General features: G+C 42.6%; 1 protein-coding gene across 9 annotated transcripts; it reads right to left on the bottom strand.

Moving 5' to 3' along the window:
• Positions 1–12,435: 12,435 nt before the first annotated feature.
• Positions 12,436–94,843, bottom strand: LOC140196607 (E3 ubiquitin-protein ligase RNF31). 9 transcript variants are annotated; one of them, XM_072256112.1, is made up of 24 exons: positions 94,722–94,843; positions 87,973–88,063; positions 84,640–84,705; positions 83,280–83,515; positions 80,848–80,938; positions 70,081–70,244; positions 68,682–68,772; positions 65,205–65,247; positions 63,535–63,587; positions 57,789–57,926; positions 55,195–55,317; positions 53,559–53,774; positions 52,101–52,261; positions 51,716–51,913; positions 50,563–50,745; positions 42,441–42,539; positions 38,602–38,691; positions 38,392–38,506; positions 33,903–34,021; positions 30,048–30,161; positions 28,210–28,267; positions 27,227–27,323; positions 23,217–23,385; positions 12,436–14,745 (listed from the first exon to the last, which is right to left on the bottom strand). In XM_072256112.1, exons 5-24 carry the CDS (start codon positions 80,921–80,923, stop codon positions 14,686–14,688), a joined length of 2,367 nt encoding a protein of 788 aa, XP_072112213.1. In that variant the 5' UTR covers positions 80,924–80,938; positions 83,280–83,515; positions 84,640–84,705; positions 87,973–88,063; positions 94,722–94,843; the 3' UTR covers positions 12,436–14,685. The 9 variants fall into 9 exon arrangements, with proteins under 9 accessions (XP_072112213.1, XP_072112223.1, XP_072112233.1 ...); XM_072256122.1 differs by lacking the exon at positions 87,973–88,063; XM_072256140.1 differs by lacking the exon at positions 80,848–80,938 and having other exon boundaries at positions 12,437–14,745.
• Between the last annotated feature and the right edge of the window lie 28,497 nt (positions 94,844–123,340).

The raw sequence follows: 123,340 nt of genomic DNA, 5'->3' as shown, positions 1-123,340 counted from the left end.
TGTGATGGAACAAGTGACATGGAACTTTGATGTACTGCACAATTAGATGTTCAGCATTTTACCCAAAAGGGTTTAAACTACTGGAGGTAAAATTTTGCATAGCCATTTGCTCCTCTCTGTTTAAATTTTATTTATTTCTTTTTGATCAGGGCTGATCCATTTGCCAATCTCCTGCCTTCTCCCCATAACCTTTCATGCTCTGACTAATCAAGAACCTTTCAACCTCTGCCTTAAATACACCCAATGACCTGGACTTCATATTGTTCTAAATGGACATCACCCAATTCTGAGGCTGTGATCACTGCTCCTAGACTCCCCCACTGTAGGAAACATCCTTTCCACATCCACCGATTCTAGTCTTTTCAACATTTCATAGTTTGAATGAGATCTCCCTTCATTCTTCTAAATTCCATTGAGTACATGAGAAGTCATCAAACACTCCTTATAGGATCAGTCTTTCATTTCTGGAATCATTGTCATGAACTTGCTTTAAATCATCTCCAATGTCAGCACATCCATTCTTAAATAAGGGCTCATAATACTCCAACAGAGGCCTCAACAGTACATCCTTGGTCTCATATTCCAGTCCTCTCAAACTGGATGCTCAGGGCTGATTCATTTGCCAATCTCCTGCCTTCTCACCACTGACTCAACCTGCATGTTACCTTTAGGAAATCTGGCATGAGGACTCGCAAGTCCCTTTCACCTCAGAATTTTGAATTCTCCCTCCCCCCCATTTAGATAATAGTCTATGCTTTTATACCTTCTACCAATGTGTTTGACCATACACTTCCCAACACTGTATTCCATCTGCCATTTCTTTGCCCATGCTCCTAAACTGTCTTAAGTCCTGCACCTCCCTGCTTCCTCATTACTACTGGCTGCTCTTCCTATCTTCTATTGTCCACATACTTGGCCATAAAGCCATCAACAGCATCATCCAAATCATTGACATATAACGTGAAAAGAAATGGCCCCAACACTGACCCCTGTGGAACACCACTATTCACTGGCAGCTAATCAGAAAAGGCTCCCTTTATTCCTACTGTTTGCTTCATGTCAGTCAGCTAATGCTCTATGTTAATGCCTTCCCCATAAAACCATAGGCTATTATTTTGCTAAGCAGCCTCATATGCAGCACCTTATTAAAGGCTTTCTGAAAGTCTGAGTAAACAACATCCACTGATTCTCCTTTGTCTATGAAGAAGTTTTTTTTTCTCAACCAATTCGAACATATTTGACAGGCAAGATTTCCCTTTGGAAATAATTGACTTTTTAGCCTATTATGTGCCTCCAAGTACCCTGAACTCATCCTTAACAATCGACTCCAACATCTTCCCAACCACTGAGATCAAGCTAACTGGCCTATAGTTTCCTTTCTTCTGCCTCCCTCTATCAGGATGCTGGAGCAGGGATCTAATCGCAGATCCAGTACTGTGCACACAGTGATATTAATTATCAAATCCTGAGGTGCAAACCAAGTCAGCATCAAAGTTCAGGCAGAGATCAAAACATCCAGAGAGATCCAAAATCCAGAATCGGGAAACAGGCAGAGTCAATATTCAGACGGACAGAGTTCAGATACAAATGCTGGACAGGATCAGGAAAACCCACTGGCACAATCTGGCAACAAACAGGTGAGAACACAGGACTAAAATACACAGCAATAAACAGAGAGGAAATTGATAGGTGGAACACAATGAGACAGAAGTGGCAGCAAAACAGGTAATAATGATATACAGGTGAGAGGCAGATTACTCAGTAATACAGGGGCCGGAGTAGAGCAGGAGCACATGGGGCATGAAAACAAATGCGTATATGGCATAACAAAATCACAGACTGATGGCCGGGGGAAAACACACAAAAAGAAAAAGTTCAACTAGAGGTACTGACAGTATGCCCCTACCTCTACGGATGCCTCCTGGCATCACGGCAGGTAGAGCTGGGTGCTGGCGATGAAAGTCCCTGATGAGAGAGGGGTCCAGGATGTTACAATAGACAATAGGTGCAGGAGTAGGCCATTTGGCCCTTCGAGCCAGCACCGCCATTCACTGTGATCATGGCTGATCATCCACAATCAGTATCCAGTTCCTGCCTTATCCCCATAACCTTTGATTCTGCTATCTTACGGGCAGGGACCCAGCACCTCTCCTCAGGACCACAGCCCTCCCAGTCCACAAGGTACTGGAGGCCACGGCGATGGACGTCCAGCAGTTGATGCACCGTGAAGACCTCTGACCCATTGATGAGCCATGGGGGAGGAGGTAGTTTGGGGAAAGGACATGGGGTGGCTCATGAAAGGCTTGATGCGGGACACATGGAAGCTGGGATGAATGCAGCAGAGAATGGAGGGGAGCTTGAGATGGACAGCAGCAGGGCTGATGACTTTAGCAATGGGAAAGGGGCTGATGAAGCCAGGGGGAGTGCGAGCTTGTGGGAATCCACCTTGAGAGGCAGTAACGTGGGGCCTTGGAGCGATGGCAGTCAGCTTGATGCTTGATCCTAGCGGGGGCAAGGAGAAGGGCAGAGCGAGTGCACCTCTACGTCCGCTGACAATGGCGGGTGAATGCCTTGGCAGATGGAATGCCAACCTCCTCCTAGGCAGGAAACAGTGAAGGTTAGTAGCCAAGGCAGCACTCGAAGGGGGACAGACCGGTGAATGAGGATGGATGACAGTTTATGGCGTACTCGACCCAGGGTAGCTGCTGACTCCGTGCAGAGGGATTCTGGGAGACCAGACACTGCAATACTGTCTCTATCTGTTGGTTGGCCTGCTTGTTCTGGCCATTGGTCTGTGGGTGGATCCCGAAGACAAACTCAGAGGCATCCAGAAGATTACAGAATGCCCTCCAGAAGTTGGATGTGAATTGAGAGCCCCTGTCTGACAACATTTACAGTTAAACCATGTAATTTAAAAAAAAACATGCAGTACCAGTAATTTGGCTGTTTCTTTGGCCGAGGGGAGTTTAGGTAAAGGAATGAAGTGTACAGACTTGGAGAAATGATCAACTACTGTGAAAATGGTGGTGTTACCATCTGATGGGGGAAGACCGGTGACAAAATCTGGGGCAATGTGGGACCAGGGTCTCTTGGGGATAGACAGGGGTTGTAACAGACCAGCAGGTGACCAATTAGAGTTCTTGCCTTGAGCACAGACCAAGCAGGCTGAGACAAAGTTGTGGATGTCATCTCCCATGGAGGGCCACCAGAACCATGGACTGATGAAGGCCTAAGTATGCTTGGTTCCAGGGTGACAGGATAACCAGGAAGAATGACACCACTGCAATACCTGTGAGCGGACAGAGCTGGGAACATAGTGGGGCATTGACAAGGGGCTGCCTCGCTCTGTTGAGCAGCTTTGCACCATGGCTTCAATATCCCACTGCGCTGCACCCATGAGACAGTAAGCAGGGAAGATGATATCGGGTACCTCGGGGGTCTCAGAGGAAGGAAATCTTCGGGAGAGTGCATCAGGTTTTCCATTCTTGGAACCGAGGTGGAAGGACAGAGTAAAATTGAATCTTGAGAAAAACAGGGACCAACGAGCTTGATGGGAGTTGAGATGCTTGGCCATACAGATATATTCCAGATTCTTGTGATCAGTCCAGGCTAAGAATGGCACCTTTGCTCCCTCCAGCCAATGCCTCCACTCCTCCAGAGCTAGCTTCACAGCCGGCAGCTCCCGGTTTCCGACATCGTAATTCCGCTCCGTGGAAGTGAGGCGGTGAGAGAAGGCAGCTCAGGGGTGTACCTTCTCATCTTTGGCCAAGTGCCGAAACAGAACAGCTCCTATACCAATGTCAGATGCATCCACTTCCACAGTGAACTGCCGGTCATTGTGGGGTTGAATCAGGATGGGGGCAGAAGTGAAATACTCCTTCAGGGCAGAGAATGCTTTTTTCAGCAGCAGGGGACCAGGAGAATCTGAGAGCAGATGAGGTAAGAGCAGTGAGTGGTGCAGCCAGTGTACTGTAATTTCTGATGAAGCAGCGATAAAAGTTAGCAAAGCCCAAGAAGTGTTGCAACTCGGATGAGTCGAAGGTTGGGACCATTCGACAACCGCCTTGACCTCCTGTTGGTCCATCTGAATGGAACCACCTGAAATTACATACCCCAGGAAGGAGACGGTATTGTGATGAAACTCACATTTCTCAGCCTTCACGAAGATTTGGTTCTCCAGAAGGCACTGAAGAACTCTGCAAACGTGACCTGTGTGTTCAGTAAGGGACTTAGAAAAAAAAATCAAAATGTCGTCGAGATACACAAAAACAAATTGGTTCAGCGTGTCCCTGAGAACATCATTTACCAGGGTTTGGAAGGCAGCGGGGGTATTGGTGAGACCGAATGGCATGACCAGATACTCGTAATGGCCTGAGGTGGTGTTGAAGGCCATCTTCCACTTGTCTCCTTTGCGGATGCAGACAAGATGTTAAGCATTACAGAGCTTAAGCTTGGTGAAAACTGAGGCTCCGTGCAATAGTTCAAATGCCAAGGTCATGAGCGGAAGAGGGTAATGGTTCTTAACAGTGACTTCATTCAGTCCCTGGTAATCAATGCATGGACGCAAGGAGCTGTCCTTCTTTTCAACAAAGGAAAAACCAGCACCAGTAGGGGAGGAAGACAGCCGGATGATGCCTGCAGCCAGAGACTTTTGAATGTACTTACTCATGGCTTCAGTTTGAGTTAAGGACAGGGAATACAGGTGGCCCCTTGGGGGAGATGTGCCAAGCAAGACATCAATGATGCAATCTTGTGGACGATGAGGTGGTAGGGAAGTGGCCCGGGCCTTGCTAAACACAGCCTTGAGGTCCACGTACTTAGGAGGGATGGCACTAAGGTCTGGAATTCCTCAGGGGGATCTGAGCATGGCGGAGGCAGTGAGAGTGACAAAATGGGCTCCAGCCTACAATCTTGCGACTGAGCCAGTCAATGTGGGGTTGTGTTTAACTAACCAGGGATGGTCCAGGATAATGGGAGCTTGAGGAGAGTCAATAACAAAGGGTTAACTGTTCATGATGGTTTCCGGATAGACTGAGACTCACTGGGGCTGTGACATGGGTGATGTTAGCCAGTCTCTGACCGTTCAAGGCATTGGCCACCAATGGTGACTGGAGAGCAGACATGGGTAATCCCCACTGGGCAGCCAAGCCGGAATCGATAAAACACCCCTCTGTATCAGAATCAACCAAGACGGAGATTGCTTGCCATTGGACGCTCCACTCCAGAGAAGCAGGTATGAGAGTCAGTGGCGTCGAGGAGTGCCGGACAGGGGTCAAGCTCACCAGTACTCCTCATCCTACTGGTGAGCGCTTGGCTTTTACTGGGCAGGTGCAGATGCAGTGGTCTGGTTGGCCACAGTACAGACAGGAACGGGTGCTGATTCTCCTTTGTCTTTCAGTCTGCATCAGGCAGGTACAGTCAATATGTATAGCTTCAGGCTCTGGAACAGGAATTGCAGATGGGGCAAACTGCAGGGCAATGTAGACTGATGAGGAGCTTGGAACTCACCCAGTGCCCCCGGGACCCTCTGGAACCCTTCACTTAGCAGCGCTGCTAAAGGCGAACATCAATACGGATAGCTAAATCCACCAGGGCTTCAAAGGTGGCAGGAAGGTCATGGGTGACCAACTCATCTTTGATGTCTTCAGAGAGGCCATTCAGGAAGGTGTTGTACTGTGCCTCCGAGTTCCAACCGGTGCAGGTGGCTAAGGTCCGGAATACTATGGCACAATCTGACACAGATCTGCACCCCTGGTGTGCATGCAGCATTTCACAGGCAGCCTCTCTCCCACGCTTGGAGCACTTTCCTCATCTCCTCAGAAAATAACTGAAAACTGATGCAGAAAGGTGAGCCTGCCTCCCAGACAGCTGTTCCCCATTCTCTTGCCCAAATGGACAGCTGAGTGATGACGTAGGCCACCATGGCTCGATCAATCAGAAATGTTGATTGTAATTCAAAAATGGGGGTCCACTGGGCTCACCTGAGTACTTTTCTGGAGGCGGCAGACAGGGCTCTTGGACAGGAGGCGAAAGCGAGAACGTGGAGAGCAGAGCAGAAGATGCAGGCGCAGAATGTTGTTGGGTGCTCTGGGCCAGCTGGAGTGACTGAGTCTGGGCCACAAGATCGGCAACATTGGCAGAAAGTGACTCCACTGCCCTGAACACAGAGTCCAGCTGGTTCTGGTGTCTCCCCGGTATCACTCCCTGTTGTTTCAGGACAGCTCTCAGATGACCGGGGTCTGCTGGATCCATTCTGACCAGATTGTACAGCCAGGATGCTGGATCAGGGATCCAATCGCAGATCCAGTACTGTGCACACAGTGATATTAGTTGAATAACAAATGCCAAGGTGCAAACCAAGTCAGTGTCAAAGTTCCAGCAGAGACCAAAACATCCATAGAAATCCAAAAACCAGAACTGGGAAATGAGCAGAGTCGATATTCAGACAGACAGATTTCAGATATGAATGTTGGAAAGGCTCAGGAAAACCCACTGGCACAATCTGGCAACAAACATGTGAAAACACAGGACTGAAATACACTGAGCAATAAACAAAGAGGCAGATGATAGGTGGAGCACAATGAGACAGAAGTGGCAGCAAAACAGGTAATAATGAGAAACAGGTGAGAGGCAGAGTACTCAGTAATACAGGGGTCAGAGTAGAGCAGGAGTGGGGACAGGAGCATGGGGTATGAAAACAAACAAGAGCACATGGCAATACAAAACCACAGACTGACAGCTGGGGGAAACACACAAAAAGACAAAGTTCAACTGGAGGTATTGACATCCTCCCTTCTTGAAGACTGGAGTAACATTTGCAATTTTCAGTTCCACTATGAAAGATCATTACTGCCTCCACAATCTCATTAGCTATCTCTTTCAGAACCATTGGGTGTAGTCCAGTTGACTTATCTACCTTCAAACCATTCAGCTTCCCAAGCACCTTCTCCCTAGTAATAACAGCTGCATTCACTTCTGCCCCCTGACATTTGAACTTCTGGCATACTGCTAGCATCTTCCACAGTGAAAACTGATACAAAATGTTTATTCAGTTCATCCGCCATTTCTTTGCCCCCAATTATTATCTCTTCAGTGTAATTTTTAGGTAATCCGATATCTACTCTTGCCTCTTTATATACACCTGTATCTGGAAAAACTTTTAGTATCCTCTTTCATATTATTGGGTAGCTTACCTTCATATTCCATCTTTTCCCTCCTTATGGCTTTTCTTAGTAGCCTTTTGTTGGTTTTTAGAAGCTTATATTCCTCTAACTAGTTTTTGCTCTATTATATGCCCTCTTTTGCTTTTATGTTGGCTTTGACTTCCCTTGTCAGCCACGGTTGTGCATCCTGCCTTTAGAATAGCACTTTTTCTTTGGGATGTACCTATCCTGCACCTTCCGAATTGCTTGCAGAAATTCCAATCATTGTTGCTCTGCCATCATCCCTTCTTGTGTCCCCTTTCAATCAAATTTGGCCAGCTCCTCATGCCTCTGTAATTTCCTTTACTCCACTGTAAAACTGATACATTTGACTTTAGCTTGCCCCTCTCAAATTGCAGGGTGAATTCTATCATATTATGATCACTCCCTCTAAGGGTTCCTTTACCTTAAACTCCCTCATCAAATCAGGATCATTACACAACACTCAATCCAGAATAGCTGATCCCCTTGTGGGCTCAACCACCAACTGTTCAAAAAAACCCTCTCGTGGGCATTACTGTATATAAAGTCTCTCTCCTGAATCCAAAATAAGAACTAACCTGATTTTCCCAATCTTCCTGCATATTGAAATCCCCAGTGACTATCCTAACATTGCCCTCTTGTCATGCATTGTCTATCTCCCATTGTAATTTGAAGCCCACATCCTGTCTAGAGGTCTATATATAACTGCCATCGGGGTCTTTTTACACATACACTTCCTTAACTCCACCCACAACTATTCTACATTTTCCGATCCTGTCAGCACTTTCTAAGGATTTGATTTCATTTTTTTTTTTTTTTTAACCAACAGAGCCACTCCACCCCTGCTACCTACCTTCCCATCCTTTCAATACAATGTGTACCCTTGGATGTTAAGCTCCCAACCATAATCTTCTTTCAGCCATGACTCTGTGACACCTATGCCATTCCTGCCAATCTCTGCAGTACAAGATCGTCTTCCTTATTCTGTATACTGCATGTATTCAAATATAACACCCTCAGTCCTATATTCATCACACCTTTTGATTCTTACCCTCACTGGCCTGAGATCCAGGGATTACTACCTTGGAGGTCCTGCTTTTCAGCTTTCAGCCTAGCTCCCTAAAGTTTTCAGGACCTCCTCCCTTTTCCTACCTATGTCATTCATTCCAATATATACCAAGACTTCCACTGCTCACTCTCCCCTTTTAGAATGCCGTGGAGCTGACCCTGGCACAAGGGAGGCAATATACCACCTCGATGTCTCTATTGTGTCCACAGAATCTACCGTCTGTTCCTCTGACTATGGAATCCTCTATCACTACTGCAATCTTCTTCTCTCCTCCCCACCTTCTGAGCCACAGCACCAGACCCAGTACCAGAGACCCGGTCACTGCAGCCCCCCTCACTCCCAATAGGTTATCACACTGGACAGTATCCAAAATTGTGTACTTACTATTGCGTTGAATAGCCATGGGTACTCGGTACTGGCTGCCCATTTCCTTTCACTCTCCTGACAGTCACCCAGGTACCTGCCTCCTTCACCTTAGGGGTAACTACCTCCATGTAGCTCCTGTTTATCACCTCAAGTTTCCCAAATGAGCCGAAGGTCATCGAGTTGAAACTCCAGTTCACTAAAGCGTTCTGAGGAGCTGCAGCTCAATGCACCTGGTGCAGATGTGGTTACCTGGGAGGCTGGAGGTCTCCCAGAATTGCTGTATCTCACACAAATAACACACAACCTCTAACTATGTGCTAACAGACAAAGAATGAAGAATAAAGAAGAAACTTACCAGGGGCTTTAAACTAGATTTGCAGGGGGATGGGAACCAAAGTGCCAGAGCTGACAGTGTGGCTGGGGTGAAAATAAATGATGTTAAAAGTTCAAGCAAATCCGCTAATAGAAAGGTTGTGAGTGGTGGTAAAAATCTTCTGAGACGTCTTTATTTCAATGCTAGGAGTATTGCGGGGAAGGCGGATGAGTTGAGGGCGTGGATTGACACGTGGAATTATGACGTTGTAGCAATTAGTGAAACTTGGCTACAGGAGGGGCAGGACTGGCAGCTTAATATTCCAGGGTTCTAATGTTTCAGATGTGATCCAGGCAGAGGAATGAAAGGTGGGGGAGTGGCATTGCTTGTTAGGGAAAATATTACAGTAGTGCTCAGGCAGGACAGATTAGAGGGCTTGTCTACTGAGTCCTTGTGGGTGGAGCTGAGAAACAGGAAAGGTATGGCCACATTAGTGGGATTGTATTACAGACCACCCAATAGTCAAAGAGAATTGGAAGTGCAAATCTGCAGAGATAGCAGGCAACTGCAGGAAACATAAAGTTGTGGTGGTAGGGGATTTTAATTTTCCATATATTGATTGGGTCTCCCATACTGTTAGGGGTCCAGATGGTTTAGAGTTTGTAAAATGTGTTCAGGAAAGTTTTCTAAATCAATAGGGACCAACTAGAGGGAATGCAATATTGGATCTCCTGTTAGGAAACGAGTTAGGACAAGTGACAGAAGTCTGTGTAGGGGAGCACTTTGGTTCCAGTGATCATAACACCATTAGTTTCAACTTGATCATGGACAAGGATAGATCTGGTCCTAGGGTTGAGGTTCTGAACTGGAAGAAGGCCAAATTTGAAGAAATGAGAAAGGATCTAAAAAGCGTAGATTGGGACAGGTTGTTCTCTGGCATGGATGTGATCGGTAGGTGGGAAGCCTTCAAAGCAGAAATTTTGAGAGAGCAGAATTGTATGTTCCTGTCAGGATTAAAGGCAAGGTGAATAGGAATAAGGAATCTTGGTTCTCAAGAGATATTGCAACTCTGATAAAGAAGAAGAGGGAGTTTTATGACGTGTATAGGAAGCAGGGAGTAAATAAGGTGCTTGAGGAGTATAAGTGCAAGAAAATACTTAAGAAAGAAATCAGGAGGGCTAAAAGAAGACATGAGGTTGCCTTGGCAGTCAAAGTGAAGGATAATCCAAAGAGCTTTTACAGGTATATTAAGAGCAAAAGGATTGTAAGGGATAAAATTGGTCCTCTTGAAGATCAGAGTGGTCGGCTATGTGCGGAACCAAAGGAAATGGGGGAGATCTTAAATAGGTTTTTTGTGTCTGTATTTACTAAGGAAGCTGGCATGAAGTCTATGGATTTAAGGGAAACAAGTAGTGAGATCATGGAAACTGTACAGATTGAAAAGGAGGAGGTCCTTGCTGTCTTGAGGAAAATTAAAGTGGATAAATCCCCGGGACCTGACAGGGTGTTCTCTCGGACCTTGAAGGAGACTAGTGTTGAAATTGCAGGCGCCCTGGCTGAAATATTTAAAATGTCGCTGTCTACAGGTGAGGTGCCGGAGGATTGGAGAGTGGCTCATGTTGTTCCATTGTTTAAAAAAGGATCGAAAAGTAATCCGGGAAATTATAGGTCAGTAAGTTTAACATCGGGAGTAGGTAAGTTATTGGAGGGAGTACTAAGAGACAGAATCTACAAGCATTTGGATAGACAGGGACTTATTAGGGAGAGTCAACATGGCTTTGTGCGTGGTAGGTCATGTTTGACCAATCTATTGGAGTTTTTCGAGGAGGTTACCAGGAAAGTGGATGAAGGGAAGGCAGTGGATATTGTCTACATGGACTTCAGTAAGGCCTTTGACAAGGTCCCGCATGGGAGGTTAGTTAGGAAAATTCAGTCGCTAGGTATACATGGAGAGGTGGTAAATTGGATTAGACATTGGCTCGATGGAAGAAGCCAGGGAGTGGTGGTAGAGAATTGCTTCTCTGAGTGGAGGCCTGTGACTAGTGGTGTGCCACAGGGATCGGTGCTGGGTCCATTGTTATTTGTCATCTATATCAATGATCTGGATGATAATGTGGGTGGTAAATTGGATCAGCAAGTTTGCTGATGATACAAAGATTGGAGGTGTAGTAGACAGTGAGGAAGGTTTTCAGAGCCTGTAGAGGGACTTGGACCAGCTGGAAAAATGGGCTGAAAAATGGCAGATGGAGTTTAATACTGACAAGTGTGAGGTATTGCACGTTGGAAGGACAAACCAACGTAGAACATACAGGGTTAATGGTAAGGCACTGAGGAGTGCAGTGGAACAGAGGGATCTGGGAATGTAGATACAAAATTCCCTAAAAGTGGCGTCACAGGTAGATAGGGTCGTAAAGAGAGCTTTTGGTACATTGGCCTTTATTAATCAAAGTATTGAGTATAAGAGCTGGAATGTTATGATGAGGTTGTATAAGGCATTGGTGAGGCCGAATCTGGAGTATTGTGTTCAGTTTTGGTCACCAAATTACAAGGAAGGATATAAATAAGGTTGAAAGAGTGCAGAGAAGGTTTACAAGGATGTTGCCGGGACTTGAGAAACTCAGTTACAGAGAAAGGTTGAATAGGTTAGGACTTTATTCCCTGGAACGTAGAAGAATGAGGGGAGATTTGATAGAGGTATATAAAATTATGATGGGTATAGGTAGAGTGAATGCAAGAAGGCTTTTTCCACTGAGGCAAGGGGAGAAAAAACCAGAGGACATGGGTTAAGGGTGAGGGGGGAAAAATTTAAAGGGAACATTAGGGGGGGGCTTCTTCACACAGAGAATGATGGGAGTATGGAATGAGCTGCCAGATGAGGTGGTAAATGCGGGTTCTTTTTTAACATTTAAGAATAAAGTGGACAGATACATGGATGGGAGGTGTATGGAGGGATATGGTCCGTGTGCAGGTCAGTGGGACTAGGCAGAAAATGGTTCGGCACAGCCAAGAAGGGCCAAAAGGCCTGTTTCTGTGCTGTAGTTTCTATGGTTTCTATACATACCTCACCCAAGCCTGTTCTCACCAAAGCACATCCCTCTAACACTGGTCCATTTAAATACTGGCCACTCTGCTTGGCCCTGCCTTATTTTTATTTGCCCTTGCTAATATATTGTGAAAGCTTGTGAATGCTCCTTTTTAAATCTCACTCAGAGATCCTGAGTTACCTCCTCTTTCGCTCCCAATTCAATTGGGTCTCCGGAAAAACCAGCCAGATACTTTGAGAGATTCATTTTAATTTTGTATTCCCTGAACCAGTTTTTTTTTTTTTTACTTTAAGCTACATCAAAATGTAAGAAAGAAAACAGGACAGGAAACACCTATCCAACTCAGAGTCTGCTGTACAATTAACAAAATAATATGATTTTATTATTTATTAATTTTCTGAAATTGGACATTATTGGCAAAACCAGTATTTATTGTTGTTGTTCTTCTCTGTACATCGTATTGAATTGAATTGATTTCATTACTTACACGAGGAGTAAAAAACTTTACGTCTGTCTAAATGTGCAATGTGCAATTTATAGTAATTTATAATAAATAGTATGTACAACAGGACAGTCAATATAAGATAGAAATACAATTGTATCAGCATGAACTAACCAGTTTTATGGCCTGCTGGAAGAAGCTGTCCTGGATCCTGTTGGTCCTGGCTTTTATGCTGTGGTACCGTTTTCTGGATGGTAGCAGCTGGAACAGTTTTTTGTTGGGGTGACTTGGGTCCCCAATGATCGTTCGGGCCCTTTTTACACACCTGTCTTTGTAAATGTCCTGAATAGTGGGAAGTTCACATCTACAGATGCGCTGGCCGTCCGCACTACTCTCTGCAAAGTCCTGTGAATAAGGAGTGTACAGTTCCCATACCAGGCAGTGATGCAGCCAGGCAGGATGTTCTTAATCGTGCCCCTGTAGAAAGTTCTTAGGAAATTGGGGGGCCATATCAAACTTCAACCACGTGAGGTGAAAGAGGCGCTGTTGTGCCTTTTACACCACACAGCCGGTATGTACAGACCACGTGAGATCCTCGGTGATCTGCATGTTGAGGAACTTAAAGCTGTTCACCCTCTCAACCCCAGATCCATTGATGTCAATAGGGGTTAGCCTCTCTCCATTCCTCCTGTTGTCCACAACTAGCTCCTTTGTTTTTGCGACATTGAGGGAGAGGTTATTTTCTTGACACCACTGTGTCAGGGTGATGACTTGTTCTCTGTAGGCTGTCTCATTATTATTTGAGATTAGGCCAATCAGTGTAGTATCATCAGCAAATTTAATTAGCAGATTGGGGCTGTGGATAGTGAGATACTCATGGGTATTCAGAGAGTAAAGGAGGGGGCTTAGGACACAGCCCTGAGGGGCACCTTTGTTGAGGGTTAGAGGGGCAGAGGTGAGGAAGCCCACTCTTAACACCCACCGGCGATCTAACAGGAAGTCCAGGATCCAGCTACACATGGCAGGGTGTGCATCGGGCAGCCACCTTGCCATTTCTTCAATATTTGTCCGTTTTTTTTTATGAACCCGAGTTGCTAGCCTGATGCTCAACCCGGCACAGATGGAAAGCGTGCGGGCAGCCAGCTAGATTCAAGCCCAGGACCACTCGCCTCCAAGTCCAGTGCGGATGCCACCACACCCACTAGCTGGCTATTTTATTGTTCATCCATTATTCCACCTTTTCTGCCTTACCCCCATATCCTTTCACTTCCATGAAGCCAAACAACAAAGAATTTGATTTCTGTTTGAATGAACCCAACAACTGAGGATCAGAATCACAATCAGGTTTAATATCACTGGATATGTCATGAAATTTGTTAATTTAGCGGCAGCAGTACAATGTGATACATAATAAATATAGAAAAAAATTTAAAGATGTATTACAGCAAGTATATATATGTAGGAAATCATACCCCACCAGATTATTCATCATCTTCTGAGTGAGGTAATTACTACTCGGTGCTAAATGGCCTATGCTCTATTGTTGATCTGTGACCCTTGATATTGGTTTCCATGGCCACCCAGAGCATTGTCTGGGATATTCAACGAAATTTTCACTTATCATCCACCTCTTGGGTTTACAGTCATCTGCACAATCTCTCCACACTGGAAAACCCACTATTCCATAAGTCAATCTGGTGATTTTTTTATTGCATTCCATCTGGTAAGGAGACCTAACTCTGTACACAATACTCCAGGTTTGGTCTCACCAAGGTCCCAAGTGGTTACAGTAAATCCTCTTTGTTCTTGCATTCTATAATAAAGGTCAAGATAACATTTGCCTTCCATATTACTTGCTGCACTTGTATGTTAGCTTTCTAAAAATTAAACACTTTCATGCTTAAATCAATGTGACAATAATTTAGCAATTTACCCATATTCCAGCTACTACTTAAGTACAAAGTTGACCCCGATACTTGAGTCAGTGGTTCCCATGGAGAAGTCAAACAGTAAGCTTCCACTAAGGTAGGAAAGTGCATCTTAGGTCAAGTTACTAAATGTAACTATACAGAACCGTGCAAAATACTTATCTGCATGTATTGCTGCAATTTTCACACAAAAAAGCCAATTCCTGTATGGTGTGTGATACTGGCTCAAGTCTCCATGTAGTGACAGTGAAGCATTCATTTTCAACCATGTGAGAATTTCTAGCCCACTGTGATAATTACATTTCTCAGAATTACATTTGACTGAAGGGATGTAAGCATTCACGAATTCTTGGCAAAAACAGTTTGTTGATTGTCCAGTTTTAACTCGTTCATGATTTTCTGTTTAAAGTAAACCAGATAACAATTTGTTAGTTTCACTTTACCACTATCAGTGTCATTGCGCATTAGGCAGCTAGTAGTTGCCTAGTAGTTACCATATCTGAAAGGTTTACCTTGGTTGAGTTCTTCCTCTGATACAGAACAAATTTAAAAAATCAAACTTTTATTATGTAACGCATGTTGAAGATTGTAATGCATTTGAACTGCAATTAAACTTAACAGATGTAACAAAATTCACTGAGTTACAATATTTTTGCTCAGTTTTAGTTTGATTGTGCAGTTTTCCAAAATCTACATTTTAATTCATATTTAAAATGTGATTCTATGTACAGTACCATTGGATGAATCTTAGAAACATAGACAACCTAAAGCAAAATGCAGGCCGTTTGGCCCACAATGCTGTGCCAAACATGTACTTACTTTAGAAATTACCGAGGGTTACCCACAGCCCTCTATTTTTCTAAGCTCCATGTACCTATCCAGGAGTCTCTTAAAAGACCCTATCGTATCTGCCTCCACCACTATCAATGGCAGCCCATTCCACAGACTCACCACTCTCTGCGTAAAAAACTTACCCCTGGCATCTCCTCTGTACCTACTTCCAAGAACCTTAAAACTGTGCCCTCTCATGTTAGCCATTTCAGCCCTGGGAAAAAGCCCCTGACTATCCACATGATCAATGCCTCTCATCATCTTATACACCTCTATCAGGTCACCTCTCATCCTCCACCGCTCCAAGGAAAAAAGGTCGAGTTCACGCAACCTGTTCTCATAAGGTATGCTCCCCAATCCAGGCAACATCCTTGTAAATCTTCTCTGCACCCCTTCTATAGTTTCCACATCTTTCCTGTAGTGAGATTACCAGAACTGAGCAAGGTATTCCAAGTGGGGTCTGACCAGGGTCCTATACAGCTGTAATAATTACCTCTCGGCTCTTAAACTGAATCCCACGGTTGATGAAGGCCAATGCATCTATGGACTCGGACCCCAAGATCCCCCTGATCCTCCACACAGTTAAGAGTCTTACCATTAATACTGTATTCTGCCATCATATTTGACCTACCAAAATGAACTACCTTACACTTATCTGGGTTGAATTCTATCTGCCACTTCTCAGCCCAGTTTTGCATCCTATCAATGTCCCGCTGTAACCTCTGACAGCCCTCCACACTATCCACAACACCCCCAACCTTTGTGTCATCAGCAATTTAACTAATACCTCCACTTCCTCATCCAGGCCATTGATAAAAATCATGAAGAGACGGGGTCCCAGAACAGATCCCTGAGTCACACCACTGGTCACCGAACTCCATGCAGAATATGACCCGTCTATAAGCTCTGTGAGCAAGCCAATTCTGGATCCACAAAGCAAGGTCCCCTTGGATCCCATGCCTCCTTACTTTCTCAATAAGCCCTGCATGGGATACTTTATCACATGCCTTGCTGAAATCCATATACACTACATCTACACTACCTTCGTCAATGTGTTTAGTCACATCCTCAAAAAATTCAATCAGGCTCGTAAGGCATGACCTGCCTTTGACAAAGCCATGCTGACTATTCCCAATCATGTTATGCCTCTCATATATATATGATATATGATATATATATTCATATATCCTGCCTCTCAAGATCTTTTCCATCAACTTACCAACCACTGAAGTAAGACTCACTGGTCTATAATTTCCTGGGCTAACTCTACTCCCCTTCTCGAATAAGGAAACAACATCTGCAACCCTCCAATCCTCTGGAACCTCTCTCGTCCCCATTGAGGATGAAAAGATCATTGCCAGAGGCTCACCAATCTCCTCCCTTCCCTCCCAGAGTAGCCTGGGGGTACATCTTGTCCAGTCCTGGAGACTTATCCAACTTGATGCTTTCCAAAAGCACATCCTATTTCTTAATATCTATATGCTCAAGCTTTTCAATCTGCTGTAAGTCATCCCTACAATCTCCAAAATCCTTTTCCATAGTGAGTACTGAAACAAAGTATTCATTAAGTACCTCTGCTATCTCCTCCGGTTCCATACACACTTTTCCACTGTCACACTTGATTGGTCCTCTCCTCTCACATCTTATCCTCTTGCTCTCACATACTTGTAGAATGCCTTGGGGTTTTCTTTAACCCTGCTCACCAAGGACTTCTCATGGCTCTTTCTGGCTCTCCTAATTTCTTTCTTAAGCTCCTTCCCACTAGCCTTATAGTCTTCTAGATCTCTATCATTATGTAGTTTTTTGAACCTTTTGTAAGCTTTTCTTTTCTTCCTTACTAGCTTTTCAACAGCCTTTGTACACCACAGTTCATGTACCCTATCATCCTTTCCTTGTCTCATTGGAATGTAACTATGCAGAACGCCACTCAAATATCCCCTGAACATTTGCCACACTTCTGCCGTACATTTCCCTGAGAACATCTGTTCCCAATTTATGCTTCCAACGTCCTCCCTGATAGCTTCATATTTCCCCCTACCCCAATTAAACACTTTCCTAACTTGTCTGTTCCTAACCCTCTCCAATGCTACGGCAAAGAAGTTAGAATTGTGATCACTATCTCCAAAATGCTCTCCCACTCAGAGACCTGACACCTGCCCAGATTCATTTCCCGATACCAGATCAAATACAGCCTCTCCTCTTGTAGGCTTATCTACATATTGTGTCAAGAAATCTTCTAGAACACACCTAACAAACTCCACCCCATCTAAACCCCTCACTCCAGGGACATGGCAATCGAGGTTTAGGAAATTAAAATCTCCCCCCAGGACAACCCTGATATCATTGCACCGTTCCAGAATCTGTCTTCCTATCTGCTCCTCTATGTCCCTGTTACTATTGGGTGGTCTATAAAAAAACACCCAGTAGAGTTTTTGATCCCTTCCTGGTTCTAACTTCCATCCACAGAGACTCAGTAGACAATCCCTCCATGACTTCCTCCTTTTCTGCAGACGTGACACTATCTCTGATCAGCAGTGCCATGCCCCCACCTCTTTTGCCTCCCTCTATGTCCTTTCTGAAATATCTAAAGCCTGGCACTCTATGACCATTCCTGCCCCTGAGCCATCCAAGTCTTTCTAATGGCCACAACATCATAGCTCCAAGTATTGATCCATGCTCTAAGCTCATCCGCTGTGTTCATGATGCTTCCTGCTTCAAAATAGACACATCTCAAACTTCTTGTGAGAAATGTTGTTTATGAAGTTTCAGAAGAAAAGACACAAGATCAGAAATTCATCCCCAGTCAGTGTTGCTGAACATATTATGTATCAGCATAGCTTTGAAATGTACTCTGCCACTTCATTTGGCCTTACAAATGGGAATGGATTTCAAGATCAACATATTTGTTTATCCTCTTCCATATGATCAAACTCATCAATTGGCAGACATGTCTACAGCTGTCCATAAACAGCTGGGATATCTCAAGCAGCAGCAGCTTGTCTTTCTCATCTCTTTCCAATAATAAATAACTAATACTCTTTCCCTTCCTGTAGTCCCACAGACAGGGTAATGTTTAATGTTCAAAGTACATTTACTGTACAAAGTACTTCTCTGAGATTCATTTTCTTGCAGATCTTCATAGTAGAAGAAATACAATAGAATCAATGAAAAATTACACACAAAGACTGACAAACAACCAATGTGCAAAAGAAGAAACACCATCCAAATACAAGAAAAAACAAACAATAAATAAATAATCCTGAGAACATGAGTTGTAGAGTTATTGAAAGTGAGTTCATAGGTTGTGGAATCAGTTCAGTGTTGTGCCGAATGAAATTACACATGCTGGTTCAGTACGCTGGTTGAAGGGTAATAACTGTTCCTGAATCTGGTGCAGTGTGACCTAAGGCTTCTGTACCTCCCTCCCAATGGCAGCATCAGCAAAAAGAGAGCATGGCGGGATGGCAGGGGTCCTTAATGATGGTAATTTGCTCAGATAAATGAATAAAAAGAAGATTCAATCTATTTTTGCACTGTGAACTAATTCCCACTGCTGGTATACAAGAAATTTTGGATAAGACCATAAGATGTAGCAGCAGTAGTAGGCTATTCGGCCCATCAAGGCTGCTCCGCCATTCAGTCATTGACTGAGCCAGTTCTTCCAGTCATCCCCACTCCCCCGCCTTCACCCAATACTGGAAATATAAGAATGAAGTTAAAGAGACAGTGAGAATAAGAAAAGTTAAGAAGCACAACAGAATCAACAGAGTAGAAAGCTCAAGAAGGGATCGTACAGTATGGCCAAGTGAAATAGGAATTGATATGAAAGGTGAGGGGAGTAATGAATTAAAAGTATTATATATGAATGCACGGAGTATAAGAAATAAAGTGGATGAGCTTGAGGCACAGTTGGAAATTGGTAAGTATGATGTTGTGGGAATAACAGAGACATGACTTCAAGTGGACAGGGCTTGGGAAATGAATATTCAAGGATATACGTCCTATCGAAAGGACAGACTGATGGGCAGAGGGGGTGGGGTGGGGTGGCTCTGTTGTTGAGGAATGATACTCAGTCCCTTGCGAGGGGGGACACAGAATCAGGAGACGTAGAGTCAGTATGGATAGAACTAAAAAATTCTAGGTAAAAAGACCCTAATGGGAGTTATCTACAGGCCCCCAAACAGTAGTCTGGATGTAGTTTGTAGTTGAATCAAGAGTTAAAATTGGCATGTCACAAAGGTAATACTACAGTTGTCATGGGGGATTTCAACATGCAGGTAGACTGGAGGAATCAGGTTGGTACTGGACCCCAAGAAAGGGGGTTTGTGGAGTCCCTCCGAGATGGATTCTTAGAACAGCTTGTACTGGAGCCCACCAGAGAGAACGCAATTCTAGATTTAGTGTTGTGCAATGAACCGGATTTGATCAGGGACCTTGAGGTAAAGGAGCCATTAGGAGGTAGTGACCATAATATGATAAGTTTTAATCTGCAATTTGAGAGGGAGAAGGGAAACTCGGAAGTATCAGTATTACAGTTGAACAAAGGAAACTATGGAGCTATGAGGGAGGAGCTGGCCAAAGTTCAATGGAACAATACCCTAGCAGGGATGACAGTGGAACAGCAATGGCAAGTGTTTCTGGGAATAATGCGGAAGGTGCAGGATCTGTTCGTTCTAAAGAGGAAGAAAGGTCCTAAGGGGAGTAAGGGGAGGCCGTGGCTGACAAGGGAAGTAAAGGCCAGTATAAAAATAAAAGAGAAGAAGTATAACATAGCAAAGATGAGTGGGAAGACGGAGGATTCGGAAACTTTTAAAGAGCAACAGAAGATAACTAAAAAGGCAATACACGGAGAAAAAAATGAAGTACAAAGGTAAATTAACCAAGAATATAAAGGAGGATAGTAAAAGCTTCTTTAGGTATATGAAAAGGAAAAATATAGTTAAGACCAAAATTGGGCCCTTGAAGACAGAAATGGGTGAATTTATTATGGGGAACAAGGAAATGGCAGACGAGTTGAACAGGTACTTTGGATCTGTCTTCACTAGGGAAGACACAAACAATCTCCCAGATATAATAGTGGCCAAGGTAATGGATGAACTGAAGGAAATTTATATTAGGTAGGAAATGGTGTTGGATAGACTGTTGTGTCTGAAGGCTCATAAGTCCCCGGGACCTGATGGTCTGCATCCCAGGATACTTAAAGAGGTGACTTTAGAAATCGTGGACACATTGGTAATCATTTTCCAATGTTCTATAGATTCAGGATCAGTTCCTGTGGATTGGAGGGTGGCTAATATTGTCCCACTTTTCAAGAAAGGAGGGAGAGAGAAAACAGGAAATTATAGACCGGTTAGCCTGATGTCAGTGGTGGGAAAGATGCTGGAGTCAATTGTAAAAGATGAAATTACGACACATTTGGATAGCAGTAACAGGATAGGTCCGAGCCAGCATGGATTTACGAACGGGAAGTTGTGCTTGACTAATCTTCTGGAATTTTTTTGAGGATGTAACTAAGAAAATGGACAAGGGAGAGCCAGTGGATGTAGTGTACCTGGACCTTCAGAAAGCCTTTGATAAAGTCCCACATAGGAGATTAGTGAGCAAAATTAGGGCACATGGTATTTGGGGCAGAGTACTGACATGGATTGAAAATTGGATGGCTGACAGGAAGCAAAGAGTAGCGATTAACGGGTCCCTTTCGGAATGGCAGGTGGTGACCAGTGGGGTACTGCAGAGTTCAGGCTGGGACCACAGCTGTTTACAATATACATTAATGATTTAGATGAAGGAATTAAAAGTAACATTAGCAAATTTGCAGATGACACAAAGCTGGGTGGCAGTGTGAAATGTGAGGAGGATGTTATGAGAATGCAGGGTGACCTGGACAACCTGGGTGAGTGGGCGGATGCATGGCAGATGCAGTTTAATGTGGATAAATATGAGGTTATCCACTTTGGTGGTAAGAACAGGAAGGCAGATTATCTAAATGGAGTCGTTAGGAAAAGGGGAAATACAACGAGATCTAGGTGTTTTTGTACATCAGTCACTGAAAGCAAGCATGCAGGTACAGCAGGCAGTGAAGAAAGCTAATGGCATGCTGGCCTTCATAACAAGGGGAATTGAGTATAGGAGCAAAGAGGTCCTTCTGCAGCTGTACAGGGCCCTGGTGAGACCACACCTGGAGTATTCTGTGCAGCTTTGGTCTCCAAATTTGAGGAAGGACATTCTTGCTATGGAGGGAGTGCAGCGTAGGTTCACAAGGTTAATTCCTGGGATGGCAGAACTGTCATATGATGAAAGATTGGAGCAACTGGGCTTGTATACACTGGAACTTAGAAGGATGAGAGGGGATCTGATTGAAACATATAAGATTATTAAGGAATTGGACATGCTGGAGGCAGGAAGCATGCTCCCACTGATGGGTGAGTCCCAAACCAGAGGTCACAGTTTAAGAATACGGGGTAGGCTACTTAGAACGGAGTTGAGGAAAAACTTTTTCACCGGAGAGTAGTGGATATATGGAATGCTCTGCCCCAGAAGGCAGTGGAGGCCAAGTCTCTGGATGCTTTCAAGAAAGAGATGGATAGAGCTCTTAAAGATAGTGGAATCCAAGGTTATGGGGATAAGGCAGGTACTGGATACTGATTGTGGATGATCAGCCATGATCACAGTGAATGGCAGTGCCGGCTCGAAGGGCCGAATGACCTACTCCTGCACCTATTGTCTATTGTCTATAATACCCTTTGATGCCCTGGCTAATCAAAAACCTATCTATCTCTGCCTTAAATGCACCCAATGTCTTGGCCTCCACAGCTGCTCATGGCAACTAATTCCACAGATTTACCACCCTCTGACTAAAGTAATTTCTCCGCATCTCTGTTTGAAATGGAAACCTGAGGTCATGCCCTCTTGTCCTAGATTCCCTTATCATGGGAAATAACTTTGCCATATCTAATCTGTTCAGGCCTTTTAACATTCGGAATGTTTCTATGAGAATCCTCCTCATTCTCCAGAACTCCAGGGAATACAGCCCAATAGCTGCCAGACATGAAAAGGAAGATCAGAAGATCAGATATAAAAATCAGAACTGTCAACATCAGGTGATTGTGATTCTGTTGAAGGTTCTGCGGTTTTAAAGCACAGTCTGGTCTGACTGAAGCAGCAGAATAAGCCATTTCCTAATGATAATCTTCCAATATAAAATTAACAGGACTGATAACCAAATTTAGATGATCTTAGAGTCAGCTACTTCTATGCTTGTGTATTTAATTTTAAGCCCAAGGTCCTTAAAGCCTAATTTCTGTCAACTGTTCTATTTTGTCAGCGCCTGGTGCACCATATACCCAAAACATGATAACAAGCTGAAAATTGGACAAGCAATGCCTGTCCTATCTAGCCTGAACACCTGTCACCTAGCATGATAAATTTCCAAACAACGATAGACTATACATATTTCACTAAGAGAGTTCCCTGGTCAATAATCATTGCACTACAGATGCAACATTTGTTGATCCGAGTTCTACCAGATTCTTGCCTAATGTAGTCAGAATATATTTCAAGGCTTCACGCTATTGTTGCAATTAATATACTGTAAATGATGACCAAAATATCAGTTGTGTGCTCTAGATCACCAACACAAGGATTTGATAAGCTCCTTTTAAAAAATTCACTCTTCAAGGTAATGTGCCTGTCACATTATTTCTAAAGTAGCACCAGAACCTTAACCTTGGAAGTTCATCCTCTACAACAGAACACCCATTTCATTTACCATGACCATCATGTAATATTAACAAATGAGGGAGAGTTATAGAAAGCACATCATGCTAAGTGGAAGTGGACTGATAATATTAAAAGCTTTTCTATTAGGGCTTCTATGACTGGCAGCTGGGGAGACTTTCATTTCACCTGCCACGAATGGATCTGCATTCTTGTTCCAAAGTTTAATCGGCTGCTACAAATCTGACTAAATAATGACTTAGTAGTTAATATTTTGACAAATTGTACATAGCTGTTAATTTTTGAATACTTTGTTAACTTACATTTCTTAACCTTTGTTTAAATTGTCCTTCTGGTTCATTAAGGTGTTGATTCGGGACAGGAATATTCCAGCGTTCAAATTCCATTAATATTTCATCTTTGCTGTATAGAATAGCTGGATCCAAATTATTTCTATTCACGAGTTCAACCAAGTGCTGTTTTAAATGGACACTGAAATAAAGATGAGGACATCATGTTGAAGTAGAAGTCTTTGTACACCAGTTTCTCAAATGTGTGCTCTAGGCCATTAAAGGTACTTTAAAAATACATAAATCATAATTTATGCATTGTTCAATCTGAATAGCAACAATTTTTAACAGCAGGATATTTTTAGAAAGGGGCTGTGATAATGGCAGCAATGTAAACACCTCAGTGCTTAACTAAAACATAAAATGGATTTTATTCAGAATAGGAGAAATAAAGAGGAAACCAAAGTAAAAACTAGTTTTATTTTATCATTGATAACATCATTGAAGTGTTTGCATTGTTATTGTTTTTCAGACCTTACTTATGGAAACTGTGGCAGTTGTTCACCACAGTTTTATCAAAATTATTAAAAACAGAGGAACATGAAATGTTCAGATTTAGCCTTTGGGATTGACTTCCTTTCTACAATATGAACGCAAAGTACAGGATAAAAATACATTTCTACCCCATCACATCAGTCAAATCTGTTTCATGCAACTGAGTATGAGATAAAAGAAAACAACAAAAAAAGTAGGTGCCGGAAATCTAAATTAGAAACAGAAAATGCTGGAAATACTCAACAAGTGAGGCTGCATCTTTGGGAACAGAAAGACAGTTAATGCTTCAGGTGTGAGGAAAGGTCTTCCAACTGAATTGTTAGCTGTTTATCTTTCCACATATACAGCCTGACCTGCTGGGCATTTCCAACATTTTCTATTCTGATACGAGAGTAATGATACCAGAAGCTCCTGAGATGAATGTAGTAACTGGAGACATCTGACCCTGTAACAATACTAAGGCTTTACATGAACAGAGAAATACTTTAAGCATGAGCCTAAAAAGACGAGGAGTCCATAAGCACAAGATCATGTTGTAAAGGTACTGTCAGAAGTGACTGAATACAAATCTTCTCATCTCAGCCTGGTCAAGAGATGCTAGCTGGATGTTATATATACTGGTAAAGACCTTATCTCTATGAGTATTTGTACAAACTAGAGATGGTGAGGGCAAACAACAGTCTGCACTGATAAGATACTTATTTTTCTCTTTTCAAGGTTAAAAGATTGATCAAATAATTGTTCCTGGCTGACCTGATGATAGACTGTGTGACTGAATCTCTTGCTCCACAACAGAAGCAGGATTCAAATAAAACATAAAACACTGAGATACTGAAAATATTGAATATAGAAAAAGGACACATTTACTAATTTACAAATATTACAAAGAACAATTACAGTGGATTCCAGTTAACTTGGACATATTGGGACAAGTACATTTTGGCCCAATTAAACGGCTGCACCAATGAGCCGAAGTTTCATGGAAATAGTTTAAAAAAGTATAAAAAAAGAGAAACTACTGTTTAACTGAGTAACAAATTATGTACTTATGTAAACAGATTTCCTGCCATCATCAGATACAACAGGCAGCCATCAAACCAACTATTAGGAACTAATACAGTTCTACAGTACTGTAGTTGTATTGATAGTGTTCTAATTTGTTCTGTATTTTTATTTTAGTTCCTAATAGTTGGCTTGATGGCTGTCTGTTGTATCTGATGATGGCAGGAAATCTGTGTGGTTGGAGGGGAATGGAGGCATCGACACTGAGGTTTTCTTCTTTTCCATTTTTAAGTTGTTAGTTTTGCCCAAGTCTTTTAGTTTAGTTGTTTTTTTTTTCTTTTGGGATGGGTTTTTTTTTCTTTTTTTTTGTCTTTTTCCTTTTTTTTTGCTTTATATTATCCGTGATCAGTTCTACATGTATGGGAGTTTTGGTAATTTCCACTATTTGGTTTTGCAATTACTCTTTTTTTAAATGTAACAATACATCTCATATTATCTGTATTATTGCTATGTTTTGTTTCTATATTTTGAAATTAATAAAAAGATTGAAAAAGAAAGGAAATCTGTGTGGAAGAGCTGGGACAGTTCCACTCTCTCGATCTCAGAAGTCCAGGTCCAGTGGTACAAAGGTTGTTGATTCAGGGGTTCCTTGGATGCAGAGGCTGACCATGACTTTTCCTGTGTCTCATCACACCCTTTGCTCTCCACAGAATCACCTTCCTGTCCATTGGCTCTCACTGCAAATCTCACTCGCCCAGTCCAGCAGAGCTCACTTTACACATTAGGACAGATGTGACCCTATCTCACTGGGGTATAAGGCCCACAGGCTTCCCTCACTTGGCTTAGCCTGCCTGTTAAACCGGTGTACAACGGTGTGGCCTCTGTCGCATGCATACAGATTTCAGGTGTCAGCTCAGTGGCACACTGCCATCTCCTTTTGATTGACGCGTAAATGAACAAAATCAGCGCAGACACCCGGTGTAGGTAATGGACTGCCTTCATACAATTTTCCAACTCTTAATTGCATTCTCCAGGTCTTAATTTTAATTGTTACATTAAAGATGATTATCGGTATCTTCCAATTCTTTGTAGTTCCTAACTTGTTGAAGTAGTGAAATTGTTTAATTTTCATTCTCGGCCATTTCTGGCATCAACAAGTCTGAATGCTAGAAACCGCAGTGAGCAAAACAGCTCTGAATTGTCTTACTGATTATTTCTTGCAACTTATCTGTGACAAAAATCACTGCATTTTAAACAGAAGCACACACAACTGATACAATTTTAAAAACTGTTTGCTCTAAGTATGGCGTAGAGTCTAATGGCCACACAAGTGTAGGCGTCTAACACTAGTCAGAAACTGTTTGATACCAGTCTCCTACTCCAATTAAGCAGCATAGTGTCCCAAATAAGCAAAGGGAATCCTGGCTATTTTGTCAATTAGCTTTTGTTCTTCAAGAATTGTCCCAAATAAGTGGCTGCCCCTATTAACCAATGGTGAAATTAACAGGAATCCACTGTATATCAATAGTTATCACTCCAAACAATGGCTCAGAAAATATTTCATATTTACAGATCTTTCTCAGCTTTTATAGGATTCCCTTTCTGAGAACTGCTTGCAACGTGAGCTGTTAATTAATGCATAAGCCAACTGGACTACATGTAGTAAAACTAAAGCATTCAGATCCTGCCGCAAACTGAGTTCCCACATGACAGAAGATGCCTACAGCAGCCAGCAATTCTATCCCACTGGTCTCCCAAGTACAGTCTGTACACAAGTAAAGCATTTGTAACCTGAAGCATTCATGGCCTGGATATGCAAATAAACTTCACCAATTGAAGTCATGACAAAACCAGAATTATGGATTCTCTATGATTCTGACAAGCTAATGCACGTGCAGGTAGCTGAAAATCACGCCCCAATTCCACTCATGTAGCTTTGGTTGCACTGCTCTCATACACAACCCTACAACCCTCCATTGCCTATCTCCGATATAATGTACCCCCACCACTTAGCAACCTCAGGCCCGCCTTTCCACATACTGATCTCTGAGCCAATCCTCACATACGACTTAGAGCTTTATACAAACCACTAATTCTCATTCAATGGGAGGTAGCAAGATCTGAATCTCCATTAGTTTACCACAGCACACAGTCCACCTCAAGTCTCTACATAGCCTTGAAAATTGATCGTCTCCTGGATAATGAGCACCCTTACCCTCCCTCCCTTAACCTTTGGTAACTAGCTGATGATCAGCCTTTCACCACTATCCTACTCTGATAACCCAGAACAGTGGGTTATGCAGTTTCCTTTGTGCATTCTGCACTGGACTCCCTGGACCTGGTGGACTACAGAATTTTACTGCTGAGTGTCTCAAACATTAAGTGTTCTTTGGCTTTCTGCACGGTGCCTATTTAACAGGTATCATACGATTGCTCAACCAATACGTTTAACCAGCTGAGGTTCAGAGAGATGTCAGTTCACATACTTGCAGAATCCCGCATAGCCTTTCACTGAAGGTAGGCCGCACTGCTCATCCTTCAAACCGTGTGAGGTTTCCCTCTGCTCAGTAACTTTACATTTACCTAAAGAAGCAAGTGTTTTATCACAAGAAAATTTGGTAATCCATTCGTGAAGACTGCATTTTTTGACATTTGAAGAAAAAATATGATTGAATTGTATTGTTCACCACGATTAGAAGCAATATAAATCCCACAAGTTATCTTTGTACCTATTAATAGTAAGCATCTCTTGCTTACATGTAGATCCAGATGACCTAGGAAACATGTTCTTATTGAACAACATGTTGCTATGACAAAAATCTACTGAATTTTAAAAGTGGCACTGGCTTTCAGTTTTGGATCTAAAGGCTCTTAGCTCCTATGGCCTGGTTCACCACATGACTTACCTTGGGTGCTCCAGTTCCTACCATGTGCTGAAAGTGTCAAGCTTGATAGGTTATCTGATCACAGTAAATTGCCTTTGGTAAGTTAGTGAGTGGAAGGACCTGAGGAGCACTTGATGGGAATTGGGAAGAATAGATTATAAGGAAAAATGATGGGAGAATGGGATTGTTCTAGCAAACTTGAAATAGTCTGTTGTGTCATCTGGAAACATGTTTTCACAAAAAAAGTGGTACTTCCTCTTTCTGTACACTTCCCAAGTTCCAGGATTTAAAAAAGTATCCTAAAGAGCCACTTCTATGATTTTCAGCCTTAAATTAAATCACTACTCACTCTTATCAAATGAATGGTTTAATACTGCATACCCAATACATGTGGAAAGATATACAGTGGCATGCAAAAGTTTGGGCACCCCTGCTCAATATTTAAAATACTGATCTCTGCTGGTGTAGATGTACACCTATGGGAGAGCTCCATTGTAATGTCAAAGGACACATGCTAAATGTTCACATATGTTCATACTGTACAAACTAACTTTTACACATAGTATCGTTCTTATAATAATTACCTTCCATATGACCCAGACTATTATCTGTTATGAAGCCAGTCAAGGGAACATTCCCCATCTGAAAGAATGGAAATCACAGACACTAACCAAGTAGTAAAAAAGAACAATTGTTTGGTATTATTAAGATAATAACTCAATAATATGATGGCAGTAGAAAAATTTTACTATAAAGCTGACTGATGTGTTCAAAATGTACTTTGTAATATATTAAAACTCTCAAGTTTTATCACGAGATACTTACTCCTGCAAATTCCAGATTTTACATTTAAAAGTCAAAGTGTAGTTTAGTGTCATGTGACGTGTAGTTGTGACAATCCAATGAATTCCACTGCAAATACCATGTTAGTGTTCCTTCTGAGAGGACTAGAACATGAAAGCAGAGATTCTGCAGACGCTGGAATCCGAAGCAACACACAGAAAGAACTGCTGGAAGAACTCAGCGGGTTGAGTAGCATCAGTGACGGGGAAGGAAGTGTTGCTGTTTCTGAATGAAACCCTGCATCGGGACTGAAGGTGGAGAGGAAAGATGGCCAGTATAAAAAGAAGAAAGGTGATGAAAGGGGGACTGAGAAGGGGTGTAAGATGGCAGGCAAGTGGTGCCAGGTAGGAAGATGGAATGGAAGCATGTGTTTATCGCAGGAAAATCTGGATTCCAGGAATGAAAGGGTTATCATACGAGGAACATTTAATGGCTGTGAGTCTGTACTCACTGGAATTTAGAAGGATGAGGGGGGAATCTCATTGAAACCTTTCGAATGTTAAAAGGCCTAGACAAAGTAGATATGGAAAGGATGTTTCCTATGGTGGGAAAGTCGAGGACAAGGGGGCCTCAGAATAGAGGGGCGTCCTTTCAAAACACAGATGCAGAGAAATTTCTTTAGCCAGAGGGTGGTAAACTTGAGGAATTTGTTGTCACATGCAGCTATGGAGACCAGGTCGTTGGGTATATTTCAGGCAGAGTTTGATAGGTTCTTGATTGGACATGGCATCAAAGGTTACGGGGAGAAAGTTGAGAAATGGGGTTGAGGAGGAGAGAAAAAGGATCAGCCATGATTGGATGGTGGAGCAGACTTGATGGGCCAAATGGCCTGATTCTGTTCCTGTGTCTTATGGAAATGAGCAGAGGCACAGTAGGGAGGTAGCAGCAGGTGAATGATAGATGGGGGCAGACAAAGAGAGAGGAAAAAGAACAAGGAACTAAACGGAGCATGAAGAGGGGAGACAGCTGCTGGAAAGAGATAAGTAGGAACACAAATGCTAGATTCTTGAGGTGAGAATGGGAACCAATAGCTATTAAGGCAAAGACTAATAGACTTTTGATTGATAAGGGATTAAGGGTTACATGGAGAAGGCAGGTAAATTAGGTTAATAAAAAAATCAGACACACAAGTGTCACCATACATTCTGGCACTAACATTGCATACCCACAACGTTCCGCAGAATAATACAACAACAGTGAAAACAAAAACAAAACAACAGCAAAACAAATCTCCTTTCCATTTGTCCCACCCACCCACTCACCCACAGACAGGTCTCCAAACCCAGGACAGGCCGTCTCTGGCCTCTGGTCCATGGCCTTTCCATTTGTCCCACCCACCCACTCACCCACCGACTGGTCTCCAACCCCAGGACCTCCAGTCTGTAGCCTTGGATTCTCAGACTTACAGATATTGCCCCTTTGGGCCTAGTCCCCGGGATTCACCAATCACAGGGTTGACTTGTACAGAGGTATCTACAGTATGTTATAATTCTTCTATTATTTCCCCCCCTTAATTATATAAAATGTGTTTTTTGTGCATTTGTTAGAGTAGGAAGTTAAGTCAGTAAATATGACTCACATTTAGCAGCTGCTTTATCCGATCCACACTCCAGTCTCTGAGGTAATAAAAACAGTTCCGCGGATGATGGGCGTGCAAACCCTTTCCAAGACAGTTATCCATGAACGTACAAGCCTGTTGTAATCAAAAAGCAGTTTCTATTATTGGGATATGGTTACTGTTAAGGTATGCAAGGTGAAAATGTAGAAAAGAGCACAAGCTAAAGAGGACTAGTTAAGTGAAGTATATTTTGGTTCAAAGCTAAATATCAGATGACATTGGGCACAGAGTATGTCTTTTACTCAAGTGGGTTTAGGCAAAGAGGCTGTATATAGGAACCAAAATTCAAGGAAAGGCAGGCATGAAGGTCATTAATTAATTCTTCATCAAGGAGTCACTGGCACACATCAAATCTCACCATACAAGTTGTAAAATGGCAAGGAAAAGTTCTGGGTTACAATGACATTACAGATTCATGAAAGGGAACCTATCAACCTTGGACTGACCCACCTGCTTCACCAGCCTGCCATGTGTTTGACTCTCTGTGCCCTTTCGGTAACTCACCTGATTAATGACTGCAGCCTAATACCGTTTAGAAACCATCAGATGATCAAAAATTGATTGTAGGAAAAATAGAAAATGAGAGTAAACCAACAAGATCAGATGAGCTTTAAAAAATTAACTTTATTTGTCACATGTACATCGAATAATATTTTAAGTGCACCATTTGTGTTATCATTTGCAGTGTGCTGGGGGCAGTCCGTAAGTGTCGCCATGTTTGGTGCCAAAATAGCATGCCCACAACTTCCTAACCCTAACTTGTAAGTCTCTTTGGAATGTGTGAGGACACTGGAACATGCAGAGAAACCCACGTGGTCACAAGGAAACAAGATACAAATTACAATTTTAATGGGGAATAAGAACATTTATTAGACATCACAGAAGTATTTTTGTATCTAACTTCAATAAGTTACAAATATGTTAGGATTACTGGAGACCCACAGGCCCACTGAGATTTAGGAAGTTTAATTACCACAAGTTGAAGAAAGTACTGCATTGACCTGCAGACCTACATATTACAAGTACACATTTGGATGAGAAGCAGGCAGAGGGGTTTTAAGGGGATCTAGACAGGAAAAAGTGAATGGATGAGGACAGGAGAGATCGTATTGTGAGAAACTCAAATGGGAAGGGAAAGTACAAGTTGCATGAAGTCCATGAGTTTCCATTTGGCTCCTTTGTGCATCTGGAAACATCACAGGTTGATGTCAGTTCTGGGATTTTCATCCAAGCTTCAGCATTGACAATACAAATATATATGCAGAAATAAAAATTAGAGCATTACTGAATCCTGCTTCAAATTCCTAAAAAGATTTTGTTAAGTGCTGAAAACTGTCTTGGGCTAGGTTGCCTTCACCAATATATTTGTCTGGTCTTTTCTGGATTCTTCAACCTCGTCATTGTTACTATACTCACTTCCAGCTTATAGCTCTCGTCTGAACCTTCACCTCAGAACCAGCCAGGTTTAATATCACTGATACATGTCATAAAATTTGTTCTTTTGCAACAGCAGTACATTCCAATTACAAATAATAACAAAATATGAAATATATATTAAAATCAAATTAAATAAGCACAAAAAGAAAGCAAAAATATTAGTGAGGTAGTGTACATGGGTTCATTGTCCATTCAGAAATCTGACAGCAGAGGGGAGGTCTTCAGCCGCCTGTACCTCCTCCTTTGTGATAGCAATGAAAAGAGGGCACACCCTAAGTGATGGTGGTCCTTAATGACGGATGCTGCCCTTTTGAGGCATCACCTTTTGAAGATGTCCTCGATACTGGGGAGGCTAGTGCCCATGATGGAGGTGGCTGAGTTTACAACATTCTGCAGCTTTTTTTGATCCTGTGCAGAGGCCCCTCTATGCTAGGTGGTAATGCAAACTGTAAGGATATTCTCCATGGTACGTCTGTAGAAATTTGCTAGAGCCTTTGGTAACATACCAAGTCTCTAAGTCTCCTCAAACTCCTAATGAAATAAAGCTGCTGTTGTGCCTTCTTTGTAATTGCATCAATATGTTGGGCCCAGGATAGACCTTCAGAGATGTTGACACACTGGAACTTGAAGCTGTTCATCCATTGCACTGCTGATGAGGACTGGTGCGTGTTCCCTCGACTTCCCCTTTCTGAAGTCCACAATCAATTCCTTGATGCTACTGACATTGAGTGCAAGGTTGCTGTTGTAACACCACTCAACCAGCTGATCCATCTAACTCCTGTATGCCACCTCATCTCCATCTGAAATTCTGCCAACAATAGTTGTGTCTTCAGCAAAGTTACAGATGAGCTGTGCCTAGCCATACAGTCATGGGTGTAGAGAGAGTAGAGCAGTGGGCTAAGTATGCATCCTTGAGCTGCGCCTGTGTTGACTGTCAGCGAGGAGATAATATTTCTGATTGTACTGACTATGGTATTCCGGTCTTCTTCTTATCGTGTCCACGGACAGTCCATACTTGGCCCAGCCAGAACCGTACACAGTTTTGCCCCTTGTTGTTGAATTCAGCAAGATCAGCAACAGTACAGGGTTCCTCCAGCGATGGGCATTGCAGGAAATGTGGCATGGTTTGTGGCTCAGTTCCACATTCACAACACACATCAAAGTTGCTGGTGAACACAGCAGGCCAGGCAGCATCTCTAGGAAGAGGCAACACACATCAAAGTTGCTGGTGAACGCACCAGCAGCTTTGATGTGTGTTGGCTGCGCTCACCAGCAACTTTGATGTGTGTTGCTTGAATTTCCAGCATCTGCAGAATTCCTGTTGGTTCCACATTCACAAGTTGTCGGGCTGGTTGTATATCCCCACTTGCTTATTGACACCTTTGAACGACCTACACCAGTCCTAAGTCTGTTAAGGCACTTCCAGGCTGCCCAGTTGCAATTAGCTCCTGGGGGAAAGCTTTCATCCGGTGGAATTTCCATTGTTGGGGGTTGTTTGAGACAGGTATTCTGGTGAGAAAGTCAAAGATCTGGTTGCAGAGGGAGGTACAGAGACCCTTACTACCGGTCTCCATTGATTATTGATAGGCCAACCAACCTTAACTTTGACCATGATTCTCCAACTATCTCCTCACTAGCAGCGTCCTAGATCAATGTTTTACAAACTCCCAACATGACTAGCTCCCTCCTGCTGAACACTTACAATCCAAGCTCAATGATCTGCCCTTCTAGTTCCTGTCTGACAACATCCATTCCACCCCAAGACAAAGGAATAACTGTTTTGATCTCAGCCTAATAAACTTCCTTTCCAACCCCAGCCTGATATTACTGACTGATGACCCTCACCCTGCACTCCCGAGCCTCTCTCACCCATGACTCATGAATTCCACATTCAAACTTGGCCTTGGACTTAACTGAGCAGACACAGGAGGGGCTTTACTTGGCACAAGGCCCATTCTTGATGCCTGACTGTGTGTGTTGCTGAATCTTATGATGTGCCCTAAAACAAAAAAAAACGCACATCAGCCCACCGTGCATTGTTAGTCAAAGCAGGTTCTATTCAATGTCAAGGCAAAATAGAAATCCACAATTCACAAAACCAGATCAAGTTCAAGCTTATTATCATCCAAACATACACATGTACACAGCTAAACAAAACATCGTTCCTCTAGGGCCAAGGGGCAAAACACAGTACAGATAATCACACACAGCAAATAGTAATGATGTAAAACATAGTCACAAAATAATATTAACAGAAGTTCCTGAATGGCATGGCCTGAATATTGTATTCTTCAGATGTCTATTATATGGCTTTTACTACTGAAAAGCAGCATGCACAGTAACACACTGATACAAGGTTCGGAAAGAGCAACAACTTACCGATCCTAACTTAAAAGGTCTTTTACAGCCACCACAGAACTGATATTGACATTCTGGGCAATTAAAATGCATGCATCCTCCTCTGGCCAAGTCAAATCGAGCAGTACAATTGGGGCAATCTAAAAGAAACATAAATACACACAATGAAAGAGAATACAAAAACAATATAGCTGGTTAAAAGTGGATACATATCAACTAGTTCAACATTACATGATATTAATGTTAAATGTAAATTTAAAATAAGGGGTCAGCATTTTAAGACAGATTAAATGTTTTTTTTCTTCTATCTCTTAGAAGACTGTGGGTCTTAGGAACTTTCTTCCTCAAAAGGGTGAAGTGACCAGGATCTTTCTAAATTTTTAAGGCTGATGTAAATGGATTCTTGATGAGTAAGGGATAGAGAGAGGTGAAAGATTATTGCAGGTAGATGGGTGAAGATTATTGCAGTGGATGGACTTTAGCAAGATCTTGGACAAGGTCTTGCATAGGAGGTTGGTCAAGAAAATTCAGTCACTTGGCATTCATTTAGAGATGGTAAACTGGATTAGACATTAGTTTTGTGGGAGATGTCAGAGTGGTAGTAGATGGCTGCCTCTCTGAGCAGAAGCCTGCGACTAGTGGTGTGCCACAAGGATCAGTTCTGGGTCCATTGTTGTTTGTCACTTATATCGATGATCAGGATGATAATGTAGTAAACTGGATGAGAAAATTTGCAGATGACATCAAGAGTAGCGACGTAATAGACAGTGAGCAAGGATATCAAAGATGCTGCGGGATTTGGACCACCTGGAAAAATGGGCTGAAAAACAGGCAGATGGAGTTAAATGCAGACAAGTGTGAGGTGTTAAACCTTGGGAGAACAAACCAGGGTAGGCCTTACATGGTGAGTAGTAGGGCACTGTGGAGTGTGGTGGAACAGTGGGATCTGGGAATACAGATACATGATTCCTTGAAAGTAGTGTCACAAGTAGATAGAGTTGTAAAGAGAGCTTTTGGTACATTGGCCTTCATAAATCAAATTCCTGAGTACAGGAGTTGGGATGTTAGGTTGAAGCTGTATGAGATGTTGGTGAGGCCAAATTTGTATTGTGTGCAGTTCTGGTAACCAACCTACAGGAAAGATATAAAGAAGATTGAAAGAGTACAGAGAAAACTTTCAAAGAGGTTGCCAGGACTTGAGGAGCTGAGTTATAGGGATAGGTTGAGTAGGTTAGCACTTTATTCCTTAGAGCGTAGAAGAATGAGGGTAGATTTGGTAGAGGTATACAAAATTATGAGTGGTATAGATATATACAAACAAGCTTTTTCCACTGAGGGTGGGTGAGACTAGAACTAGAGGTAATTGGTTAAGGGTGAAAGGTAAAATCTTTAAGGGGACCATAAGGGGGAACTTCTACACTCAGTGGATGGTGACAGTGTGGAATGAGCTGCCAGTCAAAGTGATGGATTTCAACTTTAGAAACACAGAAACTCAGAAAACCTACAGCTCAATACAGGCCCTTCGGCCCACAAAGCTGTGCCGAACATGTCCCTACCTTAGAAATTACTAGGCTTACCCATAGCCCTCTATTTTTCTAAGCTCCATGTAGCCAACCAAAAGTCTCTGAAAAGACCCTATCGTATCTGCCTCCACCACCGTTGCCAGCAGCCCATTCCACACACTCACCACTCTCAGAGTAAAAAACCTACCCCTGACATCTCCTCTGTATCTACTCCCCAGCACCTTAAACCTGTGTCCTCTTGTGGCAACTATTTCAGCCTTGGGAAAAAGCCTCTGACTATCCACATGATCAATGCCTCTCATCATCTTATACACCTCTATCAGGTCACCTCTCATTCTCCGTCATTCCAAGGAGAAAATGCCTATTCTCATAAGGCATGCTCCCCAATCCAGGCATCATTCCTGTAAATCTCCTCTGCACCCTTTCTATGGCTTCCACATCCTTCCTGTAGTGAGGTGACCAGAATTGAGCACAGTACTCCAAGTGGGGTCTGACCAGGGTCCTATATAGCTGCAACATTACCTCTTGGTTCTTAAATTCAATTCCACGATTGATGAAGGCCAATACACCGTACGCCTTCTTAACCACAGAGTCACCCTGCTCAGCTGCTTTGAGTGTCCTATGGACTCGGACTCCAAGATCCCTCTGATCCTCCACACTGCCAAGAGTCTTACCATTTATACTATATTCTGCCATCATATTTGACCTACCGAAATGAACCACTTCACACTTACCTGGGTTGAACTCCATCTGCCACTTCTCAGACCAGTTTTGCATCCTATCAATGTCCCACTGTAACCTCTGACAGCCCTCCACACTATCCACAACACCTCCAACTTTTGTGTCAACAGCAAATTTATTAACCCATCCCTGCACTTTCTCATCCAGGTCATTTATAAAAATCACGAAGAGTAAGGGTCCCAGAACAGATCCCTGAGGCACTCCACTGGTGACAGACCTCCGTGCAGAATATGACCCGTCTACAACTACTCTGTGTCTTCTGTGGGCAAGCCAGTTCTGGATCCAAAAAGCAATGTCCTCTTGAATCCCATGCCATCTTACTTTCTCAATAAGCCTTGCATGGGGCACCTTATGAAAAGCCTTGCTGAAATCCATATATACTTTTAAGACAAATTTGGATAGGTACTTGGGAGGCAGGGGTATAAAGGGCTATGGTCCACATGTGAGTCGATGGGACGAAGCAGGTTAATATTTCGACACTGACTCGATGGGAAAAGAACCTGTTTCAGTGCTTTAGTGTTCTAGGACTCTATAACTCTATAGATCTGATCAGCCATAATTTAATTTCAAGGCAGCACAGGCTTGAGATGTCAACCTGTCAGTAATTTATATGCTCATAAGTAAATCAGGGTACCCGTTATCACTCCTCAAAAGATTCTGATGCTTAATTACAAAGAAACCACTGAAGAAGCTACATAACTCTGCTGGCATAATCAGGAACAGCCATAGCAAAGTTTTTTTTTTGCACCTGGTAAACTAAAAAAGGAATTCACCTCAGTAAACCATTTTGAAAGAATTTCAGCACAGAAATGTTATTATTTAGTATAATATTGTAGTATTGGTTTACTATAGGATGAAGAGGCTTTAAAAGGCAACAAAATTTTTCAGAGTGATTGAACTTGTACCTAGAAGAGGCAAGAGAATTGGGAATAATTGTTTTATTTAAGAAATATTTAGAATTACACTTTAAAAAAACAAGGCATATAAGGATATATACCTAGCACAGGCAAATGGAATTGGTGTGGACGGGCCAAAAGATCGGCATGCACTGAGCCCATTTCTGTGCTCAGTGTCTCTATATTTTCAAATGCAGTACAATTTCTCGGCCGCATTATTCCCTGCACCAGGTCCATGGGAGGCCAGGGCTGAGAAGTATATGGGCCAAAGACAAGAAATTGACACTAGCTGGCATGGATTTGTTGGGCTGAAGAGCTTGTATCAATGTTATATCGTTCTATGACTCTATAGGCATTCCCTTGATGATTTGAACCCTTAAATCAACAAAAGTCTAAGAGAGTTCCTAACTCTATCATTGAATCACCCTGTAATTTTTCAGCCCTCATGCTGGAAGATCAAGAAAAAATTGTTTTCACACTAATAAATAACTCACTGTCAAAACAGTTTCCTTAATGGTTCCTTATGCCACAGCTTGAATAGTACATGTCCTAGACAGGATATGTTGGATGTGGAAGATGTGTTGGAGAGGGTGCAAAGGAGGTTCCCAAGGTTGTACTGGATGCAGCATTCTAGTTATGAGGACAGGATAGATAGGCTGGTTTGCTTTCCTTGGAGTTAAGCCTGAGGGGGACCTGATTGAGGTATGCAAAATTAGGAAGGGCATAGACAGAGAAAATGGTAGGAAGCTTCTCCCCAAACTAAAGGTGTGTAATAAAACACAGGTTTATGCTATGGGGTAAGAGGTTTAATGAAAATCTGAGGATGATGTTTCTTTAAACCCGGGTTCCTAGAATCCAGAACATGTTGCCTAAGGCATAGAAGCAATGAACCACGTGCTAGTGAATAGAATTATGTAGGTAGGAATTTGATGGTTGGCATAGACATGATGGGCTGTAGAGTCTGTTTCTTTGCTGTCGGACTCTAAATCTCACTTAATCAAATAATGCATCAAAAGCTGATTTTAAAAGCTATATAATGTCATTCATTGTAGATAATTGTACTGTTTTATCACATTGATTTACATAGCAAAATTGCAGTATTATTTCCAACAAGAAATCTTGTCAACTCAGAACCATTGTGGCAGCAGTCCCTCAGAATTGAGGATGACAGGCCTTCATAAGGTTGAGAAAATGGACCCTGAACGTACATTTCTGTTAGCTGTAGGGGTTATGTTGTTCCTTGGGAAGTGGAATATGCAGCCCCAGTTGTGTCCAATAGCCACAGTTCACCAGGTTGGACTAAAAGAATTAATTTATCATCAGCAGCTACTGCTGAGTGCAAATGGTTACCTATTCCATTCTTGCTGAGATACATGTCCAACGTGCTTGCCTGATACTCAGGGTTATTCAGCTGCTTCCACATCTTGAACTGTTCACAGCTGATCCCTTCATGCTGTTGCTCCCACTGAAGAAAGAACAGGAGACATGAAGTTCCACAAGAGTTTTGTAATGTGGATCAATTAAATGCAAAGAACTGTATAATCTAAAAAGATTACTTACAGGAATCTTACACTGGGAGCATGTGCTTTTGTTACAGGATGGACAATCCATTCTCAACCTATTGATATCATGCAACAGTCCAAAGGCACACTGAAAGAAATAAGATAATCTTAACCAGGGAAACCAGATGCCTTTAATACTGCCTCAAAACAGCTCATCCAGTTTGTATTAAAAATTTGACCAAATAATTTCAATGAAATGGCTTCTTTAAGAGATTTGTTTCCATGGGAGCTCGTAAATTAAGGAAGAGCTGCAAGCTGCAGCCATCGTTCACTAGCATACCTTTCTACAATGGCTAAAGTGATCAGATGATCAGACAGCCTTCACAGATTCAATGAGGAAATCAAGCAAAAACTCCATAATTAACAAGTCCTAGCATTTAAGTGCTGGTACAAAAAGCTAAACTAACATAATATTTTAAAACAGCTCAAGAGAGTCAGTCTAGTTTTCGTTTCATTAATTCTGTTATTTTGAAGCCATTGCCTGATAAAGTTTGGCTGAACGTTTTCTTAAGATGTGAAAGAGGGTTGGATAAGACCATTTTAAATGTGAAATGGTACTCTGTGGAGTATTTTAAAATCCTATAGACAGAAGATGCCAAAATGTAGAATGAAGGTGCAAGAAAATGCATAGGAAATAAAGAACATTCCTTAATGTAGATTAGAAATATAGAAACATAGAAAACCTACAGCATAATACAGGCCCTTCAGCCCACAAAGCTGTGCCAAACATGTCCTAGAACTACCTAGGCTCTACACATAGCCCTCTATTTTTCTAAGCTCCATGTAACCATCCAGGAGTCTCTTAAAAGACCCTATCATTTCCGTCTCCACCGCCTGCAGTCCATTCCACGCATTCACCACTCTCTACATAAAAAACTTACCCCTGACATCTCCTCTGTACCTACGTTGTTCAAAGAAGGGCAAATTATGAGGCTATAAGGCTAGAACTTGCCGGTGTGAATTAGGATGATGTTTTTGCAGGGAAATGTACTATGGACATGTGGTCGATGTTTAGAGATCTCTTGCGGGATGTAAGGGATAAATTTGCCCCGGTGAGGAAGATAAAGAATGGTAGGGTGAAGGAACCATGGGTGACAAGTGAGGTGGAAAATCTAGTCAGGTGGAAGAAGGCAGCATACATAAGGTTTAGGAAGCAAGGATCAGATGGGTCTATTGAGGAATATAGGGAAGCAAGAAAGGAGCTTAAGAAGGGGCTGAGAAAAGCAAGAAGGGGGCATGAGAAGGCCTTGGCGAGTAGGGTAAAGGAAAACCCCAAGGCATTCTTCAATTATGTGAAGAAAAACAGGATGACAGGAGTGAAGGTAGGACTGATTAGAGATAAAGGTGGGAAGATGTGCCCGGAGGCTGTGGAAGTGAGCGAGGTCCTCAACGAATACTTCTCTTCGGTATTGACCAATGAGAGGGAACTTGATGATGGTGAGGACAATATGAGTGAGGTTGATGTTCTGGAGCATGTTGATATTAAGAGAGAGGAGGTGTTGGAGTTGTTAAAATACATTAGGACGGATAAGTCCCCGGGGCCTGACGGAATATTCCCCAGGCTGCTCCACGAGGCGAGGGAAGAGATTGCTGAGCCTCTGGCTAGGATCTTTATGTCCTCGTTGTCCACGGGAGTGGTACTGGAGGATTGGAGGGAGGCAAATGTTGTCCCCTTGTTCAAAAAAGGTAGTAGGGATAGTCTGGGTAATTATAGACCAGTGAACCTTACGTCTGTGGTGGGAAAGCTGTTGGAAAAGATTCTTAGAGATAGGATTTCTGGGCATTTAGAGAATCATGGTCTGATCAGGGACAGTCAGCATGGCTTTGTGAAGGGCAGAAAGTGTCTAACTAGCCTGATAGAGTTCTTTGAGGAGGTGACCAGGCATATAGATGAGGGTAGTGCAGTGGATGTGATCTATATGGATTTTAGTAAGGCATTTGATAAGGTTCCACACGGAAGGCTTATTCAGAAAATCAGAAGGCATGGGATCCAGGGAAGTTTGGCCAGGTGGATTCAGAATTGGCTTGCCTGCAGAAGGCAGAGGGTCGTGGTGGAGGGAGTACATTCAGATTGGAGGATTGTGACTAGTGGTGTCCCACAAGTATCTGTTCTGGGACCCCTACTTTTTGTGATTTTTATTAACAACCTGGATGTGGGGGTAGAAGGATGGGTTGGCAAGTTTGCCGACGACACAAAGGTTGGTGGTGTTGTAGATGGTGTAGAGGATTGTCAAAGATTGTAGAGACACATTGATAGGATGCAGAAGTGGGCTGAGAAGTGGCAGATGGAGTTCAACCGGAGAAGTGTGAGGTGGGACACTTTGAAAGGACAAACTCCAAGGCAGAGTACAAAGTAAATGGCAGGATACTTGGTAGTGTGGAGGAGCAGAGGGATCTCGGGGTACATGTCCACAGATCCCTGAAAGTTGCCTCACAGGTGGATAGGGTAGTCAAGAAAGCTTATGGGGTGTTATCGTTCATAAGTTGAGGGACAGAGTTTAAGAGTCGCGATGTAATGATGCAGCTCTATAAAACTCTGGTTAGGTCACACTTGGAGTACTGTGTCCAGTTCTGGTTGCCTCACTATAGGAAGGATGTGGAAGCATTGGAAAGGGTACAGAGGAGATTTACCAGGATTCTGCCTGGTTTAGAGAGTATGCATTATGATCAGAGATTAAGGGAGCTAGGGCTTTACTCTCTGAAGAGAAGGAGGATGAGAAGAGACATGATAGAGGTATACATGATAATAAGAGGAATAGATAAAGTGGATAGCCAGCGCCTCTTCCCTAGGTCACCACTGCTCAAAACAAGAGGACATGGCTTTCAGGTAAGGGGTGGGAAGTTCAAGGGGGATATTAGAGGAAGGTTTTTTACTCAGAGAGTGGTTGGTGCATGGAATGCACTGCCTGAGTCAGTGGTGGAGGCAGATACACTAGTGAAGTTTAAGAGACTACTAGACAGGTATATGGAGAAATTTAAGGTGGGGGCTTATATGGAAGGCAGGGTTTGAGGGTCGGCACAACATTGTGGGACGAAGGGCCTGTACTGTGCTGTACTATTCTATGTTCTATGTTCTAAATACAAGTCCCAAGCTCCTCTCAGCTCAGCAGACAGATTATTGCCAAATATGTTACAGGCTAAAACCATCATATTTTTAGATTGTAAAATATTCAATCATCAGGCAGGGAAGTGACCCCAAATGTTACTGAATTGCCGAAGAGATTTGAGTGTGGTCTCCTGCTGCAGTTTATCTTCCTCTGATGTAGAATTATAGAACTTGGACAAAGTGACATCCCAGAACAGGTTCCAATAGTTCAGTACTGGGAAGGTTTCTAATTCGAAAACCTATTTCCCCCTGGGATCAATAAAGTATGACTATGACTACACCTTTGACCACCTTGTAATTCATGCTAGAACATGTGGGTTTCTACATATTAAGTATCGGCAGTTTCTATGGGATGTTTCTATATGCAAGTTACTATATAGTCTTGCCCTTAAAATAAAGAATGGTCACAATCAAGTCCTTGAGATTACTAACAGCATGTGATTGAATGACAGATACAGCATTGCTTCCAAGAGAGGAGAAACAAACAATCAGGAGAAGACACTCACTACCTTAAGCTTTTCAATTAGATTATCTATCAGTTTTGGTTGTTTAACTTCTAATAACTTTGCCTAAAATAAGACCGATTAGAATCTTTTTCATTGCTTTGCTTTCCCTAGATTCTTGTTACAAATATTCATAAAAAAAAACAAATTTTAACATGCATAAAAAGAGTTGCTAAAATAATGCCTCTACTTCGAAACTGAAATAAAATAACCACAAGATTGTCTTACATGTGCACACCATCTGAAGTTTGGCATTTCCATCAGCGTTCGGTCTCGTAGCTTTTTTTGAAATAATTCATGTGTTTTTTCATCAAGATAATGGCGAATCTATATGTTATGAAAGAACAAATTTTTCTAGTCCATCACAGTCAATAGTTGATTTTTAAAATATACATTTATGATGACTTAATTACTGGTCTAGAATTAAATTTCACAATATTTTAATATATGTTCAATAAAAATGTCACACCTCAAATTTTTTCCCAATATTGACAAATTTTCTTTTAATTTAAAAAAATGTTAAGGTTCAATTATCTTGTAATCACCTGAATTATTTACTAAATATTTTGCAATAAATTTTAATGAACTGTCAATCCATATAATTTAAAGTTTTGGAAACCATAAAATCAAGTGGATTGGTCAGGGGGGGTTAAAATAAAAGTAATACACAGGCTAAACAATACTGTATTCTCATAAAAATTACATCTTTTATCTCTTTATGGCTTTTTAGTTGCCATCTGTTGGTTTTTAAAAGCTTACCTATCCTCTAACTTCCCACTAATTTCTGCTCTATTATGCACCCTCTTAGACCAGGCGAGATATGTGGAAGCATTTACAGCATTGTGTCCAAGTTCGGCTGGGATCTTGTCTCCTCTGTCAGTGCTGCCCTCCTGTGTTCGAGCAGTGGAATGACAGGCTGGATTGCGTGCATCTATCTACTACACACTCCAGGGGACTGTACCATTGATTGCCAGACATTGTCGCTCTTGGTCTTGGACTATATATGTGTTTTTTTTTGAGTGAGTATGTTTCTTTGCTCACTATTTGTGATTAAGTTACTTATTATTTTTGAATGTTTGCTTGTGATTTTGAATGTTTTGCACCTTGGCCAGAACTATGCTGTCTCATTCAGCTGTATCTATGTATAGATCATAGAACAGAGACATAGGAGCAGAACTAGGCCACTCAGCCTTTTGAGTCTGCTCTGCCATTCCATCATGGCTGATACTGGATCTTCGATCCCACTCAACCCCATATACCTGCCATCTCGCCATATCCTCCTGACCAATCAGAAAATGATCAAATTTGGCCTTAATTATACCCACAAACTTGGCCTCCACTTCTGTCTGTGGCAGAGCATTCCACCGATTCAGCTAAAAAAATTTCTCCTTACCTCTGTTCTAAAAGGTCACCCCTCAATTTTGAGGCTGTGCCCTCTAGTCCTGAATATTCCCACCATAGGAAACATCCTCTCCACATCCACATTATCTAGTCATTTCAACACTCGGTAGGTTTCAATGAGATCCCCCACATTCTTCTAAGTTCCAGTGAGTACAGGCACAAAGCTGCCAAACGCTCCTCATATGTTAAGCCTTCAGGAATCATCCTTGTGAACCTCCTCTGGACTCTCTCCAATTGCAACACAATCTCTCTGAGATATGGGGCCCAAAACTGCTGACGCTACTTGAGGTACGGCCTGACTAGTGTCTTATAAAGGCTCAGCATTATCTCCTTGCGTTTATATTCTATTCCTCCTGAAATAAATGCCAACAGTGCATTTGCCTTCTTTACCACAGACTCAACCTGTAAATTAACCTCTGGGAGTCTTGCACAAGGACCCCGAAGCCCCTCTGCAACCTTCTCCCCATTTAGATAACAGTCCGCACCGTTGTTCCTTTTCCCAAAATGCATTATCATACATTTCCCAACACTGAGTTCCATCTGCCTCTTCTTTGCCCATTCTTCCAATTTGGATAAGTCCTGCTGCAATCGCATTGCTTCCTCAGCACTACCTACATATCTTCACATCATCTGCAAACTTTGCCATAAAGCCTTCAATTCCATTATCCAAATAACTGAAAAACAATGTGAAAATTAGCAATGTGAAAACTGACCCAAGGAACACCACTAGTCACCGGCAGCCAACCAAAAGAGCCCCCTTATATTCCCACTCACTGCCGCCTGCCTGTCAGCCATTCCTCTATCCATGCTAGTAGCTTTCATGTAACGCCATAGGATTTTATCCTGTTCAGCCACCTAATGTGTGGCACCTTATCCAATGTCTTCTGAAAATCTGAGTAAATGACATCCACTGTCTCTTTGTCCACTCTCTTTGTTATTTCCTCAAAGATCTCTAACAGATTTCCCAGGCAAGATTTCCCTTTACAGAAACCATGCTGATTTTGACTTATTTTATCATTAGTCTCTGAGTACCCCAAAACTCCACCCTTAATAACAGACGCCAACACTTTCCCAACCACTGAGGTTAGACTAACTGGCTTATAATTTCCTTTCTTTTGTCTTCCTCCCTTCTTAAGGAGTGGAGTGACACTTGCAATTTTTCAGTCCTCCCCAAAGCTTCATCCTTAATAATAGACTACAACACTTTCCCAACCACTGAGGTTAGACTAAATGGTCTCTAATTCCCTTTCTTTTGTCTTCCTCTTTTCCTAAAGAGTGGAGTGACATTTGCAATTTTCTAGTCCTCCGGGACCATGCCAGAATCAAGTGACAACCCTCTAGTCACCACTAGTCACAACCCTCCAATCCAAATGTACTCCCTCCACCACAACCCTCTGCCTTCTGCAGGTAAGCCAATTCTGAATGCACCTGGCCAAACTCCCTGGGTCCTATGCCTTCTGACATTCTGAATAAGCCTACCATGTGGAACCTTGTCAAATGCCTTACTAAAATCCATATAGATCACATCCACTGCACTACCCTCATCTATGTGCCTGGTCACCTCCTCAAAGAACTCTATCAGGCTTGTTAGACACGATCTGCCCTTCACAAAGCCATGCTGACTGTCCCTGATCAGACCATGATTCTCTAAATGCCTATAGATCCTATCTCTAAGAATCTTTTCCATCAGCTTTCCCACCACAGACGTAAGGCTCACTGGTCTATAATTACCCGGACTATCCCTACGACCTTTTTTGAACAAGGAGACAACAATCGCCTGCCTCCAATCCTCCGGTACTATTCCCATGGACAACGAGGACATAAAGATCCTAGCCAGAGGCTCAGCAATCTCTTTCCTCACCTCATGGAGCAGCCTGGGGAATATTCCGTCAGGCCCTGGGGACTTATCCATCCTAATGTATTTTAACAACTCCAACACCTCCTCTCCCTTAATATCAACATGCTCCAGAACATCAACCTCACTCATAATGTCCTCACCGTCATCAAGCTCCCTCTCATTGGTGAATACCAAAGAGAAGTATTCATTGAGAACCTCGCTCAGTTCCACAGTCTCCAGGCACATCTTCCCACCTTTATCTCTCATCGGTCCTATCTTCACTCCTGTCATCCTTTTGCTCCCATATGATTCCCATAATGTGTTTTTTACCCTTTATGTATAGCTTGAATGATAATTAGACATGACTTGATCTTTGGCAGTTAAGCTCTTCTTTCAGCCACAACTCGATGATGCCCACAACATCATACCTGCCAATCTCTAACTGTACTACAAGAACATCTACCTTATTCCATATCCTGCGCACATTCAAATATAGCATCTTCAGTCCTGTATTTATCACCTTTTGTGATTTTGTCCACCTGTTACAATGCAACTCATTCCACTGACTGCAATTTTGCCGTATCATCTGCTTGTCCTTCCTGATAGTCTCGCTAAACACTACTCCTGCTTGTATACCAACTGCCTTTCCTCAGCCCTATCACGCAGTTTCCAAGCCCCCTGCCAAATTAGGCTAAACCCTCCCCAACAGCTCTAGCAAACCTGCCTGTAAGGATTATCCCCCTCGGGTCCAGGTGTAATCCATCCATTTTGTACAAGCCATACCTTCCCCAGAAGAGATCTCAATGATCTAGAAATCTGAAGCCGTGCCCCCTGCACCAGTTCCTCAGACACACATTCATCTGCCAAGTCATCCTATTCTTACCTTCGCTGGCATGCGGCACAGGCAGACATCCAGGGATTACTACCCTGGAGGTCCTGCTTTTCAGTTTTCTACCTAGCTCCCTAAATTCTCCCTTCAGGACCACCTTTATCCTACCAATGTCTTTGGCGCCAATGGGTACCAAATCTGTTCCCCCACACCCCCTCCCCATTTAGAATGCTGTGGACTTGATCCGAGACGTCCCTGACCTTGGCACCTGGGAAGGGCACAAAACTATTCACAATACTCCACATAAGGCCACACCAGTGCCTTATAAAGTCACAGCTAAGGCACATTAACTCTCCTCCACCTCACCTGCGGCTAATAAAGATGTAAAAATCTGTCAAAACCCCAGCAATCACCTCCCTTATTTCCTCTAGCATTCTAACACAGATCTCAATACAGCCTTAGGGATTTATCAACTATTATGTATTCCATGACATCTACCACCTTCCCCTTCGTAATAATGACATGCTCCTGTCTATCAGCATCCCTCCCTGAACTTACTATCCTCCACATTCCTTCTCAGTGGTGATTTACAGATAAGGAGTCATCATTTTGGATCTCACCCATATCCCATTTTCCCCAGATAGATTACCTCTTTGTTGCCTCAGAGTACCCACACATTCATTAGCTGCTCCTGCTCCTAATACAGAACAAGGGCTCTGCTCAATATTATTTGCCAAAGATATTTAATGGCCCCTCTTTATCCCTTCTTTCTTTAGTACTCCCTTACACTCTGTATATTCCTTAAGGAACTTGAATGATTCCAATTTCCTATACATGCCATACATTTCCTTTTTTTTTCACCTGAGCAAACTTTCAATAGCTTCTGTCATCCAAAGGTCCCCAATCTTAACACCTTTGCCCTTCACCCTTATCCAATGTGCTGTTTCTGAACTCTTGATGACTCTTTCACAATTCTGTCTGTTCTGTTTACCAAGAGAGTTCTCCTCAATTATCTTGACAGCAGTTTACATACCACCAGCTGCTGACTATAATCAGCACTCGAGATATTGCGTGATGCTGTCTCCAAACAAGAAACATTCCATCTCAATGCATTTCAAATGACAACTTCCAGGCTTATTTGAAGAAAACCCTGCCTAATTACCAACAGCATATAACCTGTAGCATCAGAGGTCCCAACACACTGTTATACTAAGATAAGGAATGTCTACCACAGATCACAAGTCTGTCCTTCTCCTACCTGCATATCGGCAGAGACCAAAGAGCAAAGCTCCAATGATTAGGACTATGAAGAGGTGATCAGAGCAACTACAAGATTACTTTGAGTCAGTGAATGGGGATATGTTCAATGACTCATCTGAGGATCTGAATGGTTGTCACGGACTTTATTGAGTGTGTCCCCACAGAACCATTCAAAACTATCCCCCGTCAGAAACCCTGGATGAACCATGAGACCCATAATCTGCTGAGCGCCAGATCAGAGGCATTCAAGTCTGGTGACCAAGGAAGTTACAAGAATCCAGGTATGTTCTCCAGAAATCCATGGTCAAAGTGACATTTCCGGACAACGTGAATCAACAAATGATGCTCGACAGTTGCGGCAGGGCTTGAATACTATCAACTCTGATAAAGTTAAAATAAGCGACACCAGAGCTTCACTTCCAGATGAGCTCAATGCCTTTTACACTCACTTTGACTGTCAAAAAAATGGAGGAACCATCACAAAACACCACAACCCCGATGATCCTGTGATTTCAGTCTCTGAGGCCGACATGTGAGCAGCCTTCAGGAGGATGAACTCATGTAAAGCATCTGGCCCAAACGGGGTACCTAGCCACTACTAAAGAACTGTGCCGATCCAATGGCCGGAGTGTTCACTGACTTTTTTAACCTCTCGTTTCGGCAGACTGAGTTGCCCACCTGCTTCAAACAGGCTTCAATTATACTGGTGCCTAAGACTAACATGGTAATCTGTCTCAATGACTATCATCCAGTAGCACTTACTGTACATCCACAGTGATGAAGTGTTTTGAGAGGCTGATGATGAAACATATCAAGTCCTGTCTGAAAAATAACTTGGATCCACTCCAATTTGCCTACTGGTTCAACAGGTCCACAGCAGATGCCATTTCATTGGTTCTTCACTCACCTTGGAACATCTGGACAGCGAAGATGTATACATCAGGGCGATCTTTTTCGACTACAACTCGGCATTCAATACCATTATCTCTTCAAAACTGATCAACAATCTTCAAAACCTTGGCCTCAACATCTTCTTGTTCAATTGGACTGAAGATTTCATCACTTGCAAAATCCAGTCAGTTCAGACTGGCAACAACATCTCTTCCATAATCTCCATCAGCACAGGTGCTTAGCCCCCTGCTCTACATTTATAACATATTCATGTTTGATGATGACACCGCTCTCATAGGCCAAATCAAAGTTGGTGATGAATCAGCATATAGGAGGGAGAATGAAAATCTGTCTGAGTGGTGCCACAACAACAACCTCCAACTCAATGTCAGCAAGACCAAGGAGCTGGTTATTGACTTCAGGAGAAGGAAACCAGAGGTCCATGAACCAGTCCTCATCAGAGGATCAGAGGCGGAGACGGTCAGCAACTTTAAATTCCTCTGTGTTATTATTTTAGAGGACATGTCCTGGGTCCAGTAAATAAATGCAATTATGAAGAAAGCATGGCAGCACCTCCATTTCGTTAGGAGTTTGCAAATATTCAACATATCATCTAAAACACTGACAAACTTCTATAAATGTGTTTGACAACCTTGCTAACATAGAACCATACAGCACGACAGGCCCTTCAGGCCAATGTTTGTGCCAACCATGATGCCAATTTATACTATGCTCATATCCCTTTATTCCCTACCTACTAATGTACCTGTCTAAATGCCTACTGGAGAGTACAGTGACTGGCTGCTTCACAGCCTGGTATGGGAACACCAATGTTTCTGAACAGAAAATCCTACAAAAGTAATGGATATGGCTCAGTACATCATGAGTAAAGACCTCACCACCATTAAGCACATCTACATGAAATGCAATCGCAAGAAAGCCGCATCCATCATCAGGGACACTCACCACCTAGGACACTGTCTCTTCTCCTTGCTGCCATCAGGAAGAAGATACCGGAAGTTCAGAACTCACACTACCAGGTTCAGAAACAGCTATTACCCTTCAACCATCAGGCTCTTGAACCAAAACTTCACTCAACTTCCCTTAGCCCATTATTAAAATGTCCTTACAACCTATGGACTCATTTTCAAGGACTGCTCATCTCATGTTCTCAATACTTTTTGCTTATTTATTTATTATTATTTCTTTCTTTTTGTGTTTGCACATTTTTTACCTTTTGCACACTGGTTGAATGCCAAGCAGGTGTGGCCTTTCATTGATTCTGGCTATATTATTATCCTATTGATTTATTGAGTATGCCCGCAAGACAATGAATCTCAGGGTTGTATATGGTGACACATATATAATTTGATAATAAGCTTACTTTGAACTTTGAACAAAACTCCATCGCGTCAGATGATGCTTCACCCTCCAGCATCAGCTCCAAATCTACTTTTGCCAGATATTCTTTTTCACCTTTGAAACCAGTTTAGGACCAAAACTTGAGTACAAACCTTATCCTTTGCCATAACTACCTCGAAACTTATAGAATTATAGTTGATCCCAATTTCCAAAGTGTTTCCCAACTAATATTCCCACTACCTGCCTGGTCTCATTTCTTGACATCAGATCATTTAAGGCCCCCCTCTGGCACGACTATCTATACATCGTTTCAAAGACTATCTGAGATGAACAACAGATTCTGCTGCATCTGCACCCTTTCCATAAGGCAACATGAATCAATAAATGGGAAAGTTTAAAACTCCCAATACTATAAACTATTGCTTTTACACCCTTCTGCACTGTGTTACATGTCAGTTCTTCTAATTTCATATTGATTGTTGTGAGGTCTATTGTGTAATCCCAAGAATGTCATTCCCTCTCTCTTATTCCTAAATTCTATCCATATGGTCTCATTGGGTAATCCCTCCAGAATATCCTCCCTACGCACTGTCGAGTTACACTCCCTTATCAGAGTATAGCTATCCCTACTTTCTTGTTCACCTTCCATCACGTATGAAACTTGTCCAGAACATTAACATGTTTCTCATGCCCTTCACTCAACCACATTTCAAAGATTGCAATAATATTGTAAGGTCAATTTCTTTCTTCTTATGTTTCAGAATTCTCACCTGGATGTCCAAGAAACTGAAGTATTCTGTGATATCCTCTTGGAGATGGGAGCTTTTCAGATCTGGGGTCCTACATATTGGGCAAACTACGTTGACAATACTTTGTTCCTTTATGACCAATGAGAAATATTTCTTAAAACAATTTTCACAGAAAGAACAGTTGCAGTGAGTCATTGTGACAACCTTTAAAAATAAAAGAGCAAGGTTTTAAATTTATGTCATTTATTCAATGAACCACATTTATCTATCTCACACTATTTAAGATAAACTACTGAGAAATAGCATTCACACAATATATACATTTTAAATTGAAACGAAGTGAATTACTTTTATGAGTTCCACGATAAATTTTAATAGCAATGACTGCATTTCATTACATAAAGTCGGCAAGGATTCAGGTCCAACAGTATAGTGGGGCAAAAGGGAAAATAAACTTTTTAAAAATGTCTGAAGGATGGCAAATGGTGGGTGGTTTGAAATGGACAGTTTTATAATGCAGGACATGGGAGCTAGATTAAAGTCCAGAATTTGGTGTGCTAGCTCTTTCTGTTCAATATATTAATTTCTGATCTGAAGAAAGTTAGAAGCAATATATTCATTAATTTTTTGGGATAATCTCAGATTGTTTGCAACTCAGTCAGAAATAAAATCTCGATTGGGATACAATATAGTATTGGGCCCAATGTCTTACTGAATCAGTAAGTGTGGAAGAAATGCACAGAGGTTCACGGATAAAAGCCAAAAGGCAGATCAAAGTGACATAGGGGGATAAAAAGTTCAAGATCAGTGTCAGAAGGTCATAGGCAAACAGATACCCAAGATGGATTAGTTAGGCCAAAAATGTGGAATTATTTAAAAATTTGTAACTTTAAAGGAATTTCTAGCATTGCATTGACAAACTGTATACTACCCACTCAGGAGCATTGATGCATAATTAGTATTACCAAATTATGTTGCCAAGTTCATAAAAAGCAGATTTTATTCTGCCATAACATAAAACACCAGGTCAGAAATGTAATATTCTGAATCAGTTCTAGCTGAGGTGGAAGTGTAATACTTGGGTCATAAATATTGCAAAGTTTAGTGCACTTCACTCTAGCCAAAGGGCAGTCATAAAAGGAGAGATAAAAAAATTCTGCACATTATATCATACCCTGCTAAAGGATACACGTTCACTGCAAATGGGACATTCATGAGAGAGATACCGCAAAGCCGATTCATAATTTAAACCAGACTGCACAACTTCCATCACATCTTCAACACAGAAATTCTGGTCTTCTGTGCTCAGTAATTGCTGAAAAAGTTCTGATTTTTTCTTTGAAGGATCAATAGGACTCGGTGGTAATCCTTGCTATCAAATAAAAAAAACACTCTATGATTAAAAGAAAACATTTCAAACTATCACATAATGCTTTATACCAATGTGCTTCTCCACATTGCATCTGCAAGGCAGTGAGTTGGTGTTAAAACCCAATAAACTGAGGTAAACTATAATTCTAGCCCACATGTATCAGTATGTCAATATTCAAAGTACTTACCCAGTTCTGGAGGTTACGTCTCCCATCCACAGTGGAAATATTTTTACCACTGTCATTTTCAGCCAAAACTCTATTTTCATCATAAAACTTCAACTCCACAAGAGAAATTTTATTACTATAAGTGAATAAATGGTGTCGCTGTTGGACAACTCTTTCTGCAACTGAATAAAAAAAAAGAAATAATTTATGCATATTATTGTTCAAACTTATTGTGTAACTTACAGTCTATCCAATTTCTAAAGTCAAAGTACATTTATTATCAAAGTATGTATACTTGATACAACCTTGGGATTCATCTTCTTACAGGCAGCCACAAAACAAAGAAACTCAATAGAACCCATTAAAACTAACGAAAACCGTCAAACACCCAACGTGCAGAAAGAAAAAGCAAAAAAGACATACAAACAATAAAAGTAAGCAAATAGCCTTCAGAACTGAAGTTCGCACTGTGATAGTTGCAGGCCACAGGCACAGCTCGGTGCAGAGATGAGTAAATCTCGCGGAGTGAGGAGCTGAAGTTTAGTGTGGAGACAAGTAAACCTCATGGAGCAGTGATTTGAGCCGGCCCGTGCCTTGACTTGGCCCCAACAGTAAATAGATTAAATTTGATTTCATTTTTCATTAGGTCATTTTTATTAGAATACATATTTTGTATTCGAAGTCAAGGCACTTGCAATTCTTACACATACCATATTGCTTTGTGTGTAACATGAGAAAATTTGATCAAAAACGGAACACAGTATAGAACACTAGAACACGATTGCACTGCCCAGTTTTTCCTAGGCTAGAGCAGGTTTTCATAAAACCCATGAAGAGGTCCAAAAAGCTCTTACCACAGTTTCCTTTTCCTAGGTACAGCCTCCACTCTAACCCTGCAGTGGGACTTTTTTTAGGCCTTCCACTAATTCACATGACTTAAGCACATCTCCACCCCAAATCCATACCATGTGGGTGTGACCATGAAACCACCTTGCTATTAGGCCCCCCGATGCCTTGACCCAGACCTCAAAAATCATGATTTCACCCTTTTATCTTGAAACGGTAACCTTTCATTCACTAGCTCATCTGATCTCCCTATTCCTCATGATCTACCTGACCTTTGCTAATACTACATCAGCTGCTTTTAGAAAGTATCAGAAATGCAAAGTATTTCAATTAAATTTTATACTGACAACCAGCATGTGCTGGTTACTAAGCCGGGTTGGTATGAAACTACTGTCCATGCAGATTGCATCCAAATTTGATCACCCCTCTTCCTTCCTTCAGCTGCTTTGGGCTACAAAACTATGAAGTTATTTATGATCAGGGATAGGTATAACTCTGCTGGTGTGTTGCAAACTTTAAATCTGAATGCAAATAATGCTTAGAAAATCATATTGATGGGTACAAAAAGTAGAATCTACATTACTGTTTAGAAACACATTATATAATCTACAGTACACCCAAACCTTACTTTACCTTTAGCATCAGCAAAGGTGATAATGGCAGATCTTGCAATTCTTTTTGGATACTGAAAGTCAACAATTTCCCCACCACCATTTCTACAGCTTTGGAAAAACATGACAAGCTTATCTTTCATCCTGTGCTCTGGCAATTCAGCAGGAGTGTTGAGTACCAGCACTTTCCGTTTGTCCTCAAACAAGCTTGTATCCTGAGTACCACATGAAGACAAACCTGATTCAATACCAGCAGAAGAAAATGTAAAATCAGCCATATTTTCAGGAAATAAAGCAAACATAAATCCAAAATTGTGTAATATAGTACTATCAGACTGCACATAGGAAACATTCACAATTGCATCCTTCCTCTTGAGCACATTTTTTTAAAGATCAGTTTTCATTATAGGCTGCAAACACTGACAGTAGTATTCACATCCAGGATAGAAGCTATAATTCTATCAATCAAATAACCTCACTATTTGAAGAGACTAAGATTGATTTAATGCATATTATTTATTTGCAACTTTTTTTTACTCATAGAATTGCTACAGAAAATAACTCCTTGCTCCTAGCTGAAGACATTGCTGCTGTTTATGCTCTTTAATTGGATTCTCTTAAAGTAGCTAGCTGTACAACAGATGAAATACTGTGAGTCAAACACTCCACCTCATTTCCAACCAACTACTTCATACTTTACTTTATACTTTATTGTCGCCAAACAATTGGTACTAGAACGTGCAATCATCACTTGACTTAGTATACTCAATAAATATTCTGATTTCTTTTAAAACAAAGGGTATTTTATGTAAATGGATACACATGAAGGTAAAGTTCGTGTTATAGCCAACTAACAGTTAAATATCTATCTCACTCCTGGATGCATTATTTGTTACAAAGTTAAACTTGTTTACACTATAATTCTAGTCTTATGCAAGCATATAGTACAGAATTGCCCAGGATCCTTTGATCACATTGAAATTTGGTGGATTTTCAGAATGAGAAAAGAATATTTCTGCTTCTATTGTATTGCTACAAATGACCAGTCAGAGAGTACAGTGCCTTATGTGGATCCATCTACACTGCTCAACAATTTCTTTCAGGCTGTCCTTTTCAGCAGTAGACCCACCATTGCACATTGTACTTCATAAATACTTGGTTGAGACTAGTAGTGCTATATAATAATAGATAAGTACATGCAATGATTTTTTAAAAGTATATATTCTCATTGATGGCTTTTAATAACACCACTTCAAGTAGGATAGTGGGCTAGAAATGTCACCTTCAAGTAAGGTCTACTCGTGCATTCAAACGCCATACAGTTTCATGTAAGTCAATGGGCAATAAAATTTTACAACTGTGGCGCCAAACTTGCACTGTATAATGAATAACACTGCTGTTATACAGTATGCCAAGTGGACTCAATATCTGTTTGACTTACGCAAGAATGATCCTAAGATATTTTACTACAGTACATGAAAACTCGGGCTGCCTTTAACAATCACTTTTATGTGCTTCTAGTATCTAGTGGCACAATAAAGCTTATATTTAAGAGAATTCCTAGCCCACAAAGTAATGTATGGAAATACAGTACCAGGTCAACTAAGAAAAAAGCAAGTTACTTACTTTAAACATGCAATTTCAAGCTAATTATTTACCTTGATTTTTTGGGGTAGGTGTTAGCAGGTCAAACGTATTAGCCGCTTTGTCAATATGCAAATCTTGAAAGAGATCTACAGCTTGCTTTACGGGATCAATTTTCTTCTTTGCTACATGATCTACTTAAGATAAAGATTAGCTTTATTAGTCACATGTACATCAAAACATAGTGAAATGCATCGCTTGCTTCGACAACCAACACAGTCCGTGGACATGCAGGAGACAGCCTGTAAGTGCTGCTATGCTTCCTCGGCATGCCTACAACTTACTAACCCTAACCTGTATATCTTTATAATGTGTGAGGAAAATGGACTACCCACAGGAAACCCATGTGGTCGTAGGGAGAACATCATCATCATCATCAGGTGCCGTACCCAGTTTGAGCTTTGACTGCCATGGCCCACACACTTCTGTTTCAGGTCAAGTGGATCAATTCATTGGTATTCATTTCCAGTTCTCTGGCTGCTGTCTCCATCATCATGTTTTTGTCTTCCTCTTGCTTTCTTCCCTTCAATCTTTTCCATAATTACCAAACATTCTAACTCCTCTTTCCTAATCACATGTCCAATGAAGTTACGTTGCCTTTTCATGATCTCATACATTACTTCTCTTTTTGTGTTTGCTCTGTTCATGGCATCCTCATTAGATATTCGTTTCGTCCATGATATTCTTTGCATCTTCTTCAAAAACCACATTTCTGCTGCTACAATTCATTTCCTCATATTACTAGATATTGTCCAACATAGAGATAACATACAAACTCTTTACAGACAGTGGTGGGAACTGAGCCCTAACGACTGGTGCTATAAAGTGTTGTACTAACTGCTGTGTTACCATGCTGCCTATTCATCTGTTTAATGAAGTAGGCAAGGAGAGAGAAATCCAAAAAATAGAAAATGCTGGAAACATTCTGTGCAGCATCTTGGAAAGAAAAAAAACTTAATGGAAGTAAAAAAAAAAATCTGCATATGTTGCAAATCTAAAATAAGAACAAAAATGCTGCAGGTCAGGTTGCATCTATAGGAAGAAAAACTGAGTTAATGTTTAGGGTCACCAAGTGGTAATGATTGAAGTCATCAGGAAAGTGCAAATTAGTGAAAACATCATGCATGAGAGTTAAACACCTTTTATGGGAGTCTGTAGCAATGAGCCATTTCTGCATGTCCATGTTGTCAGTCTGTTACTTTCCTCCCGTACTGATTACATGGACACCACCATACAGTAACACAAAGGCAGAAGGCACTGGGCAGTAAGCTGGGTGCAGCAGCTTGGAGCAATAGGAGCAACTAGTCAAACTATTGCCATATAAGGGGGACAGTCAAATTTCTTCCACATTTCCACATCTCTGAGTGATCTTCCAGTGTAAGCAAAATTAAAGAAATCAATGTGCTTTTATAAAACACCTTTTCACACCTAGCTAGAGAGTAACGCTATAATGAATAATTACCAGTTTGGACTTCCACAAGTAGCAAAGTGATAACTATCAGAAAGTCTGTTTTTTATCAAAATGTTGATTATGTAAAGCTATTAGCTAGCACAGAAGGGTTAAATGGCCTGGTCTTTTTCAAAAAGATTTCATGGAATATATATTAATCTAGGGGAACAGTTGGGCCCTTGGTTTAGCATTTCACCCAAAAGAACACACTGTCACCATGTAGCATCACACCCTCAGTACAGGAAAGAGATTTGAAACTGCAAACTTTGGAGCAGAGGCCAGAATGCTATCCACTAAGACAAAAGTACACTGTACACAGATTTATTGCAAGACAATCATTCCAATCCTTCAGTTAGACAAGCTAATACAAAAACTAAAAATAATGTTTTCTTTTTTTTCCAATTCAGCAGGACTGTAAATTTCAAAACAAAATACTGCAAAGTTGAAATAAAAACATGGCAACATTGGGTATTTGTGGTGAGAACAAACACAGAATGATTTTCTTTCCTCAGGGCAAAGGGGTGATTAGACTAATTAATGGCAGAATGAAGAGAAGGCATGGGAAGTAAGAAAAAGAGGAAGTATTAGTATTAAACCTCCTCACTATTAGAATGACAAAGTGGTCCCTAAAGGATGCAAAATTAACTACTAGAAATGGAAGGGTGGAAAAAGAATGAGGGAATAGGAAAGATATTAAGTCAGAAAAAGCAAAATAACAAGTTTACAACAGAAGTCGCTTTACACACTGCCCTCCTCTATCCCAAACAATAATGAGTTCAATGCACATTGTCAGTAAGCCATGTTAAAAGGAGAAATGCATTCAAGTTAAAAAGGACTGTGAAGCTCCGAGAAATACAGCAGGTTGATGTGCCTCACCTAAAAGGTCAGAATGTGTATCAGGCATGGTGTTCCAGAACAGCAACATTTGAAACAGAGGTCACCAAGCCCATGTTTGCTCCATCCCCCTCCCTCCAAGGAAGGATGAATACACTGTGACAAAAAATGTAAAATTATCCCTCAGGTTTTGTATCATACGCATGGATAATGCTTCCTGCAAACTCGCTCACCAAAGAATAATCTGAAAACGTCTTTATATTTTCATTCTTTGTTAAGTGTACAGCTCCCATTGTACTGTACCCACTGAATGTATACCCTTACCAGGAGAAGCTTTTGCTGGCAGTTGTGATAATTTGATCCCCGGAGCCATCAGCTGTGTTTCATAAGATCTCTTCCCTGAACTGTTTGAAGCATTCTCCCCACAATGCAACGGTGACACTTTTGCAATACAATGAACCTCTGAAAGATAAAATAAAAATAAAATTATATTATAGAAAAGAGTATTTAATACAATGAAGATACATAAGAATTCAGAGGTTCTAATAAATTCTGGATCAAGCCCAAGAAAATGGATATAAGCATTGATTTCAGTCAAGAAAGATGAATTGAGGAATGGCTTGAGAGGTTAAAATAAACAGATGAATGCTCCACCAAAATATTACTTTGGATTACAAAGAAAACTTGCTGATTGAACTGTTACAGTTAAAGTTTTATTACATTACTAATTACTTTCAATGGGAGTAGGCAAAGAGCAGATATAAGAACCTTCTCACACAAGAGTGAGAAATGAACTGAGTAGCATCAAGGGAACATATGGTTTCTGTTGTTGTATCAGACACGGTAACCAGCAATCTGCCTGCAAAGCGGACTAAGTGAGCGGATGGGTTTTTACAACCGTTCAACCACTTATCTGATTCTTTTTATTTAAGTTGTATTAATTCAATTTCACAATCGACCTTAATGGGATTTGAATACCTTTTTTTTTTCCTCTGACAGCATATTACAAGTCTCATAGCTTGACAAAACTCCTGTCCTCATCACTTTGCTTGGTTATGGTTATGTTCCTATTATATATTGCTGTTAATATTACTATAAATGTGAGAGAAGCAAAAAGAACCAACAATACCAAAATAAATCAAGGGAATAGAGAAACCATATTTTCTGATATAGATGAAAATGCTATAAAAGATTAACTTTAAAAGTACTTTAAAACTTATCTGACTTACACAAAATGCTTCAGGAACTCAGCAGATCAGGTAGCATTGTGAAGAAAGTTGACTTCTTGGGCCGAGACCCTTCTTCAGGAAGGGGGAAGATGTGAGAATAAAAAGGTAGGGGGAGGGGAAGGAGGATAGCTAGAAGGTGAAAGGTGAAGCCAGGTGGGTAGGAAAGGTAAAGGGTTGGACAGGAAGGAATCTGATAGACAATAAAGTGGGCCACAGGAGAAGGGGAAAGACGAGGGAACCCAGGGGGAGATGACAGGCAAGTGAAAGGAGATATGAGCCTACTGTAGGAATAGAAGAAGAGGGGAGGGGGAGGGAATTTTTTTAACCGGAAGGAGAAGTTGATACTAAATTCTAGTGAGTACAGACTCAGAGGCATCAAATGCTCACAATTCTCCAAGTGAGGCCTCACCGGTGCTTTTAAAAGTCTCAACATTACATCCTTAGTTTTATATTCTAGTCCTCTTGAAATGAATGCTAACATTGCACTTGCCTTCCACACCTTTAGAGTGGGAGGAGAAGATGGCAGCGCACCACGCATGCGCAGCTCTCCGGTGAGAAATGATGTTGTATCTGTTAAATAGGGGCCGTGGACAATTTCTGATTTGATGGAGATAGACGTGAAAGCACAGAGGAACATCTGGAGAAATTTCTGAAACGCCCGTCCGCTGCTGTTGTTACTGTGTGGTCGGGAATCTTTCAGAGAGTAGGCCTCAAAATCCCCAGCCTTGCCTGCTTTTGGCGACCGAGAAAGAGGTCGAATCGTTCGGACAGAGACGGCGCTCAGTACTCGGTGTCGGAGAGCTGATCAGAGCTCGAAGTTTTCAGATGACTCAGAGTTGGATTGTGGTCAGCATGCAGGGAGAGTTTTTCTTTCCTCTCCCATCTGCGTGAGATGTGGGACATTTGAGAAACTTTGAACTTTACTGTGCTCACGGACTTCTTCATCAAGTTATGGTATTGTTACACTGTTTGTAACTATATGTATAACTATGTGGTTTTGTCAGTTTTTTCAGTCTTGGTTTGTCCTGTGTTTTTGTGATATCACACCAGAGGAAATAATGTATCATTTCTTAATGCATGCATTACTAAATGACAATAAAACAGGACTACATGTCTTCATAATCTATCCCCACTCTTTGCCTCCTGCCGATCAGCCACTCCTTCATCCATGCTAATACCATGACCTCGTAGCATGTTAAGCAGCCTCATGTGTGGCACCTTGTGAAAGGCCTTCTGAAAATCCAAGTACACAACATCAACCAATTCGCCTTTGTCTATCCTGCTTGTTATTTCTTCAAAGAATTCCAACAGATTTGTCAGTCAAGATTTTCCCTTGAGTTGACTATAGCGTATTTTATCATGTGTCTCCAAGAACCCCTAGACCTCATCCTTAATAATCAACTCCAACATCTTCCCAACCATTGAGGTGAGACTAACTGGCCGAAGATATGTTTGATGGTAGGATCTCTTTGGAGATATTGGAAGTTGTGGAGAATGATGTGTTGGATGTGAAGGCTCGTGGGGTGGTAGGTGAGGAGAAGAGAAACTCTATCACTGTTAACACAGCAGGAAGATGGGATGAGTGTGGATGTTTTATAAGTGAAAGAGATGCGGGTAAGGGCAACATCAATGGTGGAGAAGGGGAAACCCCGTTCTTTGAAGAAGGATAACATCTTCAGCTAACACCATTAACTTTTGCTATAACAAGTTAATAATTAAAATGTGCATTTTTATAATTGAAACAGCAAACTGAAACACCTTCTTCCACAACTTCGATGCCACTGCATGCAATTTTATTTAATTTTATTTATCTTATTTAGAGATACAGCATGGTTACAGGCCTTTCTGCTCAATGAGCCTGCATGATCCAATTATACCTATGTGACCAATCAACCCACGTATGTCTTTGGAATGTGTGTGGGGTGGGGGGGGTAACCAGAACCCCACGTGGTCAAGGGGAAAGTGGACAAACTCCTCACAGACAGTGGTGGGAATTGAACCCGCAGTGCTGGAGCTGCGAAGTGACTTGCTAACTGCTGCATTACAGTGCCGCCCAAATAACATCCTGTTGGTGATTGTTCCCAGTTATTTTGCAACCACTGTGAAAGTGACCCAGCCATTTCCAGTAATGTTTCCCTTGAATGGGTCGGGACAGGTGAGTCCTGGGCTGGACGCTCTGCTCACTTAAGGAAGGTGAAGTATCTACCATAGCCTCTCCTTTCCCACTGTAATGATCGCCACAGGACCACTGTTTGGTTTGCCATGCAGGAGGTCACTTGCATATGTCACTCTGCCCATAGCAATGGCTTCATGTGGCATCTCTGTGAGTTTGCTACATCATGGCGTGACCCAGTGTCCAGTGGTGTAAATGGGTGGGCAGGCTGGGCTCATCAGCCAGCCTAGGACAAGGACAACTCTTGATTCCAAACCCAGGTGGATGGGACTTGTTAGTCTTGCCAGGCAGTCTGTCTAGGAGAAGGAAAACGCCGATACTCAACCTCAGCCTTGTGGTTACTGTAATCGTCGCAGCTCGCTGTGCCATTGTGGAAGCCCCCCGGTCTAAAGAGTTTAATCTATCCACGTGCACTGATCCTCACGATAAACCTACGCAGCGCAGGCGAGAAGGAAAGCCCTACAGTGATGGAGAAGGGGGCAACTTCCCTCCTGATCTTTGCAAGTGAAGCAGCAGCAATCATCATCATCCCTTAAACAAGAGGGACATTCATCCACACAAAATACTCTGCAGATGCTGGGGTCAAAGCAACACTCACAACACGCTGGAGGAATTCAGCAGGTCAGGCAGCATCCGTGGAAACAATCAATCAATGTTTCGGGCCGGAACCCTTTGTCAGGACTTATAGGACCTCTGCCCCCTTCCCTCTTCAGTCCTGACAAAGAGTTCCGGCCCGAAACGTTGACTGATCGTTTCCACGGATGCTGCCCAACCTGCTGAGTTCCTCCAGCGTGCTGTGAGTGTTACAGGGATGTTCGCCCAGTGTCAGTCAGATGGCCAATGATGTCATAGGTTCACACAGCACATGTATGTCTTATAGCCAGTAGAAAGTGGGGTTTCCAGAAGATACCTACAAACCTTCATTCTTAGCTCACCAAAAAACTGAGGCGTACTGTACAAGGTTTGCAAACAAGACAGTAATTAAAGGTGCTATACTGTCATATTAATATCTTCACACAGCATATCCCAGCCTCATCTTTCAATATCTGGAATTACATTAGATAATTCACTGGCGTTCCTTCCATTGGTTTGTAGCCTATTAAATTGAACGATTCCTCTTTGCTTGATCAGCTCACACTTTTTGGGGGAAAGTGGGGGGAGAGATACCAAAAAACCCTGCATCCCCTCTTCCTTCAATTTTATGACAATCATTTCTACCACTGTACTGTATCGTCCATGGATAACCACTAATTCACTTCCCAGTGGTTATGAGGCAGCTTGCTGTGAGCTCTGCCTAGAGGTCTTGAGGGTAACTGCAGGGATCTTGTTTCAGTGCATGCACTTATGTGCTAAACACTGTGGCACTACTTTGCATGTGCTTTCATAAGAGGAATTGTGAGATCACACATGATAAGAGGAATCGAAAGGCAGACTTTTACTTTAATGGAGAGGGATTTCAAATAAGTAATTTGAATCACAAGAAACTATCAGGCTTGTGCAGCAAGTAATTAAGACGACAAATGGCCTCTACTGCCACACAAGGGGTTTGGAGTTCAGAATAAGGAAATATATTACAAAAGCACAGTATAATGACAAGGTTACACCTGGGTAACACTTTGGTTCCATTATTTTAGAAAGTACGATGGTCCAAAGGAGGTGAACACCACATCGTCAGAAGTGGTCCAAAAGAGGGAGGTTTACCAGGGTACTTCCTGGTTTGAGAGAGAATTCTCTTATCATTAGAGATTAAAAAGTTGGTCTGCATTCTTTGAAATTTACAATCATTTTATTGAAACACAAGTTGCTAAGGAGGGGTAACAAGGTAGATGCAATGTTTCCACCAGTCAGAGAATCTTAAAGTGGAAGGGGGGGGGGGGAACATAGTTATTAAATTATGTATGTTTGAATTTCCTTTCACACAGAGTGGTGAACCTCAGGAATTCAGTATCCTGGAGAATTCTGGAGGTTGAATCACTGAAGACATTTAAAGCAGAGATGGGCACATTTAAAAAGAATGTGGAATTGAGAGTTAAGAGAACCGGGATAGGAAAGGAACTGAGGGTGAGGCAGATCAGCCACGATGATATTGAATGGGATACTGGCAGGCTTCGGGGCCAAGTGCCCTATCCCTGCTCCTATTTTCTGGAGTATAGGATCACTTTTCAATATCTTGATAGAAATACTTCGTCCATCCATCTGTATTTACTCTTAACTCCATTGCACTGTAATCAGAATAAATATTCTTTGCATTGCAAAAATATTGTGGCATTTTTCAAATACAAACACATTTAATCTTCTACAGGGTGTCCTTGTCATTTGACCACTTGATCATTTACCCATGAAAATGTTTGGAAAAGACTTGTTTTTAAGAGTGTTTGAAGTCAATCAGTCAAATCAAAAATCACTAAGTGCAGTTTTTCCTAAAACAGCACTGCTGATAACCAACTCATTAACCTTTTTTTTTAATTGTTAACTACTTTGCAGACAAACTATCATCAGACTGAATGGAAATTAGAGCATGGTGGTTATGAATTAAATATTTAAGTAAAGCAAAATATTTTATTTCTCGGCAGAGAATTATTTTCATATTGTTACATACAATAACATGTAGTATTATGAAATGAGTATGATTCAGACAACTGCTGGATTATACAACAGGAAAACATACCAGAAGTTCCTTTTTGAGCTTCATATAATGGCCTTGCAGGTAACAGACTGGAACTGCACAAGAAATAAAATGATATCCAGACATTCAGTACCGCCACAAAAAACTCTATGCAATTTTTCAATTTTAGCAAAAAACGTAACCCAGCCTGATAACGTTGTTATATAGAGTTCTAAAACCTTTAAATTCTACTTCATGGAACAATCAATGACACAAAAGATACAAAGAAAGCCTCAATAATTAGTGTCATATCAACAGCTGACTGAATTGTTGAAAATTGTACTACGTCTGAAATTCAGTGGTGGTAGAAATCTTAAAGTTATTGTGCTTGTCAGACACACACACACAAAAAAAAAAAACACTCTGAAATAAAATTCAATTACGGGAATAAAACCAAAGCAGGATGGAGATATTCAGCAGACAGATGAAATGAGAAACAGTATAAATTGCAAGTTTATGATTACAATTGGGCTGGATAATTGAAAACAGCAGGTTATGTCAGTATTTTATTACTGACAGCTTTTCTGTGTCCAGAAGTCAGTTTGATTGAGAGACCCAGCATCTGGTTGGGCAGGGATGTTTTTAACACAGACTGCAGGAACAGGTAGTCTGATCCATGACAGCACAAGGGAGGATCACAATTCTAATCATTGTGGGATGTGATTAGGCCAGGCTGTTCCTGGTAAAGGTAAATATTTTTACTCCAGATCATTGATTGCCAGCCTCAATATATTAAATTGCCAACATGTCACTTGGGAGAGGCTGGTTTCATGACTCCTTGATCCTTTTTTGATCTTAATCCATTGGTTTCTTTTTATTTCAAAGTTCAACCTATCTGACCTCTTCCTAATTGCTGTGGTGTTCAAAATAAATACGACAGATAATACATAAAATCAACCTCATACTGGTATAAAAGCTGACCAATTTCCCTACATGAATTTTCATTTTCACATTTATAATGGAAGCTGTCTATCAATAAATGTTGCATTGGCCTTCAACATCCTACCAATAGTGCCAGCCTTGACGTTTATTTTGTATTACTCAGTCCTTCCATCTATTCTGCAGAGAACTGTGAATATTCCAACCAACATCCCAGCTTCTCAAAACAAAGTATCTTAGACTGCCTCTATTTAAACAAATACGCAAAAATTCTTATTATTATTGCACTGCGATTATCAAAAAATCTGCAGTTAACTGCAGCCTTGCGACAAATTAACAATTTTGGAAGTTCTTAAACTTCACTTCACTCTGAGCGTACTTTGGAATAGTATGTAACTAAATGTTGTAGCTTATAAATAAAAATATAAGCATTTAAGAGGCATTTAGACAGAAAAAGCCAAGGCATGGAAATAAGATTAACAATCACAAACATAGATTCAGCAGATGCTGGAAATCAAGGGTAACACTCACAAAATACTGGAAGAACTCATGAAAGATCTCGACCAGAAATGGTGATTCTTTATTCCTTAGCATAGATGCTCAATGACCTGCTGAATTCCAACCACATTTTGTGTGGTGTTACTCCAAATGGGATTAAAAGAGTCAGGCAAGGATGATATGTACTGAAAGGCCTGTTTCAGTGCAGTGTGACTCCTTGATATTATATCTTCTACTGTGATAAGACAATTTTACAGAGGAGTTACACAACAATGTCACCCCTTTCAAGGCCTTACCTTGCCTGAAGAGATGAAGCATGAGAAACATGAGGAAGATGTGCTGAAAGACAATTCAAGACATTGTTACGTTTTCCTTTGGTTCTCTTTGTTGGCAACATACAGTACTTCTTTACATGCTTACACTTCCTTATGTTTTAATATATATCATTCCAAATCTTTTCCACAAGAAGATAAGAAGTGCTGTTATTGACATTTTTTGGTGCAAATAGGAAAGTATTTTTTAGCTTTAGCATTAAAAAGAAACACCTTATTCTAGAATGTAATAAATCTTTTCTTTGCAATAAATAGATTTTACAAATCCTGACCTTTTCTCTAGATAAACCTATTTCATGTAGTCATTGTTTGCCTTTATAAATGCTTATATCCACCTTCTTTATCGGAATGTGAATTTCTTTATACACGTGAATCAGAGTCCACTCCACCCTTTAATTCGATCACAATTTATCTGACTATAACCTAAAGTGTCAAGAAATGTAGAGGAAGCTTGTTGCAAAGCAGAACAGCAGAGGTGATTTAGCAGTAAATAATATTTTACTGTTAAACTGCAAAATAACAAACCACAAGTGGTACGCTCTTCCTCTGGGTCCATGGTTATGCCTTAGACAACAAAGACACAACTCAGGAAGGAAATGACTGGGGTGTGGTACTGACATTTCTCTAACTTAAAGTACAGTTGGTTTTCAAGGAGACACTGAATGACTGAATGGATGTAACAGATGTGATCTCGGGAAAGATGAGGAAGTCATCGAGGTAGATGAACACATATCTGTGTAGCAAGTCTCAGTAGTCTCGATTATGAAGGCTTGGAAAATGGACGAGACAGTTAGAAAGTCCTAATTTAGTCAGTTGGTGCTATGAACACTATTTTCCACTCATAGCCCTGCGGATGTGGATCAGGTGGTATGCGCTCTGTAGATCCAGTTTGGTGAAGATCTGGGCCCCGTGGAGTGTTTCAAACGCGCTATCTATCAAGGGGACAGAGTAGTTGTTCTTAATGGTGATTTTGCTGAGTCCAGGGTAGGCGATGCAGGGACGGAGACCCCCATCGTTCTTTTTGACAAAGGAGAATCCTGTTTTGGTTGGGCACAAGGATGGTCAAATGAAGCCAAGCTGTAGCACTTCAGTGATATAGTCATTCATGACTCAAGTATCAGGAGGAGAGAGGGAGAACAGATGAGTTCAGGCAGGGGTGATGCCCAGGAAGGGTGTGGTCTGTGAGGTGGCTTCCCTTTCACTGAAGGCAATGGTTGTTGTGCTGCTCCTGTGGAAGTTTGGTGAGGTTGAGTATTTCCTCTGTCTCCACAGACTTATGGGGTGAAGACAGCTGGGGTTTCAGACAGGTGGTCCAGGAGGTGGGTCCCCAACTCAGCAGTGAAATGAATGACCAGGCAAAGTGAGGGTCATGAGTGAAGAGCCAGAGTTAGACCAACATAAGGGGAGTGTTGGCTGAGTTGATCAGGAGGAATTAATGCTCAGGTGCACAGGCTGTGTGCACACTCTCACCATCCCAGACCTCAAAGGCCAGGATGCAGAAGGGATAAGAGACAGGTTTGGTAGGGAGTCCAAGCTGCATGCAGAGTCCAGTCCAGATAGTTGCCTGTTGTGCTGAAATCCACCAGAGCCTCCTATGTGCGACAGCTGTAGGGGTGTGGAGGAGGAGGGAGAAAGAGTGAGGCTAAGTTACCTGAGTAAGAGGTGGGGGGTAGAAGGCCTCCCATCTCAACCTGGTGGTGCCTTTTTCCCAGACGCAGTGGGCACTTTATGGGTGGTTGATTGGTGGATCTGCAGTAAGTGCACAATTTGTTTCTCCACAGGCACTCACGCTCTTGGGGGCTTAAGGGAGCTCTCCCTACCTATGTAGGTTCTGGGGGCTTTGAAGATGAGGGGCCTGGAACATTAAATGGTTCTGGGAATTGAACTGGGGTTCTGGCTGAGGCTCATTCCATAAGACGCTTGCCAATTCAGAAGGCCAGATTGCTTGGACTTTCGAGGTCGGTGGGCATCGCCCAGGTAGACAGCTCATCGTTCAGCTGTTCCAAGAGGCTGTGATGCTGCTGGGCCAGCAGGAGCTTCTACATTCCAGCCACGAGGGTCTTGAATTCCACAGTGTAATCCAGCACTGAGTGTGAACCTTCATGCAGGTTAAGTATCCGACTCACTGAACCCCTTCCACCTTCCAGATGATCAAAAACCTGGTGCATCTCAGCAGTGAATTCCTCATATTTATTGCAAGTGGTGGTGTTACTCTCCCAGTTAGTGGTGGCCCAGGTCAGAGCTCACCAAGTCAAGAGGAGATGACAAAGGCAATCTTGGTTCAGTCCACAGAATACAGAGGTGGCTGGAGCTCAAAGTGTAAGACGTACTAGAATAGGAAGTTGTGGCGTCAGGTTGGGGATCCACTGAAGTGTTCGGGCACCGGAACCCGGGGCTCCAAGGGAGGAGGTTGACTGGGGTTGTTGTATCGTTGGTTGAGAGAGGAGAGCAGATGGTCAATGGTTTCTTGTTGTTTTGGGATTGTTTGTTTTGTTAATGGACTACTTCATTTAGTTGAGCTTACTCTGGTGGATCAATCATTGCTTCACCTATTCTGTCAGGAAATGTAGAGGAAGCTTGTCATAAAAGCAGAACAGCAGAGATGATTTAGTAGTAAACAATATTTTACTGATAAACTGCAAAATAACAAGCCAAGAGAGGCTACAAAATAAGAGAGAATAGATAATTAACACTACAAGTCAACAATTTAACTGAAGGCTAGGAGCAACTGATTGAGTCTGGCTGGTTCTATGGGTGAACAAAGGCAGTAGACAACGAGCTGCGTTTAAATAGGCTGCAGGCCATGAGTTGAAAATGAGTGGCAGATGAGTTGAGAGGAGACTGGGAGGTGCTTGCATGTGCACACGTGACACAAGACCCATATTCCTATTCATGCACATTAACCTTTAGTCTTTATCAAGTATCGCCATGTACATCAAGTATCTAAGTAGGCACTCATTGATGGAGCTCCAGAGACTCACATCCCTCAGAGGAATAAATTTTGCCATGCAATGTGAAAATACTTTCATAAAATGTTAATGCTGTATTTATTCAACAGCTAAAGACTATGCTTTGTCTCTATTCCCAATACAGAGTGGTAAAGGATTCCTATTATTCCCATTCCAATGTGCTTCTTGCCTGTTAAGACTTACTTTCTTTTAAGAGGGTTAATGATACTGTTATTTTTGAGACAACTTCCACCGAAGTTCAAGATGGTAGAAAAATGCAAGAACAGAATGGAGTTTTGAACTTTGTACTGGTTTTTGAACAGAGACCTGATGTACAGTGTACACAACCAGTAAAAGGAAGATAATAAAGTTAAACAAAATGGCATTTCATCCAGACACAAAGGAACATGATATATGTTCTGAGAAATTACATTTTCTAAGACCGTTCAACATAAAATTATTTTACTGTCAGCATTTTTTAATGACTCTGTACCTTGTGAATCTGTACTCTTTGGTGAATTACGTAAAGAATTCACGAATGATGCTTTTATTTCTTCAATAAGGCCCACCAAATGAGATCTTGGCTAAAGAAAGCAAAACTATTCAGTAAAGAGAAAAAAGAAAATCTAAATGAACTACTTATTACTCTACCAAAGACATTTGTCCACCCCTTCCCCAAAATGTCTGCAATCTAAAATTAAGTTGTTCTCTCTTCCCCAGTTCTGACAAAGAATTTTCAACCTGAAATGTTAACTCTTTCTCTTTCCGGAGATGCTGCCTTTCCCTTAAGTGTTTGCAATATTTTCTATTTCTATTTTAGATTTTCACCACCTGCAGGTTTTTGATCACAGTTAAAAGGACGTTTGCTATCTAGATCTGAACTTTTTCTTTTCACATCCTATCACTTCACTATTAAGATCATTTCAAACTTGTATATGTAATTCTCCCATTTAAAATGCAGTGTTTTGATATTATCATAATTGCTTCCTAATTAAAGTAACAGAGTTCCAAAGTAATGCTATCTATAACAGCACTTCCAACTTTGCGCTCATTAGAACTTGGAGAAATCTGTATTTTATCAGAGAAGCTTTTATATCATTTCCATTAAGTACCTAAACTGTGTCGTAAAATAGGCTCGTATTTGAAATAATCTGTCACAAGGTTAACAACTTTCAAAGATAAGCATTCGAAGAGGCGAAATACCAAACCTACAACAAAAGGATGTACAAAAGGATGGATGTTATACAAAAAATTTCAAAAGGATAGGGAAATGCTGTCAATTGTATGCTGAAATGTCAGCAGTAATAATAAAGAAGTTTGGGACAAACACAGAAATGCTGAATTTGCTGGCTTTGCTGCACTGCACACACCAAGGTATCCAAAGAGAACAGCACTGCTGAACTCCCTACCAGTGACTGAGGGAAATTTTCCACTGAACTGTACCAGAGCATTCACTGAATGGTGAGGAATGACTGAACGAGGTAGGGGCAAATATACTTCATAAGAAGGTTTAAATTTCTATCGATTTCATTAATATTTTATTGCTCGTCCAGTTATGGCATATTGTGATTACAGAATAATATGTTCACATTCAAGTAAAATGTTAGGTATCCTACAAGAAACTTACTACAGTAAAACATGTTATATTAAAAACTTCATCTTCTCTTCTAAACAACCAATTAAAACTTTACATTTATACGCAGAATTCCGCAGATGCTGAAAATTTTGAACAACACATACAAAATGCTGGAGAAAACGTATAAAATAACACTGCTGCAGTTTGTGATTAAATTTGCAAGAACTGGAGCATTTCATTTCCATAGATTTGTTCCTTCTATTGCAAATAGTTTCTTGACGCAAAGAACAATACCATAACATGGAGTTTTGCTTACATATTGCCAATTGCACAGGTAACCTGAAGACTTCACGCTGACATTATCCAGAAGGTCCCCATGGTTTTGGTAATGAATTGGTAGCCCCTTCACAAAACATTTTGGAGGATTCAGAGGATGCGCGTTATGTAACCACATGGTTATTGGAAGGGTGTAAATTTTGCCTGAACGTAAACATATTTACACATTGTTAAAAAAGCAAGTCACATTTGTAGATATAGATATATCTTGATAAGTACACTTTTATCTCTTTGTCACTATGTTGAAACTTACGTTCAATATATGTCTTCAATTTCTTCTTGCTTATTTAAAAATTATTCACTATATTGACCAAAACAGGAATTACACAATATAAGATATTCAAGACAATTGAATTCTTGAATTGTTAAGCTAGGGCAAAGATTGCCCAACAGTAGCACCCATATTAGGTAGGTAGGGGAAACTAGACAATGGCAAATTTAAAAGGATGATTGTTAGGAATAGGGAGGGTGGTAGAGTGCAGAGCTCGGAGGGTCTTGCAAGACTGTCCATCCTACGTTAGGGGGACTTGGTTGGGAAAGTGATCCATAGTACTGCTGAAAGGTGAACCAGTTACACAAGAGATACGCTGCTTTCAAATTTGTGGCAGCTTCAAAAATTATTTAATAACAGAATGCAAACCAAAATGCCATTTGAGTACAACTAGATGTCAATTAAATAAAAGCACACATGCAGGAGATGGTTTTAACTGCTGTATTCACGGGGAGGGGGAGGGGGAGGGGGAGGGGGAGGGGGAGGGGGAGGGGGAGGGGGAGGGGGAGGGGGAGGGGGAGGGGGAGGGGGAGGGGGAGGGGGAGGGGAGTATGTGTAGAAAACAATCCATATGCACAGCTAAGTAGGATCATTGCTCTAAAAGAAATATCTCTCTATATTATCCCATTTAGGGGTTAAAATACTCAACATATGATGGCAACAGTGAGGGATCATTTTAGGGTTATGTAATTATGGATAATATTAAATATTCAAATGAATCATGCTAGAAACCAGTCAAGAGGACCATCACTGTATGATCTAATGAGGCAATCTCTATGCCTCAGGACTGTTTTGAATGGACTAATCGACAGATGCCTCATCTGTCTCTGGCTATATGTGTTAGTAAATAGACAACATTGGTACATCAAGAATAGCCACCTCACAGCCCAATTAGAAGCCCTAGGTGAAAGCAGAGATGCGCTCCCTACTAAAATCTGCCTTCAAGCCTGGAGACCGAACAGCTCTCAGAGCAGCCATGAGAAACTTCATCTTAGGCATCAAGAGGGCAAAAACCCACCTACACTCAAAAAATTCAGGATTGCCCGTCCAATAATGCCCCCCAGCATATGTAGTACGGCATCAAGTGCAAGGAATAACAGTGTTGACTGTACCAGTGACACATCCCTCCCTGATGCTCCAAACAACTTTCATGCATGTTTTCAGGCATGCAACACAACGCCCGCCACAAAAGCTGCCCCTTTCACAGGTGGTCAGCCACTGTCTGTAACAGCAGCAGACATGAGAAGGACTCTGGAGTGAGTCAACCTTTGTAAGGCGGCCGGGCAGACAATATCACAGGCCGAGTACCCAGGGGGTGTGCACGTCAGCTCACTGATGTTTTCCCAGACACCTTCAACTCTTCACTCATCCAAGTTGCTACACTCACTTGCTTCAAATCAGCCACCATCATCCCTGTACCAAGGAACTCTACACCTTCAGAACCAAACATCTACCACCCAGTGGCACTGATACCAATCGTCATGAAGTGTGTTGAACAGCTGGTAATGGCACATATCAAAAACACCGCTCCTGCCGCACTGGAGACTCACCAATATGCCCAGCGGCAGAAGCACTCTGCGACAGATACTGTAGCATCTGCAAGTACCTGGCCCTGACAGACCTAGAAGACAAGGGCACTTCTGTCAGAATGCTGCTGTTTCTGGATTTCAGTTCAGCATTCAACACTGGTGTCCACAGACTCCTGTGGACAAACTCCATTTCCTGCTCCTTGGTCTAAATACACCACTGTGCAACTGGGTGTGGAATTCCCTAACCAACAGACCTCAGACAGTCACAACCGTTCCTCCCTTCCCATCGTCCTCAACATGGGTGCCCCCCCCCCCCCCCAGGACTGTCCTGAGCCCATTACTGTACACTGCACACACATAACTGCATGGCCAAACACTCGAGTAATCACATTGCCAAGTTCACCAATGGCACAACAGGGGTGGGGCTCATCACCAACAATGAGGAGAAGGCCTACGGAGAGGAGGTGGAAGAGCTCAAGGCCTGGTGCCAGGCAAATAACGTCTTCCTCAATGCCAACCAAATAATGGAGATGGTTATTGTCTTCAGGAGAAATCGTACCACTCACACCCTCTTTACACTGATGGCACAATTTAAGACCAATATTTATAGTTGACCATTCTGCATAATGTTCTGGAGAAAATTCCTACCATTTGAATTTAATAAAGTTGACGTTAAGTGAAGATGAAGAAAAGCATCTGTGAAAAGAATTCAAGCTTACTTTTTCAAACTTACAGTTTTTAAATTCTGTTTTGTAATCGCCTGTGCTTTTCCCGTTTTGTTGTGCCAGGAAAGGGTGTTTGGGCCTTGACATTCTGTTGAGTTCTGTTAGTTTTTTTGTGTGGGGTGGGGTTGTTTTTTGGGGGTCAATGTTCCTGTTCTGTTTCTTTGTGGGGGGGGGGGGGTTGATGATCTGAATGCCATTCTTTTTTGCACGGGGGGTGGATTTGGTGTTTCTCTCTGAAGGACTTTCATGTTCTTCCTTTGTTTCGTGGCTATCTGGAGAAGACAAATTTTGGAGTTGTATATGGATACATGCTTTGATAGCAAACAAACTTTTGAACCTTTGATTCTTGCTTGGACAACTTACTTTCCATCAAGGAAACAACTGGCTGAGCTATCAATTGGCTTTGCTTTACTGGTTTAATTGGCAGAAGTGTGCATATTAACAGCACATTATAGAGTATGCACATCAGTCTTTAAAACAACACCAGCCAGAAATGGCAGTCCGCAATGGCTTCCTCCAGGGATTGCATTCAAAAGACCTCATTAGTATCGCAAGGATCCTTGATAAATTTAAGCCTTGTCTGAATGAAATAGTACTGAGTTATGAGCACAGTACTGCTAAACACTTTGTACAGCCCAAAAAACTAACCAAGTAGAGTCCATTTCTCTCAGAATAGCTATTTGAGTATTCCATACTTCTCAAAATAACCAAAATGTCTTTTATAAGTGATTAAAACTTCAACTTTACCATTATATTATATATATACATACATACACACACACACATACAGAAAGGAGTCTGATGGTGAGGGGAAGAGGCTATTCCTGGGTTGCTGGGTGTGTGTCTTCGGGCTCCTGTGCCTCCTCCCTGCTGGTGGCAGTGGGAGGAGGGCATGTCCTGGGTGATAGGGGTCCTTGGTGATGGATGCCTTCCTTTTGGGGCATTGCTCCTTGAAGATGTCCTGGATGCTGGAGAGGTTACTGCCCATGATGGATCTGACTGAGTTTGCAAATTTCCGTGGTTTATTTCAATCCTGAGAAGTAGCCCCCACCCCATGCCTAGCAGTGATGTGGCCCGCTGGAGTGCTCTCCACGGTACTTCCGTAGAAATTTGTGAGCGTCTTTGGTAACATACCAAGCCTCCTCAAATTCCTAATGAAATAAAGCCATTGTGTGCCTTCTTTGCACCTAATGAAGTGAAGACTGTATTATGTGGGATTATGATTGTCACATGTACTGTATTGAGATGAAGTGAAGAGCTTCATTTTTGTTAATGACCTGGCTAGATCATTCCATGGATCGTTACACTGAGGTGGTAAAAAGGGATACAGAAAGCAGAATAGTTATGGAGACAGCGCAATACAGGCAGACAACAAGTGTGGGGGCCACGACAAATTAGACAGGGAGATCAGGAGCTCATCTTTCAGTGTATGAGAGGTTCATTTGGGAGTCGGGTAACAGTGGGACAGAAACTGTCCTTGAACTTGGTAGTCATGCTGTCAAGGATTTTCTATCTTCTGCCTGGTGGGATCAAGAAGAAGAGAGAATAACTGGGGTGGAATGGGTCCTTGATGATGTTGGCTTCTATCCTGAGTTAATGGAGGGGAGGCTAGCTTTTGTGATGGACTGGACCATATTCATCGCTCTCTGCGACCTCCTTAAAATTTCCGTCTTGCTTGCTCACCAGACAGGTCATGCCAAGCATAATTATACTGAGGGAGTAAAAAGGAACACAGAATGCAGAATAGAGTATGACAGTTTCACAGAAAGTGCAAGAGCCACAGTGAGGTAGACTGCAAGATCAAGAGTTCAATAGCTCCTTCTTTGATGGATAGGGATGATTTGATCTTGAGATAGCAGATATACAAAATGCTGGAGGAACTCAGCAGGTCAGGCCACATCTACAAAGAGGAATAAACCACAGGCCAAAGACATACCAGTTAGTAGGTTAATTGGTCATTGTAAACTGCTCTGTGATTAGATTGGTGTTAAATAGGTGGGTTGCTGGGCAGTGCATTTCATTGAACTGGAAGGGCTTGTTTCAGCTGTCTCTCTAAATAAATAAACAATCGATGTTTTGGGCTGAGACTCGTCATAACAGAATGAACTTGGGAGCAGGAAGATTAATGTTTATTGCAAAAATGGGTGGAGTGAGAAGCAACAGGAATTCAGGGATCCATAGACAAATTAGTGAGTCACGAAGAAAGAATTTAATATGTAAAAGAACAGAACTGTGTTGGAAAGGCAAATAAAAAATACTAGAGTATTGGAGTGATAAAGCCATTGATAAAGCAACTGGGATACTTGGATCTATCTGCAGAGGACAAAAACATTAAAGTTCTGCTGAACTTCATTGGCTAGACTGACACTAAAGAATTAGTCAGACACTGTGTCACACCTCAAGCTGGATTCCTTAGCAGGCAAGGTATAGGTAGAGGCAAAGTCAAAATACAAAAACCATTTTCAGAAGTTCAGAAGTTAGGGGCTCCTGCAAACAAAGGCAACACTTCACTTACAAAAGATGATTCCAAGACAGAGCAAAGAAACAAGGGGAGAAGAACTTCTGAGGGCTACAAACAAGGCACAGGTGATAACAACAAACTGATAATTAACCTAATAGGCAGGTGAGCAGGAAGAGGTTGGCCTTGCCCTCTCTGCCTCCCTCTGGTGGCCAGTTCAAGGTGTGACACACAGGAGAATTGGATTGACACTGGAGAATTAGTCAAACACTAACTGAGGGACAGATTCGGCCATCTGTAGAGGAGATTTATTAGAACAGTAACAGGAATGAGGGAACTTGGTTATAATCACCATAATTTTAAGGTCAAATTGGATAGATATATGGACAGGAAAGGAATGGAGGGTTATGGGCTGAGTGCAGGTCGGTGGAACTAGGTGAGAGTAAGAGTGCGGTATGCACTAGAAGGGCCGAGATGGCCTGTTTCCATGCTGTAGTTGTTATATATTTTTCTGTCTTTATTTCACTTTTTGCAATATGTTTAAAATATTAGAGTTGTTACATTCTGACTTCCCTCTGAGGAAATTCTTGAGCAAAACTGACAGCACAATCTGATTGATGAAATAGCAGTTGCCAGAAATACCCTTGGAATGAAGATCCAATATGGCCAACCTTCCCCTAGAACTCAAGCCCTCTAGCCAGGCAGCATCCTCTTAAATCACTCCAGAATGACAGTGTCTTTGCTATGACAGGTGGCCAAAACTATACATGATATTCGGTGTAGGCTGACAAATGACTTAAATAACTGCAACATAATGTCCCTAATCCTTAAGACCATAAGACAAAGGAGCAGAAGTAGGTCATTTGGCACATCGAGTCTGCTCTGCCATTTTATCATGGGTGATACATATCCCTCTCAACCCCATTTTCCTGCCTTCTCCCTGAAACCTTTCATGCTTTGACTCATCAAAAACCTATTAACCTCCATCTTAAATACATACAATGTCCTGGCCTCTACAGCCACCTGTGGCAATGAATTCTACTGATTCAACACCCTCTGACTAAAGCTATTCTTCCTCATCTCCGTTCCAAATGGATGTCCTTCTATTCTGAGGCTGTACTGCTAAACTGAATGGCCAAACAAAAAGCTAGCATGCTATAAGCTTTCTTCCCCACCTTATGCACTTCTGAGGCCACTTTTGTGAACGTACATCCAGGTCCCTCTGTTCCACAAGACTTACCAGTGCCCTGCCATTCACAATACAAGTCCTACCCTGTTCAACATGCATCACCTCTCACTTATCTATGAAATACAGAAATCAGAGGTGCAAAGGGACCTGGGATTCCTTATGAAGGATTCCCTAAAGGATAACTTGCAGGTTGAGTCAAAAGGCGGCAAATGCAATGTTAGCATTCATTTCTAGAGTGCTAGAGTATAACAGCAAGGATGTCATGCTGTGGATTTAAGGCATTAGTCTTGGAGTATTGTGAGCAGTTGGGCCCCTTATCTATTAAAAGTTGTGCTGACATTGGAGAGGATACAGAGGAGATTCACAAGAATGATTCCAGGAATGAAAGGGTTAACATGTGAGGAGCGCTTGATGGCTCTGGACTGTACTTGCTGGAGTTTAGAAGAATGAGGGGGGGATCTCACTGAAACCTATAGAAATGTTGAAAGGCCTATATAGAGTGGATGTGGAGAGGATTATTTCCTATAGTAGGTGAATCTAGAACCAGAGGGCACAGCATCAGAAAAGAAAGACGTCCCTTTAGAACAGAGATGAGGAGGAAGTTTTTTAGCCAGAGTGTGGTGAATCTGTGGAATGCACTACCAGCGATGGCTGTGGAGGCCAAGTCATTACGTATATTTAAAACTTATGTTGATAGGTTCTTGATTAGTCAGGGTGTCAAAGGTTACAAGGAGAGGGCAGGAGAATGGGGTTAAGAGGGATAATAAATCAGCCATGATGGAATGGCAGAGCAGATTTGAAAGGCTGAGTGACTTAATTCTGCTCCTATGTCTCATGACCTTATGGTCTTAAATCCATTGTCACCCCTCACCCCAATTACCTAAATGTTTAAGATCTCTTTATAGTTCATTGTAACCTGCTTTAGTTAGGATAAACGGGTGCTTCTCTGGTTTGCAATCAGAGGTGAATGGTGTGTCACAGAGGTCACCTTGCTGGCCCCACAAATGTCCATGTTATATGTATATTAATGAGTGTAACGTACCCAAGTTTGCTGATGACTTTAAACCGATTGGAACGGTAGCATAGCGGTTAGTGCAATGCATTTATGACTCAGGGCATCAATCCCGGAATTCTCTGTAAGGAATTTTTATGTACTCGCCTTGAAATATGTGGGTTTCCTCTGGGTAGTTTGGCTTCCTACCACAGTCCAAAATTATACCGGTCAATAGGTTAACTGATTATTGTAAAATGTCCTGTGATTAGGCTAGGGTTAAATCAGAGGGTTGGCAGCAGCACAACTCAAATGACCAGGAAGGGCTATTCTACACTGCATCTATAAATAAATAACTAAAAACAGATTGGGTAGAGGATGTGGAGAGCCTGCAGAGAGCTATAGATAGATAAAGTGAGTAGGCAAGGGTCTAGCAGATAGAGTACAGCATTGGTAAATGTGAAATCATCCACTTTGGAAGAGCCTGCAGTTGTGCAGAGGGACTTAGAAGTGTTACTGCTTGAATTGCAAAAGGTTGCTTTGCAGGTGCAATCGTTTATTAAAAGACAGATAGAAAGTTAGCCTTCATTGCTAGAGGGATTCAATTTAAGAGCAGGGAGGTTATGCTGTAACTCTACCGGGTACTGGTGAGACTGCATCTGGAGTGCTGCGTGCAGTTCTAGTCTCCTGACTTGAGAAAAGATATACCGGCTTTGGAGGCAGTGCAGAGGAGTTTCACCAAATTGATTCTGAAGATGAGGGGTTTCGCTTATGAGGAAAGATTGAGTCACCTGGGACTATATGCACTGGAATTCAGAAGAATGATAGGGGATCTTACAAATATAAAGTTATGAAATGGGTAGGTAAGACAAGAGGCAGGAAACTTGTTTTCATTGGTAAGTGATATTAGAACTAGGGGACACAGCCTCTACATTTGGTGGGGGATAGATTTTAGACAGGTGCTTTTCCCAGACAGCAGTGAATCTGTGGAATTCTCTGCCTATTAAGCAGTCGAGGAACTTCATGCAACATATTTAAGATAGTTAGTTAGATTTTTGCATAGTGGGGGAATTGGGGGTTATGGGAAAAAGGCAGGTTGTTGGAGCTGAGCCTATGGTCAGATCAACCATTATATTAGAAGGCAGAACCAAATCAATGGGCCAGTTGACTTCCTGCTACTATTTTTTTTTTCAGTTTTTATGTTCACTATCAATGGAAGTTCCTAATTTAATATTATCAGGACACTTAGCACTTATGCCATGTACATCATATCCAAATCATTTGCAGAAATAATGAATAAAATAGGTCCTAACATTGATCCCTGGGATTTCCACTATTCACAAACCTCCAGTCAGAGAATTGACTTTCAGTCATCACCCACTGCTTCCTATTGCACCAATTCTGAATCAACATTGGTAGCTCTACCTGCCACGCAGGACCTTGCCAAAGATTTTATTAAAGTCCAAATAGACAATATCCACTGCCCTACCTTCATTTATCCATATAACCATATAACTATATAACAATTACAGCACGGAAACAGGCCATCTCGGCCCTTCTAGTCCGTGCCGAACTCTTACTCTCACCTAGTCCCACCGACCTGCACTCAGCCCATAACCCTCCATTCCTTTCCTGTCCATATAGCTATCCAATTTTACTTTAATTGACAACATTAAACCTGCCTCAACCACTTCTGCTGGAAGCTCGTTCCACACAGCCACCACTCTGAGTAAAGAAGTTCCCCCTCATGTTACCCCTAAACTTTTGCCACTTAATTACATCTTAAAAAGCTCCGAAAGATTAATCAGACATGACTTCTCATGAACAAAACCATGTTCTCTATTCCTAATCAGGCCTGGACTAACCACGAAACGGTAGATGTTGGCGTCAGAATTCCCTCCAATATCTTCCAGACAGTTGAAGAGTGCGGTTGACAAACAGACCTAGAAATACATCATTCCTTGAAAATGGAATCAGTTACATAGTGTGGTAAAGGGAACATCTGGCACTTTGGCCTTCATCAAAGTACAGAGCACAGGAGATGGGATGTTATGTTAAAGTTATATAAGCCAGTAGTGAGGCCAAATTGGGAGTATTATGGCCAGTTCTAGACTCCTACCAACTGGAAAGGTATCAAAAAGATTGAAAGAGTAGGGAGATAATTTACAAGTATGCTGCCAGGATTTGAGGATCTGAGTTATAGGGGAAGACCATAAGATATAGGAGCAGAAGTAAGCCATTCCACCCATCGAGTCTGCTCCGTCATTCAATCATGGGCTGATCCAATTCTTCTAGTCATCCCCACTCCCCTGCTTTGATGCCCTGGCTAATCAAGAACCTATCTATCTCTGCCGTAAATGCACCCAATGACTTGGCCTCCACAGTCACTGGTGGCAACAAATTCCACTGATGTACCACTTTCTGACTAAAGTAATTTCTCTGCATCTCAGTTCTAAAAGGACATCCTTCAATCCTGAAGTCATGCCTTCTTGTCCTGGACTCCCCTACCATGGGAAATAACTTTGCCATATTTAATCTGTTCAGGCCATTTAACATTCGGAATGTTTCTATGAGATCCCCCCTCATTCTCCTGAACTCCAGGGAATACAGCCCAAGAGCTGCCAGACGTTCCTCATACGGTAACCCTTTCATTCCTGGAATCATTCTCGTGAATCTTCTCTGAACCCTCTCCAATGTCAGTATATCCTTTCTAAAATAAGGAGCCCAAAACTGCACCCAATACTTCAAGTGTGGTCTCAAGAGTGCCTTATAGAGCCTCAACATCACATCCCTCCTCTTATGTTCTATACCTCTAGAAATGAATACCAACATTGCATTCGCCTTCTTCACAACTGACTCAACCTGGGGATTAACCTTTAGGGTATCTTGCACAAGGACTCCCAAGTCCCTTTGCATCTCTGCATTTTGAATTCTCTTCCCATCTAAATAACAATCTGCCCGTTTATTTCTTCTGCCAAAGTGCATAACCGTACACTTAACCTCGACTGTCGTGGAATCCCCCGACTTGTCCAGGGTTCCAGCAGAGTACCATGACCTGGGACAGGTATTTACTGAACACCAAGCTCTTTCCCTTCCTCCACACCGACCATACGACCTCGCTATCGACCTTCTCCCCGGGGCCTTGTTACCCACCAGTCAGTTGTATAACTTGTCCCGGCCTGAGAGAGAAGCCATGGAGAAGGACATCAGTGAGTCTCTCTCAGCAGGCATTATTCGGCCTCATCCTCCCCGGTGGGTGCAGGGTTCTTCTTTGTGGGGAAGAAGGATGGGTCACTAGGTCCCCGCATCGATTACTGAGGCCTTAACAACATAACCATTAAAAACAAGTACCCGCTGCCCCTCATAAATTCAGCATTTGAACCACTTCACGGAGCCACCATCTTCTCGAAGCTGGACCTACGAAGTGCCTGCCATCTGGTCAGAATAAGGGAGGGGGACGAGTGGAAGACGGCATTTAATACCCCTCTAGGCCACTTTGAATACCTGGTCATGCCGTTTGGCCTCACCAATGCCCCCGCCGTTTTTCAAGCCCTGATTAGCGACGTGCTGAGAGACTTTATTACCCGCTTTGTGCTTGTCTATCTGGATGACATCGTAATCTTCTCCAGCAGTCTCCAGAAACACATTCATCATGTCCATCAAGTCCTACAGAGGCTAGACCATAAGACAAAGGAGCAGAAGTTGGCCGTTCAGCCCATCGAGTCTGTTCTGCCATTTTATCATGAGCTGATCCATTCTCCCATTTAGTCCCACTCCCCCGCCTTCAAACCATAACCTTTGATGCCCTGGCTACTCAGATACCTATCAATCTCTGCCTTAAATATACCCAATGACTTGGCCTCCACTGCTGCTCGTGGCAACAAATTCCATAGATTCACCATCTTCTGACTAAAACAATTTCTTTGCATCTCTGTTGTGAATGGGCACCCTTCAATCCTTAAGTCATGCCCTCTCGTATAAGACTCCCCCATCATGGAAACAACTTTGCCACATCCATTCTGTCCATGCCTTTCAACATTCAAAATGTTTCTATGAAGTCCCCCCTCATTCTTCTAAACTCCAAGGAATACAGTCCAAGAGCGGACAAACATTCCTCATATGTTAACTCTCTCATTCCCGGAATCATTCTAATGAATCTTCTCTGTACCCTCTCCAACGTCAGCACATCCTTTCTTAAATAAGGAGACCAAAACTGCCCACAGTACTCCAAGTGAGGTGTCACCAGCACCTTATAGAGCCTCAACACTCCTATACGCTATTCCTCTAGAAATGAATGCCAACATTGCATTCGCCTTCTTCACCACTGACTCAACCTGGAGGTTAACCTTAAGGGTATCCTACACGAGGACTCCCAAGTCCCATTGCATCTCAGAACTTTGAATTCTCTCCCCGTTGAAATAACAGTCTGTCCGTTTATTTCTTCCACCAAAGTGCATGACCATACACCTTCCAACATTGTATTTCATTTGCCACTTCTTTGCCCATTCCCCTAAACTACCTAAGTCTCTCTGCTTCCTCAACACTATCCGCTTCTCCACCTATGTTTGTATCATTAGCAAATTTAGCTGCAAATCCATTAATACCGTAGTCCAAATCATTGACAAACATCATTAAAAGCAGTGATCCCAACACCAGCCCCTGTGGAACTCCACTAGTAACTAGCAGCCAGCCAGAATAGGATCCCTTTATTCCCACGCTCTGCTTTCTGCTGACCAGCCAATGCTCCATCCACGTTAGTAACTTCCCTGTAATTCCATGGGCTCTTATCTTGCTAAGCAGCCTCATGTGCGGTACCTTGTCAAAGGCCTTCTGAAAATCCAAATACATCATGTCTACTGAATCTCCTTTGTCTATCCTGCTTGTAATTTCCTCAAAGAATTGCAGTGGGTTTGTCAGGCAGGCTTTTCCTTTCAGGAAACCATGCTGGCTTTGGCCTATCTTGTCATGTGCTTCCAAGTATTCCATAATCGATTCCAATTCCCAATCACTGATGTCAGGCTAACAGGTCTATAGCTTCCTTTCTGCTGCCTCCCACCCTTCTTAAACAGTGGAGTAATATTTGTAATTTTCCAGTCATCTGGTACAATGCCAGAGTCTATCAATTCTGAATCTGTTAATGCCTCCGCAATCTCTCCAGCTCCTTCCTTCAGTACGCAAGGGTGCATTCCATCAGGTCCAAGAATTTATCCACCCTCAGACCATTAAGCTTCCTGAGCACCTTCTCAGTCGTAATTTTCACTGCACAAAGTTCACTTCCCTGACACTCGTGAATGTCTGGTATACTGCAGATGTCTTCCACTGTGAAGACTGATGCAAAATGCGCATTCATTTCCTCTACCATCTCTGCATCTCTCATTACAACATCTCCAGCATCATTTTCTATCAGTCCTATATCTACCCTTGACTCTCTTTTACCTTTTATATACTTAAAAAAGCTTTTAGTGTGTTCTTTGATATTAGTCACCAGCTTCCTCTCATAATTCATCTTTTCCTTCCGAATGACCTTCTTAGTTTCCTTCTGCAAGTTTTTATAAGCTCCCCAATCCTCTATCTCCCCACTAGATCAGGCTTCCTTGTATACCCTCTCTTTTGCCTTTACTTTGGCTCTGACTTGTCAGCCACAGTAGTGTCCTTCTTCCCTTTGAAAATTTCTTATTTGTAATATATCTGCCTTGCACTTCCTTCATTTTTCGCAGGAACTCCAGCCATTGCTGCTCTGATGTTTTTCCTGCAAATGTTCCTTTCCAGTCAACTTCGGCCAGTTCCCCTCTCATGCCATTGTAATTTCCTTTATTCCACTGAAATACCAACACATTGGATTTTATTTTTCCCTCTCAAATTTCAATGTGAATTCGATCATATTGTGATCACTGTTCCCTAAGGGTTCCTTAACCTTAAGCTCTCTTATCACCTCTGGATCATTGCACAATTCCCAATCCAGCCCTAGTGGGCTCAACAACAAACTGTTCGAAAAAGCCATCCCTTAGACACTTACCACCAATGCGTACAATGGCCTTAGACTATTCATGCTCCCCCTCAAGAATTTTCTGCAGCTCCTCATATAGCTAGGAAGCAAAACATCATCCTGGTGTCTCTTCTATGGCCACAGAATCTCCAATCTGTCCTCTTCACTATTGAGTCTCCTGTTAGAATCACCATGACTGACTAGGCCCTCTTTCTGAGCCTCAGAACTGGTCACAGTGCAAAATACCTGACTTCTACTGCTAGGCCCTGGAAAAAAAAAAACACCCATTAACAGTATCCAAACAGGTATTCCCATTAGTGAAGCAAATGGTCACAGGGGGACATTACACTGACTGCCTACTTCCCTAACTTTTCTTGGTGGTCACCCATCTATCTGAAGCCTATACCTTGGGTGTGATCAACACAGTAAAAATCTCTTCTATGAAACCAGCCAGCTTCCCTCATCTTCCTGAGTGTCTCTAGAACGACTTCCAGTTCCATGGCCAGTTTGTCAGGGGCTATAGTTGGGTGGAGTTCACACAGTTGGAGTCATCAGGGAGATCACAATGGTCTCTGACTTCCCTCATCTTGCCAGAGTGTCTAGATGCCTTAATTACGATTGTGCCTACACAGAGTCAAGGCCAAAGGAAAACAACAAGATGACATTAAAGGCATTTATTTTCTCTAGAAGTTCCAATTAAAGGCATTGCTTTCTCACTAAGTGGTGAGTGCGTGGAATGTGCTGCCGGCGACGGTGATGGAGGCAGATACGATAGGGTCTTTTTAGAGATTCCTGGACAGGTATATGGACCTCAGAAAAATAGAGGGCTATGGGTAATCCTAGGTAATTTCTCAGGTAAGGACATGTTCGGAACAGCTTTGTGGGCTGAAGGGCCTGTATTGTGCTGTAGGTTTTCTATGTTTTTAAGGCATACTAACTTTAAGGGCAATACCCCTTGCTAGTTTTTTCAACCCTTCATCCTATTGCCCTGGTTTCATAAGAAGATAGTATCTAACCAACAAACAGCTGCATCACATGAGGAAATCTGCAGATGCTGGAATTTCAAGCAACACACATAAAAATTGCTGGTGAACGCAGCAGGCCAAGCAGCATCTATAGGAAGAGGTACAGTCGACGTTTCGAACAGAGACCCACCTCTTCTTTCAGTTAGTCCTGACAAAGGGTCTCGGCCCAAAACGTTGACTGTACCTCTTCCTATAGATGCTGCCTGGCCTGCCGCGTTCACCAGCAAATAGCTGCATCAATTTACCAGGAAGCACAGTCAAGTGCTGTCAAGGATAAAACTTGTCTTCACTCTCAGTGGCACTTCCCAAATAGATTTGCTGGACTGGAAAAACAAAGTTATGTGTTTCATACAGTGTTATCTTACCTTTGCATGACACAGGAATGGTACCACTTATATTAACCAGCTTACTTTTAAATCCAGTTTTGTGACCTGGAAGGGAAAGAAAAATATTTTTCCATGAAATTGATTAAGGAAATACTTTCCCTATAATTATTTGACTTAGCTGCTTTGCATGAATAAACTAATAGTGGATAATTATATATAACTGCATCAGCATCCTAGGTTCATGGAACATACAATGCTTACAAAAGTATTCACTACCCCACCTCCCGGAAGTTTTGATATTACGACATTGAATCACAGTGGATTTAATTTGACATTTTTGACAGTGATCAATTAAAAAAGACTTCCATGTCGAAGTGAAAATAAATCTTTACAAAGTGATCTAAATTAATTACAAATATAAAACACAAAACACAAAATAATTGATTGCGTAAGTATTTGCACCCCCTCCCCTTTAATATGACACACCAAATCATCACTGGTGCAGCCAATTTGTTTTAGAAGTCACATAATTAGTTAAATGGAGATCTTCATTTTTGGAGACCTGTGTGCAGTCAAGGTGTTTCAATTGATTGTAGTAAACATACACCTGTATCTGGAAGGCTCGACTGCTGCTGAATCAGTACCCCGGCAAAAATACACCATGAAGACAAAAAAACATCCCAAGCATCTCCCCAAAAAGGTTATTGAAAGACACATGTCAGGAGATGGATACTAGAAAATTTCCAAGTAATATCCCTTGGAATACAGAGGATATTCCAATCATCAAGAAATGGAATGGATATGGAACAGCTGCATATCTGCCTAGAGCAGGCCGTCCTCAAAAACTGAGTGACCATGCAAGAAGGGGACTAGTGAGAGAGGCCACCAAGAGACCGATGGCAATTCTGGAGGAGTTCCTAGCTTCATTGAGTGAGATGGGTGACACTGCACATACAACCGTTTCCTGGGTGCTTCACCAGTCACAAGCTTTATGGAAGAGTGGCAAAGAGCAAACCACTATTGAAAAAAATGCACATGGAAACTCTTGGCTAAAGTTTGCCAGAAGCATGTGGGAGACTTTGAAATCAGCTGGAAGAAGTTTCTATGGCCTGATGAAACCAAAATTGAACTTTTTGACCATCGGACTAAATGCTATGCGCATCATCAAAAACACACCATCCCTACCGTGAAGCATAGTGGTGGCTGCATCATGCTGTGGGAATGTTTCACTGCAGCAGGCCCTGAAAGGCTTTTGAAGGTAGAGGGTAAAATGAATGCAGCAAAATACAGGGAAGTCCTGGAGGAAAACATGATGCAGTCTGCAGAGCTGCGACCTGGGAGATTTGCTTTCCAGCAAGATAATGACCCCAAATATAAAGCTACACAGGAATAGCTTAAAAACAACAAAGTTAATGTCATGGAGTGGCCAAGTCAGAGTCCAGACTTCAATCCAATTGAGAATTCGTGGCTGGACTTGAAAAGGGTTGTTCACTCACGATCCCCATGCAGTCTGACAGAGCTTCAACAGTTTTGTAAAGAAGAATGGGGAAAAACTGCGTGTCCAGATGTGCAAAGCTGATAGAGGCCTATCCACACAGACTCAAAGTTGTAATGCTGCCAAAGGTGCATCTACTGAATACTGACTTGGAGGGGGTGAATACTTACACAATCAATTAGTTTATGTTTTATATTTGTACTTTGTAGAGATCTGTTTTCACTTTGATATGAAAGGCTCTTTTTCTGTCGATCAGTGTCAAAAACGCCAAATTAAATTCGATGTTGTAAAACAATAAAACATGGAAACTTCTGGGGGGTGGGGTGAATACTTTTTATAGGTACTATATACATCTTGACATCACAGTCAAATTTGTGAGCGAATTTTCAGGTTCAAGTGTCACAACCATGCACAGTTTTTCCTCAATGCACAACGGGCAACACTGTGGCGCTATGATTAGAGCTGCGGGTAAACAGTTCCAGAAACAGGTTCAATTCTCATCTCCTCTCTGTGCGGTGTTCGCATATTCTCCCTGTGACTGCATGTGCTCCACTCAGTGCTCCAATTTCTTCCCACATTCGAAAGGCAGTTTGGTGGTTCATTGACTGCTTGAAATTGCACCCCCCCCCCCCGGCCCCCACAACCCATTCTGTTGGAGTGGTAAAACCTTGGAGTGTCGATGGGAATGTGTCAAGTGTAAAATTACGGTAAATGTGTACTTGATGGATAGTGCAGACTTGGTGAGAATTTCTATGCATTTATAAAAGGAAGATTATTTTAGATAAAGGAGGTGTCACTAATTCAATTACTTTAAAATTCAATGATTTACACCAGCCTCTTTTCCTTATAAGTTTCACCTCACTTTAGACTTTGTCTCCTGCATCCTCACCCAAATTAAGTTCTACATTATGTCATCTATCCAAAATTCAATGGCACTTCAACCTTGGCAAGTTAACACACTAACCTGCTACAAAGCACATACCTAGTGATCTCCTGTCTCCTTACAGAGACAGTCTCCTCATTAATCCAATTCTAGGCTTCTGTTTACTGAGCCCAGGCCAGCTTTCTACACATTCTCAATATCCAAGTTACTTTCTAAATATTCAAACCCCATCTGAAAGGTCTTTACTTTCATCCCAAATTTACTCTCTCCCTTTGAACTTAAAAGATAGCATGCTAAAGATCCTTCTGCTTTGTTGCCTCACAGCACAAAGCACCATGGTTTGATCCTGACTCAGGTGTTGTTTGTGCAGAACTTGCATGTTTTCCTGGTTAATGCTGGGTTTCCTCTGGGCACTTCAGTTCCCTCCCACATCACAAAGATGTGTCATACTTGTACGTTAATTACCCCAAGGTGTAGCTAAGTGGCCTAAAGAGTCAAAGCAGAATTTGATGGTCCATAAGAGAGAACAGTTGAATGAGAAACAAGTGGAGGGAGTGGGAATGATGGTAATGCTCTGAGACCTGGTTAGATTCAACAAACGGAATACTCTCGTTCAAAGTCAAAAGGAAACATGATTTTATGATATGCATTGATTTGGTGACTTTAGGATTCTCCAAAGCACCTTGTAACCATGGCAGTCTTTCTTACTGTAGTCACTATTCAAATGCAGGGAAAACAATTCGCACAGCAAATTCGCACAAACAGCAACATGATACAGACCCGTTATGCCCTTAATGCAACTACTACTGGACTGTACATGATCACCATGTTGTGCTGTACCTTCTTCTCAATATCATGAAATTTGTACTTACAGTAAATTAAATACTGCGTTTTCCAGAAATTGTGATGTTAGCCATCTTAATCATGTAAAGGGGAACAATGCAATATTGAACTGAATTCTTAATTTCTATGTAAACAGAAAATCATTACTTACAATAAAAGTCAAAATACACTGACAGGCCTCTGTAGATTGTTAGTACATGTTTAAGTTCTTTTATAACTTCTTTTGGATGATGATACAATTTCTGTAAAAGAATTTTAAGAAAGGATTATTTGAAACAATGCACTTTGCTGCAAGGCCAACATAACGTGGGGCGGCACGGTAGCATAGTGGTTAGCACAATGCTTTACAGTACCAGCGACCCAGGTTCAATTCCTGCCGCAGTCTGTAAGGAGTTTGTACATTCTCCCCGTGACCGCGTGGGCTTCCTCCAGGTGCTCCAGCTTCCTCCCACAGTCCAAAGACATGCCGGTGGGTAGGTTAATTGGTCATTGTAAATTGTCCTGTGATTAGACTGGTATTAAAGCGAGGGATTGCCAGGTAGGGCCAGAAGGGCCTATTCTGCGCTGTATCTCAATAAATAAATAACCTTTCACAGATCTGTTAACTACCCAGCCAGGATAAGCTTATTTTCTTTTATTTCACTCTGGCTGGCTATGTCACCTCTCTCCATTCTGCCTTCGATTTACAAAAACCAGACAGTGAAATCCTGTCCTAATACAGTACTGGAGCCATAGAACACGGAGACAGCCCTTTCAAACAGGCAGTAATCAACAAGCATCCATTTAAATAATCCCATTTTATTTCTCTCACTTTCCCCTCAGATTCTACTGTTCAATGGGGGAACTTTACAGTGAATAGTTAACCCACATAGCACGTTTGGGATGCAGGAGTAAATCAGAGGATCTGGGCAAAGTCATGAGCACAGGGAGAATGTGTGAACTCTGCACGGAAGTCAGGTTAGGCCCCAGGTCAGTGGAATTAAAACCCAGCAGCTCTACTAGCTTCATCACTGTGCCAATCGCTGTCAAAAAAAAGCTCCTGTAAATTCAGCTGAAGATGTGTTACCTTTTAATACAATTGCAGTTCTAATACTACTACTCTACCATTGAAAGTCTCAGTTTGCTCTCACCTTTCTTCAATTCAAATATTCACAGACAGAAAAAAGAAAGATAACCCAATCACTACACAGCCAATCAAGCTTTTGTTTGAAAGATGTCACATTTTGCATTTCTGGATATTACAAAATGAAGAGCTGTGGATCTTGTACAAGAATGTAGAAAAAAAAAATCAGTCATGATCGAACTAAAGGTTAAGATACTGTAAGGGCCAAAAAGCTAACCCTGAATCGACTTCTACACCCAACTTGCTGAATATTTCCAGCACTTCCATGTTTATTTTTGATTTTTATCATTTCAACATATAGTCATTTTTGTTTTGTGAGGAAGCATGGTGGCTAAAGAAAGCAGAGCAAGTTCTACAACACCTACTATAATGACCATAGAGCTTAATTTAATAACTCCAAGGCACAATACCTTGAAGAAGCTGGTGCAGGAAAGTAGTTCTGCCACAAACTGACTGACTGCAGAGCAGATAAAAGGGTGTAGGTGACAGTCGTGCCTTTGATCAAGGTACAACTGCTCAGGCACATGGACGTGAGTTGGGACGGCGGGAAGAATTCAAAAAGAAGACAGCCTTATAGACCCGAGTCAGGTGGAGGATAAATGAGTGGCTGAGGGATTGGAGCAGGGGGCAGGGATTCAGATTTCTGGATCATTGCAACTTCTTTTGGGGCAGGCCTGTAGAATCTGGAACACTGTCTGCGCGGGATGGGTTGCATTTGAATCCGAGAGGCTCCAATATCCTGGCGGGGAGGCTTGATAAGGCTATTAGGGAGAGTTTAAACAAGAATTGCCGGGGGGAGGCTGCTGGGAACCGAACAGCAGAGACAGAGAAGGTGCAATTGGCCCACAAATAGAGAAAACTTGAAAGCAGTGTGAGAGAGGATAGACAGGTGTTAAAGAAGGGATGCGCTCAGTCCGACAATTTGAGGTGTGTCTATTTTAATGCAAGGAGTATCATGAACAAAGCAGGTGAGCTTGGATCGTGGATCAGTACTTGGAGCTATGATGTTGTAGCCATTACAGAGATTTGGCCACAAGTCTCAGGGGCAGGAATGGCTTCTTAGTGTGCCAGGCTTTAGATGTTTCAGAAAGAACAGGGAGGGAGGCAAAAGAGGTGGGGGCGTGGCACTGTTGATCAGATATAGTGTCACGGCTGCAGAAAAAGAGGAAGTCATAGAGGGATTGTCTACTGAGTCTCTGTGGGTGGAAGTTAGAAACAGGAAGAGGTCAATAACTCTACTGGATGTTTTTTATAAGCAACCCAATAGTAACAGGGACATCGAGAAGCAGATAAGGAGACAGATTCTGGAACGGTGCAGTAATAACAGGGTTGTCGTGAAGGGGGATTTTAATTTTCCCAATACCGAATGGCATCTCCCTAGAACAAGGGGTTTGGATGGGGTGGAGTTTGTTAGGTGTGTTCAGGAAGGTTTCCTGACACAGTATGTAGATAAGCCTACAAGAGGAGAGGCTGTACTTGATCTGGTATTGGGAAATGAACCTGATCAGATGTCAGGTTTCTCAGTGTGAGAGCATTTTGGAGATAGTGATCACAATTCTATCTCCTTTACCATAGCATTGGAGAGGGATAGGAACAGACAAGTTAGGAAAACTTTTAAATGGAGTAAGGGGAAATATGAAGCTATCAGGCAGGAACTTGGAAGCATAAATTGGGAACAGATGTTCTCAGGGAAATATATGGCAGAAATGTGGCAAATGTTCAGGTGATATTTGCGTGGCGTTCTGCATAGGCACGTTCCAATGAGGCGGAAAGGATGGTAGGGTACAGCAACCATGGTGTATAAGGGCTGTTGTAAGTCTAGACAAGAAGAAAAGAAAAGCTTACGAAAGGTTCAAAAAGCTAGGTAATGATAGAGATCTAGAAAATTACAAGGCCAGCAGGAAAGAGTTTAAGAATGAAATTAGGAAAGCCAGAAGGGACCATGAGAAGGCCTTGACAAGCAGATTAAGGAAAAACCCAAGGCATTCTACAAGTATGTGAGAGCAAGAGGATAAAATGTGAGAGAATAGGACCAATCAAATGTGACAGTGGAAAAGTGTGTATGGAACTGGAGGAGGTAGTGGAGGTACTTAATGAATACTTTGCTTTGGTAGTCACTACGGGAAAAAGACCTTGGCAATTCTAGGGATTGCTTACAGCAAACTGAAAAACTTGAGCATATAGACACTAAGAAAGAGGATGTGCTGGAGCTTTTGGAAAGCATCAAGTTGGATATGTCACTAGGACCAGATGAGATACACCCCAGACTACTGTGGGAAGTGAGGGAGGAGATTGCTGGGCCTCTGGCGATGATCTTTGCATCATCAATGGGGACGGGAGAGGTTCCGGAGGATTGAAGGGTTGCTGATGTTGTTCCCTTATTCAAGAAAGGGAGTAGAGATAGCCCAGGAAATTATAGACCAGTGAGTCTTACCTTCAGTGGTTGGTAAGTTGATGGAGAAGATCTTGAGAGGCAGGAATTACGAACATTTGGAGGGGCATAATATGCTTAGCAATAGTCAGCATGGTTTTGTCAAAGGCAGGTCGTGCCTTATGAGTCTGATTGAATTTTTTGAGGATATGACTAAACACATTGATGAAGATAGAGCGCTAGATGTAGTGTACATGGATTTCAGCAAGGGATTTGATAAGGTACCCCATGCAAGGATTATTGAGAAAGTAAAGAGGCACAGGATCCAAGGGGTCATTGCTTTGTGGATCCAAAACTGGCTTGCATACAAAAGGCAAAGAGTGGTCGTAGATGGGTCATATTCTGCATGGAGGTTGGTGACCAGTGGTGTGCCTCAGGGATCTGTTCTGGGACACCCTCTCTTCGAGATTTCTATAAATGACCTGGATGAGGAAGTGGAGGGATGGGTTAGTAAATTTGCTGATCACACCAAGGTTGGGGGCTGTTGTGGATAGTGTGGAGGGCTGTCAGAGGTTGCAGTGGGACAGTGATAGGATGCAAAACTGGGCTGAGAAGTGGCGGATGGAGTTCAACCCAGATAAGTGTGAGGAGGTTCATTTTGGTAGGTCAAATATGATGGCAGAATATAGCATTAATGGTAAGAATCTTGGCAGTGTGGAGGATCAGAGGGATCTTGGTGTTCAGGTCCACAGGACTCTCAAAGCTGCTGCGCAGGTAGACTCTGTGGTTAAGAAGGCGTACGGTGTATTCGCCTTCATCAACTGTGGAATTGAGTTTAGGAGCCAAGAGGTAATGTTACAGCTATATAAGACCCTGGTTAGACCCCACTTGGAGTATTATACTCAGTTCTGATCACCCCACTACAGGAAGGATGTGGAAACTATAGAAAGGGTGCACAGGAGATTTACAAAGGCGTTGCCTAGATTGGGGGGCACGCTTTATGAGAATAGGTTGAGTGAACTTGGCCTTTTTTCCTTGGAGCGACGGAGGATGAGAGGTGACCTGACAGAGGTGTATAAGATGATGAGAGGCATTGATCATGTAAATGGTCAGAGGCTTTTTCCCAGGACTGAAATGGCTAACACGAGAGGGCACTGTCTTAAGGTGCTTGGAACTAGGTAGAGAGGAGATGTCAGGGGAAGAGATGCTCTTCTGCACACCACAGTTATTACACAAGGTCATTTGAGTTACTGTCACCATCCTGTCAGCTTGAACTAGTCTGACCATTCTCCTCTGAACTCTCTCATTAACAAGGCATTTACACTCACAGAACTGCCTTTGGATTTTTCTTTGCACCATTCTCTGTAAACTTTAGAGACTGTTGTAGTTGAAAATCCCAGGAAATCAACAGTTTCTGAGATACTCAACCACCCCATCTGGCACCAACAATCATTTGACAGACAAAGTCACAAAGTCATTTACTCCCCATTCTGATGTTTGGACTGAAGAACAACTGAACCTCTTGACCATGGTTGCATGTTTTTATGCATTAAATTACTGTCACATGTTTGGCTGTTTAGATATTTGTTTTAACGAGCAGGTATACAGAAGTTCCTAATAAAGTGGCCACTGAGGTATGATCATGAGATACAGTTCCAATGTTGTTTTTAAGCTGGCTGATGACACCACTGTTGTTGGCAGAATCAAAGGTGATGACGAATTGAGATAGAGGAGGGAAGCTGAAAATTTGGTTGAGTAATGATACAACAACTTTTCACTGATTATTATCAACTACAGGAGAAAGAAGATGGACGTCCATGAGCTAGTTAGTCTTCGTTAAGGGATAGGAGCTAGGGAGGGTCAGTAGCTTTAAATTCCTTGGTGTTAACAGCTCAGAGGATCGGTCCTGGGACCAGTATGCAAGTGCCATCACAAAGAAGGCACAACAGCACCTCTACTTTCTTAAAAGTTTGCGCAGATTCAGCGCATCAGAAACACTTTAACAACTTCTATTGTATAGCTGCACAGTGGACAGCATCGTAACTGGAGGCATCATGACCTGATACGGAAAGACCAATGCTCAGCAATGCTAAAAGCTAAAGAAAATGGTGGACGCAGCCCAGTCCATCACAGACAAAAACCTCCCCACCATTGAAGATATTTACGTGGAGCACTGTCACAAGAAAGCAGCATCCATCATCAAAGATCTCCACCATCCAGGCCATGTCCTCTTCTCGCTATTACCATTGGGCTGGAGGTACAGAAGCCTTAGGTCCCACTAGGTTCAGGTCCAGTTACTACCCTACAACCATCAGGCTCCTTAATTGGGTTGGACAACTTCAATCATCACTACTCTGACCTGATTCCATAACTTACAGACTCACTTTCGCAAGGACTCTACAACTTATGTGCTCAGTACTGTTTCTTTTATTTGCACAGTGTGTCTTCTTTTGCACATTAGCCGTCAGTCTTTAAATGTTTATATATAGTTTTTTCTTGTAAAATTCTATTTTATTTCTTTTGTTCCTGAGAATGCCTGCAAGAAAATGCGGGGGTGCTACGGTAGTGTAGGGGTTAGCGCAACGCTTTACAGCTCGAAGCGTTCCAGAGTTTAGAGTTCAATTCCTGCTCTGTTCTGTAAGGAGTCTGTACATCATCCCAGTGGAATATGTGGGTTTTCCCCGGTGCTCCGGTTTCCTCCACAGTTCAAAGACATACTGGGTGGGTTATTAGTTATTGTAAATATTGTCTCGTGATTAGATTAGGGTTAATCGTGTTTGCTGGCTCGAAATAAATAAATGAATCTTGAGGTTGTGTATGGTTAGGTTGCTCGGTACTCTGAACTTTGACTCTTTTACTATAGCTCCAGGAGCTGTGCGATATGTACCATTCCACACTGTAACTCTGCCTCTCACTGTCACATAATAACACCACTTTGTCAAAGTTGCTGGTGAACACAGCAGGCCAGGCAGCATCTCTAGGAAGATGTACAGTCGACGTTTCGGGCCGAGACCCTTCGTCAGGCGTTCACCAGCAACTTTGATTGTGTTGCTTGAATTTCCAGCATCTACAGCATTCACCAGCAACTCTGATGTGTGTTGCTTGAATTTTCAGCATCTGCAGAATTCCTCGTGTTTGCACCACTTTGTAACTAGATCCTTCACAGTTAAACATCATCCCGAGACAATTAGCACTATTTAGAGCAAAGAGTTTTCACTCTTGAAATGCCATACTTCACGGCAACTTTATATCCCTGTGCTCTCGGTCCATCCAGTGCAGGGTGCAGAGTGCAGCACCCCACAGCCGAGCCGAGGCGGTCCCCGTATCCCTGTTTTTCTGGTCTCTCGCACACATCCTGCCAGCGTTCTAAATATTATCGTGCTCTAAGCCCCCGCTGCCAACTCACCTCCAACAAGTTATTTAATCGGGTCTCCGAAAAACTCATCGTTCTGTCGTCAACATAAAAGCAAGCATCCAGCATTCAGCAGCGAAAACGAAACTCGGAACAAAACGTCAACACGTTATAATCAGCTGAGCTCCGGACGCATTTCGTAAATCCGGATGTACAACGCCTGCGCAGATGAAGTTCCAGTGATCCAATTACACGGCTTCATAATATGACGAATGTATAAAGTATAAAATTGAGAAGAGCACAATGTACGTGATATTTGTAATACGGAAGCATGGCGAAAGTAATATAACGGTGAAAATAACAGCACGTGATTTATGATGCGTAGCTCAGTACTATGCATTGAGCACAACAATTGCTCATGCATCTAAATCAATGCATTTGAGATACATAGTGTATGTTGTACACTAGCAGAACACTGCACCATGCATCATGTACTGTGTTATTTGTAACATACTAAAGACATATACACAAGGACCATATCCCTCCATACACCTCCCATCCATGATAGAAAAATATAGTGCTCGCAATAAGTATAATAGCGTGCATAAGATGCAAATAATATGGTGTAACTGCAGTAATAAAATGGAGAATGAGACAATAATATGGAACATGTCACATAATAATATGGTTCATGGGAGAAATGAAAACAACAGTGCATTTGGCAATGAAATAGTACACAACAACTGTGCAGGTGACAAAATAGGAATCATGTTACACAATGACAGAATAATGTATGCTTGTTGCACAACTGTAGAGCATATAATGAATGTGGCAAATAGGTAGTGTCAAATAAAAGCAACACACAGAAATTGCTGGAGGAACTCAGAAGGCCAGGCAGCATCTATGGAAAAAAGTACATAGGACGCTTTGGGCTGATACCCGAAGGCCTGGTCTTCTGAGTTCCTTCAGTATTGTGTGTGTGTGTGTGTGTGTGTGTGTGTGTGTGTGTGTGTGTGTGTGTGTGTGTGTGTGTGTGTGTGTGTGTGTGTGTGTTGTCCAATTAGGTAGTGTGCCTGCCACCAACAGGCTTGTGCAAGGTACATAGCTGATAAGTTTCTTCTTGTTCATTTCTCGTTCTTCGTCTGTTAGAGCCATAAGAACGGCTCCAGGGCCTTGTGTTCTTTATGTAAATAGAACCATAGAAACTACAGCACAGAAACAGGTCTTTTGGCCCTTCTTGGCTGTGCCGAACCATTTTCTGCCTAGTCCCACTGACCTGCACAAGGACCATATCCCTCCATACACCTCCCATCCATGTATCTGTCCAATTTATTCTTAAATGTTAAAAAAGAACCCACATTTACCACTTCATTTGGCAGCTCATTCCATACTCCCACCACTCTCTGTGTGAAGAAGCCCCCCACCCAATGTTCCCTTTAAACTTTTCCCCCCTCACCCTTAACCCATGTCCTCTGGTTTTTTTCTCCCCTTGCCTCAGTGGAAAAAGCCTGCTTGCATTCACTCATACCCATCATAATTTTATATACCTCTATCAAATCTCCCCTCATTCTTCTACGCTCCAGGGAATAAAGTCCTAACCTATTCAACCTTTCTCTGTAACTGAGTTTCTCAAGCCCCGGCAACATCTTTGTAAACCTTTTCTGCACTCTTTCAACCTTATTTCTATGCTTCCTGTAATTTGGTGACCAAAGCTGAACACAATACTCCAGATTCGGCCTCACCAATGCCTTATACAACCTCATCATAACATTCCAGCTCTTATACTCAATACTTTTGATTAATAAAGGCCAATGCACCAAAAGCTGTCTTTACGACCCTATCTACCTGTGACGCCACTCTTAGGGAATTTTGTATCTGTATTCCCAGATCCCTCTGTTCCACTGCACTCCTCAGTGCCTTACCATTAACCCTGTATGTTCTACCTTGGTTTGTCCTTCCAACATGCAATACCTCACACTTGTCTGCATTAAATTCCATCTGCCATTTTTCAGCCCTTTTTTCCAGCTGGTCCAAGTCCCTCTGTAGGTTCTGAAAACCTTCCTCGCTGTCTATTACACCTCCAATCTTTGTATCATCAGCAAATTTGCTGATCCAATATACCACATTATCATCCAGATCATTGATATAGATGACAAATAACAATGGACCCAGCACTGACCCCTGTGGCACACCACTAGTCACAGGTCTCCACTCGGAAAAGCAATTCTCTACCACAACGCTTTGGCTTCTTCCATTGAGCCAATGTCTAATCCAATTTACTACCTCTCCATATGGGAAATGTGGGAATTCTGGGACATCTCCATCCTCCCGGATCTGTACCAGGTGCGCTGAGCTGCAGCTCCTCAGAGAACGTGGTAAGGAGCTGGGACTGCAGCTCGATGACCTTCGGGTCATAGGGAAACTGAGGAGGTGACAGATAGATACAGTCACTCCTAAGTTGCAGGAGGCAGTACCTGGGTGACTGTCAGGGAAGGGAAAGGGAATAGGCAGTCCTAGTGGCCATTCCCCTTAATAATAACCACTTTGGATATTGTTTTGGGGGAGGGGGTGGGTGAGAAACAACCTACTGGGGGAGGCAGTGACCTGGCACTTTTACGGTCTCTGGTACTGAGTCTGGCTTTGTCAATCAGAAGAGAAGGTGGGGGGGGGGGTGGTGAAGAGGAGTACAGTAGTGATAGGGATTTCATAGTCAGAGGAGTAGACAGGTAATTTTGTGGATATGAAAAAGACATTTGGATGGTATGTTGCCCCCAGGATGCCAGGGTCAGCGATGTCTCAGATTGAGTCCATAGCATTCTAAAGGAAAAGACAGAGCAGCAGGAAGACATGGTATATATTGGTCAGAGAAATAGGTAGGAAAGGTGAGGAGGTCCTGAAGAGAGAATTTAGGGAGCTAGGTAGAAAGCTGAAAAGCAGGATCTCCAGGGTAGTAACCCCTGGATTGCTGTCTGTGCCACACAACAGTGATGGCAAGAATAGGATGATTTGGCAGATAAATGTGTGCCTCAGGAACTGGTGTAGGGGGCACAGTTTCAGATTTATAGATTATTGGGATCTCTTCTGGGGAAGGTACTGTCATGGTCCCACCTGACTGTCCCCCATCTCACTCCTATCTCCTTGATTATGCCTTAATTCCAGTCGTTAGATTCCCAATTGCTGCTAATTGACTTCATTACAGCACACATGGTTTCCATCAAGGACTGCAGGATAAGAACTCTGGCATCACAACCACAGGTTGCCAGTTCATTGGTTGATTCCTGTGTGTTAACCTTGTTTCCTGATCTCTTAGGACCGTTAGTTCTAACTTCAGCTCCAGTTTCTAGGTATTCTATGAAAACCTTGTCTCCAGGTCAAGACTCCCCTGGTTATCTGTTCCATGTTCGCGACTGTACAAACACCTCTCAACCCTATCTTCGTGTCGGTGTCCTGCACTTGGGTTCACCCCCCCAGTCACTCCTTGTAACAGAACGAACTGGCCAAGAATGAACCCAGTGGACACAAACCCCCTGCAACAGGCCCTCACCAGCCAGGGCACCCTACTGGGCCTGCACGACCAACTGCTCAGAGATGTCATGGAGAACCTCCGTGCCCTGTCTGAGAATGTAAAGAAGGTCAGTGAGCAGGTTGGCCGAGTATCCGCTCCCCTTACTCCATCCCTTCTGAGAACCCGGCTAACCAACCCACACAGTTTGGGATGATAATGCCCTATGGGTTGGCAACATGATCACCAAGAGAGCCGCATGTACCCGAACCGGAAACCTACCCTGGGGACCTAGGGAAGTGCTGGGCTTTCCTACTGCAATGCTCCTTGGTTTTTGAGCAGCAGCCATGTACGTATGCCACAGACAGATCGAAGATAGCTTACATCATGGGGTTGTTGCGAGGGAATGCCTTAACATTGCCCATCATGATTTGGGATAACCAGCCAGTGTCATGGTCCAGTCCATGAAGTCCGCATTCCGGTTCATGGTCTGGTCCATCGACCCTTGCTCCAGGTTTTCCTGTCTACCCTGTTTCTGTTCCTGTTGAGCACTAATTGAGGCAGCTGATTTTTGTCGGGGCTGGCTGCATAAATACCTCCAGAGACCAGGGTGTGGCTGCTGGATTGTTCTTGTCCTTGCTCCTTGTATCCTTTCCCCTGCCTCCTGTGTCCTCGCCTGAAGCCCTGCCTTGTCTTGCCAGTAACTCTCGCCTCGCTTCGCCTGTAGTCTTGTCTTGGAGCCACCCTGTACCTAGATTCCTTCCTGTCCCTTGCCTCCGCCGGGTAAATCAGGCTGTCTTGCCGTTACCTACGTTTGGTGCCATCCCTTCCTGTCCCTTGCCTCCATCGAGTACGCCAGGCCGTATTGCTGTTACCCTGCGGTGGGTTCTGTCCCTTCCTGTCCCTTGCCTCTGTCGGGTGGAGATCTGCGCCCTGCCCAGGAGTACCGCGCCCTGCCCAGGAGGAGCTTCAAGATCCTCAAGTCTCTAGCCGTGCCTCACCCCAAGCCAAGCTTCAAGACCCCAAGCCTCGCCTCAAGTCTGAAGACTCCAGCCTCATCCTGCCTGCCAGCCAAGTCACGTCCTTGCCTAGTTCTGGGGTCCGAGCCAGAGGCAAGACCCAGGTTCTGGTTCCTTGTCCAGTCTCTGGGTCGAAGCCCAAGCCCGGGCTCCTAGCTCTCTTGTCCAGTCTTGTTCTGGGTTCCCGGTTTTCGTGTCCATGTCCTAGCCCTCGCCCTGTATCCTAGTCCTGTCCCTAGTACTTCGGTGTTTGTGTCTTGCACGTGGGTCCGTTCCCAGCCACCCCCTTATGACAGCCAGAGACCTGCTCTTCTTTTCCCACCTTCATCTCTGAAATGAGGAAGATTTTTGAACATCCCATTCGCAGTAAGGACACTACTAAGCGCTGCTGACTCTCTGTCAGGACTCATGATGTGTAGCTGAATCCTCCATAAAGTTCCAGATACTAGCGGCTGACTCGGGGTGGAATGACGAGGCACTCCAGGAAGTGTTTCAACAAGGTCTCTATGACAGGATAAAAGGCGAGGGATGACAATAGCTTGGACTCTTTGGTCTCTCTAGCCACCAGGCTAGATAACCGACTCCGAGAGTATCAGAGAGAGAAAACCGGTCGCCCCACTCCTCAGATCGCCCCACTCCTCAGATCACCCCACAGCCCGTTTTACCATCTTCGACCAGCCCTAACCTCTCTCCCCCTTCTGCTCCTAGCACAGCTCCTGCTCCGACCGTTCCCACTACCCTGGAGGAGGAACCGATGCAGCTGGGTCGGAGCCGTCTCTCTCCCACCAAGTGACCCCGGAGATTAAGATCAGGGGTTGTCTCTATTGTGGCTAGTCTGGACATTTCCGTGATACCTGTCCTCTTCAGCCAAAAGGGAGGGCTCACCAGTAGAAAGGGGAACCCTGGTGAGCCAGATGACACTCCCTTCAGTCCCCCAAACTGGGATGCAGATCCTAGCTACTGTGAATTATCTCCGAGAGCCCCTGTCTCTATCCGCCTTGGTGGACTCCGGTGCTGAGGGAAATCTGTTGGACGAGGACATAGCCTCCTGGGCCGGAATTCCTCGGGTACCATTAAGTACCCCTCTGGAAGCCTGGGCACTGGACGGAAGACTTCTGGCCCGGGTCACCCACTGTATGCCACGCTTGACTTTGATTCTGTCTGGAAACCATCGGGAGCAGGTACAATTTAATCTACATCAAAGTTGCTAGTGAACGCAGCAGGCAAGGCAGCATCTCTAGGAAGAGGTACAGTCGATGTTTCAGGCCGAGAAGTTAGTCCTGACGAAGGGTCGTGGCCTGAAACGTCGACTGTACCTCTTCCTAGAGATGCTGCCTGGCCTGCTGCGTTCACCAGCAACTTTGATGTGTGTTGCTTGAATTTCCAGCATCTGCAGAATTCCTTGTGTTGACAATTTAATCTAATGCATTCTCCTCAAGCCCCTATAGTTCTATGGTTTTCTATGGTTTCTGGGATACCCTTGGTTGAGCCACCATAATCCCCACATTGACTGGTCTACTGGGAGGATAGCCAGCTGGAGGCCATTTTGTCACTCCACCTGTCTTCAGTCGGCCCTATCCCCTGGGGAGACAACTGCGACCTCGCCTGTCGTGGAATCCCCCGACTTGTCCAGGGTTCCAGCAGAGTTCCATGACCTGGGACAGGTATTTAGTAAACACCAAGCTCTTTCCCTTCCTCCACATCGACCATACGACCTCGCTATCGACCTTCTCCCCGGGGCTTCGTTACCCACCAGTCGGTTGTATAACTTGTCCCGGCCTGAGAGAGAAGCCATGGAGAAGGACATCAGTGAGTCTCTCTCAGCAGGCATTATTCGGCCTCATCCTCCCCGGTGGGTGCAGGGTTCTTCTTTGTGGGGAAGAAGGATGGGTCACTAGGTCCCTGCATCGATTACTGAGGCCTCAACAACATAACCATTAAAAACAAGTACCCGCTGCCCCTCATAAATTCAGCATTTGAACCACTTCACGGAGCCACCATCTTCTCGAAGCTGGACCTACGAAGTGCCTGCCATCTGGTCAGAATAAGGGAGGGGGACGAGTGGAAGACGGCATCTAATACCCCTATAGGCCACTTTGAATACCTGGTCATGCCGTTTGGCCTCACCAATGCCCCCGCTGTTTTTCAAGCCCTGATTAATGACATGCTGAGAGACTTTATTGCCTGCTTTGTGTTTGTCTATCTGGATGACATCCTAATCTTCTCCAGCAGTCTCCAGAAACACATTCATCATGTCCGTCAAGTCCTACAGAGGCTGTGGGAGAACAAATTATTCGTGAGGTTGAGAAGTGTGAATGCCACGTCCCCTTGGTCAGCTTCTTAGGCTACATCATCGAGAGCGGGCGAGTGAGGGTGGATCCCGAGAAGATCCAGGTGGTGGTGGAGTGGCCCAGATCCACAACATGCAAGCAACTCCAGCAATTTCTGGGGCTTGCGAATTCTATTGCCAGTTTATCAGGGATTATAGTCGGGTGGCGGCCCCCTTTACCCGACTTGCCTCACTTACAACCCCCTCTCTTTGGGACTCCAAGACTGACTCAGCATTCGCTGAACTGAAGAGGCGTTTCATATCTGCTCTCATCCTGGTCCAACCGGACCCCTCCTGTCAATTCATCATGGAGGTTGACGCCTCCGACTCTGGGGTGGGAGTGGTTCTGTCCCAACGTTCAGGTCCTGATCAGAAACTTCATCCCTGTGCCTTCTTTTCTCGCCGGTTGTCCCCCGCTGAACGAAATTACGACGTGGGGAACGAAGAGCTACTGGCGGTCAAACTGGCGTTGGAAGAATGGAGGCACTGGCTGGAGGGGGAGGAACACCTGTTTATCGTCTGGACCGATCACAAGAACTTTGGATATATCCAGACCGCCAAACGCCTGAACTCCCGCCAAGCCTGTTGGGCATTATTTTTTGACCGGTTCAGGTTTACTCTCACCTATTGTCTGGGGTCCAAGAATGGGAAACCTGACACGCTCTTCCGTCAATACAATTCCGAGGAACACCTTTCCAGCCCAGAGACCATCCTCCCACCATCCTGTTTCACCTGGGAAATCGAGGCCATAGTAAAAGCGGCCAAACAGGCTGAACCTGACCCTGGCAATGGACCAGCCAATCACCTTTTTGTGCCCGATTCCATTTGATCTCAGGTTCTCCCGTGGGGGCACACTTCTCGTTTTGCCTGCCATCCCAGCAGTGATCGACACTGTCTCTTCTGAAAGGACACTTTTGGTGGCCTTCCATGGACGCTGACCCCCGTTCCTTTGTCTCTGCATGTTCTGTCTGTGCCCGTGGAAAAGCCTCCCACCGGCCATCTGCTGGATTACTTCATCCCCTACCTGTCTCTAGTCGTCCTTGGTCTCACATAGCACTGGATTTTGTCACGGGACTACCCCCTTCACATGGGAAAACTGCCGTACTCACCGTGGTGGACCGTTTCTCCAAGACTGTGCACTTTGTAGCCCTCCCTAAACTCCCTTCTGCTCAGGAGACCGCAGACCTCCTCATCCACCACATCTTCCGCTTTCATGGAATTCTTTTGGACATTATCTCCGACCAGGGTCCCCAATTCATTTCGTAAATCTCAAGATCCTTTAGTCGAGCCCTGGTTGCCTCAGTTAGCCTGTTGTGTGGCTTTCATCCACAGATGAACGGGTAAACGGAACGGGTCAACCAGGATTTGGAGGCGGCGCTATGTTGCATAACAGCCAACAACCCGCCTACCTGGAGCAACCACTTTGCATGGGTAGAGTATGCCCACAACTCTCTTGTCAGCACCGCCACCGGAAGATCTCCTTTTGAATGCTCTCTTGGTTACCAACCCCCACTGTTTCCTGCTCAGGAAGAGGATATTGCGGTGCCTTCTGTTCAAGCCCATATCTGCCAGTGCCACAAGGTCCGGGAAGACATACGCAAGGCCCTGTTCCGCTCAGCCGACTGCAACCAGAGGATTGCCGATCACCATCAGACTCCTGCACCTGAGTATTGACCTGGCCAGAAGGTGTGGCTCTCGTCTAAGGACGTTCCTCTCAAGAACGAGCCCAAGAAGCTCACCCATTGCTTCTTAGGACCTTTCGAAATTGAGAGTATTATCAACTCCACGGCGGTTTGACTCAAACTGCTTAAATCTATGCACATTCATCCTACATTTCACGTTTCCTATTTAAAATTGATTTCTATAAGCCCCTTGTGCCCTCTGACCGAACCCCTTCCGCCTGCCCGGATCATCGACGACCACCCGGCGTACACCATCCGGTACCTGGTCAACTGGGAAGGATACGGCCCGGACAAACGTTCCTGGATTCCCCGCTCCTTCATCCTGGACCCTTCCCTCCTCCGTGACTTCCATTGGGACCATCGAGACAAGCCTGGGGGATTGCCTGGAGGCTCCCGTTGAGAGGAGATGCTGTCATGGTCCCATCTGGTAGTCCCCCATCCCACTTCTATGTCCTTGATTATGCCTTAATTCCAGTTGTTAGATTCTCATTTGCTGCTAGTTCACTTAATTACAGCACACCTGGTTTCCATCAGAGACTGCAGGATAAGAACTCTGGCATCACAACCACGGGTTGCCAGTTCGTTGGTCGATTCCTCTGTGTTAACCTCGTTTCCCGATCTCTTAGGACCGTTGGTTCTACGTTCAGCTCCAGTCTCTAGATATTCTATGAAAACCTTGTCTCCGGGTCAAGACTCCCCTGGTTATCTGTTCCATGTTTGCGACTGTGCAAGCACCTCTCAACCCTATCTCCGTGTCTGTGTCCTGCACTTGGGTTCACCCCCCCACCCCCGGTCACTCCTTGTAACAGGTATGACCTGTACAAAAGGGACGGGTTACACCTGAACCCGAGAGGAACCAAGATCCTTGCTGGCAGGTTTGCTGGAGCTGTTTGGGAAGTTTTAAACTAATTTGACAGGGAGATGGGAAATGGAGTGATAAGGCTGAGAATGGGGCAGATGGTATGCAAACAGAGGGAGTGTGTAGTGAGACTCTCAGGAAGGACAAGCAGATGATGGGGAAAAATTGCAATCAGTGGGATGAATTGCGGTGTAACGGTAACAAAACTGAAAAGGATAACAGATAGGGGACTAAAGGTATTATATTTGATATATTTATATTCCATATGCAGTAATAGAATAAGGTAGATGATTTTGTAGTGCAGTTAGAGACGGGCAGGTATGACATTGTGGGCATCACTAAATTATGGCCGAAAAAAGATTATAGCTGGGAGCTTAACATCCAAGGATACACTTTGTATCAAAAGGACATGCAGGTTGGCAGAGGAGGTGGCGTGGCTCAGTTGGTAAAAATGAAGTGATGTAGGGTCGGAAGATGTAGAATTGTTGTGGATCGAGTAAGGAACTGCAAGGGTAAAAAGACCCTGATGGGAGTTATTTACAGGCCAGTTAGTTTGACCTCAAGACGTTGGAGTCAATTGTTAGTGGGAAGGTTTGGGGTACATAGAGGCTCACAATAAAATAGGCCAAAGTCAGCAGTTTCCTTAAGGGAAAATCTTGCCTGACAAATCTTTTGGAATTCTTTGAGGAAATAACAAGCAGGATAGACAAAGGAGAATCAGTGGATGTTGTGTACTTGGATTTTCAGAAGACCTTTGACAAAGTAACACACATGTGGCCGCATAGCAAGATAAGGGCCTATGGTGTTGCAGGAAAGATACTAGCACAGATAGTCATAGTCATACTTTATTGATCCCGAGTGAAACTGGTTTTCGTTACAGTTGCACCAACCAAGAATAGAGTATAAATAAAGCAATATAAAACCATAACTAATTAAATACTTATATGTAAATGCCAGGAAATAAGTCCAGGACTAGCCTATTGGCTGAGGGTGTCTGACACTCCAAGGGAGGAGTTGTAAAGTTTGATGGCCACAGGCAGGAATGACTTCCTATGACGCTCAGTGTTGCATCTCGGTGGAATGAGTCTCTGGCTGAATAGAGCATTGGCTGATTGGCAGGAGACAAAGAGTGGAAATAAAGGGACCTTTTTCTAATCAGTGTTGGAACCACTTTCTACATCATATCAAAGATTTGGATGATGGATTTGATGGTTTTGTGGCCAAGTTTGCGGATGATATGAAGATAGGTGGGGGGGGCATGTAATGTTGAGGGTGCTGGGAGGCTGCAGAAGGACTTAGACACATTAGGAGAATAGGCAAAGAAATAGCAGATGGAATACAATATTGGGCAGAGTATGGTCATGCACTTTGGTGGAAAGAATAGAAGTGTAAACTATTTTCTAAATGGGGAAAAAAAATTCAAAAATCAGAGGTGCAATGGGAATTAAGAGTACTTGTGCAGGATTCCCTAAAGGTTAACTTCGAGGTTGAGTTAGTGGTGAGGAAGGCAAATGTAATGTTAGCATTCATTTAGAGAGGACTAGAACATAAAAACAAGCAAGTAATACTGAGGCTTTATAAGGCACTGGTGGGGCCTCACATGGAGTATTGTGAGCAGTTTTGGGCCCCTTATTTAAGGAAGGATACACTGACATTGGAGATGGTTCAAAGGAGTTTCAATAAAATGATTCCGTGAATGAAAGGCTTATCATATGAGGAACATTTGATGGGTCTGGGCCTGTAATTGCTAGAATATTGAAGAATCAGGAGGGACCTCAATGAAACCTATTGAATGTTGAAAGGTCTAGACTCCAGAGAGAGTGGATGTGGAGAGGATGTTTGCTATTGGTTTAAGATAAGCACCACGATAACTAGCTGGCAGCAAACGAAACTACTAATTACTTTATTAATCATACTTTTTCTCAAAAACAATTACTGCAATCAATAGCCTGTAACTCCCCTTTTGGAGTCAAGCTTTGGAACTGCCTGTACAACCTGGCACTTTTACAGTATGAACTGAAGTCTTGAAGATGATTGTGGCATGGTGTGTACAGGATGAACTGAGGCAAGGAACGATCCTCTGTTGGTCGATTTATGCAAAGGGCCAGATTGGAAAGGTCGGGTACGAGCTGATATGAGGCAGCAGGTCCCAGGACCCAGAGTGCATTGAAGCGGCAGGGCCCACGTCCAAGAGCGAGGAACAAGCTAACAGTTTGGCTGATTTAAGTGCCAGCCCAGATTGATAAGGTCAAAGGTGTTGGCTGGAGGAGAAGGATGGGACGGTGTTCAGCTCATGTGCTTTACTCATCTCTATGCTGAACTGAGGCTGTGGCCTGTAATGATCAGACTACTGGATCGGCTGTGACTGGCTTTGTGGCTGTGGGCTCACTTTCGCTAACCAGTTCTGAATGCTATTTGCTTACTTTAATTGTTTTCCACTATTTTTTTCTGCGCATTGGGTGTATGACAGTCTTCTTGTTTTTAGTAGGTTCTATTCTGTTTCTGCTGTTTTAATCTCAAGGTTGTATATAGTATACATGCTTAGATAACAAATGTGCTTTGACTTTAGAGGGGCAGTCTAGATCCAGATGGTACAACCTTAGAATGGAGGGATGTCATTTAGAACAGAGCTGAGGAGGAATTTCTTTAGTCAGAGGGTAGAGAATCTGTGGAATTCATTGCTACAGGTGGTTGTGAAGGCTGGGTTATTGTGCGTATATAACGTGGAGGGTGATAGATTGTTGATAAGTCAGGGCATGAAAGGATACTGGGAGAAGGCTGGAGAATGTGTTTGAGGGGGAAATGGATCAGCCATGATCAAATTACGGGGTAGACTTAATTGGACAAATGGCCTAATTCTGCAACTGTTTTATGGTCTTGTATATGACGTTGTGGCATAATGACATGTGCCATTCATGTATTTTTACATATAACCCATAATGAATTATGTAAGCAAACAAAGAATGCTTAATCAAACAATAAGTTTCCAAACTTAGGAAAATATTACTGAGATGTTGAATATACTACACTCCTCCCTGCTTAGCTATAAATTCCAACTCAATAAAGAATGCATCTTAACAACATATATAGTATGCTATATAATGCAACTACTATATGGACATCCACAGCATAGTAGATTTTAAATTGTCCCATTCAGGCCTATTTATTTAAGCTCTGTGGAGGCTTTCTTACTCTTGTGGAATAATGTCTTTCCTGACAAGGCGGTCATTCTGCTTGGCAGGAGAGACTTGTGGCTGTGAAACAATCTCAGTTTCTGGGGCCTCCTCTGTGCTGGTTGTAGGAGTTGACTCTGGGACTGCAGGAATTGGTACTGACAGCTCTAGACACCTTTCTTTTCTAATAAAAGAATCTACTCTCCTCAACTGATTGGTGTGTCATCTCCAGATGATATCAGACACAGTCTCCATTGTGTAGGAGAGTGGTCCCATTCTGTCATTCATCTTTCCAAGTACCCACTTTTGTTCACTTCTGCCTCTCACCAGGACAGCTTGTCCATGAGTGAAACATTGAACCTTTGTGTTTTAGGAGCCCTCAATTTGCCTCAGCTGCTTGTCCTGCGTACTCCTCTGAGATTGGGTTTGAAGAGATCCAAGTGTGAGCACAAGGGACTACCCAGGAACAGCACAGCTGGTGAGTTGCTGGTTGTGGAGTGTGTTGCAATGTCATATGAAAAGAGGAAACTGGTGAGCTTCTGATTCGGTGTGAGCGTCGTGTGTTCTGCTGACGTTGCTGATAGTACAGTCTTTAGAATCTGGACAAACCTTTCCGTCAAGCCACTTGTAGCTGGATGGTACAGTGCAGATATAATAAGTCTTATTCCACTTATTTTCAGGAATGACTGGAACTGTTCCTCAACAAACTATGGTCCATTGTCACTGACAAAGTGTTCTGGAACAATAGTCTTTGAAAAGAGGCTTCTCAGCACATCAAAAGTGTGTGAGGTTGTAGTGGAGGCTATTGTGAACATATCTAGCTACTTAGTAACTGAACCCACTACTACCAAGAAATTTGTGTCCATGCAAAGTCTACTGGAATCCACTGCCAGGGCAATGAAGACAATTCCCAGTGATGGAGAGGTGGTCCTCTTGGCATCTTTTAGATGTGTAAGCATCCTGAACAGTGCGTGGCAAGCTGCTCGATCTGCTGAGCTATCCCAGTCCAGTAGACAAAGCTTTGAGCCAATGCTTTCATTTTGACCATGCCTAGATGAACAGCATGTAGCTCCTCCAACACATTAGTTCTCAACCTGGATGGTACAACAAATCGCAATCACAACATAAGGCAATCCCCGACAAATGCAAGTTCTCTCATTGGTAAAAATGAGAGAACTTAAATTTTCTCTGCACATTCCAGCCATTTTGTGTCACTATGTAGACCTGAGAGAGTGTGCGGTATTTTCAAGATTCCTTTTGGATCATCACTGCCGTAATATGGAGACTCTTGATTTGCATTAGGGAAAATACATCGAGGAGTGTCCTCTTCTGTAAATTATTCTGTTTTTCCTTTTCTAAGGGTAAACAGGACAACCAATCAGCATTCACATGATTTATTGTCCTCATGAATTTGATCTTGTAATTGTGTCCTCCAAGGAACGTCTGTGTTTCTTTGCATTTGTGCAGTTGCTGTTAGTGGAACACCTTTCTGTGGATTAAAAATGGACACCAGTGGTGATGATCAATAATAAGGGTAAACTCTCTCCCACACAAGCACTGGTTGAAATGTTTTACACTGCAACCCAGACTCAAGGCTCCTCTGTCACTTTTGCTAATTTTTCTCTACAGTGGTAAGGGAACATGATGCAAAGGGTGTTCACTTCCATCAGTCACAATATGTGGCATGATTGCATCTATTCTGAAGGTGAGATGTCACAGGCAAGCTTCGCTTGATGATGTGGATCACAATGTGTGAGTACAGTGTCTGACATCACCATTTTCTTTGCCTTTTTCTTAGTCACCTCACAATACTAAGTCCATTGACATTTTTTCATGATCTGTAGTAATGAGTTCAGTAGGTGGAGCACAGCGATCAGGTTTGCAGGAACCTGTTATAATAATTGACAAATCGTAAAAAAGACTGCAACTCTGACACATGCTTTGGGCTTGGAGCATCTACCACTGCTTGAATTTTCTCAGCACATTTGTGTAATACTTGTGTGTCAATGGTGTAACCACAGTATATAATGCTTGGTTTAAAGAATTCACACTTGTTGCATTGTGCTCTGAACCATAATCTTCTAATTATTTTCACACTGTTTTGAGATTTTTGGGACATTCCTTGGCATCCTTACCCGTAATAATTATGCCATCCAGGTAACAGTAACTGCTTGGGCAGCCTTGTAAAACCTGATTCATAGCTTTCTGCCATGGTGCAAGTGAGATACTACTCCAAAAATAAGCCTGTTATAACAATAAAGCCCTTTGTGAGGGTTTATGATTAGAAACACCTTGGACTCTTCTTCCATCTTCATCTGTAGGTAAGACTCAACTAAGTCCACCTTGCTGTGAACTTTTCCTCCAGAAAAGTTTTCAAAGATATCCTCTATCCTGGGCAGAGGGTATTGATCTACTTTCAGTACAGGGTTGATGTTAACCTTAAAATCACCACAGATCCTGAAATACCCATCCTTCTTGGCTTTTGGAACTACTGGTGTTGCTATGTCCTTCACTCACCTTGAAAAGAACTTCTTCAGCCTCCATTTGATTTAGCTCACTGGCTACTTTATCACAGATGGTATAAGGAACCAGATAGGCTTTGTAAAACTTGGGTGTGGCATTTTCTTTTAATACTCTATTCCCCTTGATATGCTTGAGTTTTCCAAGGCCATCCTTGAACACTACTGTGGCATCAACCAGCATTATGAATGTCGTCCCCATAGGAGTTATCTTTTATCCAGTATAAGTTCTTAGTTAGATAGGCTTCATTTCAGTATCTTTGAAATGCCATTGACACTCATTTTGAGGAATGACAGACACAGCTGAGTCAGTGTCCAATTCCATTTTAATTAATTTGCTGTTCACTTCTGGTGTAAGCCATTTTGTTTGTCTCTTGTTAGTTTTCACATTGCACATCTCAAGGCTAGCAGTCCTGTGTCACTCTTACCATTATCAGATTTTTCATCAACAACATGGAGATGGAGGAAATATGCTTTTTGAAGCTGCAACTCGATTTTTCTCTTCCCCTGCAGTCCATTTATTTTTGTCTGTTTGACAAACTCTTTGTATGTGTCCTATTCCGTTGTATTTTACATGTTTCACATTTAAACTGGCATTGGTCTTATGTATGTGAGCCTCTACCACAATGGTAGCACAATTTGCTTGGCTAGGCAGGTTTCTGTTCAGACTTTGCAATTTTGTTCACATTCACTTTTATTCCTGACTGTAATTCAATTGTGTCTTTGGCTGCTGTTTCCATAAATACAGCAACTTCAACTGCTCTTTTAAATGTGAGTTGTGCTTCAGTTAGGAGCTCTTTTTGAACATTTTCTGCTAAAATTCCACAAATAAAGCGATCTCTCAGTGCATCATTAAGCCCATCACTGAACTGACAGTACTCAGACAATTTCTTCAATTCATCTGCATGAGCTGAAATGGACTCCCCTCCCATTTGATTCCACTTATCAAAACCTAATGTGTTCTGTAATCAACAATGGTTTCTGTTCTAAATGTTCCTACATTACATTCATGATATCAGCAAAGTTCATTTCAGCTTGCTTGTTCATAGCAGTTAAACTTCTAAGCAAACTGTATGCTTTTCCAGCAATTATGATTAGCAAAACTCTCATTTACTTATCATTGACTATTTCATTTGCTTCATAATGCTTCTCAATTCATTCGGTATATATCAACCATTTATCTCTTGTGCAATCAAATGTGTCTATCTTTCCGCTATAGCCAGCCGCTTCTGCTTTTTAAATGTATTGTAATTATCACTAGGTACTCCCTGTTTAGCAACCCCTGGCTGTTCCCATTGCTTGTTAACTTCACCCATTTTTTACCTTTTTTTAAAAATTCAACCATTTCTCTCCCCTTCTGAAGAAATGTGTTGCATTTTTTTTTAACTTGAATGCTTCTCTCACCTTGCAAAGAAATAATGTGCTGTGTTTCACATGAAAACAAGATCTGCTGTGCTACCTCACCAAAGGTATGATTTATCTTGTCCCCACCTATCACTACACTGGTCTTCATATCCAGCACATAATTCTCCATAACTTCTGCCATCTTCGACAGGGTTCAACCACCAAACACATCTTTCCCTCCCTCCCATGTTTCACTTTCTGCGGGGATTGCTCCCTATACAACTCCCTGGTCCATTCATCCCTCCCCACTGACTTCTGTCCAGATTCTTATCCTTGCAAGCGGAACAAGTATCATACCTTTCCCTACACCTCCCGCCTCACTACCATTCAGGACCCTGACCAGTCCTTCCAGGTGAGGTGACACTTCATCAGTTTGTCTATTGGGGTCATCTACTGTAACCAGTATTGTCAGTGTGGCCTCCTGTATATTAACGTGACCCAACATAAATTGGTAGACCACTTCACTGAACCTCTACACTCCATCCACCAGGAAAAAATGGCATCTCCCAGTGGCCACCCATTTCAATTCTACTTCCCATTCCTATTCTGACACGTCAGTCCATGTCTTCTTGTACTGCCGCGATGAGGTCACACTCGGGTTGGAGGAGCACCACCTTATATTCTGTCTGCGTAGCCTCCAACCTGATGGCATAAACTTCTAGTAACTTCTGGTAATTGCCCTCCTCGTCATCATTCCCCATTCCTGTTTCCCTCTCTCACCTGATCTCCGTACCTGCCCATCACCTCCCTCTGGTGCTCCTTCCCCTTCCCTTTCTTCCATGGACTTCTCCCCACTCCTATCAGATTTCCTCTCCTCCAGCCCTTTTTCTCTTTCACCAATCAACTTCCTAGCCCTTTACTTCAACCCTTCCCCTTCTCCCAGTTTCACCCATTACCTACCACATTGCACTTCTTCCTCCTCTTCCCCCACTTTCTTGTTCTGACTTCTTACCTTTTTTTTTCCAATGCTGATGAAGGGTCCTGGCCCAAAACATTGACAATATTAGTCAAATATGACTGAGATACTGAATACACTACAACAATAACAGAGCAGATGGTAGATGTGCTAACTATATTTCACACCTATCACCATGCTGGTGCATACAAATCAATAAGGTGCATGTGACACCATTACATACTGTATGTGACACAATAATATGATGCAGATCTTACCATAATGCCACATTGGTAACAATAATGATGCACGTGATAATCATATGCCACATGTGTTTCAATAGTGATTCACACGATGATAATATGGTGCACCTGTTGTCTTAACAAAGCGCATGACACAGCAATGACTCATGACTTAGCCCTATAACTCTGTTTCCCATCCCCAGATTAGTTTAAAACCCCCGACAGCTCCAGCAAACCTGCCGAAAGGGTAAACAAGAGAAAATCTGCAGATGCTGCAGCAACTCAGCGGGCCAGGCAGCATCTATGGAAAAGAGTACGGTCAATGTTTCGGGCTGAGACCCTTCAGCAGGACTGGAGAAAAAAAGGATGAGGAATAGATTTAAAAGATGGGAGAGAGAAGAGAAAAATACAAGATGATAGGTGAAACTGGGAGGGGGAGGGATGGAGTAAGGAGCTGGGAAGTTGATTGGTGAAAGAGATACAAGGCTGGAGAAGGGGGAAATCTGATAAGAGGACAGAAGGTCATGGAAGAAAGAAATAGGGGGAGGAGCATCAGAGAGGTGGGCAAGGAGATAAGGTGAGAGAGAGAAAAGGGGATGGGGAATGGTGAAGGTGGAGGAGCTGGGGGGCATTACTGGAAGTTCAAGAAATCAGTATAAATGCCATCAGGTGGGAGATTACCCAGACAGAATATAAGGTGTTGTTCCTTCAGCCTGAGTGTGGCTTCATCACAACAGTAGATTGCCACATCGGAATGGGAATGGGAAGTGGAATTAAAATAGGTGGCCTCTGGGAGATTCTGCTTCTTCAGGCAGATGGAGCGTAGGTGCTCAGTGAAGCGGTCTCCCAATCTACACTGGGTCTCACCGATATACAGGAGGCTGCACCGGACCCAGTATATGACCCCAACAGACTCGCAGGTGAAGTGTCGCCTCATCTGAAAGGACTGTTTAAGACCCTGAATGGCAGTGAGGGAGGAGGTGTAGGGATAACACACTGGGAGCACCAGACACATATGACCTCAAAAGGCTCACGGGATATTGTCTGTTGGTTGCAATGAGGGATTTCACATACAAGATGGAAAGGATACTGGGCACACTTGTTCTAGTGCTCTGAAGAAACACATCCTTTCATACAGGTCATACCTTTCCTAGAAGAGATCCCAATGATCTAGAAATCTGAAACTCTGCCCCCAGCAGCAATTCCTCAGCCTTGCGCTTATCTGCCAAATCATCCTACTATTACCTTCACCGGCATGTGGCGCAGGCAGCAATCCAGTGCTTACAACCCTGGAAGTCCTGCTTCTCAGCTTTCTACCTAGCTGCCTATATTCTTTTTCCAGGACCTGCTCCCTTTTCCTACTTATTTCAAGGAGTCATAGAGAAGTACAGTACAGAAACAGGCCCTTTGACCCATCTAGTCCATGCCAAAACAATTTAAGCTACCTACTCCAATTGACCTGCAGCAAGACCATTGCCCTCCATATTCCTACTATCAATGTACCTATCCAAACTTCTCTTAAATGTTGAATTTGAGCTTGCACGCATCCACTTGTGCTGGCAATTCATTCCACACTCTCACGATCCTCTGTGTGAAGAAGTTTCCCCTCAGTTCCCCTTAAATTTTTCACCTTTCACTCTTAACCCATGGCCTCTGGTTGTAGTCCCACCCAACTTCAATAGAGAAACGCTGCTTGCATTTATTTCTATCTATATTGCTCATAGTTGTGTATACCTCTCAAATCTCCTCTCAATCTTCTATGTTCAACAGAATACAGTCATAACCTATTAGATTAGATTATTAGATTATGAGGACACTCAGTCCTCCTTTATTGTCATTTAGAAATGCATGCATGCATTAAGAAACGATACAATGTTCCTCCAGAGCGATATCACAAAAAAAAACAGGACAAACCAAAGACTAACACTGACAAGACCACATAATTATAACATATAGTTACAGCAGTGCAAAGCAATACCATAATTTGATAAAGAGCAGACCATGGGAACGGTAAAAAAAATCTCAAAGTTCCAATCGACTCCCGATAGTCCCTGATAGCAGGTGGCAGAAGGGAGAAACTCTCTCTGCCATAAACCAACAGGCACCAACAACTGTCGATGCATTGGAAGCACCCGACCACAGCTGACTCTGAGTCCGTCCGAAAACTTCGAGCCTCCAACCAGCCCTTTGACCCCAAGCACCGGGCACCACCTCTGCAGAGCGCTTTGACCCCGTCCCAGCTGCCGAGCCAAAAGCAAAGGCGAGGACTCAATCTTTCCTTATAACCCAGGTCCTCCAGACCCAGCAATATCCTTGTAAATTTTCTCTGCAGTCTTTCAACCTTGTTTACATTTTTCTGGTAGGTAGGTGACCAAAGCTGCACACAATATTCCAGATTAGGCCTCAGCAATGTCTTATACAACTTCAACTTATCATCCCATCTTCTGTACTCAATATATAGATTCATGAAGGTCAATGTGCCAAAAGCTTTCTTACATCCCTATCTACCTGTGATGCCACTTTCAACAAATTCCCTCTATTCCTAGATTCTTTTATTCTACCACACCCCTCAGTGCCCCGACATTCATAAGACCTACCCTGGTTGGTCTTACTGACTGGAAAACCTCACACTTGTCTCCATGAAATTCCATCTTCCATTTTTCCAGCTAATGCAGATCCCCCTGCAAGCCATGATAGCCTTCCTCACTGTCCACTCCACACCCAGTCATGGTGTTATCCACAAATTTGTTAATCCAGTTATCAACATTATCATCTAGATCGTTGATATAGATGGCAAACAACAAAGGACCCAACACCAGTCCCTGCGACACACCACTAGTTGATACGTACCACAATTTCCAGCTGCTCAGTCTTATGCTTTAGAATGCTGTGGACATCTGAGATGTCCCTGACCGTGGTATCCTGGGGACAGCATAGCATTCTGAAGTCTTTTTTATAATCACATCTATGAAATCCCCTATCACTACTGCCCGCTCACTTCTCCCCTTCAATTCTGAGCCACAGAGACAACTTAGTGCTACAGACCAGGTCGATCAGGTTGACTTGGCTTCAGCTTGGTAGGTTGTCCCCTGCACCCCCCTCCCCCACAGTATCCAAACTGGTATACTTATTATTAAGGGGAATGGCCAAAATTACTGCCTCTCCTAACAACCACCTAGATATCCAGGTACCTGCCTCCTGCAACTTACTTAGCTGTAGCTCCTATCTATCCGCTCATCATTCTCCCAGATTTAGTTACCAGAGTTTCCAAATCTCACACGAACAACACACCAATAACCGCAGCCCCATTCTAACCACATTAGTTACAGTATATGCTAGTAGACAAAGAAAGAGATAAAAACTTACTAGAAACTTACTTAGAGCCTCTGTTTGTTCTCACCCAAGCCTGTTGAGCCAAAATCTGCCACTCTGACACTGTCCTCTCCAACAATGGCTACCCCTACAATGGATGCTCCACTTATATCTTGCTTCTTTTTAGTGGCCTTTGCCATTTTCCAGATGTGGCAGTATGGAGTGGAAGGCAAAGGTTATGGCATCTGTATGAACCGATTTGAGGAAGAATGATTCATTCATATCATTCAAATATATTCAAATCATTCATTGATATATTCATGGCTCTGCTATTGTCAGGAGAGGGATTGACTCAAGTGCAGTTAACAGCCCTGTGTCTATGGAAATGCTTATATAAGTATTGTATACATACCTTAATAAGGTAATTTATTTCTTCAGAGCACTACAACAAGTATGCCCGGTATCCTTTCCATCTTGTATGTGAAATCTCTCATTGTAACCAATAGACAGCTAAGAGAGCAAAAAAAAACAGGACTCTCTCCTTCATATTATCACATCAGATCCCCTGATCTCATGACATGTACCGACTCAAGTTACTAGAAAGTGCATCACATAGGCACATTTTAAATTGAAAGCTGAAAAGAGATTGAGAGATACGATTGCTTGATCTGTGTGGGATAGAATTGAATCCTTTTTTTGTACAGTGACATCAGTAAGTGTGCAATAGGTGTTGAACCTCATTGTTGCAATGTTGAAGTGAACATTCAGTACTTTGCAATGAATTGGGAGAAAGAAGGATGTCCTGATCATAAATCAATGAGAAGGCCTTACTGGAGCTTTACAGGACACCATACACTCTTCTCTAATGGATTGAGTTCAACAGTTTCTGAGAGATATTATGTAATTATTATGTGCTACACAGCAGATTTGAGGCTGTAAATAGAGATGGTTTATAGCTAGTTCTTCACTTAGCCTGTGAAATTGCTTCGTGGTCCTCTTCACTCATGAAGGCAGCTGAGCCTGAAACAGTGAAGTCAGTCATTCTGCTACATCAAATCAAATTCAGATTTAATTATCATCCAATCGTCCATGAATACAGCCAAACAAGACAGTGTTCCTCTGGGGCCAAGGTGCAAAACATATACAGCACATTCAAACATATATTTGACATTGCTACTGCAATGCTAATGTGGTAATAAATGCATCAACACGACTGGAATGCAACATCAAGCCTCAAAGAGCTGTAGACATTAAAGGGCCTTCTGTAACCTGAGACACTGTCAAAGTGCTCAATATGCAGAAAACTTTGATGGGTCTCTGAAGGGTCTGATGCGTTCTAGTTTCTTTGGGTATTGGGTATCCAACCTGCCCAATAATTCCTATGAATTTCTACCACTGATACATGATGTCCAATTATCAATCAAATTTTCAGGGTTCCTGGGTCTATTTCACTATTCCCACTGAAAGATAAACCAATTCATGTCTTTATATGAAGGCAAAGGCATAAAGTGACATCACTCTATGAGCTCATTCTGTGGCAGATAAGCACACCATTAGAGGGTTTCAACCCAAAAAATCAATAGTTCCTTTCTTCCCATAGACCTGCTCGACCCACTGAGTTCCTGCAACAGATTGTATAATGTTCCATATTCTAGCATCTGCAGCCTCTTGTGTCTTCAAGTAAAACACAAATGCTGGGCTTAAATATTTTATCACTGGCAACATCCTCTTTGGAAGTCAAGTCATTTCTGATAGCCACACCATCAGAAAATTTTTGTTATTTACTTTATATTTGATATAGACTTCAAGTACTCTGAAGTTTTTGAAGTAGATTTTCCTTTGCTTATTTGTTATGCTTTGATATATCACTGAATTGTCCGAGGTATTTAATAGTAGTTGAACAGCCCTGGACTTTGAGGAGCTAGCAAAAACTATAAGGTCAGTCTGGAGAGGGATCCTCAGAACCTGGCAAACCGAGCACTGTCTGTCACATGATTTTATGGTTGACGCACGCCTTTCAAAATTGCTTTTGGGTTCGGTGTCTAGCATGCACTTGTTATGTGGCTTTGCAATGTTAGGCCAGGGTTTCTTCTCATCTTCACCAGTTTAATGTTGAAAGAACAAACCACATTCAATTTCTGTGCAAGGTTTTGAATACCTGGCGTTCCTATTAAATGATGCCTAGAAAGTAAAGATATACCCACAGATTGACAAGATCTCATAAATCTGATACAGACTCTTTTTAGCTAACGAAAATTAAGGCTTTGAATTGGGTCAAGATGCCAAATTAGATCCCTTTAGATGAGAACACCTGGGATTAGAAAGTACAGAACTGAATAATACATTCTAAGTAATACATTACTGATGTTAAAATAACTTCATGTCCTCTATTGCAGGGGTTCCCTACCAGGGTCCATGGATCCCTCGGTTAACAGTCCATAGCATAAAAAAGGTCGGGAACCTCTGCTCTATTGCCTCTAAGTACTCTTTTATGTTTTGCTTTCCTTCCATCATTTAAGGAGTTTCTACTCTTTATTTAAGTAAATACTTGTAGATATAATTTTCATATCAGAACAATGAGATATATTTCCAAATTTATTCCAGATTTCAACAAGTATTGATTCAGTCAGTGGTCTCAGTTTGGTCCATGCCATATTTCGTAGAGGCCTTCATGTAAAAAAACAGGAAACTGGGGGGCCAGAGAAGATTATGAATGGGCCACGATAAGTTTACTGTTTTAATGAAATCTCACTGAAAAAAAAGTAAATATAAAAGAAATGAATATACAGTATGTAATTTAATTGGGACCTTGAATGAAGTGAATGGGAAAGATGCTGGATGATGCAAATGAGGTAGCATACAGTTTAAGTAAGTGTGTGTGTGCGCGTGTGTGTGTGTGTATATATATATATATATATACATACACACACACACACACACACACACACACACACACGCCACGCGTGCATGGCATGTCAATCGTTGTCTCTGCTCCTGCTTGACGGCTCAAGTAAAATTTAAACGCGGCAAGCAAAATTTCTGGATAGCTAGTAATATTCAAAATAAGTTTCTGCAGCTCAAGGAGAAAGCAAAGTTGACCTTAATTAGATTTCTCACCTCTTACCTAGCTGAATGTGGTTTTAGTCAAGCTCTTCACCTGCTAACGAAAGCTCATAACCATCTTGATGTTGTGAAAAGAGGTGATATTTCATTATATTTAATCAACTTGCAACCAAATATTTAAAACCTCGCTATATTGTATCAGTCATAAGGATCTCACAAAATACCGGAAGTAACTATATTAATATTAATGTATTAGATGTCCAGTCCCTATATACTTCCATCCCCCACCAGGAAGGTCTCAAAGCTCTCCGCTTCTTTTTGGATTCCAGACCTAACCAGTTCCCCTCTACCACCACTCTGCTCTGTCTAGCGGAATTAGTCCTTACTCTAAATAATTTCTCTTTTGGCTCCTCCCACTTCCTCCAGACTAAAGGTGTAGCCATGGGCACCCGTATGGGTCCTAGCTATGCCTGCCTTTTTGTTCGCTTTGTGGAGCAATCTATGTTCCAAACCTATTCTGGTACCTGTGCCCCACTTTTCCTTCGCTACACCAGTGACTGCATTGGCGCTGCTTCCTGCACGCATGCTGAGCTCGTTGACTTCACTAACTTTTCCTCCAATGTTCACCCTGCCCTCAAGTTTACCTGGTCCATTTCCGACACTTCCCTCCCCTTTCTAGATCTTTCTGTCTCTATTTCTGGAGACAGCTTATCTACTGATGTCTACCATAAGCCTACTGACTCTCACAGCTATCTGGACTATTCCTCTTCTCACCCTGTCTCTTGCAAAAATGCCACCCCCTTCTCGCAATTCCTCCGTCTCCGCCGCATCTGCTCTCAGGATGAGGCTTTTCATTCCAGGACGAGGGAGATGTCCTCTTTTTTTAAAGAAAGGGGCTTCCCTTCCTCCACCATCAACTCTGCTCTCAAACGCATCTCCCCCATTTCATGCACATCTGCTCTCAATTCATCCTCCCGCCACCCCACTAGGAATAGGGTTCCCCTTGTCCTCACCTACCACCCCACCAGCCTCTGGGGCCAAAATATAATTCTCCGTAACTTCCGCCACCTCCAATGAGATCCCACCACTAAGCATATCTTTCCCTCCCTTCCCCACCCCCCCCGCTTTCTGCAGGGATTGCTCCCTACGCGACTCCCTTGTCCATTCATCCCCCCCTCATCCCTCCCCACGATCTCCCTCCTGGCACTTATCCTTGTAAGAGCGACAAGTGCTACACATGCCCTTACACTTCCTCCCTCACTACCATTAAGGGTCCCAGACAGTCCTCCTAGGTGAGGCGACACTTCACCTGTGAGTTGGCTGGGGTGATATACTCTGTCCAATGCTCTGGATGTGGCCTTCTATATATTGGCGAGACCCGACGCAGACTGGGAGATCGTTTCGCTGAACACCTATGCTCTCTCCACCAGAGAAAGCAGGATCTCCCAGTGGCCACACATTTTAATTCCATGTCCCATTCCCATTCTGATATGTCTATCCACGGCCTCCTCTACTGTAAAGATGAAGCCACACTCAGGTTGGAAGAACAACACCTTATATTCCGTCTGGGTAGCCTCCAACCTGATGGCATGAACATTGACTTCTCAAACTTCTGCTAATGCCCCACCTCCCCCTCGTACCCCATCTGTTTTTTATTTATATACACACATTCTTTTTCTCTCTCTCCTTTTCCTCCCTCTGTCCCCCTCACCATACCCCTTGCCCGTCCTCTGGTTTTCCTCCCCCTCCCCCTTTTCTTTCTCCCTAGGCCTCCAGTCCCATGATCCTCCCATATCCCTTTTGCCAATCACCTGTCCAGCTCTTGGCTCCATCCCTCCCCCTCCTGCCTTCTCCTATCATTTTGGATCTCCCCCTCCTCCTGCCACTTTCAAATCTCTTACTAGCTCTTCCTTCAGTTAGTCCTGACGAAGGGTCTCGGCCCGAAACGTCGACTGTACCTCTTCCTAGAGATGCTGCCTGGCCTGCTGCGTTCACCAGCAACTTTGATGTGTGTTGCTTGAAATTCCAGCATCTGCAGATTTCCTCGTGTAACCATATTAAGTACTCCTTTGTTGCTGGTTAGGAGAATATTAAATATATTATAAATAAAGTATCCTATTCAGAGCTTTGAAGTAGTTTTATTTTTACATTATATTTTATATAAAATGTAACCAGGTGACCGTTGGATCTTTTTCAGTATTGTTAAAAGTGTACTTAGGCATCCATCCAAGTAATGCTAGAATAGTTGTCCGTGCCTTTAAGGGAGACGGTGATGTCATTATGCACGCGCGGGATAGTGGGGAGACCATTTTGCTTTCTGCTGAAGACATGGTAGGGCATTGGAATAGAGTTCCTCCTGAGGCTGGGCATGGTGAGGAAAGGTGAGCATTAATTGACAATATCCATGTGAATTCATTTATGCTTGTTGGCAGATCGAGAATATTGGTAATTTGACATGTTTTACATGTGGATGCTTCAGATTTTCATGAGTGAAGAAATCAACGTTGGGTAGCGTGGCTTATACCAAGTTCCTCACCATCCAAGTATGTCAGTCTTCCTGTAATCTAACTACCAGGCAATACCTTGTAAAATTTGTGCCAAAGTGTATCTTTTGTCTAACTTTATTGAATCGGGACTGATTGTGCATGTAACCGTGTAACGTGAATGTTTAGTCTCTGTTTGGAAGTTCAGCACGTGTGTACGTCTTAGATGAGATGTATTCGCCTACATTTTTCGCTGTTATGTATAAGTTGCAGGGTGGGTGGGATTCTAATGTTGTTTGTATTGTGTTCCTTCAGGATTGCCATTACCATATTAGTACCGTATTAGTTCTGGTATTTTTTATACTGCATACACGATTCTGTCCATACACAAGGGTGTAGATCGAAAGTTAAACTGAGATTGTAAGGGTAAGAACTGGCTGTAAATTCGTTCGTTTTGTTTCGCGACCCTCTTCCGGCATTTAAACATCGAAAACCGATAAAGGAATTAAAACCTGAAAAATGTATTTGTTGTCCTGAGTGTGTACTTTTCCCCAGGCTACAAAAATAATACTTATAACCTGTTAAAACATAAGTATCAACTGTATATTAGAATAATTAGTACAGTGAACCAAAAAAAAAACTCTAGCAACTACTGGAGACTCAAGAAGGTTATTGAAAGTGGGCCACAAGCAGAAAAAGGTTGAGAACCACTGAGTTAAGTTTCTTTATGGCCACTTGGTGTCAGGAAAGAGCTACCACTATAGGCAACATTGTCGTTAATCAGATGACTACACCTATTGTCCACTTATTGGGTGCAAAGTTCAAAGTAAATTTATTATCAAAGTACATATATGTCATGGTATATGACCTGGAGATTTATTTTCTTGGGGATAGTCACAGTAAATACAAAGAAAAACAATAGAATTAACGAAAGACTGCACACAAAACGGAGAATAAATCAATGTGCACAAGACAAAGAACTGTGAAAATTAAAAAAGACAATAATAAATAAATAAACCAACAATGAATATTGGGAACCATGAGATGAAGGGTCCTTGAAAGTGAGTCCAGAGGTTTTGGGAACAATTCAATATTGGGTGGGGGGGGGGGAGGGAAGTTGAATGAAGTAATCGCACTGGTTCAGGAGCCTGATGGTTGAGAGGCAATATCAATTGCCGAACGTGGTGGGGTTGGAGCTAAGGCTCCATTACTTCCCTCCTGATGGCAATGGTGAGAAGAAAGCATGGCCTGAATGGTGTGGGTCTTTGATGATGGATGATGCGTTCCTACTACCAGTTCTCCATGTAGATGCGCTCAGTGATGAGGAGGGCTTTACCTGTGATGGCCTGGGCTGTATCCATTACTTTCTATAGGCTTTTCCATTCAAGGGCCTTGGTGCTCTATACTAGACCATGATGCAAACAGTCAATATACTCCACACCACAAATCTATAGAAGCTTGTCAAAATTTTAGATAACATGCTGAATTTTCACAAACTTGTAAGAAAACAGAGGTGCTGCATGCTTTCTTTGTAACACCAGTACAAATGCAAATATCTAATCAGCCAATCATGTGATAGCAACTCAATGCAATAAAGTTTCAATTGTTTTTCAGAACAAACACCAGAACAGGGAAGAAATGTGAGCTATATGACTTTGACCAAATCACTTGTGCCACGAAGTGATTTCAGTACTTCATTGGTTTCAGTTCCCCTTGGGTTGTCACACACAACAGTCTCTAGAGTTTCCAGAGAATAGTGGGAAAATTTTTTAAAAATTCCAGTGTGCAGCAGTTCTGTGTGCAAAAATGCCTCGTAAATGAGAGAGGTCAGAGGATAATGGTCAGACTGGTTCAAGCTAACAGGAAGGTGGCAGTAACTCAAATAGCCATGCACTACAACAGCAGTGTGCTGAAGAGCATCTCTGAACATATAACACATCAAAACATGAAGTGGATGGGCTACAGCAGCAGAAGACCATGAACGTACACTCAGTAGTCACTTTATTAGGTACAGAAGGTACCTAATAATGTGGCCATTGAGTGTACGTAGGGAATGGAGAGATATGGATCATGCATAGCCAGAAGAGATTTAGTTTAATTTGGCATCATGTTCAGCACAGACACTATAGGCCAAAGGGCCTGTGTCTGTACTGTGCTGTTCTATTTTCTATTTATTTTTTGTTTCTTGACC

The sequence above is a fragment of the Mobula birostris genome, chromosome 1, assembly GCF_030028105.1.
Source record: "Mobula birostris isolate sMobBir1 chromosome 1, sMobBir1.hap1, whole genome shotgun sequence".
In the NCBI taxonomy this organism is placed as follows: Eukaryota; Metazoa; Chordata; class Chondrichthyes; order Myliobatiformes; family Myliobatidae; genus Mobula; species Mobula birostris.
This window is presented reverse-complemented; position numbering and strand designations above follow the sequence as displayed.

What these genes read in the sequence shown, in the direction of transcription:
- LOC140196607 (XM_072256084.1), bottom strand. Translation starts at nt 94,796, where the DNA reads ATGCTGGATGCTTGCTTTTATGTTGACGACAGAACGATGAGTTTTTCG. An exon ending in CATTCCTGTGTCATGCAAAG is followed by an intron (nt 70,245 to 84,639) that starts GTAAGATAACAC and finishes GTTTACGTTCAG; the next exon opens with GCAAAATTTACACCCTTCCA. An exon ending in CACCTTTGCTGATGCTAAAG is followed by an intron (nt 52,262 to 53,558) that starts GTAAAGTAAGGT and finishes TTTTTTATTCAG; the next exon opens with TTGCAGAAAGAGTTGTCCAA.